The 141,973-nt window shown below is 24.7% G+C and overlaps 4 protein-coding genes across 6 annotated transcripts; 3 read left to right on the top strand and 1 right to left on the bottom strand.

The window, feature by feature from the left end:
* The first annotated feature begins 5,612 nt into the window (after positions 1 to 5,612).
* LOC134829043 (methylcytosine dioxygenase TET-like) lies at positions 5,613 to 59,899 on the top strand. Its single transcript, XM_063842035.1, has 5 exons — positions 5,613 to 6,062; positions 7,139 to 7,691; positions 7,749 to 7,907; positions 59,626 to 59,825; positions 59,875 to 59,899. Exons 1-5 carry the CDS (start codon positions 5,641 to 5,643, stop codon positions 59,897 to 59,899), a joined length of 1,359 nt encoding a protein of 452 aa, XP_063698105.1. The 5' UTR covers positions 5,613 to 5,640.
* LOC134832788 (methylcytosine dioxygenase TET) lies at positions 25,471 to 68,665 on the top strand. Of its 3 annotated transcripts, none has more exons than XM_063846944.1 (6): positions 25,471 to 25,522; positions 59,626 to 60,015; positions 61,227 to 63,266; positions 64,355 to 64,764; positions 64,968 to 65,642; positions 66,623 to 68,665. In XM_063846944.1, exons 2-6 carry the CDS (start codon positions 59,989 to 59,991, stop codon positions 68,514 to 68,516), a joined length of 5,046 nt encoding a protein of 1,681 aa, XP_063703014.1. In that variant the 5' UTR covers positions 25,471 to 25,522; positions 59,626 to 59,988; the 3' UTR covers positions 68,517 to 68,665. The 3 variants fall into 3 exon arrangements, with proteins under 3 accessions (XP_063703014.1, XP_063703017.1, XP_063703016.1); XM_063846947.1 differs by lacking the exon at positions 25,471 to 25,522 and adding an exon at positions 53,098 to 53,159; XM_063846946.1 differs by lacking the exon at positions 25,471 to 25,522 and adding an exon at positions 53,801 to 53,892.
* Positions 68,666 to 72,501: 3,836 nt separating this feature from the next.
* On the top strand, positions 72,502 to 111,971 carry LOC134830672 (serine-rich adhesin for platelets). Its single transcript, XM_063844226.1, has 5 exons — positions 72,502 to 73,186; positions 74,620 to 74,721; positions 105,671 to 105,883; positions 110,544 to 110,860; positions 110,921 to 111,971. The coding sequence occupies exons 1-5, from the start codon at positions 72,764 to 72,766 to the stop codon at positions 111,648 to 111,650; spliced, it is 1,785 nt and encodes a 594-aa protein (XP_063700296.1). The 5' UTR covers positions 72,502 to 72,763; the 3' UTR covers positions 111,651 to 111,971.
* Positions 111,972 to 113,677: 1,706 nt separating this feature from the next.
* Positions 113,678 to 117,876, bottom strand: LOC134829044 (nose resistant to fluoxetine protein 6-like). Its single transcript, XM_063842036.1, has 6 exons — positions 117,804 to 117,876; positions 117,603 to 117,748; positions 117,224 to 117,542; positions 115,361 to 116,207; positions 114,097 to 114,580; positions 113,678 to 113,953 (listed from the first exon to the last, which is right to left on the bottom strand). Exons 1-6 carry the CDS (start codon positions 117,874 to 117,876, stop codon positions 113,678 to 113,680), a joined length of 2,145 nt encoding a protein of 714 aa, XP_063698106.1.
* Between the last annotated feature and the right edge of the window lie 24,097 nt (positions 117,877 to 141,973).

Here is a 141,973-nt window from a genome sequence, read left to right on the forward strand (position 1 = left end):
TTTATATTTGGAACAAACACGAGAATGCTATTTATAAATTTTACTACGAATGTCCTTCCTCCTTTCATCGTTCATCGCCATACGAAGCAAAACAACAAAAAATGGCGGTAAAACGAGCCATGACTCATTTTCTCAATGGATTTTAATAAAATTCATTTTTTTAATTACAAAAAAGGAGACAAAAATAATTTTTTTTATGACTCAAAGACTTTTCATCATAAAAAAGGAAGAAATCAAGAAAAAAAAAAGAAAAGTAGCAAATATGTAAACAACTAGCTAACAACTTCTTGTTTACACGCTTCATTGTGTGTTTTTGCCTTCTTACACGCACCAACACAGCTACAAACACAAGCCAATGCGCGCGCATCCAAGAATTTTCCGGCTTTTTCAATAACAAAACAAGACACGAACATGAAGCGAGAGAAAATTCGAGAGAGAATTGAGAGAATTTTTTTTAGAGTGACTACTAATGAGATAAATACGATGATACCATCTTAAAACCATGTCTGTATTACCTGTTTATTTGCCAACGACGACGACGAAACGACACGACTTTATGACTTGATGAGGTTGCAGAATAGCATTTTTTTATCTATTGACGTTGCTCAAGTGTTTTTCTTCTTTTCTGCTTCTTTCGTTGGAGGATTTACATGTATGATGCGTTTAGATGAAGTTTTCTTACCGCATTTCGGAGAAAAAAAGTGGTTTTATTATGAAAATTATTTTTTTTTGTTTGATTTGAGCTGAAATTAAAAGAAAAAATTATTTTGAGGAGATTTTGATTAAAATTTTACTAATTAAGTGATTTTTTTATTGAAATTCTTACCGCTTTTTTATCGGTTTTTACCACATTTTTGCCAAATATTACCGATTTTTATTAATTTTTGGCATCAAAATAATTTTTTAAAATTTTTTTCTTGTAATTTAAAAATTTTGCAATTTTTCATGAACAATTTTTGGTAGCTTTAGGAAAAATTTTTATCAAATCTTAAACTTTTTTAATTTTTGAAAATATTTCTTACCACATTTCGAAGAAAAAAATGCGGTTATATAAATTTTTTCTTAAGAATTGGTCCTTAATGGACTTAAAATTAAATAATTTTATGAAATAAAAATTATTTTGATTAAAAATTAGTTTGCCAAGTGAATAACCATTTTCTTATCGTACCGTATTTTATTTATTATAATTTTATTTTATTTTTTTAATGTTTTATTTATTTTTTAATTTTTATTTATTTATTTTTTTATTAATTTTTAATAAAATTTCGCTATTTTAAACTTTTTGAAGAAAATAAATTATTTCAAATATAAATTTAGGAAAAATTTAAAATCTATGATTATTTTTTTACGTTATCTCATCAAATTCTAACCAAATAAATTTACTTTAACTAAATTAATTTAAATAAAAAAATCATAATTAAAAATAAATAAAAAAATTTAATTAAAAATTAAAATCATTAAAATTTATTAAATTAAAGCAATTTTTACACTTTTTTCTTAAAAAAAAAAACAAATAAAAAATATAAAAAAATAAAATAATAAATAAATAATGAAAAAAAAAAAAATTATTAAAAATAATTTAAAATTAAATAAATTAAATTAATTAATAAAAATAAAAATTTATTAATTTTCGTATTTTTTTTTATAAAATATCTTTTGAAAATTTAATTTTAAATATTTAATTTTTTAAAAACTCACCTGATCATTAAAAAAAGCGGTAATATCACAAATTCCCTTATTTTCCACGTTGACATCCTCATTTCTTGATAATTATTATATTTTGTTTCGCTCCTCATTAAAAAAAAAATCTCCATAAAAAAACCATGCTGTGTAATGGAAATTTTTTTATAGTAACAACAACAGAGTAGTGACAAAGGAGATAAAAAAACGAGATTTTTTTTCGCATGAGTCAGCAACTATACAGTTACAATGCAGCAATGTTTAGCACGGAAAATGATGTGCAAACGGTTTTTTCCATTCACTCATTCATTTGAGCTTTAGAAACGTTTGCCGAAGCAATTGAAACAAATCCAGGAACACACATTCAACTTTTCCTGTTTTCATGTCATTTTTACCTCTTTTTGTAACTTTAACAAAGCCGGAAAAAATCATTTGAATATTTTTTTGAAGGAAAAATGACAAAAGACACAAAGAGAGAAAGAAAAACAATTTTTTCTTGCCTATTTCGCGCTACAAGGTACAATTTTCCGCACACACGCCAGGAATAAAGAATGAAATTGCGCTGAGAATTGACTTTTTATAATTTGAATTTTTATAACATAAACTATATTCATAATAATACGCCGCCGCGTGTCTTTTCAAAAAAAAAAATGAAAGTCAAGAAATTGAAAGAAACTAGATTGGATGTGTCGTCGTTGGCGGAACGGTGTTCAAGTAAACCAAAGACGAGATGAAGAAAAATAATGTTCAAATCATGCATAAGATGAAGCAAAAAAAAAAAAACGTTCAAGTTGTCGCTCAATATTGTCGTTGTTTGTACGAAAAAAGGAGATGAAAATACGGCAAATGTAGTGTTTAAAGGACTGTGAATGTAACATCGACGAGCGAGTGAGGAAAAAAAATATATATAATAATATTCGCACATGAATATAATAATAACAACAACTATGCACGGAGAAAATTTTTCGTTTATTTTTTTATTTTGTATTTTTGTGTGTTTCTTGAAACCTGAGCGCGCGCGGATATGAATAAAATTATATGAGGAAAAATTGAACGATTGCGAAAAGTTGAGTCGAGAGGAAAAAAAAAGTAAATTTTTGTCAACATACAGTTTGGTTGAAGCTCATCTACGTACAAATATTATCATCGATTCATATTTTTTTTTATGTCGTGTGAGTTTTTAGGGAGGGTCACGTGACTATTTTTTAAGGATTTTGTAAAAATTTTCTTTTGTTTCATTGGATTTTAAGCAAAAAATATTTTTTAAGGAATATTTCTTTAAAAATTAAAAAAAAAAGTTTTTTTGAGCTTCAAATTTTTCATGAAAATATTAATTTTTATATTTAATTGGTCACGTGGTTAGTTTTGCCAAATTTTGAATTAATTATTTTTTTTCATTAAATTTTATGAGATTTCGGATTTTTTATTAATATATTTTTAAAATTTTTAAACAAAATAATTTTTGAGCCTTTATTTTTATTTAAATATTAATTTTTTAAGTTATTGAGTCACGTGGTTAGTTTTTTCAAATTTTAAAGAAATTTTTATATCAATATCAATTTGAAAAGTTTAAAATATTTTTTAAATATAATTTTGATTAAAATAAATTGTTTATCCTCGATATTGACCTTTTTTTTTTGAAATTTTATCAAAAATTAACTTTTATTGAGTCACGTGACTTAAAATTTGAAATTTTTTATTAAAAATCATATTTTGAATACCAAAAAATATATTTTTTGAAGTTTAATTGTTTTTAAGAAGAATTTTTCATTAAAATAATCTTTTCAATTTCAATTTGAGCTTTTAAAAATTTATTTTTATCGAATCTTGAATTTTGATAAGTGACCTGAAATTTGTAATTTTTAATTAAAAATAATAATTTTAATAACAAAAAAAAATTTTTTTTTTTATTGTTTTTAAAAAAAATTTTTAATTAAATGTTTTTTTAATTTCAATTTAAACTTTAAAAAATAAAATTTTATCGAAATTGATCATTTGATGAGTCACGTGACCAAATTTAATAATTTTTAAGCTTTATTAATTATTTTTTTTATATTTGACCTTTTTGAAAACTTTTAAAGCTCAAATCTCTCATATTAGCATTTAAAAAAAAAAAAACAAAAATATTCCCTGCCTAATCTACTGAAAAAAATGAAAAAAAAAATATTAAGTGACTCTTGTTAGTTTTCCAGATACTTGAAGCCGCACACCTCTCCTTAAAAAAAAGTACACGACAAAATTTTTCATCCATTACCCTCTTGTTAAATATAAATTTCAACTTTGAATCTCTTTTTCTCCGCTCTCCTTTGACACCTCTTCGACGAGCGCGACACAAAATTGAAATGCAAAGAATTGAAATAGAAAAAAATTTCATGTATGAACAATTTTTTCTCGCTGCTTACGTGATATGATGATGATTATATTACAACAACAACAACAACAACCAGGACGATAACACGTTGATTTTTGAGCACTTTTGATGAGAAAAAGACATTTTCCTTTTTTTTCGTAACAAAAAAAAATAATATTTATTTTTATGTATTTATAGTTTGTACGACGACATCCCGACACAATATAAAAATATTGAATTTTTATCTTCAGGGGCAAATAAATTCAAAAGATTTTATTATTATTATTTTATTACACATCGCAGCGACGACATGACACGCCATACGCGCGGATTACGAATTTTATTTTATTTTTTTTTTTAAATAAAAAGGATACATGGGACCGGGGAAACGAAATGAAATGACGATGAAGTAATCACATCAATTGTCAATTTAATTTTTTTTTCGTACTCAAGGCGATAATTTTTTTTTGACACTTTTTTTTGCGTAGTTGAAATATTGAAAAAAAAATAATTTGAGTGAATCATAAAAATCTTCAATGATCAGTGGTTGAGGCTTTTCCTATTAAAATATAAATTATATTAAACATGAGTCATCTTATCCTTTAACATATATATTTACATTTGTGTATGGAACGTACAACGAGCCCAATGATTGAATAAAAGCTAAAAAAAATTTTATTCTTTGATCAACTTTCATCCGTTCCACAACTGTTGTCGTTCTTCTAAAAAAAATAAATTAAAAAAAAATAATAAATAATAATTTAAATATTTTTATTATAATTCCAGATGCCGATAAAATCATAAAAGACATCATATAGAAAAAAAAAATCGAAACAAAAACCAAAGTATTCGTTCTTAGTTTATAATAATTTATTATTTCATCTAATTTATTAAAATTAAAAATTATTTTATTTAAGTAACTTATTTATTTTTAATTATTTATTTAAATTATTAAATTCGTGTTTCAAGTGTTTTTTTTATTAAATTAAATTAAATTAAAAAAAAAATATAAAAAAATAATTTATTCAACAAACAACAACTTTAGTCCTTAAAAACTAACCGTACAACAAATCAACAAAGAAACAACAAAAAAAGAGCGGAATCCAGTCAAATAACACAACAACTTCTAACTAAAAATAAAAGTTCAAAGAAAAAAAGTACAAAACCCAGGAAAATTTACGAGAATTTTACAATACACACCAAAAAACCGTACAAATATTTAACTAAAAGTTATATCATTGCCGTATTTTGCACAAAACTTGCAGTATTAAATACTAAAAAATTAATAAAAAAATAAAGTGTCCGTGAATAAAAAGTACAAAATTTTAAAAATTTAAACAATAATAAAAAATAATAATAAAACAAGTACAAAATCAGTGTTTAACCATTTTTACAAATTTTACAAAAAAATATATTGAAATAGTTACCTGGAAATAATTAAATAAAAATAAAAAAAATAATAAACCAAAAAAATTAAATTATTGAAAAAATAAAAATTTTTAGACTACCTCAAAAAAAAAAAAAAAAATACAAAATTAAAGAAAAAAAAAATATTTAAAAAACTATTTATAATAAAAACTAATAGAGAGAGACTATGACAATGTTATACAATGAGTACAGCTGCCGAGGAGTCTAGTGACCAAAGTTTACCGAGCTTCTCGACATTCGTGAGCGACCTGGAGCCGCCCGTGTCGTGGGGTTACTACGATCATCCGGATCGCATTAACGCCGATGTCCTAAATTCGCAAAACAGTCAGTCGCAAAGTAGCGTTACGCGTCCTTGGGAAATGGATACCAAGGATGGCAGAGGCTTCGAGCCATATCCGAAGCTGCCCTCGTTCCAGAGTCAATTTCAACCGTTTTCGGATCCGTCACTTGTGCCAGATCCGATGCCGGCGCAACCAATGCCCGTACCCGTATCGCCGAGCAGTGCGAGTCCCGTTAGCAGTGGGCCGTTGACGCAACTCACGCAGCTAACGCCGTCGCCATTGACGACGATACAAACGGGAGGATTTACACATACCTTGACTGGGTGAGTTTTTTTTGAGGATTTAAAATTTATTTTAATTTTTTTATTAAAAATTTTTGAAAATTAAAAAAAAATAATTTAAAAATATAAAAAGTCACGTGATCAATTTTTAATTTTTAAAGAAATTTACTATTTTTTTATGCCAAAGTACATTTATGAATTTATGAAAATTTGAATTTTATTTAAAAAATAATTTTTATAAGTCACGTGACCTAAAATTTGTTTTATTTGAAAATTTCTTGTTTTAAAAAAAAATTTTAGCAGTTTTAAATAATTTTTTTAAATTTTTTCATAAAAATTTACATACGATTTTATTTTTTTAAATTTTTTATTTGAGTTTTTATCAAAAATCAACATTTATAAAGTCACGTGGTTAAAATTTTTAATTTTTAGCTCTAAATAAATTTTTTCAAATATTAAGAAAAAATTGAATATTAAAATTTTTATGAAAAATTTTTCTTTAAAAGAATCTTTTGAGCTTTCATACTAAAAAGCTTGAAGTTTTAACAAAATCTGATTTTTCTTGGGTCACGTGACTAAAATTTTGAATTCTTAACTAATTTTTTAATAATTTAAAACGAAAAATTTTAACTTTGAAGGTTTTTTTTATCAATATTTCATTAAATGAATCTTTTGAAGTTTTATATAGACTTAAAAATTTAATATTTTAATGAAAATTAACTTTTCATGAGTCACGTGACTTAATATTAATTTCAAATTTCTTTATATTAAAAAAAAGTTTTAAATATTTTTTTATAATTTATTTAAAAATTTATGATGAAAAAATTTAATCAAATTTTATAAATTACAATTTAAAAAAAATTAATTAAAAAAAAATTAAAATTATTTAAGAAAAAATTTTTTAATAAAAAATTATTTAAAAATTTATAAATTTTTTTATAAATTATTAACAAAATCTGTTAAATTAAAAAAAAAATTATTTAAAAAAAATAAATAAAAAAATTTAACTAATAATTTTAATTTAAATTAAAAAAAAAAGAAAAAATTTTCGTTAAAAAAAATTAAAATTGACCTTTTTTCAACTTTTTAAACATTTTTTTACCTCAAATCCATTTCAGGGTTTCATCATTTCAACCACTTCAACGCACTTACCCCCTTGTGCCTGCCCCAATTCAAGCACGTGACATTCCCACGATCCAATCTCAGTACTTGGAAGAGCGTCACATCCAACTGTACCAACCGATCACGACATTCTCCCAACCCTCTGTCGTAACTGTGCTCAAAAACGAACCCGCCAACTTCGAGTTGAACCTCAAGAACGGCTTCAATCATTTCCAAAATCCGGGACACCAACAAATGACGCAAATCGACACAAACGGCTATCACATGAACGGCAACGGCATCACGGATATCAACAAGATGTCGGCTCCCGTTGGTGCGATGAAGCAATCCGAGTCCCCGACGCCCGTCATGCCAACGCAACAACGCAAAAAGGAACGGAGAAAAATGCGCGCTGTCTCGATGGAGTCTAGCGGCGCCGATTCCGAAAGTGCAATGGACACGGGAAATCATCCGGGACAAGTTGCGGCGGTATCGAGCACTGCGAACTTCAAAAGTCCCATGCACAGTTTGAGCATGAATGACGACAGCACGCAAGATGGCGACAAACAGGTAAGTAAAAAATTGTGGATTTTGGTGTGCAGATTCCCGAGTATGGCTTAAATTTAGCTTTATCAATTGTTGCAGACGAAGAAGAAGCGCAAACGGTGCGGCGAGTGCATCGGGTGTCAGCGCAAAGATAATTGCGGCGATTGTGCCCCATGTCGCAACGACAAAAGTCATCAAATTTGTAAGCAAAGACGCTGTGAAAAATTGACGGAAAAGAAGGTAAGTTGAAAAAAAATTAAAAAATTAAATCGTGCAAGTAAAAAATTCAAAAATAATTCGATTTTAATCACGAACATTTGTTCTATTAAAATTTTTTTGTTCGAGCCAACCACTTCTCGACACTTACTCCGAGCATCGACAGACAGATGTGTACAACAAAAATGTTCAAATATGGCGTTTTTTCACTCTGGGTACCTATGTTAACATCAGATAGAGAGAAAGAAATGATTAAAATTGAACAGATGCGTCTAAAAAAAATTTTTTTTTTCGAACAAACAACAAATAAATAACTTTTAGTTGAATCGAAAGAAAAAAAAAAGAACTTACCTTTGGGAAAATTTTTTTTTTTTGAAGAACTTGAAGAAATTGTCCCTTGGAATAATTATTCAAACAATTTGTTACAAAATTTTTAATCCACATATATTGCGTAATGAGAGTTGTATGGAATATCCTTCCTTCCTCTTTCTCTTTTTTTTAGTTTATTTACTTTTCGATCGACTACCTGCTTAATTTTTAAGGCGCGACGGAAGTATGAAATATCACCTTTTGCGAAAAAAAAAGTATTGTCAACACTTACCTTCGATGAACGGTGAACGAAAAAACAGGAATAATTTGTAATTTCCGGTTATTCCATAGGTGATTCGATTCCAATTTTTTTTTCACTCGTATGTCTTCTTGAACATTTTTTAAAAAATTTTTTAATGAAAAAAAAAGAAATTTTTTAAAAAATTTAATTTTAATGAATTTGAGTTTTTTTTTCAAGAAATTAATTAAAAATCAAAATTCTTTAATAAATCTATTTTTTGTTTTTGTCTAAAAATAATGAAGTCGCAAAAAAAATTAACTTGAACATATGTGATACTTTTTAATAAATTTCAATGAATCTCATTTTTATGAACATTATGTTTTTTGTTCGGATAGGCAAGTTGCTTGAGTAGAGCAATATTTAATAGTGATGAATGAGTTTTTGATCGTTTTATGGACTGTCTGTGATGAAAATTGTGAAAAATTATCATTTAAGAGTTAAAGCGTCGATTTATTAATATTTTTTTCAAAAATTTAAATTAATTTAAATAATTAAATTTTATTTTATTTTAAAAATTTAATTATATTTAATTTAAATTAAATAAATTTTTTAATTAAAAAAATAATGAAAATTAATTCTTTTAAAAAATTAATTTTTTTTTTTAAAATGTTAAATTTAATTTAATTTAAATAATTTGATTAGATTTTTTAATTTAAATTAAATAAATTTTTTAATTAAAAAAAATAATAAAAATTATTTCTTTTAAAATATTGAGATTTTTAATTATACCTATATTTTGTTAAATTTAATAAATTTTGAGGAATTTCCTATTTAAAAAATTTTCTTAAAAAATTTTTTAAAGAAAAAAATTTAAAAATATTAATTTTATTTTTTTTTTAACAAGAAAATTTTTATTAACGATAAAAAGTTAAAAAAAAATTAATAAATAAAAAAATTTAAAAAAAAATCTCAATTTAAGTAATAAATTTTAAAAATTTTTTTTTTTTTTTTAAATAAATTTAAAAATATTCAGAATTTTACATTTTTTAAAATATTTTAGAATAAAATTTATCATGAAAAAAATAAATATTTATTCAAAAAAATAATTTTTTATTCTTAAAAAAAATTTCATAAAAAATAAGAATTTAACAAAAAGTAAAAAATTATTAATTAGGAATTAAAATTTTAATTTAAATTATTTTAAATTAAATTAAATTGAATAAATTAATTTAATTAAATAAAATCATTTTTGAAGATCATAAAGAAATTCAAAATTTAATTTTAATAATTTTTTACAAATTTTTTATTTTTTCTAAATTTTTATTTATTTTTATTAATTTAAATTCACGAAAAAAAATAAAAATTTATTTAAAAATCCGCTAATTCCTCAAAAAATCTTTTTCACCTCTTAAACTAAAAAAAAAAAAAAATAAAAATCACTTTTGTACATTTGTTCCGAATACACTTCCATTCCATTTGCTTCAATCATGAGCTTCAATTACTTTGTGAGCATTTTTTTATTGGATAATCTCGTCGCACAACATTTTATGAGAATAAATTAGAGTAAATGACAATCGAAACAACAACAAATCTGCTTGCCAAGCACATGAAAACAAATTATTTTTAATCATATATGATGACAACAATTTACTTTGATAAACTTTCGAGACGACTTTTTTCTAAAATAAAAAAAAAAAAATATTTTTTTATTAATAAATTTCAACTACTTCCGAGTTATTTATGTAGTTTGTGAAATAGAACTTCCTCCTTTAGAAATTCAAAAAAAAAAAAAAAAAATCAAAAGATGTTTCAAAAATTTGTCACCACGACCCGGCGTTAAAATCTATTCTTCTCCTTTTCTTTGGGATTTTTTTTTTAAATTTTAATAGAAATCGTCTTAAAGGTTCTTGTTTGTGTGCTTTTCATTGTTATTTTGTTCACATTTTTGAACAATAGCGTCTCGGATGGCGCAAAAATAGACATTGTTCATCGGTCTGTACAATATTATCCTCTGTTGTTATTTCGTCATTTCGTGAAAAAAAAAGTAAAATATTTCATAAACTCGACGAGAGACACATTAAAAATGAAATTTTTCGTTTATTTACTCGCACACACGGACATTTTCTTCCTTTTTTTTCGTCGTACACAGATGGAAACTAGTTTTATTATTATTATAATATCGACTTCAATTTGTTACGGACACTGCATTTGGTATGTGAAGTAAGCTGTTTTTTCAGTTGTGCACATCTGTCGGGGTTTCTCACTTAAATTACACTTTTTTTCGTGTACGCCACACGGAGCATGTACACGTGTACGATTGAATTTATTTTATATCAAAAACATTTGTGAATTGAAATTTTTTGTGCGTGTGTGCGAACGAGTCCTGATGCCGATGAAAAATACGAGAATTCAGCAGAGAGATAGGACACGCGTTAACTAATACTTTTTTGGCGATAAATTTAATTATTTTTGTGTGTGTCGCATTTTTCATGTCGTTCATTTTAATTCTCGGGGAGAAAAACGATGAAAAATTATTTTATTTATTTTTTTTTTAGTCAAATTGCAAAAATTCGAAATCAAACGAAAAATCAAATGTACTTGAAAAATTCGATGATCAACTCGAAAATTCGATAAAATTGAACAAAAACGCAACAGAGAAGAAAAAAAAATAGGAGCACAGCTGTTTTTACACATTTTTAACATTATTACTTCTTTCAATCTAATCTATTTCTAATTTTTTTGTTCGTCTCTTTATTCGGTGATTCACACACATGTCTTTCTCTCACACAATATTTTTCAGTTTTGATGCGATCAATGCTTTGTAGGCAGGACCAATTGTGATTTTGAGTCTTTTGTTTCATTTTTTGATTCAGAAATTGTCACCTTTGATGGATTTTTGGTTGATTAATGGATTGGAAGTTATTAATTTTATTGATTTTTGATTTATTAAATAATTATTTTATTTCAAAGAATTAAAAATCATCCGAAAATTATGTTCTTGTCTAAAAAAAAAAATTAAATAAATAAATAAAATAAAATAAAAAATATTTTAAAAATAAACTTTTCAAAAAAAAAAATTATTAAATTTTTAATTTATATTTTTTATTTGTTTAAAAATATTCAAACTAATTACGATTAATTAATTTTATTTTTTTTTTAATTAAATTAAAATTATATTTTTTCAAATTAATGAAATTATTAAATTAAATATATTTAAAAAAAAATAACTTAAGAATTTTTTTGATTTAATTTAAAATTTAATTAATTTTATTAGGTATGTAAAATTTTATTCAATTTTTTTTTAAATTCAAATAATTAAATTTGTTCTTAAATTAACTGAAAATTAATTATATTTCTTTAAATATCGAATTTCTTAAACAAATTTTTAAAAAATAAATTCTTAAATAAACCTTTTTAGTTTGAAAATTTTTTTAAAATTATTAAAAAATGTAAATTTTTGGTTTTCTGACCAATAATTATTTTTTATTAATTTTTTTTAATATTTTCTAATTTATTATAATAATTTTTAAATCTTAATTTAAAAAATATTGAACAAAAATACTTCAAATTTTGTATTTTTTAGCTGTTTAACTTAAATATTTTTAAAACTTATCAAAAATTAAAAAATTCTTGAAATATTTTTAAATTAAAATTTAATTTTGTATATCATTCCAATTTTTTGTTAAAATACATTAATTTATATTTAAAAAAAAAATTTTAAATAAATAAAAAAAAAAAATAAAATAAAAAAATAAAATAATTTTTTTTTTAAAAATTTTTTTATAAATCATTAATTAAATTAATAAATTTTTATTTTATTTTATTTAAAATTTTTTTTAATTAATAAAACATTTTTTTTCTAATATATTTAAATTATATTTTTAACAGATTTTCCTCCCAAACCAAAACAGGTCAAAAAAAAATTGAAAAATCATCTAAAAATCCCTCAATTAATCGCTTAAACTCGTTCCCGCCTAAAAAACCACCTTTCAACACAAAAAATCTAATTCTAAAGATTACAAAGTGTGCCTGGTGTCAATTTTTTTTTCCTTTTTTCAACTCAACCGCTACTGAATAAAAGGAAAAATACAGCAAAGATAAACATCGAACATACGGAAAAAAAGTAGAACACGCAAGCTGCTTAAAAAAAGCGCAAAAATTGTTCAAAAATTATATTTATTATGTTTATTAATGCTGTGTGACATTTGGATTTATTGCCCGACTTTTTATATTTATTTTTATGTGCTTAAAAAAATTTTTTTTTTCTTTGTGTAATGATAATCTATTGATATTGATTTCTTCATATCATGAGGAAAAACAGACCAACTCCTGTTATCGCAATGTTTTCAAAGTAAATACAGCTCGGCGAGTTAAAAAGTGTTGATTGCCAGGTGTTTCGATATTTATTCACGAAAGAAACCTCTTTTCACGAGACCTTCTTTGTTTCCTGTGATGAAGCACTTTTATTGATTCATCCAAAGGATATTGACCTTTTTTTACTATTTCATCCTTTATTAAAAAAAAAATAGAAAAAAAAAATAAATAAATAAAATTTCCTATTAAACAAACAAAAAATATTAATTTTTAATTGTTTTTCTGTCAAATTTTTTGATATATTTATTTTTCATATATTTATTCAAACCCGAAAAACAACAAAACTCATTAAAAATATCGAAACCGTTTGGAAAAAAATATTTTTTCGATGAGAAATGTAAATAATAATGACTTTTATAATGTCTCTTCCGTCGTAATGTTTTTTTATGTTCATTTTTTGATGTCCGGATCACAGATGTTCGGTTTTCGTTCGAAGGATGCGTCGTAGAAATTTAAAAATTTCTGTAAAAATTATTATTTAACTGAAAAAAAAAATAAATTAACAAATCTCCGTGTTTCCTTTTCGACTCTTGTTGCATCGCGATCATCCGAAAAATCTCCCGGGAACGGAAAAATGTCGAAAAATTAAAAAAAAAAAAATAAATAAATAAAAGAAGGATAATAATAAAGTTAAAAAGACGTCAATAAAATCTGCTTGATAAAATCAGTGATTAAAAAAATTTTTATTCTTCGGCGAAAATCCTTGATTTTTTTCCGTTTTATACATTTTTTTTTGTTTGCATTGGAAACCTTATAAATTTATTATTATTACGCTACGCGAAGTGTGCACGAAATACTTTGCGCGTCGTTCGTAAATTGTCGTTAAGTAATATTTTACGGCCGCCTGCCACGACTTTCGTTTTCATTAAAAAGTTCAATCTTTACAACGTTCATTATCGCAAAACTTTAGTAAAAATCAATAATTTTTTACTGCTCTTTGTGCTTAATTTTCGTCATTCATGGCAGTTTTCGAGTCAAGAAGCAAAAAAAAAAAATAATTTCTTTTTTTTTTCTTCGCTCTCTCTTAAAAAATATTAATTTGGCGTCTCGTAAAGAACGAGCGCGATAAACAAGTGGAAAAGAAGACTATTATTATAAATAAAATAAAAAAAAAAGAAAAAAAAGTTTTTTTTTATATTTTTCCACGCCGCACCGATATTCGCGATTTTTAGTTGTTTCCTTATGTATAAATTAGATTTTTTTTAAATGCGAACAGAACACACAAAAAATATTTTTTTCTCATTCCACGTCATTAAATTTTTTGTTCGTCCTTTTTTGTTCGCGCGTACTGGCAAACGATAAATACAATAAATTAGAGAAAAATCTAATTATAAAAAAAAATTGTGTGTACACGTGTTAAATATCGCCTGTTTTCCATATACAAAAACGCGACACGACGTCTCATACGATGAACAAACAAAAAAAAAATTTTTTTTTTACTCGCTGATATTATTATTTTTATTGTTATAATTTTAGAATGTACGCTTCCTTAACGTTGGCTGCTGACTCTTCAATAAAATAATATTATTACGCATTTTTAAGTATTGTTTCCGTGTGTTTTTTTTTTCGTTTTCTGTGTGTGAAAGAGACGAAAAAAAATACATAAAGAAGATCTAATACACGCAGCACTTTCGCACGTTTTCTGTCCGTATATTTTAATAATAATAATATTAAAATAATAAAAAAAAATACATACAGAAAATTAAAGAACCTTTATGTGTGTCGTTCGTTGATTGCGACACATACATACAAGTGCAAAAAAAAAGAAAAGAGAGGAAAAGCGAAAAGGCAAATAAAAATTTAGTAGGCAATTAAATAATTTAAAAGTTAGATTAAATTTTTCCTCGCTGCCTATTTGTTTGAATGTGTGTGTGTTTTCTGTTCGAAAAAGGTAATTTGGTATCGATGTCAAGAGAAAATTATGTGAAAATTATTTTTTTTTTGTCATTTTAGTTTTAGAAAAAAATATATAATTAAATGTGTTTTAATTTGATTTGATAAGGAGATTAATTTTTAATATATTTATTTAATATATTTTTTTATTTTTAATTATTTTTAATAATTTATTTATTTTATAAAAATATTTTTTTTAATTTAAATTAAATTTATGATGAAAATTGAAAATTCATATTTTCATTATGAATTTAATTTAAATTTAAGGATTTTTAGAAAATAAAAATAAATTAAAATAATAATTATTAATATTTATTTTTAATTTATGAATAATAATTTTGATTCTTTTTATTAATAAAATTGAAGCAAAAAAATTATAAAAATCAATTAAAAATTTAATATTTTTTTTTATATAAAAATATTTAAAATAATTTTATATATAACAGCTAAAATTTTTTTCAAGTAATTTTATATATTTTTTTTTTATATTTTAATATTTTTATATTAATATTTAAATTAAATTTTTTAAAATAATTTAAATAATTTTATTTTTAAAAATGTTTATTTTTTATTTAAAAAAATTAATAAATATATAAAAATAAATAAAAATTATTTAAATTAATTAAAATATTATTAAAAATATATTTTTTTTTATTTAAAAAATTTTTTTTTTTTTAAATAAATAAATAATTTTATTAAATAATTTTTTAAAAATTATTTTTTAACATATAAAAATTATTTATTTATATTTATTTTATTTATTTATATTTTTATTAAAATAATAAAAAAAATTAATAAATATTTAAATTTAATTGAAAATATTTTTTTTAATTTTAATTTTGTTTGTTAAATAATTTAATAATAATAATAAATAAATAATTTTTTGAATATTTTTTTTTTATTTATTTTTTAAATTCATTTTTTAAAAATAATTTTTACAAAATTGTTATTCATAATAATATTCGGTTTTTTTCACATGAAAAAAATTATTTAAAATTTTTATTAATTAACAGAAAATATATTATCATTAAAAATTTAATTTAAATAATAAAAGTTAACTAATTATTATTTTTATTTTAAAATTATTTAACAACAAAAAAAATTAAAAAAAAAAATATTTTCATTACTTTTAAAATTTATTAAATATTAAAGAAGAATAAAAAAATAAATATTAAAGAAAATAATTTTTTTTTTTTTTTTTTTTTTTTTTTTTTTTTTTTTTTTTTTTTTATATTTGAACAAAAGAATAATAATTATATATTTTTAAAATTTGAAATACAAAAAATAATTTTCCCTTAAAAATCTTTGACAAAAACCATCATTTTCTCCTCTAACAATTCTGCAATTAGTGCCGATTGTCTCTTCTACTGCAAACTTACGCATCAAAGCGAGCAGCGACATAATCTGATTACAAGACTCACACACACACACACTCACTCACGACAATAAATTGCACATACTTTATCATTATTATTATTTATTAAATCAATAACTTCATTTTATTTTCCTTTGATCTACATTAAAACTGAGTGAAAATGCATAAAATGGAATTTATTTGCTTTTGTTCGTAAATTGTGCGTATGTTAAATGGCTCGAATCCATTAAATTTTATTTTATTGATTGAACGAAAGCAAAAAAAAACGTAAAAACGGCGTCCTTTAAAAAAAAAAGTAAATAAAACAACAACAACAACTATTTTCGGCTGTATCTGAACATTAAATGTAGTAAAAATCGATAATTTCTAGAAAATCAGAAAAAAAACAACGCACACAAAATTTTTACAACTTTACCATTAAACACGAGACGTACGACCGAAAAACTTGAACTTTTTATATTAAAAATATTTTCGGCGTATGTCGTGCACGGCAAACTGTATAATCATCATAATATCCTGTTTTTCGTAGCGTTTCGAGTTTTCGAGTCGGTTTCGAGTCTTGTTCGAGTTAGAAACGTGATTATTTATTTTGAATGTGCCGTATGAGTTTTTTTTTTGCGTTTGTGTGTGTTTCTGTTATTCTAACTGTGTTTCTGCGAACATTTCACTTCACGGCACTACTTCGGAGTGAATCTATGCACGCGTCGTATGGAAAATAAAATAAAACTAGGGGAGTGTAATTGCATTTTTAGACTCAATCATCTTTTGTGTGTGTGTGTTTGTGTGGATGTGAGCGACGTACATGACTCGGGATGCCATATTTAGTGTTTTGTTGGCATAGTCAACGTTTTGTGTTTGGGAAAACATGAAGATCTCTTGTGCAAAAAGATGGATGTTATGATAGTCCTGATGCTCTGTGAAAGTTTTAAGAGATTCATTTTTGAATTATTTTAACATTTTTATTAAAAAATTTAAAATTCAATGAGAAAATATTAAAATTTTTAAATAACTTCTCAAAATTCATCATAAAAATTTCAAATTTTATCTCAAATTCAATGAAATTTATCGAAAATTTTCAAAAATAGTTACAGAATCTTATAAACTCATTAAAAAATCTTCAGTTTTTTGTCAAAATAATAAAAATTTTCCAAATTTGTTAAAAAATCTAAAAAATTTTTTATAAAAACTAACAAATATTGTCAAATTTTATTAAAAATAATTAAAGAATCTTTTAAAATTATTAAAAAATATTCAAAAAATATTAAAAATTTATATAAATTACAAAATTTCCTCATACATAAAATTATAGTGTTAATTAAAATTTTTAGAAATTTATCGAATTTCATAAAATTGTCTTTAAAATCATAAATTTCTTGAAATCTATTTCATTATTTTGTTAAAAAATCTCACTTAAATAGAAAATTATATCAAAATTTTTAGATTTTTTAAAATTTATTTGAAAAATAAAATTTATTAATTTTATAAAATTTTTTAATTAATTATTTTATTTAATTTAATTATTTTAAAATTATTTTAAAAAATTAATAATAAAATATTTAATAAAAAATTTAATTATTTCAAAATTAATAAATAAAAATATTAAATAATATTTTATTTAATTTTATTTTATTTTATTAATATAAAAATTTATTTTATTAAATTTTATTTGAAAAATATTTTTATGAATTTTATTTTATTTCAATAAAAAAATTTTTATTTATTTTTATTTGAAAATCTTATCAAATATTTTACATAAATTTATAATATTCATTTAATTTAATTTAAATTTTTAAAATTTATTTTTAAAAATTTGTGGAAAATATATCAAAACTTCTTCGAAATTCCTAATATTTGTAAAAAAAAATTAAAATATAAAATTTTATGAAAAAATCATCAATTTCCATCTAAAAGTTTTTTTAGACACAAAATCTGACTTTTCTAAGCACATTTAATCATATAATTTATGATCATAATCCCTTAATGACATTACTTGCGAAGCGGTTAAGCTGCAGTAATGGAGATTTTGTTGTTTTTTCTCACACCCTCACATCCATGAGCAACGAAAAAAAAATATTTTGAAACCTCAGAAATATTTCGTTTTAATTAAATAGTCTAGACTCCTCGAGGCACTGAGAAAAAAAAAACTTTCAAAAAAAGATTCAATTACTTCAGAGCAAACAAAAATCATCAAACATTTTTTTTTTTGAAAGACTGAAATTGAAATTGAACGAAAGGTAAATAAAAACCCAAAATAAAAATAAAATAAAATATCCAATTATCAATTACATTGGTCCATCTCGAATTTCTTTACCTTCAAAAAAAAAAAAAAAAATTCTAATAAAAATGAGATTTTCCTCCATTTTCTGTTTCTGTGATGGAAAAAAAGGTCTTTTGTGTATTTTCTGCCTTTCAAATTCAGAGAGGAAAAAAAGTCGAATGCAATGTTGTTGTTGCACACAAGAAATGTTAAAAAGGATCGCTCACACACACACACACAAGTGAATAAAAATAAAAATAAAACAGGAGGGAAAAGCTTGGTTAGTGTCTCTCGAGCTGTACGTGTATAGAAGTATGGCGCTCCGTATGCTGTACGAGGTCTATGGGACATTTCACTAACAAACAAGCAGAAAAGCAGCAGCAGCGGTAATAATAATAATGTATATAAAATAAAACCATTTTCAAAAGATTACGTGTGTATGTGCAGTGGCATATGTGTGCATTTTGTGTGCAAGTTATCTTGAAAATGCGTAAGTGTGTGTAAAATAGAGAAAAAAAAAACGGAAAATCGATAAATTACGTGTGTGTGTGTGCGTTAAATTTACACAAAAACAACAAGGAGGTGAGTCATTCAAAGTCCTCGTCCGCATCTTTTCTGCTTCGTGATTATGTTTTAATGAAGAATTAAAACCAACTTCCCCTCCCCCTAAGAGTCAGGGGGGTGAAAAGTCAATTCTTGAGTTTCTAACAAAAAAATGTTTGATCCTGAATGTTTTATTTATGCGATACGACGTGATTCGACGATGATGGCTTGAAGTGCACTTCTTAGAAGCTAATTAATGTTTTCTTCGATGCAATGTGTGTTTGTGTGTGAAAGAGGTTGAAAGGTAATGCATTTGAATGATGAAAGGAGGAGGCAGAGTAAGAAAACCCTTTGAGAGAGGGAATTAAAGGATTTTCTCAGTTGGCACTAATGAGAAATGTGATTTTGTATGCGATGCATGTTGAGAATTAATGTTGAGAAGCATTTTATCAGGAAATTTTTAAAAAAGAGGGATGTTTGAAAAGGAATTCTATTTGAGTGAAAACCTACCTCAATGACTTACATTTGTTTATAATTGATGCAGAAAATGCACTTATGAAGAGTGATTTTTATTTTGCGATAAAATGTTAATTTTTGAAAAGTTTTTCATGAGAAAATTGAAATAAGCTTAAAATTCGCTTATAAAATGTTCAAAATTATTAGAGTTAAAAAAATTTAACCTAAAATTAAAAATTTGAAAAAAAAAATTTTTTTTTGTTATTATTTTTTAAATAAGAGTTTATATTAAATAATATTAAAATTAGTGAAAAAATAAAATTTTTGTAATTTTTTTAATTTTTATTTGATAAATTTATAATAAAATATAAATTTTAATTAAATATTTTTTTAATTTTTTTAAATTTTATTTTTAATAAAAATAAAATATTTGATAATATTAACATTATTATTAAAAATTGTCACAAAATAAAATTTTATTTAACTTTCAAATTAATAAAAAAAATATTTAAAAAAATTAATTAAAAAAATTTGAATTTAAATTCAGTTTAGTAAAAATTCAATTAAATTAAGTTTATTTATAAATTAATTTTAAAAATTTATTTATTTTTATTTATTAAAAAAATATAAAAATAAAATAAAAATATTTAATTAACTAAAATATTTATGGAAAAAAATATTAAAAGAATTTACAAAAAAATTAATATTTACAATACAATATTTTTATTCAACCAGGACTTAAATTTATACAATAAATGACATTAATTAAAATTATTACTAACTAAATAAATTTATAATAAAATTAAATTAATAGCAGATTTTTTTAATTTAAATATCAAAATAATATTTAATATTTTAATAAACTTAAAAATATTTTAATATTTAATACATATTTTTTTTATTTTAAATAATTTTTTCAGTTATCGAAAATACTCGAAAGTTATTTTTAATTGATTTTTTTTTAAAATTAAATTTATTTATTTTTTTTTATTAAATTAAATATATTTTTTTATTTTTTCTATTAAATATTGAATAATCTTTATTTTAAATAATTCGCAAATAATTTAATTTTTTTTAATTTAACGAAGATTTTTTTACAAATATTAATTAAAAAAAAATTCTGAATTTCTCAATTTCTAATTTTTTTCTAAAAACCTTATCCAAACAATTTCAGTAAAATTAAGTAACATCAAAATAAAAACAAAAACCAGGCTCATTACATAACATTTCAATCCCCCGTTCATTCAACTTCTCCTTAACTTTTACGACAGACACTGAAGATTTTACCCAAAAACCATCCTTAATACACTTTTCATATCAATTTCAAGTTCAATATCAAAAGACCACGTAAACATCGTCGTAAAAAGGATCCTAACCCTTATCATTATCGCCGCAAACACAAAAGCACACACAAAAATTCTTCCGTATAAATATTTTATTTATTGCCATTACCATCGACCGACGATTCGGAGTTTCGTATTTCATTCATGAAATCGTCGGGCGAAGGGCGACGTCGTCGGCAGTAGTAGTAAAAGTTGTCCCATCGTACATCAAAAAAAGGAAGGGCGGCAATACGACGAGGGGGTTTCTTTAATCAAGGTTACACACATTTTTTTTTGGAGAATTTTACGAAATTTTGTGCGAATGTGTAATGCATATTTAATGGTTTCATGCCGTCTTCGTTCGTCGTAAGGCAGTCCTTATTTTTGCGCCATTATTTTATTGTTGCGTATTATTTACCCGGCTCCCCTTTATTTCGTCTTCAAGTTTATGGTTCGCCTTACGAAACGTACTGACGGATGATTGTCGTCTTTTTTTCGAGGAGGGGGGGACGGGAAACAAATCTCTCATTGTCTGTCTTTTATTTACGTAGACTAAATGATAAAAAGGTCTTGTGTGTGTTGCTGCGAGCGATAATCATCGCTATCAGCGACGTAACAAGGGAATCCCCAATTTTACGACGTGGGATCATCGACCGGAATGATACCAAAAGGCATAAACCTATTACACTTATTGGCACATCATCATCATCATCCGTTCCTCTGTGTGTCGTTTCTCGTTTCTTTTACACACAAAAATTAGTCTGTCTCACAATATTTCATCATTTTTTTGTGTGTTGTTGTTATTTTTTGTTGTCACGAAGGAAGCGAAAAACGTAAAAAAAAGACGAGGAGATGATGTTGTTGGTGTAGGTTATGGCTTTTGGTCCCAAATGTGTTGTTGTTGCGTGCATTGGTGATATGTGATCCGCAAAAAAAACAGAGGAAAAGGAAGGAGAGAGAACAAAAATATACGAATGTTCATTGACTGGGCTTTCATTCAACAAAATTTGTGTAGCGTGATTTCGAAGAAAAAATTTGGTTCAAGAAAGGTTACGTGGATGATTTTTTTTATTCACGTGACTTTTCTTGAACCGAGAGACTTTTTAAACTACATAAACTCTTAACCACGTGACTTTTTTTGATTGTAAAAAGTCACGTGGTTAATAGAAATTCAAATGGATACAAAAGAAGTCTCTTTGTTAAAGAATAATTTTAACCACATGGCTTTTGATGTATTCATTTGACATTTTTTAACCACGTGACTTCAGCAAATTTTATTAAAAAAGTCACGTAGTTAAAAAATGTCAAAAGGATACAAAAAAATCACGTGGTTAAAGAAAATTTTTGAACTTGAACCACGTGATTTTTTTGTATTTATTTGACTTTCTATCTTCACTTTAGAAAATTTGATAATACTGAAGTCACGTGGTTAAAAAATGTCAAATTGATACAAAAAAAATCCACGTCGTTAAAAAACAATCTTTAACCACGTGACTTTTTTGTATCCATTTGACATTTTTTAACCACGTGCTTGAAGAAATTTCGATTGAAACAAGTCACGTGGTTAAAAAATGTCAAATGAATAAAAAAAAATCACGTGATTAAAGAAAATTTTTAGCCACGTGACTTCTTTTGTATCCATTTGACATTTTTTAACCACGTGACTTCTGAAAATTCGATAAAACTAGTTTTAAGCCAGTTTTATCAAATTTTCTGAAGTCACGTGGTTAAATGTAACTTTTATAACCTAAATTTTTATGCTTGGTTTGGATTAATTTAAAACATCAACTTAAATTTATTTTTAAAAAACTTACATGTAAAAAAATTTAGTGAAAAATTCTGTAAGAAAAATTCCATTAAATCCTGTTAATCGTCGATTCCGTTTCACCTGTAAAAAAGTTTAGAGTTATTCAAGTAAATAAAGAGCGTGAAATTCCCTCACCCAAAAAGCCAATAAATAGTCATAGGGGCCTTAATTGATGCACGATATTGATATGAAACGGGAAAGGGGACTTGAACGACAATGACGACACGACACAGATCGAGGTCAAGGTCGTTTACTTTCGTGGTATTTTCCCCCGTTTTTTGTCCAAAAAAGCGTGCCCTAGAAAAAAAAGTACTTGAATTATTACGATTATTCAAAAAGGGGTTCAATCACTTTTTTTTTGTTCTATTTTTCGGGAAACACCCCGGACTACGACAAGCAAGAAAAAAAGTGAGCAAGGGCTAAAAACAACAGGTTCCCCCTTTTTCCGTGCATTTGTGTGTCAATTGATGACGAATGACGATGAGGAAGTGCCTGTTACCCTCTCCTCACACTTGATGTCGCGCAAAAGTCGAAGGGTCCTGAAAAACAAATAGGGTTCGGAAACGTCCTTGAATCTCGCTCCCTTCCCCCTTCTTCGTGCGAAACAGTTTCACTCCGGAGGTATTTAACACAAAAACTACAGAAATTTCACCTGTTTTACATACGATTTCAATGAGGGCTCGCAGCGCAATTGAAAACGCATGAATTGAACCCCAATAGATATTTTTTCACCCCTCGGCGTGTGTGTGTGTCCTCGCGTAAAATATTAACAATATATGTAAAAAAAAAGTCAGGAGTGTCCCCTTTAGATATGATTTTTTTTTGTTTCGCGTGTAATGTGGATTATTATTAGTGACGAGGAGATGATAAAGATAAAGCATGCGTTAAATACGTTAAATACAATGCAACCCTAACCTAATACAATGTTCATGGAAAAGTTCACTTGCAAAAAAAAAAACGCGTGTGAAAGGTGTTAATTTTTTCCTTCTTTGAAGGAATTTCTCGTCGTGACAAATAGGGAAATCAGAATAATTATGCACTTGCAGGATTCGTGCTTCCCCTTGGTTGAAACTCGTTCTTTGAAGAGCAGTCTTGAATGCCTCAGGTTTCTGAAAAGGTTAATGCAAGAAACTCTGTATGAATAAAAAGTTATTAAAATGGTTTTTTTTTATAGGTCAGAGAAATTTTAATTAATATGAATAAAAAAAAATGTTATGAAAAAAATTTGAATTTTAATGGAAAATTAAAAAATTACTTTGACGAGAAAAATTGAATAGTTTTTTAATAAAATTAATTTTTTATAATTTTCTATTTAATTTTTTTTTTTTTTGTTATTTTCATTAAAGATGTATTTTTTTAACACTAAAAATAAAGAAAAAAAGTATTTTTGTAAAAAAAATATTTTTTTAAAATGAAAAACTAACAAAAATCTATCAAAAACTCTTAAAATAAAAATAAAATAAAATAATTAAATAAAAAAATAAATTTTAAAAATTTAGTTTAATTTTTTTTTAAGATATGAAAATAGAAGTAATAATTAATTTTTATTCAAATACATATTTTAAATTATTTTTTTATATAAAATTTTTAAATGAATATATATTAATATTATAATTTAATAAAATATAAAAATTATAAAGAAAAATATTTTAATATATAAAACATGAAATCAATAATTTAATTTATTTATTTTGAATTTAAAAAAATAAAAATTTTAAACAAAAATTAAAAAAAAATGATTAAAAATAATAAATAAAAAAAAAATCAAAAATTTGAATAATAATGCTCAAAAATATGAAATTAAAAAAAAATATTTATTTTATATTAATTATTTAATTGATTCATTTTTTATTATTTAATTAATATTTTAATTAATTTTATATTTATTCAATATTTATCAAAATTATTTTTTTTATATAAACAATTTATTTGAAAATAAATGTAATTTATAATAAACTTATTAAAATAATTAAAAACTTAATTTTAAATTAAAATTTAAAAAAAAATTATTTAAAATAAAAAAAAGTAAATTAAATCAAGTAACTTATAAATAATTAATATTTAAATCATTTTTTTAAAAATTTATTTTTCAATAAATTTATAATTTTTTTGAAATTTTCAAATAAGTTAAAATTGGTTTTCTAACATTCTATTAATTTTTCACTACAAAATATAATTTAAACGTAAAAATTGTTAATTTTATTAATAAAATTTAATTAAAATAAATTTTTCTAATTATTTTAACAAAATTTTATAAATTTATAAAAATAAAAAAATTTTGAATTAAAAAGTTAAAAAAAATATAAAAAAAATTATTAAAATCTTGTCATAAAATATCCACAAATAACGAAAACTCTCACAAAAATCATTCAAAAAATAAAAATTCACAAAGCAACCACGAGATGTCGCTCTGTTCAAAAACCCTACTTCACATTTTCAATTCAAAAGCTTTCAAACCGTCAACTGGGTTAAATTTATGAGACGTTCAACATTGAACGTTCATTCAAAACCCTATTTTTCTGTTAAATTTATCACGATCCTGAACGTTCTATAAGAAAAGCTCTTTAAGCAAGATCTTTAAACAAAAATATTAAAGCAAAGAAACGCCTTTTCACGCATGAACTACCGCCAGAAAAACCAATTTTAATTTCCTTTAATCATAAATTTTGTTAGAAATCTATACAACAAAAAAAAATCGAACGAACATTTTTTTTATGTTTTCGATTTTTTTTATTATTATTATTTTAACGATCTTTTTATTTTTTGCAACTTCGTCGTCGACGTCGCTACTATTATTATATTTTTTTTTGCAACTACTTACTACTACACGTGTGTTACGACAAGTAATTTTGTGTCTGTAGAAAAACACACAACTGATATAAATTTGCTGGTTTTACTTTACTTGCACGACGTCGCATATATACGTGTCTGTGTGTATAAAATATATATATTTATTTTGTAATTATTTATTGTTTCAGATAATTTATGGCCCTGATGGTACCATAATAAGAGGTGAAGGCTCGGGACGAGGCCGTGGACGAGGCAAAGGCAGAGGAGGCGGAGTGAGTATTTTGATTAAAAATTTTTTCGTTATTTTTTTTGCGCTTTATCCTCATTTTTTTTCGTCGTGTATGTGTGATGAAAACTACAAGAGAGATGAGAAAAAAAATCGTGATGAATATTCTTGTGTGTCTGCATTATTATACAATATTAAATTATCTTTTAGAAAAAAAAAATACTCGAGAAGAACTTTATGTGCCTGTCCTTTTTTTCTTCTTCTTCATGTAGTTATATATAAAATAATAAAATAATAATAATAAAAAAAATAACGAACGAACAGAGAAAATGTAATTTATGTTATGTACTTTTTCTTATGTACAACTAACTATACATGTCTTTAATCTTATGCATGCATCTTTATGTACTAACCTCGACTTTAGTAGTTTGAAACTTTTTTTTTTCTTTTCTCAGAGTATATAAAATTTTACGACGACACGATGGATGTTTGATGAAGATTTAGTTTTTTCTCTGAAACTTTTTTTTTTTGCAATTTTATTTTTTTTTATTCGAACGACACGAACTTGATTCGAGATCAAGGACCTATTCCCGTGAAATTGCTCGTTAAAAGATCAAAAGTGACGGAAATACCTCCCAATGTGATTTTTCGATGATTTTCGTCGAAAAAGATGCCTTAAAAGTTCAACGAAAAAAAAACGCATTAATGAAAAAAATTACATACCATAAAAATTTAATCAAAATAAAATTTCCTCCTTCCACACGGGGCCATGCCACACTAAGCAAAGCAAAAATATGTGAGTTTTTGTTGTTGTTGTATTTCCTCCACATCCTCCCAGCTACAAGCACTGCCGTACAAAATTTTATATAAACTTACTATATGTGTACCTATATTATATATTTATAAGTCATCATACAACACACACACACACACACACACACTCATACCCTCTTATATAACTCGGCATTTTCTGCAAGAAAATCAATTTTTACCACCATGAAAAATTTAAACATCAACTTGTATGAAAAAAAAAAAAAATTTTTTTTTCCAGCTCATGAATGATGTTGATGAAAAAAATAAATGAAAATTCACCGAATTTTACGGGGAGGCGAAAAAATTTCGATTTATTTTTTTTTTTTTGTATTTTTAAATACTTCATTTTTTTTTTAAATTCAGACGACGACGATCATAAACGGTGAAATTAATGTGTGTGCGAGTGTGTGGGATTAAGCAAATAACTTGAGAGAGAAGAAATATTTTTGAAATTGGATGAGAAAGTTAATTCCCATTTCGAGGAAAATTTGTGTCGTCTCGTGTAATTTTTTTTTTCTTTCGTTTTAAAGCGAAATTGAAAAGTTCACAAGACTTGAGATTTAATTTAGAGGAGAAAGGGAGAAATTTATTAAATGCTTAGATAAATTGGGTGTATTAGTTAGATTTAAGTACAACAATTTTTTAAGAGGTTTTAATAGGTTTTTATTGGATTTTAAGGGGAATTTGAGGTTGTTGTATTGAACTTTGTTCACGTGTCAGAAGGATTTATTTTTTTTTTGGTTTGAAAAATAAGGAATTTTGTTGAGTTTTTTAATTTTAATGAATTTATTCAATTTTTCTTGATGAAAAATTTTAAAATGTAGAATGAAAAATTAAATTTAAAAAATTTTGATTAAAAAAAATCATAATGTGTCCTAAAAAGTTCATAAGTTCTCAAAAAATAAAATAATTTTATTTCAATCTTAATTTTTAAAAATATTTTTTAACTTTATTTAAAAAATTTTTATAAAAAAAATTATTTATATAAAAAAATATTTAAATAAAAAAATTATAATAATAATTAATTTGATAAAAAAATATTTTTTTAATTTTTGAATTTAAATTAAAATTTTTTGTAAATTAATTTTTTTTATAATAAAAAACAAAATTTTATGAAATTAATTAAAATTATGAACATAATTTTATTTATTTAAATTTTAATAAAAATATTACTTTTAAAAAAATATGAAAAAAAAATTTATTTTTTTTAATTAAATTAAATTTGAAAACAATTTTTTTTTTATTAAATTAATTTCAAATTCAAAATTAAAAAATGAAATTAAAAAATTTATTTTTTAAACTTTAAAAAAAATTTGAGATTTAAATAATTTTTAAAAAATTTAAATTAATTAAAATAAAATTTAATTCTTGAATAAAAATTTAAATTTTTCATTGAAAAAGTAAAACTTTTTTATCAAATTAATTAATTAATAAATTTTGGTAAATTTTTTTTAATATTTTTTTTTATAATATTTTTTATTAAAATTTAAATAAATAAATTTTTTTCATAATTTTTAATTAATTTTATAAAGATTTTGTGTTTTATTATAAAAAAAAAAATTATTTACAAAAAATTTAATTTTTTTTTCTAAAAATATGAATTCGACGAAAAAATCAATAGCTTAAGATTTTTTATTGAAAATTCATAAGAAAAAAAATGATATAAAGATGAAAATTATTGAAAAAAAAGGAAAATTTTAATAAAACATCAACTAAGAAAAAAAATATTTTCATTAAAAATGTGAAAAATTTAAATAATTTCACAAAAAACTAATCAAAAAAACTTTTCATCATTCATAAATTTTTGCTACAAAAAGCACAAAGGCACTTTTCGCATGTACCTGAAAGGTAAACACATCCATATAAAATGCAAGAAAATACCAGTTTCTAAACTTTCCAATTAAATTTATGCATTAATTAATATTCAATTTTCATAAAACTCATTATTATTTCGTATTTCATAACACACACAACTCTACTCTCTCTCTAACAAACTACATTCTGAGTGCCCGAACGCAGTGCTGTGCCTTTTGCGGTTCCGTCTTCGAGACAATTTCACGAAAAGCTCTCGATCGAGCACTGAACTTGTATTTTAAATATTTTCTGAATAAATTTCATTTTCAATGCCTTTTTTTGTGCTGTATGCTGCCTCTCTTTATTATTATATTTTGCTGTACCAGAGTTTTAGTCTACGGAGCCACGCATGTTGTACAAGACGACACAACGGACTTGTTTTTATGGTATCATGCGCTTTTTCTCTGCAGATATTTCTAGCCCGAAATTTATTCATGTATGAAACACGACGACGACGACGAGCGTAGAAGAAGAAAACTGTCCATTGAAAATTTTCGATGTCGACGCAAAAATATTCAGTTTTACTAATAATAATAACAACAAAAGTATGTTGAAGTTGCTTTAGCTGCGTATCTTGTTGTTAGTTCGATGTAGTATATAAATAAAGTACAAGCAACTAACCAACAAACAAGCCAGAGCAGCAGCAGCAGCAGTAGCAGCGCAACAACATCGTTTTCTAAAATATTTATTAAAACTGACAAGAAAATTCCATTCCAATCAATTTTTCGTATTATTATTATTATTATGCTTTAGTCCCCCGCTTATAATGCTGCCACAGAGATAGCTACGAGATACGAGAGAGACATTAGTTAGTAAGTTTTTAAGCCATAGACACGTGTGTGTATGCGCATAAATGATATTATTGGGCGAGTTCGTAAAATATAAAATAAATTTTTCGTCGAAGAGGAGGAGGTCGAAAAACGACGGAGAAGGAGGAGGGAAGTTTTCTGAGATATTTATTTTTTTTTTAATTTTAATTTTATAATGAATGCTTTTTAATTAATTTTTCGAGAAATATCTTCGCTCCGCAAAAAAAAGATGGAAAAATTTTAAATTTAATTGTGAATTTTTTGCTGTGTGTCTGAGATAATTTTTGCGTTAATTAAAGTGAAATGTGGAAGATTTTCAATTAAAATATATTATAGAGAAAGTGTTGGATTATATTGGAAGATTTTTTTAATGAAAAATGTGATAGAAATTACTTTTTTTTTTGAACTTTTAATTTCAAGTTGATTAATTTTAAAGTTTATTTTCTATTTTATTTAATTAAAAAAAATATTTTATTTAATTTATTTTTTAATTAAAAAAATAATTTAATTTATTATTTCATATATTTTTTTTATTTTGAGTTAAAGGATAGAAAAAATATTTTTTTTTCAAAATACCTTTAAATTCCAAAAATTTTCAATAATTTTATTAAAAATTTTATTATAAAAGCAATTATTATTTTTTTTTTCGTGGAAAATTATTTTAATGAATTTTTTTAATTTGAAAATTTATTTAACAGTAAAATTAATTTTAATTTTTCAAATTTTATGAAAATTCAATTATGTCAAAAATAATTCAATTTTATCTCAGAATGGCTTAAAAAATTAATTTTCTGTAAAAAGTTAAATTTTTTAATTAATCAAATTATTTATGACAGCTTTTATTTTTTTTAATTCAGAATTTTTTATTAAAAAAATTATTTATTAATTAATTTTTGATTTAAAATTTTAAAATAATTTAATTTATTTAAATTTTTTTATTTAAAAAAAAAAAATTTTTTTTATTTAAAAATTAATTAATTTAATTAAAATGCCTAAAAAATCTTAATTATTAAAAATAAATTATTTTATATATTTTTTTTTCTTAAAAATGCAGAGTTTCAAATAAAAATAAAAATTGTAAAAAATCATAAATAATTTGATTTAATTTTAAAATTGATTTTTTTACAGAAAAATAAATTTTTATAAGCCATTCTGAGATAAAATTAAATTATTTTTAATTAACTTTCCAAACTGAACTTTTTTTTTAAATCTCAACTTTTGAATTTATTTAAAAAAAAAATTAGCTAAAAGAAAATCTTTTTCTTTGTATTTCACTCGTTCATGTCTCTTTGAACCGAATAAACTCGCAACAACAATTCTCGTTAAAAGTTCACCATTTGACGATCCCGTCAAAACAACGCGTCAGACACAGACTGTTTGCCTCCAAGTGCTTTTTACACCTCTTTATCCACAATTTACGTGTTTTACTAACTGTTTTGCCTGCGATAAATTCACACACGCTCGCACAAAAAAGCAAAAACACTCATAACACAACACGTAAATAATACGTAATAATTTGTATATAAAAAAAAAGTTATGAATGAATGAGACTGCTTTCCTTTTTATATTTCACCATTTAATTTTAATCCTCTTGCCTGCCACTGACTGCCATAAATACTTTTTAGCATGACACAGAGAGAGAGAGAAATTACATAGCAAGAAAAAAAAAATAAAATAACAAACATGCAAAAGCAACAAACGTCTACAATAAATAAAAAAAGGCAGCAAATGTCATGACTATATAAAGAGTGTGACCGTGAAAATTTTCTGTAATAATTTTGCTGTCTGTGTTTTTTTTTAATATTCCTTTCTCCGTCTTATCTTTTGTTTGTCTATGAATGAATGAATTGCACAAAAAGTAGCTTGGTGACCCATATACACAATTTTTCTTTTTTTGGCAAAAGACACAAACAACAAGAAAACGGAAAAGGAGGCAGACTGTCTATCTATCCGTTTTGTGTTATGGGAAATATAAATATAACGCAACGACGATGATGATGATGATGATGATAGACGACGACACGAGACCATTTTACTCCGATTACACACGCGACTGTGGCATACATAAATAAAAAAGGTTGAAATATCTCGCAATCTTCGTCTCCTCCTCACTTGTTATTTTTTTTTTCATACACATATTTTATTGAAACCGATATTCCCTTCCTTTCTTTCTTTCTTTTTCACAAAATCGTCGTTGTCGTCGTTTCCTCACAAACACATTTTATTATGTGGATTATTATTATGTGAACAAATCTACTTGTCTACCACACTTTTTTCCTTATGCCACCATTCACAAGTGAGTTGAGTCAAGTGATGTCTTCTTTTTTGTCGTCATCGTGTCGTAAATCGTAACGTAAATTGTAGTAGTAAATGACGAGGATGAGACACATTTTGGCACATTTTACAAACAAACGTTGGATTTCGAGACAATCACGTAGGAATAAAAATATTCCCATAATGTTTTGTGTTGTTGAAATAAATGAATGAAGGGACGACGACATCGACACAGTTACCTTGATCTTCAACTTAATTGCGGCGGCATGTAAAAAGTCTCTCGTTTAAAGCAACAACAATGATGAAAAGTAAAAGCTACAAACTCGCTTTTTAAAATAAAATAAAGGAAAAAAGTAGAACGATCATCATAACAATAAACGTTCCCTCTGTGAGTCTGTTGCAAATAAGAAGAAGAAAAACACAGTCGTCGTCGTCTTCGTCGTCTCGACTTGAAATCAGACACAAAAATATACAAATACACTTGAGTTTGCTCCAGCGAGAGTACGTGTCGTTTTTCCCTTCATTCGTTGCTGCTGATGCTGAGGAAAGAAAGCAAGCAGCAACAACAAACAACCATCGACTAAAAGATGACTACTTGCCGTGCATGAAGGCATAAGCAGACGACGTTTCAATTCAAGTGCAAACAAAATTTCGCAATTCTTTCTTTATATTCAGAGCAACGTTCGGGAGTTGTTGCATATTGTGAGGAGTTGGTGTCTCTCGACGAAATTTTTGTTGCCTTGTAGATGATGAGTTAAAGTAGCGTTTTAAATCATTCGGAGGAAAATCTCTTCAAAAAATTTCGTGATATGTAGTTTGATGGATCAGAAGGTTTGATACTCAAAGTAAGTTTGGAATCATGAGGAGGTTTGATACTCAGAGTAAGTTTGGCATCATGAGGAGTTTTGATACTCAGAGTAAGTTTGGCATCATGAGGAGGTTTGATACTCAGAGTAAGTTTGGCGTCATGAGGAGGTTTGATACTCAGAGTAAGTTTGGAATTATGAGGAGGATTAATGTTTGTAATGTTTCAATTTCGTCCTTTTTGTTCAAAAATGAGATGCAATAGTCAATATGTGATCCAATCATACATTTGTAAAGAGTCAGTCTTATTTGTGATGGCAATTTCTTTCTATTTTGGTTCAGGACGACTTCAGGCTTTAGCTTATCTTCAAGTTCAGGTTATCTCTCTTAAGCATTGGTATCTTTGTCCATTTAATTCAATATCATTTCATTCTAATACTTACCTGAAAGCTTTTCCTCAAGTCATCAAATTGAAACCTGAAAAAGAAACTTTTAAAGGTATAAATCGAATTAAAATTTTTCGAAACTTACCTGAAAGATTTCTTCAATCCTTAAAAGCTCGTCAACTCTATAAAATGGAAACCTACAAAAAGTTAAAAGGTTAAAATTGAATTAAAAAAGATTTCAAAACTTACCTTTGATGATCTTAAAATCCATAAAAATCTATCGAAATACTTACCTAACAGCTTTTTCCTTAAATCCTCAAATTTGAAAGCCTGAAAAAAAGTTAAAATTTAATAAAAATTTAATTAAAATTATTCGAAATTTGCCTTAAAAATTTCATCTGATCTAAAAAAAAGTTTAAAGGTCATTTAAAGGTCAAAAAATTTCATGAATTCTTAAAAAGTCTTCAACTTTTCAAAATTAAACCTGAAAAAATAGTTTAAAGGTTAAAATTTAGTCCAAATTAATTACAACTTACCTCAAAATTTCAAAAAACCTTTTAAAAAAAATCTCACCCATATCTCTTCAAGTCTTTAAAAACGAGAACTTCAATTCCTCACAATTTCTTCAATACCAACTTCTTACCACGTACAATGTTTTCTGTCTGTCTTACCTTGGGTTGTCTTCCGAGCGCTGCATCTTCAAGCAAACAAGCGAACAAAGTATCATGCACACTTTTTTTTTTCCTTCATCATCATCATCATCTTCTATACTTCTCCTTGCTTGCAAAAAAGGGCGAAAAGCAATGCCAATGTTAAAAAATATGTTCGTTCACGTTCTTCTTCGTCTATCGTAGGAAAACTTGAACCGAAAAAGTCTGTCGCTTTCGCTTTCATTTTACAAACATCATGCCTGCCTCCAAATGTTGTACTTTTTACGAGCTTTTTAAGTAGTCGGCATGCGATGTGAATGAACGAATCGAGGCAATGATGACACAAATTTTTCCACTTATCCCTTCTACGTACTTTGTCGCCCCACATATGTTAATATGTCGACGACGACAGCGACTATTGTGATGCAATTCCCTGTCATGATGCAAGTTTTTTGTATATATTTTAATTTTTTTGTCGCTGCAACAAGTCCTGAAATAAAATGAATGAATGAAATTCGAGTTTGCTAAAAATAAAATAAAATTATAACAAAACTGCTCTTTCGGTTCGGGATAACTGCCGGGGATTTGTGTTTTTTTTTTGCACTCAAACCCATATGATATTATAATAATATTTAACACTCTTTTCATTCATTCATTTATTGCAACAGACACGCATATTTTCATTCATTCAACGTTTTTTTTGCTGCTCTTCGTGTTTTGTTGTGCGAATTGTTAGCATGACAGCCAAACCAAGCCAAAAGTGCTTGTTTGTATGAAATTAAGCACACTACTTGCATGTGTGGGAAAAAATATTTTTCTGGTATCATTATATTGCATCATTCATCGCGCGCGCGTTCGTTTTTCGGTCGTTTTTATTGTTTTGCTGCTGCATTTTTTTGTGTCGAGTATGAGAGAAGTGTTTGTTTGATGTTGTGGCATTTATTATGTTATTATTATTATTATTATTTAACATGTTGTTGGAAAAATTTTTTTGTGAATATAATTGAGTGGCACACGCATCACGTGAATGACGTGGGGATTTGACACGTGCTAATTTGTTATTGTTTGTTTGTTGTATGTTTCGTGTCACCGCAGAGAGTTGATTCGAGTGGTTTACATGACATGCCACATGAAAAGGTTAAGGACCTTGACTTTGGATGATTTGATTAATAAATAAATTATTTGTTTTCAAATGTTTTTAATTAAAAAAAAAAATTTAAATATTTTTCAAGAAAATTTTCTTGATTAAAAAATTTTTTTATTTAAAAAAATTAGGAAAAAAATATTAAAAAATATTTAATTTTTTTTATTTATTTTTCTTAATGAAAAAATTCTTTAATCAATTAAATTTTCTTGAAATAAATTAAAATTATTTTTTTTTAATTTAAAATATTTTTAAAAAACAATTAATTTAAATAAAATGGAATCAAATGAAACAAAAAAAATAATATTAAAATAAATAATTAATATTTTTTAAAATAGTATTTCAATTATTTCACTAAAAAAACTCTGAGAAATTTAAAAAATGACTGAAATTATTAATTTTTCAATTTGCTAAAAAAATCTTAATAATTTTTTTTTATTTTTTGAATATGTTTGAATAAAAATAATTCTAATTATAAACAAAATATTAATTAATTGAATTATATTTTTTATTTAATTTATTTTAATTTTTATTTATTTAAAAAATTAAAAAATCAACAATTTCAGATATTTTTAAAATATTTTTAATTGAAAAAAATAATTATAATTTATTGAAAGAAAATTTTATTGATTAAAGAATTTTAAAAAATTCAGGAAAAAAAAATATAAAAATAAAATAAAAAATATTTAATTTTTTTTTTTTTTTTTTAAATAAAAAAAATTTTAATCAAGCAAATTTTCTTCAAATAAATTAAAATATTTTTTTTTAATTTAAAATATTTAAAAAAAATATTAATTTAAATCAAATGAAATTTTAAAAAATATTAAAATTATTAATTAATTAAATAACAAAAAATTATTTAAAGATAAATATTTTTTTTTAATTAAAATTATCAAAAAATAAATTTAATTAGTAATTCTATGAAAAATCTTTTATTATTATTAAATAAATTAAAATTATTTTTTAATATTAAAAGAAATATTTTCTAATTAAATATCCGCCTAATTAAATTTATTAAGTTAATTCAAAGAAAATTCCCAAATTCTCAATTTCTACCAAAAAATAAAGAAACATTTTTCTTACAAAAAAAAAAAATTACATCAAACTTACCTCCGATTCCATCATAAATAATAATAATAAAAATTTGGCGTGCTTCCTTCGCTATTTGGATCATCATAAAACAGTTATAAGACACGAAAAACCTCTTCGTCTTATATATTTTCCTCTCGTTCGACAATAACAACAATAAAAAAAGATGTTTTTGCCGGCAAATCATCGCATCGTGTTCAAATGTCTCTAGAAACCTAGATTTTTCTTTTTGCCACTCTTCTTTTCTTCTGTTTTGCGGAATTCCAACGTACACTTTTTATACGTCATTTATTATTATTTTTATTCTTATATTCCGAAACGAACGTTTTTTTGCTGCTCGTTCGAACAAACAACTCTGCCTTTATTGCCGAGGGAAAGTGTGGCGGCTTGTTACTTGTACAAATGAAATGGCATGCCAGGAATAAAAAAGGAGGAATATAAAAGTGTGTGTGTGTGTGTATTTGCTAACATTTATATCAAAAAGATGGCAAAAAGCGGCACAGACACTCGCTCGGCGTAGTTTTTTGTCGTTGTCGTCCATGACATTGAATCTACTTTTATCTGTTTTTCTCCTCATCGTCGTCGTTGTCGTCATTTGTTGTTGTTTCTTTGCCTTTTTTCGCATTTGAATGGATATCTGACTAATAAAAGTGAATGAATGAATGAAAAATTCTCCGGCGAAATTTCGTGCCTTTTGTGTTTACTTTTTTTTTGTGCCGCCGGTAATCGTGAAGCCGGTCATTTTTGGTGCTTTTATGAGTTTTTGGCACTGTAATGTTATGTTAAACAACGGATGGAAGTGTGCTGGTCATGCAATTTTATTACAGCAGTGATGATTATTATTATTGCTTTTATCGACTTTGCATCATTTTTTTTTTCGTCGTGAATGAGTAATACGGAAAAGAATAATGAATGGGGGAGTTTTTTTTTCGGCACTGCGGATGGAAATGGAAATGATGTTGACCATGACGCGGGATGTAATTTTTGGGGATGTCATTGGCAAGCGAAAGTGATGCGGTTTGGTAATCAAATTTTAAGGGTAGAAAAAAAAGAGTGTAAGTGACTTTTAACGTGATTTTTTTTTGCTTTAAAAAAATTTAAATTTTGCTTTTATTTTATAAAAAAAAATAAAAATAATAAATTTTTTATTATTTTTTTTAAATTTTAATTAAATTTATTTAATTAATTTAAAAAAATAAATTTATTTTAGGAAATAAATTTAAAAAATATATTTTCATTAAAAATTGAGAAAATATTTAAAAATTAAATTGATAAAAAAAATGAGTTTAAAATAATTTCTTTATGAAACAAAATATGCATTTTTTAATTTTTTTAAATTACATTAAAATTAATTAAAATAAAAAAATAAATTAAATTAAATAAAAAATTAAAGCCCAAAATAAAACAAATTCAAAATAATTTTTCTATGAAAAAAATCTTTATTTTTTTTAATTAATTAGTTATAATTTAATAAAAAAATATTAATAAATTAAAAAAAAATAATTAAAAAAAAAATTGAATAAATATTATAAAAAATGTTTTAAAATAGCAAGAAATAATTTTCAATACAAAATTATTCATTTTTTTGACAATATATTAAAAATTATTATTTATGTTAAAAATTGCGAAAATTTTTTATTTAATTATTTGAGTTTTGAAAATAAATATTGAATTATAATAATTTAAGGATTAAAAATTAATTTTTTGAGTTTTTTTTAATTTAAAAAGTCAATTTAATTTGAAAAAATAAAAATTTTGCAATTTTTTTGAATTAAATTGAAATTAAATTATAAAAAATTAAAATTAAATAAAATTAAAAATATGTAAAATTAATTAAAATTTTAAATAAATAATTTTTATAAACCAAAATTTTAATAAACGTCAAATATGTGAATTTTTAAAATTTTCATAAGCTCTAAATAAAATAACTTTTAATGAAATTTTAAAACATTATCTCAATTTTCCACGAAAATAAAAGTTCATTTTTCCCAAAAAAAAAGAAAAAAAAATAATTAAATAACATAAAATAAAAAGGATCACGTATAAATAACTTTGCCCTATGTTAAATAAAATTGTCTATATCTTTGCCATACATTGCAAAAACTTAAATAATTCAATTACATGACCAATTTATTGTACAAGTTATTAAATTTTATTGTCTCACACTCCGAACGCTTCGACTTTTCCCGAAAACTTTTCGCCGCCTCACGCCAAAATCGTGTGCAAGGGATGGAGTTTCAGGCGCCTTTTGCTAAACTGTCGATGCAAAAAACTGCTTTTCACGCCACTGCCTGACTTTCTTCGTCTTAATGGTCTGCACGAGCAAATATAACACATAACACAAAATAACAACAACATCGTATAATATTATTATATATTTGCAAAATAAATTTAATTTAGACCTAAAAGTTTTCTTCGTACGAAATTGGCTTTTCTTCGTAGTTCATAGTAGTTAGTAGTCGTCGCCATTTTCCACGTACGAGAAATTTACTCAAGTTGAACTTTCAGTTCTTGCATCATCGAAGGAAAAGCTTATAGAAAGCTGCCCTGGCTAAAATTGCATGAAGGTTACCCCAGCTCGATCTCGATGATTGGCGCTTTTAATATTTTTCAAAAATATTAGCATATATTGATCTTTTTCAAACCACATTTTAACATACCTCGTACAGATCCTCGTACAACTCCATACAACCCGTACAGAGCATACCATTTTCTATCGAAGTGCAATTAATGCCGAAGCAAATTTAGTTTCTCGACAAATTTTCGAATTGAATGAATAATAATCAAGAAACATGCTGGCTTGGACATCAGGAGAACGGGGATGAGAACACATGGTCAATACATACACGTACGTAGCTCTGTACTGTACGACAGTATATACCACGTACGTGTATCTATAGACATGTGTGTGAGTCTTGTTGGGAAAAAAAGGAAAATAATCAACAAAACAACGTACACACGAGTTGACGAGAACACGTGGTGCATGCGAAAGATCCAAAAGGACGGGGGGAGGGAGGTCAAACCCCCTCCTATTAAAAATCCCGTTTGTACGCTATAATTGTGGGAGTGGATGGAGAACCTTTCCTTTGCCTTGATGATGATTATTTTCCACATTCGTCGGTATGAAAACTTTAAAATGTGTGTCCATCCGTGTTCGTGTGTGTGTGTGTAGTAATAAATATATGTGTGTGTGTGCAAAAACTTGGCGAATAATGATGTTAGACGCGTTGTTAGCTAGCTGCTTGCTGCAGACATTCTACAATATTTATGTACGTTGAAAGTTCTCATGCTTCCTTTTTTTGCCAGTGAGCCTGGACTCGGTGTGTGTGCAACGTGTGAATATAATAGAATTTTCGTACTTTATTGATTTTATGCGCAATAGAATTTTGCGCGTCTCATATGTTGTTCTTTTATGTATGGCACACGGCACTCGTGGCGGCTCGTGTATGTGGTTATATTTATTATACTTTTTCCCTTTTGTACTGCCGACTCGAACACGAGACTCGAGTCTCAGTCTCGCTCGTACACTTACTTATGTGACGCACGTAGGAAAAAATCTTCTACAGCGGAGCTAATATACATAACCAACGTGATATTTTGTATATTTAAAAGTACATAAGTTTAGGACGGAGGATATATTTTCTCTTTGCTACATAACATACACATAAGCACACATACACACACACACACACACGTGCTCGAGTATAAAATGCGAAAATTTTGCTTCAACTTTGCCTTGCCTTTGCATTGCTTGCTTTGCTTTTCACTCCCTCGCACCACCGTCGACCGATGAACGTCGCCCGTGTGCGACGAGGATGAGAAGTATAAAATTCAAAATGGCGTCTCCATGTGGTGTATCGATAATTACTATTTTTGCCACAACACAACCTCATACCCCTTGCCCATCTTGAGAGTTTGCAATGCACCTGTCCCGCACAAAAAAAAAATTATGAAACCTTTGAGAGGACTTTTCATTAACGTCATTATCTTGTTTCATTTTTTTTTTTGATGAAAATGATAAAAAAATGACAAACTTGTACTTGTGTCAATTTTTGTCACTGTTTCGTGAACTTTGTGTCATGAGTTGTACTGTCGACATTTGTATGATCATCGCATTTGTGCGAGCAACCAGGTCTTTCGTTATTTATAAACAATGTTTCGTATCATTTGTACAGTACAACTTTTTTTCTAAAAAAAAGAATGAAATATTTTGTCCTGAATGGAAAGGTTAACTAACTCGCTTTTAAAGAGAGAATTAAAAATAATTTTTTGAATTTTCCGGAATTTTCCACGAATTTTCCTTAATTTTCTGAAAAATAAGTGATTTTTTGTAGAATGCTTTATGAATTTTCATTATGTACGATCTAAAAGAATTCTTAGAAGAATTAAAAATTTTCCATAATTTTCCGGAAAATTTTATGATTTTTCATTGAATTTCCATGAGTTTTCCACAATTTTTTTTTTAGTATTTTTTGATTTTGTGAAGAGTTTCTTTCAAAAATTTATATCATTCAGGAGTCACAAGATTTTAATAGAAAAAATGTGAATTTTCCAATATTTTCCGGAAAACTTTATGATTTTTCATTGAATTTTCATGAGTTTTCCACAAGTTTTTGAATTTTTTTTTTAATTTTTAAAAACTTCATCATTTTGAGTAAAAAGATCATTCAGAAAAGTACAAAGCCTTCATTTTGTAAAAAATTTTCCGGAAAATTCCTTGATTATTCATCGAATTTCCACAAATTTTCCATATTAATATTTTAATGAAGAAAACTCAATCAATGTAAAAATGTTAAAAGAGGAAAGTTTTAACGAAATTTTGAAAAAATCATCTAAAAACTGCCAAAAAGTTATTTTTATAAATTTTATGAATTAGCAAATGGCGATTTTACATGACAAGACAGACACAGGACAAAACCACATTTTTTCTTCGAAATGCGGTAAAGACAAACTTTGACTATTTCAAAAATTGACTTTACTTGTGAAGAGACATTTGAAAAATATTTCAAAAACTTTTTGATTATCATTAACGCTTGTTCTGTTTTATTTTATCTTGACGATTTATTTTTACCTTTTTTTTATCTTTTTTTAAAAACAATTTCTCGACGTAGACGAAAATATTTAATCATAAAATTTTATGACTTCGGAGTAATTTGAGTAATTTTCCATCTATCGACGAAGAAACTAGTTTTAAAGTAATAAATAACTTTTCTTTTTTTTTAATAAAAAAAATATTAAAATATTATTAATAAATATATATTTTTATAACTAATAACGACGTCGCGTAATAAACTGATAATAAACATAAATTACTTAAAAATAGTGAATCATCATCATAAAAACTTTACAAATATAAAACTATTCATTAAAAAAGTACATAAAATAAAAGTATTAAATCAAAAAAAAAAGTTTTTATACAACATAAAATTGCATAGCATAAAATAATAAAAAAAAAATACAAAAAATCATGTTTCTTAATAATAATAATAATCGCATTCGTATCACAGCACAACTTTATTATATTATTATTAAAGGTTCAGCCCAAACTGTAATTTATTTATGATTTTTTCTGCGTTCATGTTTTTTATTTTTAGATTCGCGAGCGCACAAAATTCATTAATTCTTCAGCTTAATATTTTTTTTTTATTTTTTTTAATCATCACGATGATGGAATGATAATAAAATGATTAAAAAATATATCCTCCCATAAATAGTGCTGCGTTCGAGGTATCTTTTGTACATTATTCGTTATGAAAAATATTAAATAAGTATAAAAAAAAGAATATAAACAATGTTATGGAATTCGCTTCTCCTATAATTAATTTTCTCTGCCGGCAAAAATAATTGCAAATAAGTTATAAATATATATATGTATATTAAAAGTACATAGCAGCAGCAAAAACAGCAGATGATGCGTTGTTAATGTAATATTAAAAAAAATAATAATGGCGGCGAACTATGCTAAATAGCTTATTTAGTTGCTACAACTTAACACACAGAGAATCCTTGAACGTTTTTATTGTTGCCGTTATTAGTAATTATTATTTATTTATATTTTGAAAAAAAAAAATAAAGAATGAATAATAATTTGTAGGTTGAACGATATAATGTTGTATTTTATTATATTTTTAGCGTTAAATGATAGTTTAGTTATTAACATACATTTTTAATTAAAAATTAACATTTATTATTTTTTTAATTTTTTTTTTTTTAGAAAAATTAATTATGTTTTAATAACAACATTTTATCAAAAAATGTTTATTAATATAATTAATAAATTAAATAAAATTATAATTTTCAATATTTTAAAAAATATTTTTTGTTAATTTTTAATAGTACAAAAAATTATAATAAAAAATTAAAAAAAAATATAATAAAATTTTTATTAAAAATATTTTTCAAGTAAAAAATTTAATAAAAGATTTTATATCAAATTTAATTAATGAAAAATATATTTCAAAAAATAAATAAATATTAATAATTATTAAAATATTTTTTAACTTTTTTTATATTTTAAAAATATTTTTTTTTATAATAAAAAATTTAAAAAATAATAAATTTTTTTTTAAATATTTTTTTTTTTTTTTATATTTTTTAAATTAAAGTTTTTTTTTAACTTTATACCTATTAACTTTTTTATAATATTAAATTAATGAAAAAAATATTAAAAATTTATAATTTTTTTTAAAATTAAAATAAAAAAAAATAATTTTAAATTTTAAAAAAAAATTCAAAATTTAATGTAAAAAATGTCAAAATAAATATTCAAATAAATAAAAAAATATATTTTTCATATATTTTTAAAATAAAATATGTTCATCCTATACATAAAACCATTAAAAAATAAAATAGTTAAAAAGTAATAAAAATACTTAAAACATGTATTTTTGCGTCATAAATTTTATTATTATATATCTTAATTATAATTAATTCAACAATCAACTTTTTTGACGTGTTTCAAAATGAAAAAAAAAAATTCTTCGTCCTCGTCATCATTATTAATAATAATAATAAATAATAAATAACAACAAACATACCACCCCCTCACTTCATTCCTTCCATCAACGAGCACCAGACTTATACTTATCGTTTATTGACCTCATGATTTAACCTTTTTTTCCTTTTTTATTGCATTACTTTTTCACATGTACACAAGTAAAGTATAATAAAGGCAGTCTAGCACAACTAAACTAAAATAAACTGATATATAGTGCAATGAATGCAATCTAATGAAACGAAACAAAATAAAAAAGAAACTCGAGTATAGAACAAAAATAGTGTACAATATTATTATCATAGTTATCAAGTAATAACAACTTTTTGTATACGAAGAAAATATACGACCATAAATTATTATTATTATTTAAAAAAAAAATAACAATAAATAATAATAATATGCGATACGAAAAAAATGCGAACGTTGTAAAATAGAAAAAAATGTATTTATAAAGTAATGATAATAATAAGAGAGATGATAAAAAATACATTTAGCACATAAAAAATAAAAAAAGTAATAATGATGATGATAATGAACACAAAAAAGGAACTACTGATAAGAAAAAAACTTTTTTTTACATTTATTTACAATGTGGGTTTTATTTTATTTTTTGTATACAAAGAAATTTATTTATTATTATTTTGTTATCAGTTGTTGCGTTTTTGCGCATTCATTGTTTTATGATAATATTTAAAATAAATTTAAATATTATTTTTTTTTACAAAGAACTTAATTTCTAAATAAATATATGAATCATTTTGTACTAAAAATATTTTTATTTTGTAATATTTTCAAACAAATGCCAATTTGACATGCATGCAAGTTGTTATTGTTATAATATTAATATTATTATAATTCATTTTTATTTTATTTTATAACATCCTCTATTCCTCACGTATGTTTATTTTTACAGTTTTGTATGTTTTTTTTTTTGTTTTTAAAAGGAAACGAAAAAAAAACTATAAAACAAAAATAAACATGAATTCGAAACAAAAGTAAAAATCTTAATTAGAATCGCAAAATAAATAAATCTTTCTTGTGTGTGCCAGTTGCATATATTTTATATACATAAATATACTGTGGGATAATTTAATTTTTTTCGCTACTTTTTAATTTAAAATGTTTTTGATTTTATCACGTTTTCTATTTTTTTTTTATTTTTATTGAATTTTCTAATATTTTAAAATAAATTATTTATTTTTGCAACAAGTTTAATTAATTTTTTTTTTCTAAATAATTAAAATGTATGAAAAAAATTATTTAATTCATAATTTAAAAAAAAAATAAGAAATATTAAAAAAAATATTTTTATAATATTTTAAAATAAATATTTAAAAAAAAGATAATATTGTTAAACAAAATTTATAAATGTTTAAAAATTAAAAAAAAAAAATTAATTAATTTTAAATAAAAAAAATAAATAAAATTATAACTAATTAAATAAAAATAAATAAATATGTATTATTAATTTTATTTATTTTTTTTTAAATTTATTTTAAAACAAAAAGAAAATATTAAGAGCAATTTTTAAATATTAAAAAAATTTAACATTTAATTGAAAACATCATAACTATAAATTTAATTAAAAAAATAAATTTATAAATAAATTTTAAAAAAATAAATATATTAAAAAAAATATTTTTTATTAAAAAGTAAATATTTTTATTTAATTTTTTAAAATTAACACAAAATATTAAAGAAAATTTTAAAATATAAAAAAAATTAAATATAAAACATAAAAAATTAAATAAAATAAGAAGAAAAAAAAATTAAAATATTAAAAAAAATAGTAATAGGTAAACAACAAATTTATAAAAAATATTTAAAAAAAAATATATTTCATTAAAAAATAATTTTTTTCAAATTAAGACAAAATATTAAAGAAAATTAAAAAAAATGAAGAAAATTAATTAAAAAACATTAAATTAAAATTAACAAAAATTAAATAAAAAATAGAAGAAAAAAATTAAATGAACCCATTGTATATGTTTATTATAGTTATAGAGCGAATCTCCGAGAAACGAGAAACATAAACAATAATTAAAATTTTTATGCTGAAGCACACACTTCTACTCCATTTTTTTATATAAATATAACAACAAACACACAGCTCTATAGTGTTTTTATTATTATTATAAATTTTTGTTTTTACTTTTTTTTTTTTTGCAAAACATGCAGTTCCCATATGACCCAAGCCAGCATCCAAGTTGTTACGACGGCGCGGCATTGTTGACGCGCTAAATAAAAATTAATGTGAGCAAAGAGGTTCCCCAGCATTTCAATTGTTCTTCATTTCTTTGTGTCTCTCTCCTGCTCGCGTTGTCTGTGTTTGTAATAATAAAAAAACCGTCTGGCATGGTACACACGATGATGGTCATATATCATCATTATACATGTTTTATAAATGAAATGGAATGAAAAAAAAAATAATAATACGCGCACCGAAGAAAAAGTCATTATTATTAAAAATTGGTTCCAAGTGCGCGCGACACACACGGGGAAAAATCCTCTAAGCCAAGTCGTATTATGCATGGTTGACTTGAACGTTGCTTGACCGATGACGATGATGATACTCCAAAACAACAACTTGCGAGGTAAAAAAAATTTGCCATCGTATCCAGAAAATTTGAGTTTTATGTTTAGTGATGTAGAAACACGATATGCAGGGAAAAAAATCGCGCGTCTCCTCTTTTCATTCATCGTCGTCGTTCAACTCAACTCAGATCAGAGTCCCTGCATTTTTTTTCCAATTTATGTTTTTTTTTAAATTTTTTTTTGTGTTCTTTTTCTATATTTCTCGTTTTTTTGCACACAACTCGTGTGTGTGTGTGTGTGTAAAAAGCGAACGGAAAAAATAAAAAGACGCAAAAATACTGGGAAAAAAACTTTATGTATATGATTTTTTTTATCGTTGTTTCGTTCGTAGAATAAATGCAACTACTACTACTACTGACTCTCTCGCGATAACTAAACTCACAGTGGTTTCAATTTTAATTATTGAGAAAAAAATTATTAATTTTAACGGTTAAATTTTTTGAATTTTGACAGTTGTGAAATTTTTTTTTTTATAAAATTTGAATTTTTTTAAACGTCAGAATTTAAATTTTTAAAATTTCAAACTCTTAACTGTCAAAAAAGTTTCAAATTTCGTAATTTTTCAAATCTTTTGAAATTTTAATAGCTAAAATTTTTGAATTTTGACAGATGTCAAATTTTTTTTTAAAATTTGAATTTTTTGAATTTCATTCTCTGACAATTTTTATAAAACCTTTTTGATATTTAAAAAATGAATTAATTGAAAAATTCTTAAAAGAATAAATTTCTTTCAAGAAAAGTTTTAAGAAAATTTCTTTGACAGATGACAGATGTCAAAAAAATTTTTTAAATTTAATTTTTAAATTTTTCAAGAAATTAAAATTTTGAAATTCTCTCAAAAATCTTAAAACTTTAAATTACAGTGCAAAAAAAAATGAAAATTTTACAAGAAAAATTTTACTTGTCAAAAAATGATAGCTGTCAATTTTTTTTTACTAAAAATCCTTTACCTATTAAAAAAAATTTAAATTTCGAAAGAATTTTTCAATGAAATTTATTTTTAGTAAAAAAAATAATTTTCAATGGATTTTTTGAAGTAAAAAAAAATTTGACAGTTAAATTGACAGCATTCAAAATTTAATTTAATTAGAAGAAATTTTACAAGAAATTAAAAAAAAAATATTTAACATCGAAAGGATTTTAATAAAAAAAAATTTAACAGCTGTTATTTTTGACAAACGTCATAATTTGACATTTTGTTTAATTTTGATTTTTTCTCAATGTAATTTAAAATTTTAAGATATTTTTCATAAAATTATGAACTTTAAGTTCTTGAAAGATCTCAAAAGATCAAATTTTATAATTTTTTTGACATCTGTCAACTGTCAAAGTCATTATTTAAAAATTTTTTTGAAAGAAATTCGTTATTTTTTGAAGATTTTAATTTCTTGAGGCTCAAGAAATGTAAAAAACTACAAATTTATCCCATAGTCTAGATCACTGGCGATATCAGCTCAATTTTTTTCTGTTCCCTTTTTATTTTATGATTTTTTTTGTTGTGTTGCGAGTGTTTGTGCGAACATAAAAAAGCTGCACAGGATGTTCACTACACTCTTCAATATAGGTGCAACTTTACTTTTCAATTTTAATTGAAAAAGTGGCTGTTTGTGCACACGATGTTGATGACGACGACATGCTTTTACAGCAGCAGCATTCTGCGCGGCATTCTGTGTTATCCTTTTTCTATTCTATTTCTGTATTTTTTTTCGTTCGCCATGCCGTGGATTGGTGCTGCTGCATGTGTCGTTCTTGTTTTTTTTTCGAAGATTTTTATTTCTATTTTTTATTTTCTATGGGCGAAAAAAAATAACGGCTTTATATATTGATGACTCGAATAGCAACAACAACTCGCCGCATCCAGGACGTTCGTTGTGTTTTTGCATTTTCTGTGTGTCGTGAAAAGAGGTCCGATATTTTTGAATAGGATTTTGCTGCGTTGTTGTTAAAAGGCAGGAAAGTGGTGTGATGAGGAAAAGTTGAAACAGGAGCTAAGCTCGTCTCTGTGGCGTGTGTGCGATGAGGAAAATGGACGTCGACGACGACGACGATGAATGTGTTCCTGCGAGAGGAGGGTCGTCGTCGTCGTCGACGTCGGCATACGGAAAAACGGGAGGTTTTCCAATACACGGTAGTTAACATAACAACACATCATGCTCCTCGCCTGGCTTGCCTCGACAAAATATACATAAAACGGCAAATGTTATGTAGAGAGGAATATTTATGATGCTGGAAGAATGATTAAAAATACACACGGATTGTACACAAGAAAACAGGATGAAAAATGAGAAGCTTATATGATGGAATACACATTTATATTGCTTATGCAAGGAAGCTCATCAATTATTTTTTGTTGTTGTTGTCGTCGACGTCGATGTCGTTATTATTTTTTTTTACTGCAAATCCAGGTTTTTGTCATAAAAATGACGAGAGCGAAACTCTTGCAAATTTTTTAAAAGCTCGTCATAAAACTTTCTTTCTTCAGCAGCATTGTCCTCGAAAAGAAAATAGAACTAATAAAATAATAATAATATAAAAAAAAGAAGCAGAAAATAAGTTCGCGGAAAAAACTCATTAAAAGATGATTATAACATTTTTTCCAAGAAACTTTGCAATTTACATTTTCCGCGCATTTTGTTTTTAACAACATTAAAATATATAATGATTTATTTTTTTTAAACAAAAAAAAAAAATTAAATATATTTCTTTTATAACATTAGCGTATTTTTTTAATATATTTTTTAATAATTTTATTATTATTATTTTTTATAATATTTTTTTTAATTTTCTTAATATTTTTTAATTTAAAAAAAAATAATAAAAAAAATTAAAAATTATATTTTAAAGTTACGTAAACATTTTAAATAAAAAATACATTTTTTTATAAAGTTTTTAACAAGAATGATTTAATTTAATAATTTAAAATAATAAAATTAAAAATTAATAAATTTAAATTTTTAATAATTTATTTTTATTAATAAAATAATTTAGAAAATATTTTAATTATTATTTTTTTTAATTATTAAAACTATTTATATTAAAATATTATTTTTTTTATATTAAATATTTTTTTAAGTTATATAACTATTTAAATTATTTTTTTTTGTAAAGATTTTTATTATATTTTTTTTCGATAATTTTTTTAAATTAAAATAATTAATAATAAAATTTAAATTAATAAATTATTTTTTTTAATTTAAATTTTTATTAATTATTTTTTTTTTAAAAAAATAAATATATTTTTTATTTATAATTAAAAATATTACAAAAAATTTATTAAAATAATTGCATTATTTAAAAATATAATCTTAATATATTTAAAAAATATTGAATATAAAAAAATAATAAATGAATATATAAATAATTAAAAAAAAAATAAAAATATTTTTTGAATTATTTTATTAAAAAAAATAAATTATTAAAAATTTAAATTTTTAAATATAATTTTGAAATGTTAGATTCATTTTTACTATATAATATAGAAATATTAAGAAATTTTTTAAAAACTAATATAAAAAATTAATAAAAAAAATAATTAAAGAAAATGTTATACAAAAATATATTTTAAAATATTTTTTCATATAAAATATTACATTATTTTTTTTTAAACAAAAAATATTTTAAAATAAATCTTAAAAAAACAGACAGACATCTTCATTCAATTTCCTCAATATTTTTTTTTTCTTCACATTTTTTTAAGTCGACAAAATTTTACTTTGCCTGTCCTGTAAAATATTTATAATAACAATAATAATAGTTTCAATGCATCATATTTTATACACAATACAACAACAACAACAACAATTTTATATAATAATATTTTACATTTTAAAATTTATGAATTTGTACAAGAAACAGCACAGCAGCGACTCATACAGCAACAACAATATAGCTTTGTATATAAATTTATAATACAATGTTTAATGTTGTAAGAAAATGCATCAAGTAATAAATTATTATTATTCTTTGTTTAATATTGTTATTATTATAATAAATTGTGTACATATTTACAATTAATCTTAATTGAGGTGAATTTTCCTTATACTCTTTCCTCTCTCTCGTTGCATTGTATTTATATATATTTTATATATATGTTGTATATGTAAATTTAGAGACAGATATTTTTTTATACTATATATAAATTTTGCAAGTTACAAGAATAACAATGGCTCCGTAAATGCATAATATAATGAAAAAAAAAGACAATACAGGTCGTTCGTCTGTTATTTATAAAAAAAAAATAAAATAAAAAAAAATTGTGTGTGTATAAAAGATATTCGATGATGATGATGAAAAAAACCTTGAAACTCTTTATTTTTTCTTGCTTACTTACTCTCGTTCGTAGATTACTTTAGACTTCTTACGTACTCCAACTAATACCAGTACAAGCCATATAAAAGGATTAAAAACAGTCAAAAGGTTAAGGCTATTGACTATATAGTATTGAGAAAAAATGTAGCGAGTTTAATGCATTTTTTATATCATTATTTTTTTAAACTATATTTTTTATTAAAGTATATAAAAAAATAATAACATTAAATTAAGATTAAAAAAAATAAAATAATTCAAGACAGGCAATTAATTATGATTGTATACAACTTACACAGCTTAAAAATAATAATAATATTAAATATATATGAAAACGACGTCGATCGATAGTTCAGTTCAGCATATATACGGGCTGGAGCTCGTTACCGTCAGCCCATGCTAAAAAATATAAGAAAAAAATTATGTTCAAAAATTCACCCTCAATTTATCAGTAAAATTCCATTAAATGTGAATTTATGTCGAAAATCCAACAAAAATCTTAAAATCCAATTATTTATCTTTTTACCCTCTTGAACAACATTTATACATTATATATACATATATATAATATACAACATTTTGAAGTTGTTTTGAAATCTTAATTATAGCTAGTTGTGCACTTATATTGCAGTATTGTACATAATGTATACTTCTTCTCACTACTAATCAAGTAAGAAGAGAAAAAAATAACAAAGAAAAAGAAGAAGGTCAACGTCGTCGTTTTTTTTTGTGTCGAACATTTGTTGTTTGGTCGGTTGTTTGGTGCTTCGGGGAAAAATTATACATGACTATATGATTCAATTTGTATTTTTTTTTGCAAAAAAAAAAATATTATTAAAAAAAAATAATAATAAAAATTTAAATATATATTTTTATAACATTTTAAATTAAGAATAATTTTTTTTTATTTTTTTAAATGCATTAAAAATTTACTAAAGTTATATTAAAGAAGTGCAGGAGGTCGACACAAATAAAAAAGAAAGAAATTGAGTGACTCTACCAGCAAGTCTAGTAAAGTACAAAACACACAACAAACACAGGAGCAGCGTAACCACGTGTATATAATAATAAATACCGGCAACATATATATAATACATGTATATACTTTAGTACATAATGTATATATAACATACACTACATTCGTATATACTCTTGAAAGTTATTAATGTTCCGTACGTTCGTCGTATACGCCACACACGCCATACACAAATACTATAAATATTTAGTTTTAAAGGATTTTCACAGAAATTCTATAACATAAACCTTGATAAGTTATGTTATACAATTCGTGAATGCCTCCCATATGCCTTCGTAGTACAGGATATCACATGAAAAAAAGAAGAAAATATGATAATCAACGAACAAACACACACACACACACCCATACCGCCGTACAGAATATTAGATGGGGGCCATTAATGCACGTAAGAGCCGCTGTACGTACGAGCTCTGTAGTCGTAGCGTGATATATTTTATGTTATTTTCTGCTTGGGGGTTCAAATTGCATACCGGGCCCCCTTTCCGTATCTCCTCATGCAGACTGTTCGTTCCTTTTTATTTTTATACACACGACATTATGTTTTAACAGAATTATTTATGCTGCTCTGTACGACGCTCTGTATGAGTTATACGTAGAACGAAAAATTCTGGGGAACTAAAACAGAAAACAAACAGTCATCGCGGCAAATTTCGCATCAGACGATGTTTCGTGTTGTTTGGCAGAAGTAGAAAGAAAATGAATGAAGAAAAAGTTTGACGGTCACGCGTTTTTATTTTGGTTTTTTTTTTGTTTCATTCTTGCAACTTGAACATAATAATGACTTACTTTTGTTTTTATGACGTTTGGAATGATAAAAAAATAAATTTGATCAAAATATAAAAGGATTATGCGATGAAGCAAAAAAAGGTCCTTGACTCACATTAGACGAGTGCCAACAATTTTTTCTTTAAGTTTCTATTTATAGAAAATATTACCGGCACGTGAGATGAAGTTCTTTGACATTTATGAAGTTGACAGCTGTCAAAGTTGAACTCTTGAACTTTTTTTAATGAATATTTTAGTTTAAGGGAATTCATTAACTATCTTAAATATTTTGTTTAAAATAATTCATTAAATATCTCAAAATGTTCAAAAATTGAGATTTAATTAAAAATTTTGACAGCTGTCACTTTTTTAATTAAAAGAAGTTAAATGTCAAAATTTTAAATGAAATTTCAATTTTTAAACATTTTTGAGTATATTTAGGTTTTTTTTTAAATTAAAATATTATTTAAAACTATCCGAAAATTATAATTTGAAGAAAAATTTTGACAGCTGTCAAATGTCAAAAATAATGAAAATTAGAAAATTTTTAATTAAACCTAATTTTATAACAATTAAAAGATTTTTTAATCTTATTTTAAGTCAAAATAATCTTATAAATTGCCTAAAAATTTAGTTTTAAAAATTTTGTAATTTTCATTATTTTGACATTTGACAGCTGTCAAAATTTCAAATGAAGACAAATGTCAAAATTTAAATTAAATAAAATTTTAATAATTTTTAGAACATTTTGTGAATATTGAGGTTCTTTTAACCAAAATATTATTTAGAATTGTTTTAAAATAATAATTAAAGGGAAAATTTTGACAGCTGTCAAATGTCAAAAATAATTAAAATTTGAAAAGTTTGAATAAAAACTAATTTTAGAACAATTTAGAGATTACTTAGACTTATAAAAAATTCAAAAAATCTTATAAATTGTTCAAAAATTAATTTTTTCTTCAAAAGTAAAAATGACACCTGTCACTCTAACTGTCAAAAATTCCTTTAAAAATTCACTCAGGCATTAGAATTTTAATGACTTTGAACTGAAAAGAGCAGCTGCTCTTTTTTCACAATGTTGATTAGTTTCATTTGCCGCGAATGCGAAATTTCTTTTAAAGACAAAAATTTTATTTTCGCCTATTCTTTAAAAAAAAAAAAAGTTGCACACACACACACAGTCGGCCCCCATTCCCTGCTAATGTTTTATTATTATTATTATAAAAATATATATACAAGGGGCCATAAAGGTATGTCGAGAGTAGAGAGCTGTATAATTTAGTTTTCTGCAATTTTCCTCCACACTTTATTCGCAATTTTTATTACTGACGAACGCACAGCTGCACAACGACGACGACGACGACGAAGAAACGCGCGTCGTCGTATTTACTTTATAATTTCAAGTCGTCGTATGGTGAGTGGTGAGTGTTTGGGGCTACCCTACGAATTTCTCTCTGCTTTTTTTTCGTCAACTTACTATTAAAACACATGCTGCCTCCTACAGAGCCCGTACACGCTACGTGCACTCACAAAAATTAAACTCTTCACTCACTTATCCTGTGTGTACTACGTCGTCGTCGTCGTCGTCGTTGTCGCACTCTCAAGCAGCAAAAGTTTCTCTGTATGTGTGTGTGTGTACAGCGTATATGGCGTATATACTTTCCAGACATAAGGTTTGGGGGGTTCTCGCGCGTCGTCGTTCGTATGTCGCTACAACAAATACTCTTACGCGAGAATATTTTCTAAATAAAAATGTTATCATGTAGTGCATACTTCAGTTGAAATTGAAAATTTGACCGAATTGGTTGGGTTTTTTGGTATACTCTCCCGTTTGTTATATTATTATTACTACTATAAATATAATATAACCATATTTACTAGTACTTCTACAACAACTACAACAAGCACATATTATGTGGATATATTTACTACGCGAAAGAAGCAGCTAAAAAAAAATTTTAAAAAAAATAACGACAAAGAAGGAATAAATGTAATAATACAAGAAAATATATAAAAAAAAGTGAAGAAAAAAAATATATATTTTACTATTTAAAAAAAATTTCATCTTTAAAAAAAATTAAGTGAAAATTCATGAATAAAATAATAAAAAGTTCGTTAAAATTTAATTTAACTTAAAACGGATATCTTAATGAAAAAAGGTTAGATTTTCTATATGTATATATACAATAATAAAAAAAATATATATTAAAAAGTTTTCCAATTTATTTATTTTATCTTAAAAAAAATAAATAAGAAAACTTAAAAAAAATACGGAAATTTATATTTTTCTTTTAATTTAAAAAAAAATTATTTTCGTATATATTTATTATTTTTTTTTTCAAACAAAAATAAATATTAAAAAAAATATATATTTAAATAGCATTCTGGCAGACGAGTGAGAAATCTTCATTCAAGTAAAAAAAAATAATAATAATCAAATATTAAGTGAAGAAAAAAAAATATTTAACCGAGTTGTGAAATTCATGCAAGCGAGATCGAGAAAGCAAGGAAACCAAACAAGAATATCAAATATTTGTTCAAGAAGATATAGAAACATAAATATATTTTTAAATAAAAAAAATCGTCTCATTATGTTGGTTTGTTATCGCTTCTAGAGATAAAATAAAAAAAGAGGAAAAAAATAAATAAATAAATAAAAAGTTTTAACACGAAATTTAAATAAATGAATGATCAATAAATAAATAGCACCGAAAAAAAGAAAAAAAAAATAATTGTGTGGTGACAAAAATGAATTTTAAAGTGAAAAATTTAATTAAAAAATAAAATTTTTTAATTAAACATTTTTTTTGATCATTTAAAAAAAAAATGACAAAAAATTAAACATTAAACATAAAATAAATTAAACAATCTCAAAAAATACTTGAAAAAAAAGTGAGTTGTTGCAATTATTTATTTTATTATTAATATTAAATTTTATTATTAAACTTGATGATGACATAAAAAGTGTTAATTAATTATTTGCAATGAAAAAATATTAAAATCTATAAATAAATTTAAAATAATATTATTTTAATTTAATTCGTAAACAACATGTCTTATTATAAAATAACTTTAACTTACATAAAAAATTTTAATATATATTTATTTTACATAACATTCGATAAAAGTTCATTTATTTATATTCCGCAGTAAATTGGAATATTTTACGCTATTTTTGTATATATAATAGTAATTGTTTGTTTCATTCATTTTTTTTCGAAAAAAAAAAAATAAAATAAAACAAAAAAAAAGTTAAAAAGTTTGTGTTCCTTGTTGAACTTCGTTGTTTCTAAATAAATGACGTTGCCGTTATTATTTTATGAATCAAATGAAAACGAAATTAAATTATTATTATTATTATTTATACATTTCAGTTGCATACAGGACGTCGTTGTTTCGTGATGATGATACAATATCATTATATATATAATATAAATAAATGTATAAACAACAAACATATGTTATATTAAATTGTGTGTGTTTGTGTATATTTTTTGTTGTTTGTATCTCTCGCATTCGTCGTGTGTATAAAAATTTTATAAAATTTTTGTGTTATCAACATCATAAACTCTCTCACACACGAAATACGCGGCAAATATATATTATATATGATACAGACAAAAATATATACAAATATGAGTCAAATATTTCCGCGTATTTAAATAGAACACAAAAGTTGAAACAAAAAGTGGAAGTGTAACAAGTGATATTGTTGTTGTTTTGTTACTCTTCTCTCACTCTCTGTGTTATTATTATTATGATTTTATTATTTTTGCGTATTTTTGCCGGGCGGTAAATATTTTTCGGTGTGCATAAAACTAATTGATGCACTTTTTCATGTTATTTAGTGTTAATCGAGTCAATTTATAAAAATATTCGATTTTTTTTATGAAATTTATGAAAAATAAATAAAAACCAATTTAAAAAAGTTTAAAAGTTAAATTAATTTTTTTCGATATTAAATTTATTTCTTTAAAAAAAAATATATAATTTAAATTTTCCATCAAGAAAACTCAAATAACAAATTATGGAGGGTTTCTGTCACATCATTTTATTATGATTTCCATAAAAATACACCTTGCTACGAAAAAAAATGTATAATAATAAAAATAATGTACACGAAAAAAAAAATATAATTTAAAAAGTTCCACAAATTTTTTTTTTCGTAGTTGATTGTTATACAAACAAGAACAAATTCCACATCGTACAATAAATATTTCGTACTTTTTTCATATCCTGTCTGGGTATTGTGTATTATACATATATATTATATATATAAATATAATTATATATATATATAATGTTGAGAAATACAGGATACTTACAGAAAAAAATTATATATAAAGTTTTCACTCTTCTTCGTTCGTTCGTTCGCTGCTGCTGCAGAGAAAATTAAAATAAAAATCATAAAAATATTAAACTTTTTCCATTTATATGTATGATGATAACATATATATATACATAAGTATACGTTGCACAAAAAAAAAATAATAATGAAACTCCTACACACATTCATGTACATGAAGGTACTTGAAAGTTGAAGTTTTTTTTTTATAACGACCGATGTTTGTTATAGAAAGTGCCACTATTAGTATAAAAAAAATTTATAAACCCACAAGATTTTTTCTCTCTGTTTTTTTTATTATTTTTTATTATTATAAAAAAAAATAATGTATGTATTAAAAAAATTAATCAAAACTTTTTTCTAGAGGCAATCGTTTTGTGTCTCATATAGAAAGATATTCTTTTCATAACTTTTTTTTTTCAAACAATTTTTTTTTTAATTTTTCAAAAAAAAAAGTTAAACAAGAGGGAAATTGAATCAAGCTCGTATATTTCTATACCTTATAACATTAAGGCTCATTCATCAGTATTTTACCTCCTCAATTTCGTTCTATTTATATTTGCAAAAAAAAAAAAAAAAAAAACATGAATAAAATTTTAAATAAGGAAACTTTTTTTTATTTATTTTTCCTTTTCTTTTTTTGTGAAATAAAATAATAAAAAAAAATCTTGTGACCTGGAAGAGTTCATTATATATATTTTTTTTTAATTTTAAATAAACATACATGTTTTTTTTTAAAATAATAATTTAAAACAAAAAAAAAAGATAAAATAATAGATAATTATATCTCTGTCCTTGAAATAAATAAAAACTTGTAAAATTTATTACACTCTCATGAATGAATGAAAGGCATGGCATGGAGCGAAAGAACAAAAATGTACTTTATTTTATTTTATTCAAATAATGGCAAACTATATATTTTGCAGCAAGCAAGTTTTATCTCTTCCGACAATCTAATTTTTTTTTTGCTTGCTTTTTTTATTTATTTATTTTTTCTTTGCTCGTTCGTTTTATATAAATTGGTATAAATAATACAAAATAATATATAATCGTTATAAATCGGATATCCAAAACATTATACATTCATGTATTTTGTATTATAAAATAAAAAAAAAAAATAAATATAGAGGAAAAAGAAGGAAGGAAATTTGTTTTTACATTTTTCGATAAAATAAAATTCAAACAAAATTAGTAGAAACTTTTTTTTAAATAATAATATATATAACATGCATAAAATAATTTAAAACAAAGTTTTTTTACCTTTTCAATAAATAATTTATGAAATCTAATTAAAAATTCTTCTATAATAATAACAAAAAAGGTCTTTATAATCTTTTTCTCTTTCCAAAACTTAATTTTATTTTACTTAACTCCCCAACATATACACCTTTATTATTATTAAAATAATAAAATTTCTTTCAAACATTTACCTTTATATTATTTTATACAACATATATGTTATATATAGTTTGTATAATAATAATAAATGCATATTGTCGTTGTGGTCGATTTTCATTTTATGCATATTAAACATCCTCTTCTTCATTGTATGTTATAGATATAGTATAATAATATAATATAATGCAAAAGAGAGTGTGAGACAAAGTCCAATAAATACATGTCTCTTATTGTTGTCTGAGCTGCATATATTGTGCAGTCTCCTGCAAACGATAAGACTCCGAACCGAAACATTATTTTGTACATTTTGTGCCATTAATTTTATGAAAACATGATACGTTTCATACATACATACTCGGGAAAATGTATATGTTTAATAATAATAATAACAAAAGAAAATTGAGGAAAATTTTCGAAAATTTTAGAATCATGTTAATTTATTTATGTATGTACCTACGGAGGTATATATTCGTTAGAAAAGACTACTGGCCACAGTTCCCATTTATCTTGCTTATACAAAATGTATATGCGGATTGGCAGCGGGTCGTTTAGTTGGAGGAAAAGAGTGTGAGAGATAAATTTCTGTATATAGTTTTGGCTTCCTGAAAACCAAAACTTCCTTTTTGTGTATTCATGGAAATGTGTGTTTTTTTTAAATATTTATCAGAAAATTAATGAGACGTTATTCGGGCATGTGGTTCGTTCCATATTAAAGAAAAAATCGGAAAATTAACTATAAAATGAAAATTTTTTTATTAGTTTATTTTCTATAATTTTTCATATTTTTTTTTTTAAATTATTCGAAAATTGAATTTTTAGCTCTTTGAACAAATAATAGGATTTATAATAAAAATTAATTTATTTTAAACAAAAATTAGTTTAAAAAATTAAAATAAAATAATACTTAAATATTATTAAAAAAATTAAATTTAATTATTTTATAATTTATTTTTTTATTAAATGAAAAAATTATTTCGATATTGAAAAAATGTGAATATAAATCTAAAATTATAAATAAATAATTTTAAATAGATTTTGATGATTTTTGTGAAAAAAGTTAATAATTATTTACATTAAATCGCAAAAAAATATTTTTTTATAGCTTTTTGAATCAATAATAGGTTTCATAAGGGAAATTTATATATTTTTAGCAAAAATAAATCTAAAAAGTTATTTTAAAAATATTTCTGCGATTTAATGTGAATAATTATTAAAATAATTTTTTTTCATGAAAATCATCAAAATATTTTTAAGTTAAATTCTTCTATAATTTTAGGTTAATTTTCAGATTTTTTCAATATTGAAATATTTTTTTTTTAATAAAAAAATAAATTATTAATTTTTTAATTAAATTAAATTTAATTTTTAATAATTTTGAGTATTTTTTAAATTTTTTTTTTCTAAAAATTCAATTCTATTTAATTTTTTTTTTAATTTCTAAAATTATTTGATTTTTTAAATAAAATTTTAATAAATTTTTTTAACCAAATTTTAAATTGATAAAAAAATAATTTCATATAATTTTAATCATATTTTTCAATAGTTTTTTAACATATTTGAAATATATGAAAAATATTAAGAAAAAAATTATTATTATTAAAAAAATATTTAAAAAAAATTGCAAAATTTTAAAAATTAAGTAAAAAAATTCCAAAACAATTTTTTAATATTAAAAAATTGTAAAATTATTGTTTGTAGAATTTTATCATGAAAAAAATTTTTTTTTGACTAAAAATTGCAAAATAATTATTTTTAGAATTTTTCATCATGAAACAAACCATGAAACATGCATGAAAAATAATGTTAATGATAACAAAAAGATGACCCTCCCAAAAATTATTCAAATATTATTATTTTTTGAAGAAATTTTTGTCTGTTACATCGATAAATAACTGCGAACTAACTCTCCAAGTCGTGCATCGTACGCAAAATTAAATCAAAATATTTACGTTTAATTTATTATTTAATGTTTTTCTTTAGTTTCATGCTTTTACCCCGACCGAAATTGCGTCTCCTCCGTCGACGTCGTGTTGTTGTTTTCATTATTATTGTTGTTGTTGTTGTCAGTGGAAATGAATTTCCCCAACCGCCAAGCAACCTTCTCCGTTAATGTTTGGAAAATTTTGTTATTTTATTATGGTTTCATTGCATCAACAACGACGACGAGAATGGCAGTTAGTTGTTCTTCGATATATTTTTTACGCAAAATGGCGTTCTCTTTTATTTATTAGTTTTTTGTTTGTTTCTTCAATAACGAGACAGATATTTTTTTGCAAGAATTTTAATGTCCAAAATTCCGAAAAAATTATTTATTGAATTTTTTTCTATTTTTTTTTTGTTGAGATAAAAAAAACTAATCTTTGAAAGTTATTTTTAGTGATCATAAATTTAATTTTTGAAGTATTTTTAAATTATTTTTCTGTCGTATTTAGAGGAAAAAATAAAAAATAATGATCACGATGTAGCAGGGGTGTCGCGCGCCAATCAAAAAAGACGAATTTCGTAATTTTTTTGAGATTTCAAAGGTGCCGCCTCTGTCTTACCTCTCGCTCTCTTATATAACGCGCAGACATAAATATACGAAATATAATAATAATTATTACACGAAATTGATCATAAATTATTGCCAAAACATAAATTTCCTGCACAATCAGCAAAGTAACGTGTACGAGATGATTAATGGAAACTCTTTTGTAAAACCCTTGCGCGCCATTCAGGCGTACAGTAGACGATGATAATAATAAATTTCAACGTATCTTGAATATTGTATGTTATTATTATTATTTTAAGGGCTCAAGTTTTTCTGCATCGAAAACTTTTGCGATCGATAAATTATGAATTTTTGATTAAATTTTTCGTTTTTTTTTTCTCTCTCTTTGCAGAGCGGTCGAGGAAGAAAAGCCCGTAACGCTGTCTCTCCCAAATCAGCACAAGTCCCAACATCGTCAATCAGTCCAATTCCGGCGCCAACAACGACGACAATTGTCCCGCAGCCATCTCCGAGTCCCGCTACCCAGAATTCCACACAATCGCAACTCAATGTGGTAACGAGTGCGACGCCAATTGTCAGCCAACATCAGCAGCAGGTGAACCAAAATCAATCGATAGTTGTTTCGAGTCAGCCGCCGCAGCAGCAGCAACAACAACAACAGATAATATCGATTCAGCAGCAGAACAACGGGCAACATCACCAAAATCACACGACATCTGCAAGTATTATCCAGCAAACAGCCACAATTACCACAATGAAGGATCAATCGCAGCAACCAATGGTGAGATTTCTTTGAATTTTTTTTTAATTTTTTTTTTTTAATATTTAAATTAAATTAGATTTTTCAATGTTTTGTCAATATTTTCCTTTTTTTGCATCTAAAGAAACAAAAATTTTAATTTTTTCACCTGAAAATAAAAAAAAAATTAAAAATTTTGTGTTTCAAAATAATTTTACTCAAATGATTTTTTTTAATAAACAAATAATATTTTCCATGAAAAAAAAAATATTTTTTTTTTTTATTTTTTGAAAAATATTTATTTATTTATTTTTTTTTTTTTTTGATTTAAAGTTAAATAATATTTTTTTTATAATTTCAAATTTAAAAATATTTTTTTTATATTAATTTGCAAAATTGATTTTTTAATTTTTGAAAAATGAGATTTTTTTGAAAATCTAAAATTTAAAATTAATTTTTTTTAATTTTTTTTTAAATTTAAATTTTTAATATTTTATCTCTAAATTTTCTCTTTTTCATTTAAAAATAATTGAAAATTGAAATTTTTCTCTTAAATTTATAAAAATGTTAAAATTTTGTGTTTTTAAAGTAATTTTAGTCAAAAATTTTGAAAAAAAAAAAAAATTATTTTTTTAAATTAATTTTTATTTTTAATTTTTTTTTAAAATTAAAATTTAAAAAATAATAAATTTTTTTAAAAAAAAAAATATTTGAAATTTAAAAATTTTATGAAAATTTTAAAATTAAAAAAACTACAAAAAATCTTTGAAATCCAAAAGAAATTAAAAAAAAATTTTAGAATTTTTTAATTTTAAATAATTTTTTTAACATTTAATGATTTTTTTTTTTAATTATTTTTTATATTTTTTGAAAGTTTATGAAAATTTAAAAAATAATATAAAATATTATTTTCTCAAATTATTTTGAAAATTAATTCTAAATATAAAATTTACAATTATAAATTTATTTTTTTTTAAATTAAAAAAACAAAGTAAAATTGCACAAGATTTTCGAAATATTTCTTGTTCTTTTTTCTATTTTGGTTTTTTTTTTGACAAATTTTGAAGATTTTTTATTATTTTGTAAAAATTTTCATTTGCTTGGTTTGGATTAATTGAAATAAATTTTGATCCTTATATAAAAAAAAATCCAAAATCCTGAAAAAAATTCAAAACATTGAAAAATTTAATAAATTAAAAAAAAATTGAATTTTAAAACAAATTTTAATAATTTTTTTTTTAAATTTCTTACAGACCCCCATGGCATTCTACCCAACATGGCAAGCTGATCCAACACAAGGATGGCAAAATCAGTTCATCCAACAAATCCCGCAAAACACACCTACAATTGCTCCATTGGGAAGTTCCCTCGACTTCCAACCACAAGGTTATGCATATCAAGCAAACAGTTATGTCCAAACGGGACTTGGCTTCGATCCAAATTACGGACGTCCCACATACGCGAGTCCCAATTACATGTCGAACCAACTTCCGCTCAGCAATCAAGTGTCATTGCAAAGCGTCAACTTTGCGCCAACTGTCACATACGCCGGTCAAGTATCAAGCGGACCCGCTTTACTCCTTGGCAGCGGTCAAAATGGCGCCGAAACGCAAAAACAGTTGTCGGGAAACGACATGCCTGGCTATCCACGAGTGAGCAACGTTCCGCAGCGCTCACTCAATTGTAATGGATATCCGGGCAGTGAATATAGCGGAACACAAACCCAATCAACTCCCCAAAATAGCAACAGTAATAGCGCGACGTCACAATCATCCTCGGCATCGATGCAACCGCCCTCTGCAAGTATGACGTCATCATCCCCGAGCAGATCGCGCCCAAATTCTAACCAACAAATTTATTCGCCGAGCCATTTGAATGCCAATATGAGCACTTATAGCAGCTCGCCGAGTCACACAACGACTCCCGCCATGAGCTACGGAAGTCAAGACAATCAAAATGGACAAAGCCCGGGCAGTAATGGAAATTCGGGCGATTGGGCCTGGAATAATGGGATGTCGCAAGGGCAGCAGGAAATGTTCAACCAATCAGATCGCGTTAACCTGAATACGCGGTTAAAAACGATGATATTGAACAAAGAAACGCAAGACGATCCCAAATTGGGCGGAAATGACCAATCTCAAGCTCAGACCGGTCATTTTTTATCGTATAGCCACCACCTCCGAGACACACCGAACAGCAGTATGAACGACAATAACACGACGGTGCCCGCCCCAGATGCGAGCAACGTCGATTCATTCGGGCGTGGTGGCATATCTGAGACGTGGAAGTTCGGCAATCCCGAATTTCCCGCCAAAACAAGCAGCAACAAGAAGCAGGATTTTGAGCAGAAGCAGCAATCAATTGAGAAAAGTATCGAAGATAGCAGGCGCGAAAACGCAGAACGTTACGCCTCATCGCCATATTATGGCAGCACGAGCAGTAAAAGCAATAATAATAGTAGTAATGATAAGATGCAACCACAGAAAAACAAGAGTCCGAACAAGAATCCCTCGTATTCGTCGAAATCCAGTCACGACAAAGTCAAACGCGAAACTTTCGACCCCTACGATTTTGACGCGAATCGCAGTGTGAAACAAGAATCCGACGCCGCACGTCCCGAAGCTTTCGAGAAAAACTACCAAAGTTTCATCAAATATTCGGATTTTGTCGAAAATCAACAATCCCAAACCCAAACACAACAACAATCGACATCAGCGCCATCTGTCGACCCTAAACTCGAATCACAACCGAATTATTATCTGCCATCTTACGGCAATTATTCGGGTTTTCAGCCGTATCCAACTTACTCCCAAGGTTACACAAATCTCACGCCACAAAACTCGTACACGCCCCAAGAAACGCCCGGCATCAATCAGTCGAGTAACAGTGCGTTTATGGCGACAAATCAGCAACAATCGACGACGACAGCGACAACTACGACGAATTTCGAGCAGCAAATTCCCGCACACACATATCCAAAAATAATTGGCGCGACGACAAATACCTCGAGTGCCGCTGCCAAGTCAGATAATGGCGAGCTGAGTCAAGACAGTGGCACGTTAACGCCAAAAATTGAGCCGGAATATTCGTCGGAGTTTAGTCAAGGAGAGACTGGGACGCCTGTTAATGAGGGGCAAAGTACGAGTCAGAGTAGTGAGTCGGAAAATGCCGCAAATGTCGAGAAAGTTGACGTGAAGAAGGAGGGAAAAGAAGAAAAGCCGAAAAAAGTGAAGAAAGAGGCGAATGCAGAGGCGGGAGATGCGCCAGCGAAGCCCAAACCGAAAAGAGTGAGAGTAAGTTTTGATATTTTTTATAAAAATCTTTAAAATTTATTGAAAAATTGCAAAATTTACATGAAAATTAATTCATTTTGATCCAAAGTTCAATAATTTAATGAAAATTTTAGTTCAAAAAAAATTTTAAGTTTTCATAAAATTTTTAAAAATTTCTTTTTGAAAAAAACTAAATTTGAAATTTTATGAAATTTGATCAAAAAAAAATTGTATGATACAAATTTAATTAATTTTTTTTATTAAATTAATTTAAAAAAAAAAATTCAAAATTTTTTAAATTAAATAAAAATTTTAGACTTTTGTCTTAAAAAAAATTAAAATTTCCTTTAAATATAAAATTTTATTTTTTTAAAATTTTTTTTTTACTTTCAAACCTTTTGGGTTTTGATCGAAAATTTAAAAAATTAGAAAAAAATTTATTAAATTAATTCAAAAAATTTTTTAATTAAAGTTTAAAAAAAACTAATTTTGATGAAAATTTCAAAAAATTCAATTAAAAAAAATTCTGTTACAAAAATTCGTAAATCGCATTCTCGCTAATTCAAATAAATTTCAATATAAATTTTTATATATTTTTTTAAATTTTTATTTTATTTTTATTTTCAAATCTTTTGAGTTTTGAAAAAAAATTTATGAAATTATAAAACAATTCATAAAAGTCAAAAATTAATAATTTAGAGAAAATTTGAGTTAATTTTTTTTTATATTTTTTAAAATTAAATTAAAAAGCTAAATATAAAATTTTATAAATTATGATGAAAATTGTCGAAAATTTTTTTAAAAAAAATTAAAAATTGGGAAAAAAACTAAAATTTTTTCAAAAAATTAAAAATTTTTAAAAATTTTGAAAAAGCTTAACAAAATTGAAAAATTAAAAATTTAAAAAGTAAAGAAATAAATTAAATTTATAAAAAATTAATTGAATTTACAAAAAATAAAAAATTTCCTATTTTGATAAAAATTTCATAAAATTCAATTCAAAAAATTTTCCGTTACAAAAATTCGTAAATCGCTTCATAGCTAATTCAATAAAAAAATTCAATATCGATTTTCACTAAAATCTAATTTTATCTCCTTTACTTCCGCAGAACAAAAAGAAAAAAGAAGACAAAAACAAAGATAAAGACGACAAACCATCCGATCCAAAGCCCGAAGAAAAAAAGGAAATTGTCGAAACAAAAGCGATGAAAAAGGCAAAAGATCCTCTCAGCATAAAACCCGAACTCCCCAACTGCGATTGTTTCAAAGATGAAAAAGCGCCGCCCGAACCCGGGAGTTATTACACGCACTTGGGATGCGCCGCCACACTCGCCGACTTGCGAAAAGAGATCGAACAACGCGTCGGCATCACGGGCAAGCAACTTCGCATCGAAAAAGTCGTTTACACGGGCAAAGAGGGCAAATCAAGTCAAGGATGCCCCATCGCCAAATGGGTGATTCGACGCGTCGATCCGGAAGAAAAACTCCTGTACATCGTCAAAAATCGCAAAGGACACCGGTAAGCGACAATGGTCACGATATCGTCTATTTTTTTTGTTTATCGTCAACTTTAATCCGGATATTTGCTTTGCCTAATTAATTTCTTATCGCGCGACGTCACTCCGAAGCAAATATCTGGAATTAAGTTGTTTGAGTTTTGATAAAAAAAAAACGAAAAATCGTAAAATATTGCTCACTGTATGTTTGCTTTGTTACTTACAGATGTAAGGCATCGTGGCTGGTAATATCGATTGTCGTATGGGACGGCGTGCCTCCGCATGAGGCAGATAGCGTTTATCGCATGCTAATCCACAAACTAAACAAATTCGGTTTGCCGACGACGCGGCGCTGTGCCACGAACGAGAATCGAACGTGCGCGTGTCAAGGCTTGGATCCCGAAACGTGCGGCGTCTCCTACAGCTTCGGATGTTCGTGGTCCATGTACTACAACGGATGCAAATACGCCCGTTCCAAAACTGTTCGGAAATTCCGTCTTTCGGTGAAAAATGAAGAAGCTGAGATCGAAGAACGCATGAATATTCTCGCGACGATGTTGGCGCCAATTTATTCCATGGTCGCTCCCAAGTCGTACGAGAACCAAACGCAGCACGAACGCGAAGCCTACGATTGTCGTTTGGGTCTGAAGCAAGGAAAGCCGTTCTCCGGAGTGACTTGTTGCTTGGATTTTTGTGCGCATACGCATCGCGATTTGCACAATATGCAAGATGGATGTACGGTGCAGGCGATTTTGCTGAAACCGCGACCTTATGGAATGCCGCCCGATGATGAGCAGCTGCATGTGTTGCCCATGTACACGATGGATACGACGGATGAATTTGATGACGAGGAAGCGCAAAAGAAGAAAAATGAGACTGGAGCGTGCAAGTTGTTGGATAAGTGAGTGTAAAATATTGTTTTCTTTTTGAAGGTTTTTCGAAATTTTATTTTCGTTCAGAAAAAAAAAATTGAAAAAATTTAATTTTAATGAAAACTTATCGAAAATATTCTATTTTTGGAAAAAAAAATCTAAAAAATATGATAATTTTATTTTAAAAAATTAAAAAAATTAAATTTAGAAAAAATTAATTTCTTCAAAAATTTCTTTTGAATTAATTTTATTCCCCATTTTTTTTTTTTTTTTTTGATAAAAAAATATTTTTAAAAAAATAAACTTTTTCCATAAATTTAAATAACAAAATTTTTAATATTTTTAATTAATTTATTATAGCAAATTTTGAAAATTTCTGTAAAAAAAATTAAATTAAGTTAAATTATTTTTTTTTAAATTTCTTCTCACTTTTTTTTTTTTTTGATTAAAAAAATATTTAAAAAAAATAAATTTTTGATAAAATATTAATTAAAATTTTTGAAAAAAAAAAAATTTAATTTTTTTTCAAATTTAATAAAAAATATTAATTTTTTAAAAATTAAATTAAATTAAAAAAAATTAAAAAAAAAATTAAAAAAATTTTTCTTAAACTATTTCAATCTTTTTTTATTTTTTGATAGAAAAATTTAATTCAAAAAAAAATTTACGAAATCAAAAAAAAATTATTCGTATTTTGAATGGAAATTGTTAAAATTTTCGTTAAAAAAATAAAGTTTTGAAAAAATTTTAAATTTAATTTAATTTTTTTTTTTATTCTTTCTTTTTTTAAATTTTAATTTGTTTTTTATTAATTTTTTTTAATTTTTAAATTAAAAAAAATAAAATTGAATTTTTTTTAAATTGAAAAAAATTTTTTAAATTAAATTAAATTTTTAGTTTAATTTAAAAATTCAATTAATTATTTAATTTTTTTCGAACGAAAATAAAATTTCTATTTTATAAAAAATTGAAATTTTCTAACAAAATTTCAATTTTTTCTTAATTTCAGATTTCCAACGGAAGTTCGAGTACGTTCAACGCCCCTTCAACCTTGTCGAAGGCACGGCAAAAAGCGAAATAACGGCAAAGACGACGACGAATCGTTAGCTGATGAAATTTCCGAACCTCCCATGCCCGAACCAAAAGTCGATAACAAGAAAGAAAAACGCTCGAAAAAAGACAAAGACAATCTAAAAGCCCCGTCGACTCCAACAACGCCCGGAACGCCAACGACAAAAGTCAATCCCTCATCTAACTCGTCAATGTCGCCGCGCGCCGGCACCCCAAACAGCTTGAGCAACAATTCAAACTCTAACAGTGCTTTTACGACGCCGCCCTCGAGCGTTCAGCAACCCGCTGGAGCAACGCAACAATCGTCACAGCAGCAACAAGGACAACAGCAAGGGCAACAGCAACAAAAACCGCCCGGAAGCACAAGTCTCATCGACATGGCAAGCATGATAGACAACTTTACGGATGCGCAACTGCAATCCAACCAGATTTCAAGTACGGTCTTAGACTCTCCTTATGCTGCATACGATTATAATTTAGGCACTTATGTAGATACCCGAACGTATTACAATCAGTGGCCTGACTACGGATACGCGAACCGCAAACCGGAAGAGATTCCGGATACAACGACGCGTCCCGGCAGCAACAGCAGCAATTCAGCGTTCAGTCCGAGCATTTCCGAGCCGAAAACTCCGACAAATTTCACGAATTTGGAGGATTTCAAGCCGGGATTCCATCAAACGGAGCGTGGATTTGTGAAACCAAAGCCGCCAGACTATCACACGGGCTACGGGTATCACACGCCGGGCTATCCAAACCCCACATATCCCTATAGTCCCTATGAAAGCCCTTATAACAGTTATAATTACAACTACACCCAAAGTTATCAACCGTACAGTTATACGCCGGGACCCATGCCTCCGCCAGGCCCAACTTCCGTACCAACGCCGCCAAATTGGAGTTTATATCCGCATGCGAACCCTGCAGCGGCTGTTAGCAATCCTGTGCCCATCATGAAGGCGCCGGAAGCCCCAAAAGAGACCCTGGGCGAAATCAAGGAAATTAACGACAATTTGGATTGTTTCGAAGAAACCCAGATGGGGGGCGTTGCAATCGCACTTCAGCATGGAAGTCTCGTCATTGAATGTGCCAAACTGGAAATGCATAGCACAACAGCTCTAAAGCATCCAAATCGCTTGAATCCAACTCGCATGTCTTTAATCTTCTACCAGCATCGAAATTTGAACCGTCGAGCTCATGGCACTGCTGAATGGGCGGAAAAAATGCGTTTGAAAAAATTGGGATTGTCTGCGGGCGACGAAGAAATGCTCATGATGGATGACGACATCAAAGACGAACCCCTGGATGACTTTGACGACCCCGAAGCGCATTGGGGCTCGAATCGCATGTCACAAAAAAAATCCATGCCGCCATCAATGACACAAAAACCCATGTTAAACAAGGTTGTGAATCATCAAAACACCTCCTCCTCCTCCTCCGATATTCGGTATCATCATCCGCATCATTCGCATCATCATCAGCACACGACGACGGCACATCATCCGCCATCGCATCATCTTTCGCATCAAGGCACAGTTCCGCCCGCAAATAATCATCACATGATGCAACAATCGCACATCCCAGCGGGATACCAACAGCATCATGCGTCGCATCATCAACTACATGGCGCCGGTTCTGGGCTCGGAAATCATCATCATTTCGCGGGAAGCGGCGGAAGTGATCGTTCAACGCTTACGAGGACGACTACGAGTTGGACTACGCAATTCCCGATGCATCCGTGCATCACGACGGGACCATACTACGATAGTCAGGCAGCTGCTGCGGCAATGGGCCTTGCATTAGATCCGAATATGCCGCCGCCTCCAACTTGATTTCCGATCATTGACGTGTTTTAAGTTTTTTTCGCGCGCTTTTATTTATTTTTGTTTACTTTTTTGTAAAAATCGAATGAATACCGACGATCACCCATCGTCTATAATAAGGAGTATCGATAAGATCATCATTATACTATTTATTAAACATACACAAAAAACACAAGACACATAAATCATATAGAATATAATTAAATTAATTTATAAGCTATTACGCGTCAGTATTATTATACAAAAAAATGAAGAAAAAAAGATATTGTCTTACTATTATTATTATAAACTGCTTCTAACATCCTATTTTATACTATTTAATTCGTCTTCAAGATGAAATGCATATCTTCCTTAATTCTCTCAATTCTTTGCTGCTTGAAACTTAATTTTTGTAAATAGCTTAATTTTAAATTTTCTATTTTAAGGCGCCAAAAATAAAACTTTTTTATAATATATATATATTTATATATAATATAATAATATAATATATATTACATTATATATATATTGTATATATATAATATTATAATATATTATTATTATATATATTTTATATATATATATATAATATATTTTATATATAATATATATAAAATTATATAAAAAAGTTATATTTTTGTCCAATATTTAAAAAAAAAAAACAAACAAACACACTCCTCTTAAATTTAAATTTATTTTCTTTTACTAAAAAAAAAAATAATTATAAAAAAATTATGATAAATAATTATTATTATATAAATAGCATTTATTTATTAATGTCTATATGAATATAAGTTACTACATAAAAAATAGCCATAGTAGTCTTCTCAAAAAAAAAAATTATAAAAAATATCACATTCCTTTATTATTCATCATTTTCGTTAAAAAAATAATAATATGAGAGGAGACAAGCCATCATTATTAATTAATTGCCATACGAGCCATTTTATCCCCCATTTTATCACAAACAAATTATGTTTAGTCGATTGATCTCTTTTATTTTTTTTTATTAATCATGAACAAAGAAACCGTACAATCAATCAAATCACACACACTTAGATCTACATAAAGTTTGGATAATGTTAAAAAAAATTGTAAAAATTAATTAAATAGAATTTCGGACAATTTTCCATCATGAGTAAATATTAAAAAAAAAATGCTTCAAAAAAAAGTAACTTTATATACACATAAATAAATGAATAAGCATCTATTTTTTAATAAAACTTGCTTTTTTAAACATAAAAGTTTATATAAGAAGAATAGAAACATTAAATCTTCAGTATATAAAGAAAAAAATTTCATCCGTTTATTATTATTATATATTAAATTATATTATAAAAAGTTACAGAATCATCAAAAAAATATTATAATATAATTATATATAATAATTAATTAATAACAAAAAAAAATATATACTGAAAGAAAAATGATGCCAAATAATTTTGTCTGTATTAAAAACGATAAATATTTTTATCATTATCAAAAATAATAATAAAAAACATCGTTTAACCAATAATAAAAAAAAATAAATAAAAATAGCATTAACAGATAATAAGGTATGTTGTTAATAATATAATTATACACACAATAATAATAAATAATAATATAATTGTAATCATGTTCTTATTTTTTTTTATTATTGTTTTGACATACCAAAAATTTCATTTTTTAATTTTATTTTTAATTTTATTTAAAAACAAACAAAAAAATATTCTTATCTAAACTTTTTAACAATTAAGATATATATTTGAGAAAACATGAGATGATACCTACATACAATAATATAATGATGTATAAGATTATTTTATATATATAAAAAAAGTAAACGTATTATATAGAATTTAATTGAAGAAAAAAATTAAATTTAGAAATAGTAAACGTTAAAAAAATAATCATCATTATCATATAAATGAAAAAAATAATATAAAACACACACACACACATAAAAAATCATAAATATTTAAAAAGTTAATATAAAAAAAATTGTAGCGATGACTCAAAAAATATACATTAAATTACTATATATTAGGAATAAAAATGTTTAGAATATTATCAAGTAATAATAAATATGTAATAAAAGCAAGAAAAAAAACAATGTGTCATTTGAATAATTTTTTCGAGATGAAAAGAATGAATGAAAAATAAGTAAGTATTTGAAAAAAAAAGACAAAAAGTAATAAAAGACATTGTAAAATTTTAAAGTTTTATTCTCCAATCAATTTAATGTAGAAACATGCAAAAAAAGACATACATCAATAAGATGATAAAAAGTAGGTTCAAAAACTAAACTACAATATAAATAAACAATAAATCACTAAATAAATATATCAAATGAAAAAAAAAATAATTACTATGAAAAAAAAGGAATCATAATTTTTTTCTGTATAAAAATTTATTATAATTTATTCAACATGAAAAATATATGAAACATTTTGAAAGAATAATTTTTTGGGTTTTTTCTTAATTTTTCTTCACAAAAACGAATTTTTGGAGATTTTTAATAAAGGTAAGTTATTGTCTAATGTTGAAAGTTTAAAAAAATACCAAAAATTATGTGTTCAACATATATAAGATGATAACAGAAGTTGAGATTCAAATAAAAGTTAACATTTTCATACGCCTCATAAAATTGTTACGTAGCGTACAGTAGATGAACTAAAAACTCAAGAACTGAAAAGCCGATTTTACTTTTTTGACATTAATTTTTAATATTTGTAAGAAAAAGCAAAAAAGCTTGAAAATATAATTAAAATTTAATTTTTTATTAAATAAAATCTTGAAAATTTCTAAATATAAAAATTTTGAATCTGAACTGTTTATAAATTTTTGAATGAATTACCAAAATTTAAAAAAAAATCTAAAAAAAAAGAAAATATTACGATACATTTCAAGAAATTATTTTTATTATTTTATTTTCTTAACATTGACGAATTTATATTTTGTAGATTTTCATTAATTGAATTTTTTGAAATATTTTTGGATCTGATTTTCAAAAATTTATAATACTTTATATTAAATTTAAAAGCTCATTCAATTTTCATTCAATACATCAGAAAATTTTTTTTAAAATAAATTTGTTCATTTTATGATTTTTCGTAAAATTTCGATAATTATATTCGACTTTTTATTGAAAAATCTTCAAAATTTCACGTTTGATATTTTTTTCTATAAGATACTTAACTTAATAAGTAATAATTTTAAGGCTTATAAAATTTTTATTCAACTCAGCAAAAAATTTATTTATAACATTTGATGTTTTTTTTTTTAAATTTTGTATAAATATATTTAATATTTTGCTTCAAATTTTATTGAAAAATTTTATTATTTGTTAAAAATTAATTAAATTTGTAAAAAATTTATAAATTGAAATTAATTTAAAAAATAAATATTTAAAAATTTGTAATTAAGTTTAAAAATTTTTAATTAAAAATTTAAATTTTTTTTTATTTAAATTTTTTATTTAAAATGTTTTTAAATTTTTATTAAAATTTTCTGATTATTTTTTTTTTAATAATTAGGAGTATTTATTTCCAGTAATTTCTTATAAAATTTCAAGATATATGTGAGTCCTCTAAACCACACAGGCCCAAAAGTAAGTTCTATACCATACCTCAGTACGACATTCACCGGCTCCATGTACTTTACCATTTCAAATGTAAATCAGTTTAAATATAGCTGTTGATCGAGACACAGTGTCTTATTTTTGTACGGATTATTTTTTTTTAAATAATAAAAGTTAATAATTATTAAACGTGATTTTTATCAGTAGTGCCTCTCAAAGATAAAAATTGTTTATCTTGCAAAAATTATGTGAAAAAGTTATTCGAATCGGAAAAATATGTGAAAAACTCGTATTTTTTTACGAAAATATTTATTATCTGTGCAGTAAAAAGCAAATTGCTGTCATAAAAAATAATTAAAATATAAAATATTTAAATCAGCGAGAGATAAAAAAAATAATACAAATCTAAATTGTATGCAAAACAGTGTGAATGTTATTATAAAATATTACCACAGAGCCATATATTTATGTATGATATGTAAAAGAAAGAAACTAGTTTTATAAATATTTTTTTTTCTGTACCGATTTTTCCAACTAATAAATGTAAATAATTGGGTTATAATGAAAGTGCTCGTTCATCATTAAAATTTATACTGGTGTCGCGTCTCGCAAGTATTTAGTGTCTATCAAAGGAAATTGATCTGCATTCCTAAAAAATTTAAAAAAATTAAAAAATTATTAAATGGAATAAAAATTGATAAAAAAAAAATTCAAAATGCAAAGTAACGAAGTACGTATACCAAAAAATGCGGATTTTGATTTGTCGCCTTCTGCGCCGCCATGTCAGTATTTCAAGTCGTCGTTCGCACGGAGTCTCTCACTGACGTCATCCGGCACGAAATCCCTTGAACTTGACATAAATTTCGGATTATCGCCTTTCGAGATGTCACCCATCGATAAAGACATCACGGTAATCGAAAACAACAACAACAACAAAAAATACAAATTAAATGAGTCACCGAGATCCTTGTCGGGCGGTTCAATGGGCGCCATTAAAGCTGCCCGAAGTCTTCTTTTCTCCGGGGAACCAGATAAAAACTCGAATGTTGGTGACCAACTTAATCAATCAGCTGATCCGCAAAAACCTGATTGGAACGAGAATGAGAAGAAGAAGGAAAAAACAGCAGAAGAAAGTCAGGTAAATTTTTTTTTTCGTCTCATGTTTGGATTTTTTTCTTTTTGTGAATGAATGGGAATGACGACGTGATGGTAAACGAAAGTCGTTGATCAGGACAATGAGTAGTTGGTATGGTAACGAAAGTGTTTATTTTACTTTTTTTGAGAATTTTTGTTATTTTTGCCCTCATTGTTGCTTACTTTTATTGTAACAATGTTGTTAAGGCGATTTTGAGTGTGTGAGAATTTTTTACGAATGATCATGACATCTGTATAGTAATTTAATTTGGGTAATTTCTATTGATCAAGACGATTTTTTTAAAGGTCAATGAAAGTAAAAAAAAAAAAAATAAAAAAATTTAAAGAAAAATTTTTTTAGGTTAAAAAAATTAAAATCAAATAAATTAATTTCTTATTTTTTAAAGAATTTGAATAAAAAAAATTATTTTATCATTTTTCTTTTTTTTTGTAAATTAATTTAATTTTTAAAAATTAATTAATTTTTAAAAATTACTTCTCAAGACAATTTAATTTTATATTTAATTTTAATTTAATTTAATTTAAGCTAAAAATAAAATAATAAATAATTAAAAAAATAATAATAAAAAATATTAAAGAAAATTCTCAAAGTTTGAATTTTTAATGTTTTATGAAAAATTAAAACAAAATTATTAAAAAATTTTATAAATTAAAAATTATTTTTTTTTGAGTGAAAAAAAAATTAATCGTATCTAAGTTCGATTTTTTTATTTTTAATTTTTTTAATAATTTTTACGCTGAAATTTATATTAAATAATTAAAAATAATAAATAATTAAAATAAAATTAAATAAAAAAAAATAAATTAAGTTAAATAAAATAAAAATTTAAAAACATTTTAATTTTTAATGAAAAATTAATATAAAAATATTTAAAAAAAAAATTAATAAAAATATGATGAATAAAAAAATATAATAATAAGTAAGACAAAAATATTTTTTAATTTTTTTTTTTTTAATTTAAAACTTTTTTAAATATTTTGACGTATATTAAATTTTAAAAAATATTCTTTTTATTCATATTTCAAATTAAATTATTTTCAAATATTTTTAATTTAATTTTTAAATTTTTCAAATAGCAAAAAAACTCACTTTTAAAAAAAATTAATTTCCTTAAATATTTTTTTCACACAAAAAATTTAAAATAATTTAAAAACAAAAAAAAATCCCTTACAACTTCATAATTTTACGCAGTTTGACCAAAAACCTACCAATTATCTGCACTTAAGGGTGCCATAAAAATTAATCTGATTAGTCTTTATTACTTTTTGCTTCCATTTTTTTCTTGTTTTAACAAGTTTCCATTTCAAAATAATTTAAAACACCCGGGATTTTTCTATTCTAAGGGTACTTTTATTGATTTTTTGGGTTAAAATTCATTCATTTTTTGACCATTATCTTTTTTTTTTGTCTTTCAGATGACCCCACCAACACCAATTCAACCAACCCAACAAGACCTATTTTACTTACAAAATAGTCCCACAAACAACAGCGACATGGAAATACTTCGTCTAAGAAAGGTAAGTCTCATTTTAATTTTTTTTGCAAAAACTTGTTGAAAGCGAAATCCAATAGTTACATAAAAAATGAGCAACGTGCTCCGAACAGTCAATTATACCGCTTATTAGATTAAAGTCAGTATTTTGTTGCATTCTCATTGCAACGTCCTTGATACTTTTCGCTACCATGCATCAATAATTATATTTTTGTGCGAAATTGAATATTAGCAAAATTGGATTAAATTACTTGCATTGACGTTTTCTTTGGTGATTTGTGGTCGCGCGAATTCCTTCACGTTTCATATTTTTCCGATAGTTTTCTGCGTTATTTTTTCGAAAGGAGACCAATTTAAAATAATGATCAATTTTTGAGCGGTAATAGAGTTGCAATTTTAATCAAAAAAATTTTTTTCAATGTAAACGTTAAATTACTTTTTGTTTATGCAACTCATCTGCGGAAATAATGCACAAAATGACGAGTAACCTTATCTATTGAAATTGGTTAGAAACACGCCTTTGTCTGGATTTTTTCTTGTTCTTCCTGCGATTGTGTGCCGCCGCGCCTTTAAATCCTTTGATAATTCCTTGCTGTGAACAATTCCGACCTTAAAGAGAAAGAGAGACAAAAATGAAGAGATACCGGAAGTGCTTCATCAGTATTCCCCCTTTTACGTTGGTAACTGCAAGCGCGGCAGACACACATCAACAACGTCGAACAATATGATGTGTTATGATAATTTTTTTTTCGCTTTGTGAAGAGATTTTTTTTATTATTATTTGTTTTGTTGCGTTACAACATTCGGTGGCTCATAGTGACAGTTTATTTTTTTTTATACGAAATTTATATTCAAAAACATTCACTACTTAGCTATTATTATTATTATATTATTAGCGGCAAATTTCTTTCTTTCGTAGCTTCGACGTTTTGTCGAGCAAAATTTTTATTTACTATCGGAACTCGATTTTTTTTTGAAAGGTTGTCGATTTTTTGTGTGTTTATTAAGCTGGAAAGAAAGAAAGTGAACTTTTGGTGAACTCCTGGAGAGAGTCGTGTGTCAAATCGGAAGCGGATCTTTTAACGAAAATTTGGCGTGAAATTAATTTTTGATAATTTTTAATTTTTTTGAGAATTTTTTTACTTAATTTCTTGAAAAAAGTGTTAAAGTTACTGAAAAAATTGACATCTTTTTTTTTCTAAAATCTTCATTTTGAACAATTGAATTAGCAAAAAATTGATTTTTTATAAAAATTTTGACATCTGTCAAATTTTATTTGAATTTTGACGTTTATAAATCATTTTGGATTATTTTTAAAAAAAATCTATTTTGATGAATTTTTAATAAGAAATTTTGTTATTCAAAACAAAATTTTTACAAAATTCGCAAAATGCTCCTATATTAAAATATTTATTAAAATTTTGACAGCTGTCATAATTTGACAGTTAAAAAATTTTACATAATTTTTAACTTTTTTTTAATTAAAATTTTGATTTATGAAAATTTAAAGTATTTAATTAGAATTTTTATTGAAAAAAAACTAAAATTAAACATAAAAATCTTCTAAAAATTAAATTTGAATAAAAATTTTGACAGCTGTCAAAAAAAATTAAAGTTCAAAGATTTTACATTATTTTAACTTTTTTTAATTAAAAATTTGGTTTAAGAAAATTTTAAATTGAAGATTTTTATTTAAAAAAAAACTAAAATTAAACATAAAAATACTCTAAAGCCGAATTTAAAAAAAAATTTGACAGCTGTCATCTGTCAAAATAACTTTAATTTCTTAAAAAACTCGAAAATTTTGTTTGAAAAAAATTATTCATCCCAAAAACGTAATTTTTCTGGATGAATCATAAGTTTTTAAACTGATCACTGAACTCCAGCATCATTTAAAAATTAAATTTTAACAATTTTTGTGCTTTGTCACGTCATGCAAAACGTATTTTTTTCAACAGTGTCACATTCAATTTATCGCTAAAGTCGTACCAAAGTCAAAAAATGCATAAAAAATCACTCAGACTCTTCAAAACTGGAAATAACATAATAATAACAATAATGAATAACCATCAATGCATAAATTTGAAAAAAAAAGTTCTCTCCTAATGTTACTCGCGTGAAGACAAGCCCTATTTTTTGATTCATTTTATTTTTACAGTTCAGTTCTTCTCATCACTAATGCAACAATTTTTGATCTTCGAAATTTTTCAATATCTTTCGAGTTGTCTCCCGAAAAAATCTCTGTCAACACTTTCTCGTCATTTGTTTGTTTACCAAATTTTGATAGACACCTGAAAACATCGAAAATTGGCCTACTAAATCACTTTGCAGCCCAATTCATTTTTTTTTGTTATTTGTTACAATCCCATTTCTGTCAACGCAATTTCAGTTTTTTGTTTTATATCAAATTAAATAACAATAGAACACAGTTTCTAACCGTTATTCTGAGTTTCGTATCAAAGTCTAGCAGCACACGATCGAGAGACAGATACAGAGAGAAAGAGAGGTGTTTCATGCCATTGTTGTTATTATAAATAAATTATTTCAGTAAAAGGCGTGAAAAAATAATGGAAGTTCTTTCGCTTATACTTCAAAATGATTCATTCACAAAAGAAAAAAAATGTAAGAAAAAAATTGGCTCACATTCCAACACGTTCCATAGAAGAATTTGAGATAAAATTAGACGATTTCTCCCAAATGATGGTGCATCGCATGACATTTGACTTACTTTCAGGCGAATGTGTCTAAAAAAAATAAAAAAAAAACTTTCTTAAAGCGTTTAAGAAGGTCACGTGGTTAATGTTTGTTTATTTCGAAACAAGTTTTTGCATTTTCAGGCGAATGTTGACAAATATTGTGCGGAAAAAAAGCACGAAAATGCGTGTAGTTATCATGTTGGAATTTGCCAAAACATGCGTTTGTTGTTATTTACAAAACAACTTAATATTCTACGTGGTTTTAATTATATATTTGGTGAAGTGTGAAAAATTGATGTCTCGCAACTTACATAAGTCTTTTAATGAGGTAAATTATCTTATAGCTCTTAAATTATATCTGAACTTGTCTAATAATATTTTTTTCTGATTTTTCTTCACAAAATCTAAAATAAATAGCAGGACAGAATGAATGAATAGAACAATATCCGAAAAAGCTCTTTCAATGTTGAGATGCTAATCTAGCTGAAGATCAATGAAATGGAACAATAATCATGGATATGAAGAAAAAAAATTTCGCAAACCGAAACAAGTCAACAGTCAGAGTAGCAAAAGGCAAAGAAAACAATATGAATACAGTTCCTTAACAAAAATTTTGGATTGATGAGAATCCGAGACATTCAAAGATCTTTCATGAGTCCTAAAGCCTAAAGAAACCTAAAGCCTAAAGAAACCTAAAGCCTAAAGAAACCTAAAGTCTAAAGAAACCTAAAGTCTAAAGAAACCTAAAGCTTCAATAGAACGTACAATTTAGAGAAAAGGATTCCATAAAATATCAAAAAATCAACTAACTCATGGCTCCTGTTACTTCGCAGATAAGACAAAGTCGTAATTATGTCTTGAATGTCACTTCTCACTCTCTTTGGTTTGATATCTTGAACAAAACGAACGTGTTATCTTTTCGCTCCGCATAAGTATATTTTATCAACGATCTATAATTGTATCAACTTAACTTCGCACCATGTCTTGAAAATATTTTGACTTGCGAAACTAAAATTCTTCACAAAAGTTCAGAATCCTCAAAACATTAAAGAAAAAAATATTTAACTCAATTTACACTCCAAAGCAAAACATTCGCCATTTAATTAAACCCATTCAAGATTTCAAGTACATCAAACTCTTTTGCAAATCTCTTTAATGGCAAAGACATGTGCTCAAATTCCATAAATAACTCTGTTGTCGCATCCATTTAAAATCAGGGCCATATCACAGTTTTTTTTTTCATCTCATTTCTTTCCATTTCTCCATTATGTCTGTTTGATCGCTTATTAGCGGCGCACATGTGACATGAATTACTAAGCGCAGACACAATTTTCTAAATTAAATTAATTAAAAGAAAAAAAAACTTGTAAGAATTGGAATTGACATTGCACGGTACAAAATAAATAATGAGGTGTTGTCAAGTACAAATAACTCACGGGTCGATCATCTTCGATCAGTCTGTGCTTGGATTTTTAATGAAAATGAAATGTTTATCTTAATTTCGTGTTTCTATTTGAAAATGCACTTTCGCTTCTTTTTTATACATTTTTTATGATGTTTCAAATCGTCATTTCATTAATAAATAAATAAAAAAAGCAGACGATGAGATTAAAATGCTAATTCTATCCAGTCTCAGTCTGTGATTCGTTAATATTCATGTCGCGTAGAAAGATAAAAAATTTCGTATACCTTCTTTGTAAGTTTTGATGACAAATGACCGTTACTGGACTTTGGTTGATCGCGTCGCTCGATAGACAAGACACTTCCCCAAAAATAGAAATTCATGCTAATAAGTTAACGACTCTTAACGACTTTTGTTACAATCCATCAAAAAATCCAAGAGACAAGATTATGACGAGATTATTTTTAGTTAAATGTTGTCACCTCAATATGCAAGTTGGTCGGTCAATGTACCGATTGCGGTATGATTGACAACTGTAATGATACCTTTTCCTCTTTGCATTTTTTGTGCGAGATTTTTTTTTTGTAATAAATATATGAGATTAATGGTTTTAGTCTTTTGGGTGTCTGTTATTTTAAATAAATAAATAGGTGACGATAGTTTTTATATTGCATTTGATGGGGATTTGGAACATTTTTTGTGCATTTTAATTTTTTTGATGCAAGTTGAAAAAAATTTTTTGAGCTAAAATTAGTTCATTTTTTGTTTCAAATGGTAAAAATTTATTTAAAAAATTAATTTAATTTAAAATAAAGATTAATTTATTTGAGTTAATTTTAAAAAAAATTAAATTTATTAAAAATAATTTAATAAAAAAAATTAAAAAAAATATAAATAAATTAAATATTAATAAAATTTTAATTTAAATTTAAAAAAATTTTCAAAATATAATTTTTGGTTGATTTTTCACGCTTGAAACTTAATTTATATTGAAAATTTTATTAAAAAAAATTTACGATAATTGGCTTAAAAAATATTTTAATTAAATTTTTGATACAAATTAAATTTCGAGTGTTAAAAAATCAACCAAAAATTATATTTTAAAAATTTATATAAAAAAAAATAAAAATTTAATAAATAATTTATTAAAATTAAAAAAATAATTTAAAAATTAAATAAAATTTTTATTTTATTTACAAAATATTAAATTATTTAAAAATTAAAAAAAAAAATAATTTATTTAAAAAAAATAAAAATTTTATTTTTTGCTGAATTCTTTATTAAAAATTAATTAAAAAAATTTTTGATACAATTTTTTGGTAAAAAATATAATTTTTTTAACAAATGCGCTCAAATAATCTTCACAAAAAATTAATTCTTTCTCTACTTTAACATAAATTCTCATAATAAATGCAAAAAAATCACAAAACAGGATGTAACAAGCATAATAACTAATAATAATAACAAGAACCTCATAATTCATTTGTCTCTTTTGATGTTCTTTCCTCATTTCTTGCAATATCACAATTTTTTTTTGTTGTTTACTCAGGGAACACTTTTTCGTCACTTTTTCTACTCTTAAACGCTTGGCAAGTACTCAAGACTAATAATTGCAACGTCTACCTGCAAAATGATTTATCGAACACGAGCAAATTGAAATCTAAATGACGAAGAAAATTGCATAAATCAACGTAAATTACTCTGTTTTTCTCTACCAAAAGTACCGGTTTGTTGAATTTAATGCACACAAAAATAAAATAAATTCATTTCGATTTCGTCGAAGCTGAAATTCCAAACACATGTGACCTATATTCATTCACGTTTTTTTTTCTTCCTTCTCTTAAGTGCGTAATAATTTACGTTAATTACCATTTCAAGTGTCTTGTTGTCTTATCGCTTATTTTAAGGGCCACGCGAATGACGAAAAAAATTCAATTCACTTTTTTTTTGTTTCTTGCTGCGGTTTTAATGGTAAAAGTTGAAATCTTTGACAGAAAAAAAAATTAAAAAATTTCATGAAAAAAAGAGAAATGACCTTGACGTATAAATAAACGTCACGCATATCAATCATTCGTTTATTTTTTTTAACTCTGCACGTTTCTTTAATAGCCATCCAAGAGCAAGGCAAGCCCATATAAATACATTTTAATGTTGTGTTTTGTCTTGTGGCTGGATGATGGGAGGATGATATATGTTATTAACATCGAAATTGGAGCTCCATGATAAAAAAGCTGAAAAAAGTAATAAAAGAAAGTTACAACTTTGTTGCAGAGAGTTTTTTTTGATAACGAAAGTGAAAATTTAATCAAAAAGGCGGATCAGCTGAAAAATGTTTAAAATTAAATCTAGGTCTGTGGGTTGTAATTACATCAAAAATATGTGAATTTTTTTTTGGGTAATCCGCGTTTTAAATGTTTGCGTGTAAAATTGCTTGTTGATACAAAGAAATTACTGAAAAAATGTGGTTTTAATTAAAATAGCGTCTGTCGTGGTATTTCAACATTTATTGCTTGTAGTTTGTTGCATTGAGTTTATGTGTGGAAATGAAAGAGGAAAAAAAAATTAAGTGAAATTGTTATCTAATACCTTCAATAAATACAATTAAAAGCGCAGGTATGAGGCTTGGATTAACTGAAACGGTGAATCAAGTGCAACAATTTAGACGTGTAACAAGTTGGAATTGGATTTTTTTTCGTTTTGGAATGAAAAATGTCTATTTGGGGCTTATGAAGAGTTTTTTTCGTTTATTATAGGGTAAATGTTCAATTTCAGTAAATTTTTAAAAAAATATTATAAATAATTTTATAATCTTTCGAAAATATTTTTTTTAATTTTAATATTTATTTAATTAATTAAATAAATTATTTATAATTTTATTAATAAATAATATTCCAAAATTAAATTGAAATGACATCTTTGAAATTTGAAAATTGCTCTTCGTTAATTCAATTTTTTATTTATTTTATAATAAGATAATAATTAAAAACTATTTAAGAAAATTATTCATTTAATTTAATTTAATTTTTTTATTTTTAATATTGTTTTAAAATAAAATTTATATTTTTTTAAACAAATTAAAATAATTAATTAAATTAATTATTTAAAAAATAAAATTTTTTAAAAAAATAATTTAATATTTTTAAATTTTTAATTAATTAATAAATACTTTTTTAATTTTAATTAAACCAAAAAAAAATTATTTTTATTTAAATTAAAATTAAAAACTTTTATTTATTTTTTTAAAATAATTTAATAATTAAAATTAAAATTTTAATAATTTATTTTTTTATTAAAAAAATTGTATTTAATTACAAAAATTTAAATTTAACTAAAAAATTTAAAACTTTAAATTTGACAACTTATAAAATAATTTTTAAAAATCAAATTTTTGGTTAATTAATTGACAAATTACCAAAAATAAAAACCTCGAAATATTTCTTAGAACATTTCCGTCTAAAATTTTCCGTTTGATTGGAAACCAAAAGCCATGAAATCCAACAAAAATATCCAAAATCTTAAAAAAAAAAAATACTTTTCATGTGAAAAACAAACATTGTCTACTTAAATCCGCTGCGGCGACACCAATTGCCTGCCTGCGCGTTAACGATTTGCAATAATCAGGGCATGAATTGCACAACAACAATATATCCATGTCTAAGCTCGCATTAATCTATTCGCAGTCAATGATTATCATGCTTGGCATTAAAATGTAATTTTAAACATTATGCGAGCAAACTTTTTACCATATCTGCTTCTTCTTCTTCATTTCTAATTTTTTTTGTTACGTACGGCGAAAATTATGAAGAGTATTAAAATTACACACACGACACTTTTCCATTCACTGTTCCCTTTAATTAATGATGGGTGAGCGAATATGTGTGACAGACCTTTATTCGTGTTATTTGGGAGCCACATGCGTCGTCGTTGATTATTATTAAAATATTAAAACTCTAAAAATTATGTAATTCACGTCAATGTAACGTTTTAATTTTAAATGTAGTTCGGATTGAAATAAAATTGAATTAATACATGTGCGGTTGGTTGGTTGGAGCGCTGCATGAATTGATATTGCAATTTTTTAGCTATGCATCGCTGCACAGCACTTTGCGTACGTGAAATGAGTAAAATATGCACTCTTCATGTTTTTTTTGTGTTCTGTTTTTGGATGATGGTTGAATACGTGAATAAACAACAATTGTGTGGATGATGATAAAATAATAATAATTTTTCGAGTTTTATTTGAGAGTTTTTTTTTGTTTTGTTATGAATTTCCGGAAATTGTTGAATTTTTCGCATTTTTATTGGAATTGAATGAAATGTTCAACAATTTATGATATCAACAAGTTTTTATTTGAAGGAAAAATGTTTTTTTTTTATTAAAGTGAAAAACATGCGAAAATTTAAAATATAGAGTAAAGTTGTTTATGTAGTTCAATCCATAAGCAGGAAAGAAAAATTACGTCAGTATTTCTGATAATTTAAAATAATTTATTATTTAATGTTTTAAGTGAATAAATTCAATTTTATTTCTTGTAAATAAAAATCTTCGCGAAAAATCAAATATTTAATTTGAAAATTTGAATTAGCAAAGAGCGATTCTCAAATTTTAAAAATTATGCAATGTACATTACATACTAAATTTGCAATTTTTCACAGGATTTTGAATATTTTTCTTAATTTTATTAGTTCATAAACCTTCAGATAACTAATCTACATAATTGAAAATGAAACTTTAGAATGATTTCTATAACAAAACTTGAGTTATTGCGATACAAAATTTTTATATGTTTAAAATTTTATTTCAATTTTTTAGTTTTTTAAATATTTATCAAAAATTTTAAAAAAATTAAAAATATTTAATAATTTTTTTTTTAATTTTTTTTAAATAAAATTTCAATCTAAATAATTAATTAAGTTTTATTAAACATCTAAAATTTAATTTAAAATTATTTATTAATTTTTTTAAAAATATTTTTTTGTTTCATTAATTTTTTTAAAATAAATAAAATTTCAAAATAATTAAATTGTATTTATTAAATATCTTAAATTAAAATTTAAAATTGTTTATTAAATTTTAAAAAATTTTTTTTTAATTTAATTTTATTATTTTCTATTTTTTTATAATTAGTTTTCTTCTAATTAATTTTCAAAAAATACTCTTAAATCAAACTTTCATCTAAGAAAAAATTAGCAAAATAATTTTTTGCCGCATCATTCCTTTACTAACAAACCTTTCACGAAAAAATTAAAAAAATCTCCAGACCTCATTAAATATTTATAAACCCATCATGACGCATCCAATCCGTCTGAGTCGAGCTCCAATGAACAATATCAATTTTTCATCAACAAATTCTCACAAGAAATTACATCGCAGCCCATATAATTATCTATATCAAGAAAAGATAAATAAATATAAACAATGGTGTGAAAATACGGAAAATGATATCATTACCTCCATAATTTCTTCTACTTTTTCTTATAATATAAAATTTATTAAAATAAAAAACAATAAAAAAGAAAAAAAAATGATGATAATCATCACATCACTTTTTCAAGACAAACAAACGAAAAAAAAATACAATTCACTTTAACACTCATTTTATGCATCAAAAACATACACGTAGGTTGTTTTAAAGAAATGGCTGGCTGCAAAACAATAAAAAATTAATTTACTTTAATTCACATGCATGTTCTTTATTACCAACTGTTTGTGATGCTCCAACATCAACAAGTTATTAGCATAGAAATTGTTTTAAAAAAAAAACTGAAGAAAAATTTATGGGTGATGGGATCATGAATAATTCGTGGAAATCTGCACTTTTGCATTGTGTTGACGTGACTTGTTTCTTTTTTTTTGCACAATTTCACAGAAAAAAAATTTTTTAGGGATGGGAAGAGGTTTAAAAGGTAAAAAAGTGACAACTTTTTTTTTATTAATTTCTAAAGAAAATTTAAAAAAAAATTTTTTGTGATATAACAAAAAAAAAAAAACGCACAAGAAGTGAAAACTCATCGTTGATCACTTAATTGCTACTTCTTTGTTTGTTTTTTGTAACAAAATGATACGCGCAAAAAATTACATATAATTTCTCTCGTTTTGTTTTGTCTTTTTTTGTCTCGTTAACGCACTTCACATCCGAAGATAAGGAAATCAGACATGTATGACAATCACAAAATTGAAGATAATTTCTATTTTTTACAATTTTTTCTTGTCACCCTGATGATCACAGACATGCGAAAAATGATATCTTTATTCACTCAAATAAGACAGACAAAACTTTCAAACACAATAAAATTGCTAAAAAACATTTTTTTAATGGTCAAATCATTCAAATTTAAGACATTTTATAACAAACTAACAATTTTTGGGCTTCCGCAAAAAAATAATAACAATGTTTGTTTGTGACTTTTGACTTTAAAAATAATATTTTTTATTTTGTCTCTAATGCCACACATGAATGAAGATTTTTTTGCTATTGAAAAGTTTTGTTTCAGGTGCACGATTTTTGTGATTTATATTGAAAAGTATAAAAGATATGAATAAATATTTTCATTTAAAATAAATCGTGATGGATAGAATAAAAGTTGGAATTGAGTTAAATTGAGGTGTGGTAGGTTACGTTTTATAGCTTTTTTTTGTTCAAATAATAAATATAAGAAGTTAATGAAAAAATTTAAAATAATGTAAAAATAAATGGCAGACGTCCAATGTTATTATTTTTTATTGAACAAGTTGATGGTAAATTGGATTGTAAAGTTCAAAGTTATTTATTTTTAATTAAAAAATGTAGAAAAAAATTTTTTTTAAGATTTTAATTTTTAACGGTCATTTTTTGAATTGACATTTACGAATTTTTGGTTGTAATTTGTCAAATAATTATTTTCGAATAATAATTTTTGATCGAAAATTATTTTTTTTTATTTATTTATTATTAATATTTTTTTTTAATTATCAAAAAATTAAAAAAAAAATGAAAAGATAATTTTTTTTTGTATTTTTATTAATAAAAAATAAATTAGTAAAAAAAATTTTTTTTTTAAATTTTATTTATTTTATCATTTAAAAAAATAATTTTTTAATATTATTTAATTTTTTAATATTTTTTTTTATATAAATTTTATTTTGATATTTTATTAGAAAATGACAGGAAAAAAGGCGCGAAATTTATTTTAAATTTAAAACATCAACGATTTATTTTTTTTAATTTAAAAATTATTATTGTTTAAAAAAAATATTAAAATAAAATAAAATAAATATTAAATATAAAAAAAATATTAAAAAAATTAAAATATTAATTCTCATTTTTTTTTAAAATTTATTTATTTTTTTTTATTTTTTAACATAACAAAATATTTTATTCTTGAGTATTTTTATTTATTTTTTTATTTTTTTATTTTTTTAAAAATATTTTTTTAATATTTTTTTTTTAAATTTTTTAAATAATAAAATTTTGAAATTAAAAATAAATAAATCATTGATCTTTTAAATTTAAAATAATTTTCGCGCCTTTTTTTCCCGCCATTTTCTAATAAAATGTCAATGATCACTTCAACGATCTTTTTTAACGTATTTTCCATTCCAAATTCACTTGTTAAACAAATAAATGCTAAAAATAAATAAAAATATGTTAGAACATCATTAAAAATGTCTCGTTATGGCGTTGATGCAATCAAGGTAATCATGTCACCTTCATTTTTGTTCCATTCTCATTTCATTCTCGTCATGTTGAATTAAAATATTTCTTTCGTCGGACAAAGAAGGATATGACAGGTTTATTTGTTCGCGATGTTTGCCTTCCAATTATGGGCAGAACAAGTAAAAATCACATAAAAAAATTTTTCTGCATCATTAAATCAATGTTCAACATGAATTTTATCTTTTTTTTATTCAAGAACGCAGCTAGAAATTGTGATTTATTGAGCAACTCGCCAACGGCTGAAATGTAGCAGGTGATAATTGTTGCAAAGAAAAAAAAAATAAAAAGCGATTGCAAAAGCGGATAAATATATCAAGCATCTTGTTTTGCAAATGTTTTCTCGTCGACTCAAAAGTGTTTTTATTGATTTTTTGTTCGACAAGTCGTGTTAGCTAATGTTGAAAAATTAGAGCGAGGCACTTGTTTGCAAACGACTGAAGAGAAGGGCTTGCGGCAATAAATATTTATTTTGAGGTGTGGAAGGCTTCTCAAGCCTATTTCACGTTCAACAACTCCTCGATCGTGTGAAAAATGCTCATTTAACAGCACATGTGATCCCTTCCCACATAAGTTTACTCTTCAGAACTTGCGAAATTTCTTCTAACTTCAATTATTTTCTCTCGCTGCCATTAATTAGCGATTGAATAAATTATGTATCTCGCGTCTAAATTTGAATAAGAAAAAACTCACATCATCAAAGTCGGCGTCATTCATTATAAAATGTAATGTAATAAATTAGTATCGCGTTATTTCTTTACGTGAGTAATGGAAAAAAAGTTCTCATCAGTTGGGACCTGAAGAATTGAATTAAAAAATTACGAATGTATGTCGTGTTACTTGGCAAGAAAATAATTGACTTTGTTTTGAATACATTTTAATAAGTGGCTTAATATTCAATTCTTCAACTCTTTACCTGAATGAAAAACAAAAAAAAAACGCAATAATTCTTGTGATGTGAGGGAATTGAATTGAAGAGATGTTCAATTCGTGGTACTATTTTAATTAAAAATTATTTTTTATTTTATTTTTTAATTTTTTTTCTTAAAATTTAGGAAAATTCAGATCAAATAGGTATCAGAAAAATAATTTAATAATTTTTTTAGAAAAAAAAAGTTATTTTTTTTAAATAAAATTTTAAATTTTAATTAATTTTTAATATTTATTTTATATAAATTTTTTATATTAAATTTTATTTAATTTTTTTTAAGTTTTAAAAATTAAAAAAAAAAATTTAATTAAATTAATTTTTATTTTTTTTATTTTTGACAAAATCCGGAAAAAAAAAATTAAATTATAAAAAAATTAAAATTTAATAAAATTTTCCAAATTAAATATGAAAATTAATTTAAAAATTATTTTTTTTTTTATTTTTTTTTAAATTTAAATAAAATTAATGTTGAAATAAAAAAAAATGGCATTAATTTCATTTTTTAAGAATTTTGATTTTTTTAAAATTTTTTTGAAAAATATATTAAAATTTTTTTTTTTAATTTTATTAACAAAATTCAAGAAAATTTGAATTTAAATGTGAAAAAAAATTTTTTCATAATTTTATAATATTTTTTTAAGTAACATTAAAAATTTAAATGAAATTAATTTTTAAATTACTTAAAATTATTTTAAATTATTTAAAATAATTTTTTTTTTTTAAAATTAAATTTTATAATTTTTTTTATTAAATTAATGTTGAATTTTTTAAATTTCGCAATTTTTATATTTTTTTTAAAAAAATTATTAAAAAAATGTTAAATAAATTTATTTTTTTTATTATTTGAATTTAAAACAATTTTTAAAACTTATTTTGTTGAATTAAAGAAAAAAAATTTTCGAATTTTATAAAATTATGTAAAAATTTTAAAATATTAAAAAAGATTTTTTTTAAATTAAAAAAATTAAAAAATAAAAATCTTAGAAATTTAAATAATATTTTATAAATATTTTTTAATAAATTAAATATAAAAAATAATCAAAAAATATAAATTAGGAAAAAAAAATTTTTGTGAAAAAAAATCTAATTTTTTTAAATTTAAATTTATTAAAAAAATTTAAAATTAAAATCTGTCTTGACCTGCACCTCCCTTCATCCATCATTAGGAAGTCTCACGTAACGATACATTTTTCGTTATTTTTTTCAAAAAGTTAAAAAGTCATGTTATGTTACGTTTTATGAGACACCATTACTATTCCATTACCATTCTTCATTGTTTAACCGTATTTTTTGCTACAAAATCACATCAAAAAGAACATTTCGTGTGAAGAATATTGCTGCGAACGACGTTGACGAAGGTGAAAGACCTTCTCACAAGAACAATAAATTAATTAAAATTATATCTTCTCATATAAATAATACTCGAATAACGTAACAAGACATTCTCTCGTGTCTCTCTCTCGTATTTTCAACTGAAGCGCGTACAACTACTTCCTGAATTCGCATTCAATTTTATTACATAAGAAAAAAAAATAAAATTCTGTCAAAGAACCGTGACAATGAAATTTTCCATCAATTCTGCAATTTTTTTATCGACTTGATCGGCGGCAGTCGGATGACGAAACAGAACCAAACAAATCAATTACATCACAAATAATGAGCACGTCGTTCGGAAATGTTCTGCAGTGTAATTGGATGGCAAAGTGGCTTCTAATTGCGCACTGCAGTCTCTTTTATTCCGTTCTTGGTCGATGCATTTCGTTGAGCAAATTAATTGAAAATGCGAAGAATGTAGAAAAAGTCGCTGCGAATCTCGGTGAATGTGTGGCTTAGTTGGCATGGATGACACGCATGAGAGACGAAAAACGCCAAAAAGGGCCAAAGAAATTTTTTTTTGTGACATAATCATTCTTCATGATCATTGTGGAGAAGAGGAAAAAAAAAGATTAAAAGTTGTAATTAACTTTTTATTTTATTTTATGAGGTTTGAAAGGTGATGTAATGCAAAGTAGTTGAGGTTATTGGACGAGATTTGGTTGGGCGATCTTTCTTGAGAAGTTGAGATGATTCACGATTTTAACCTTTCATGAGTATTTTTTGAAAAAAAAAATTTTTTTTAAGACAAAAGGTGCGTGTGGAAGTTCCGCGTTACGGACAGCCCTTGAACTTTACTCTATTATTAGTTAAAGTATTAAAATTTTAGGTTGTTAAAATTTTTAAAAGTGTTTCATTTTTTCACTTTTTAAAAAATATTAAAATTAATTAAAATAATTAAATTATTAAAAATTTTAAATCTTTTAGAAAAATTATTAAAAAAATTAATTTGTTAAAATTTTGTTTTTTAAATATTATTTTAATTAAATTAAAATTAATAATTAAAATAATATTTTTTTAAAAATAATTTAAAGATATTTTTCGATATTTGACCCTTGTCTTGAAAAAATTTTTCTTTATCAAAAATAATTAATAAAAAAATATCAATAATTTTAAAAAATTAAATTAAACTTAAAAAAAATTATAAAATTAATTTTAAAAAATTTTTTTAATTTAAAAAAAATATATTTTTATTAAATATTTTTCTTCAAAAATTTCAATTATTTTTTTTTAAATTAAAAAATATTTTTTTAATTAATTTTATAGTTTTTTATGAAATAAAATATCAATTCTCAATTAATTCCTGATCATTTCCATTAATTTTTTTATAGATATAAAAAATTAATATAGCCTTTAAACGACTTTTTCCCGTTTCACAACAAAGTCATTAGATCAGTTTTTCTCTTGAAATTCCTCAAGAAATGCTCCAAGAATGACGCAATTTGATGTAAACTCAATAAAAAAAACTCAAACAACGATAAACAAACAATGAGTAGCGGTGATGATTATTACTCTGTCTGTCTGGTATTACTTCAACTTACCTTATTACTTGCAATTCAATGCAAAAAAAATCGTACCGTAAATGATAGCAAAATAACTCTTGCATTGTTTTGAATGAAGCAAAAAAAAAATTGCCGGTTTAATGAATCAAAAGTTGCAGAAAACTGTAACATAAAATATTATTAACAGAAAATTCTTTGAAGTTTTTCTAATTCCCCTTGATTGCCTCATTTGAAATGATTGATAGAAGAATTTTTTTGCCGTTCTTTGAAGTTCGCGCAATAAAATTTTCTATTCTTTCCGCGTGATTTTTTTTTCATCATTAATTGGCGACGAGGAGATTTTTTTTCGTGTGTGGGAGGTAATTCATGCGGGTGTTTGTCGTAATTAAATTTACTTACGCAGGACTGACATATGGTAATCAGACAAATTACTTGCGAGGCAAGTCAGTTCATGAGAAATTTTGACGTAAAAAGGTTCAAATTTTATGATGAAATACGAAAAACGCACAAAAAACGACGTAACTGACCCAAAAGTAACAACAAACAATTTTTTTGTTAACATTCCTCAACATTGTTGAACAATTCAAAGGAATGCGAACAATACCAGAATACGCCGTTGATTGTAAAATAGCAAAATAAACATCGGAATGGTATGCAAAAACGGTACCAAACACAGATTTAGGCATTTTTTCTGAACTATCGCATGAAATGAATAGAAAAGTATTACAATCAAAAAAATATCGCGTGAAACAGTTGTTACAACAATTGGCTTCAATTGTTGCGGAAACAAATGAAATTCCTGACAAAATAAAAATTTCGGGTCTCTAATCAAGTTTTGATTGTTTCGATGTTTGAAATTATTTTAAATGAGACTTATTTATTTGTAGTTTCCTTAACTTTGTTGCTTGAAATGAAGTTTAAGTTGACCATGAAGGAGGATTTTTTGGATGACTTGTGAGGCGGATGCAATTATTTATTTGATTTTTTTTTTATCACGAATTAAAAAAAAAATATTTTAAATTATTAAAAAATAATGAATTAATTAAATTAAATTTTAATTAATTTTAAATAAAATAAAATAGTTTAAATTTTTGTTTTATTAAAATTAATTAATTTAAAAAATTTTTTTTTAATTTAATATTTCAATTATTATTATTATTTTAATAAAAATAATCTAATAAATTAATAATTTCTATAGGTATACTTTAGAAATTAATTAAAATTTTTTTAATTATAAAAATGGCAAAAATCTCTCAATTTTTTTTTAATAAATAAATTATACTAATTATTTAAAAACTTTAAAATTAAAAACTTATATAAATTAAAAATAAAAAAATCAGAAAAATAATTAATAAATAATTTTATAAATTAACATATTTAAAAAAATAATAATTAAATAATTTTTTATTTATTTATTTTTTGTTAAAAAAAATCAAAGGAAATATTTTATTTAAAAAATTATTTTTTTTTATAAAAATTAAGATTTCAATGCGTCACTATAATTTTATTACTTTTTAATAGTCAACATGTCTCTGGCTTGTCAGATGAACGTGACTCCCATCCTAAATAAAAAAAATCTTATTTTTTGACCATTTTTGGACAAAACAATGCACCAACCCAACAACGATCGGAAACAATAAACATGCAGTGCGACAATATTTTAACGCCATTCAACTCACCAACCGAACACGACTTGAACCCGAGTCAAAGATTATCGCCATTCTTTCTTTTCTTTTATTATTTGTCACACACAACGCCAACAAAAGAACTCACTTAAGCACTTGGAACGGACAAAAGGAAGTGTAAACATTTAGATATGCACATCAGGTGGCTTTTTGTTTGTTTTCTTATCTTTTCTTTGTTTGAATTTTTTTTAAAGGAACCCGCATAATTTTTTTTTTCATATTTTAAAGAATTTCTCAAGATGTGCCGAGAAATGAACAGGTTCAAGTCGAAACTAGTTTAGCCTCGATTTTGTGCTTTCTGCGTTTTTGCATTCACTACTGACACATATCTCGTGATCTACTGCCTCGTATCAAGATCTAACACAAACAATGGAGGTATGGCTTCTATCTCGAACGCAAAACGAGTTTAAATTGCATTCATTAGAAAAGTAGAGAAAAAAAGGTCTCACGTACTTTTTCTATGTCGATTATGTCAATTTTTACAAAACTCGTTTTTTTATCAACCTTCATTTTTTTTATGAGATGCAAATTGACTTTCATTTAAAAAAAAAATTCTTCAACTGCAGCAAAAATAAAAATCTCAAGAAAAATTTGAGAAGATGCAGATTTCACCGGTTGTTTACGCGAGAAACGGTTAATTAGGACACATTTTGCTGTCTTAAATCACATGCTTTAATTACCGCTCCGCTGTGTGTTCATATGTAAGAGTGTGATGAGGCAAATTAGAGACAGACAAATATTTTTTTTACGTTTTTTGCGGCGAAATGCAATGAAACGTAAGTAAAATGCGTAACTTCGAACGAAAATGAAGTTGAAATTTGTTACGCCGCGTCATAAATAACTCGCGAAGCATTTGAAGATTTGTTAAAATTGTAAATTTATTTGCAGTTTTTGGTAGACAGACGCAAGAGATGAGATGAAAAGTAAACAAATAGAGACTAAACTGCGAAAAAAAAGTGAATTTATGGGGATTTTCTTTGTTATGTCGACGCAATTAGGTGAGAATTTCAAGTGTTTGTGTAAGAAATTGAGTGAAATTGATGGATTTTGCGGGATTTGATGGAATTGAAAGAACAAGAAAATTTATAAAATTAAATTTAAAATAAAATTTAAGATATTTAAGAGATTAAAATTTGCTTTTTAAATTTTAAAGAATTCAAAAAGATAAAAAAAAAATTTTTTTTATTAATTTTAATAATTTTTTTCTTCAAAAACATTTTTTAAAAATATTAAAATTAAAAAAAAAAAATTAAAATAAATCTTATGAATATTCAAAAAAAAATAAAATAAAATAAAATAAAATAAAAAATAGAAAAAAAAAGAAATTAAATAAAAAATAACTCTTAAATATTTTTTGAAATATATTTTTTTAATAAAATTTAAAAAAAAATATTTTTTATTTTTTTTATATTTTTAATTAAAATATTTTTTTTTAATTTTTTGAGTAAAAATTTTAATTAAATCTGTTAATGTTAATTTTTAGACTTTTTTCAGAATATTTTTGAAAATATTTGAATTGAAGATTTTATATTTTGATCAATTTTTGAGTCTTTATTAATTAATTATTTGAATAATTTTTGAATTCAATATCTTTTGAAAAAAAATTTTTTTTAAATCAAAATGTTATTTTTAAATAATTTAATTAATTAAATAAAAAAAAATTTAAATTAATTAAATAAAAAAATATTAAATTAATTAAATAAAAAAAAAATAATTAAATTTTAAAAAATTCAAATCTAAATTTTTAGATCTCAGCTCAGAATAAAATTAATTCTCAAGGACTTCAAAAAAAAAAAAATTTTTTTACAATTTTTCGCTAAAATTCATCATCTGTCATCGGAAGTAAATAACTTCCAGCTGCAACGACCTTCGTTTATTGACTTTTCTTATCTTAAAAGATAATCTCAAGACAAATTATTCCTTTTACGTTTTAAGTCAATTCATGTCTTCTTATCGCACACCATCTCCATTATTATTCAACAAATTTCCTCAAATTTCATAACCAACTTCAATTTTTATGACAAAACACAATAAAGACAAACGATCATTCACGATGAAAAAATAATAAAATGACAAAAATCACGTTTTACCGGTAAATGCTTGAATCACAGCGCATCGTTACTCGTGTCATGTCTCTTCCATTACAAAAAAAAAATACCCATAAATGCGTCTTTATTTGAAAAACATAATTAAAGCCAACAACACGATGACATGCAATGACAAATCATCGAAAAAGACGCCGGAGTAACCACCACCCGGCAAACGATCTGCCGCGCACCGCTCATTATAAATTCTACAAACATGACAGATTTTTATGAATTGTCTATAAATATCGCATCGAAAGTAAAAACATTCGATACGTTGGATGCGTGATCGATTGCACACTCGCGAAACCAGTCTTACTCTCTTTTTCCCAAGAATGCGGAATTATAAATTAAATGTGTGCAAATCTAAATAATAAAATTTTATTTATTTTGCTGCATTTCACGTTTTTCCCATTCGACAGCAGACACTTTTTGTGATAAATGTGAGCATTAAATTGATTATTTATTGGAGCTTCTGCGATCTCGCGTTCGCAAAAATTTTACGAGTTAAGGCGCGACGACGACGTTAGAAAAAGAGGCCAGGCAATAAATCATTCAGGAGCCCACATAATAAATCGCATTAGAAAGGAAAATTAAAGCTATTTGAAGTTATTTCGAACAAAAATCCACAAAGGACGTTCGATGTTTGTGAATAAATAATAATAAAATATTTATCTCTCCAACGTAGCTCGTTAATTTGCATTAAATATTGCAATATCGACGATTTTTTGTGCGATTATTCCATAAATAAATGAACAAAAAAAAAATTTTTTTTGAACATGAAGCGTGAGAAATTTGCAATTTTTATTGGAGTTTTATGTGATTTTTATTGAAATTTTATTATGAGTCACGTTTTCGGTTACATATGACGTTAAATAATTTTATCTAATTTTCGAGTTAGAAATTGTTTTTACGAATTTTCGAACTTCTTAAAAAATTTTTCGAAAATATTCGAAATTCTTTTCAAATTTTCGAAAATATTCGAAATTCTTTTCAAATTTTCGAAAATATTCGAAATTCTTTTCAAATTTTCGAAAATATTCGAAATTCTTTTCAAATTTTCGAAAATGTTCGAAATTCTTTTCAAATTTTCGAAAATATTCGAAATTCTTTTCAAATTTTCGAAAATATTCGAAATTCTTTTCAAATTTTCGAAAATATTCGAAATTCTTTTCAAATTCGAAAATATTCGAAATTATTTTAAAATTTTGCGAAAATATTAGAAAATATTTTCTAATTTCGAAATTATTTTCTTTTTCGAATTTTGAAAAATCATTTTTAAATTTTCGAAAATAATGAAATTTCTTATTTTTCTCCCTAAAAAAAATTTTTTTATTTTATATTAATTTTTTCAACAAAAAAATTAATTTTTAAAACATTTCTTTAATTATTTATTTTTTTTTTCATTTCTACGAATTAAAAATTAATGAATGAACGAAAATTTGGGTCATTATTACAACTTTTTGTCAGTTTGCAAAGTGCAAGTAAGTCGTTTGTAATCCAATCGTCTCGATTTCTGTCGCACCATTCAAATTACGAACTATCACTTGACACAGCACCTTACACGACGGAAACGCAAAGTAAGTCAATTTCATCGCAATTTGATACGATTTTAGTGGTATGCAGATTAAATGTCCCGCAACTCCCGTAACTCACTCTTCGCATGGATTTAAAAAAAAGAATTGAAGACAAAATAAAAATAAAAAACTCGTTCTGCATCACAGCTCGTGCGTAAAACTTTACATGAGACTAATATGAGGAGGCAGAATGCGGTGCGACTATCAATGAATGGTGCTGTTTTGTACATAAAGGGCTTATGGTGATGTACTGAAGAGACGGTACTTGAACAACCGGATGATGAGTTTTGTAATTTTTAAATATTTTTTTGATGAAAAATTACGAAAAAAAATTTTTTGTATAATTTTTTGGTTAAAAATTAAAATTTTTTATTAAAAAATTTTTAAAAATATTTTTTTTATTTTATAATTTTAATAATTATTTAGTTTTAGGTAAAATTTTTAATTAAAAAAAAAATTAAAAAAAATTAATAATTTTTAAAAATAATTATTTTACAAAAATTTTTTAACCGAAACTCATTTCCATCTCTAACTTTTTATTTTTATACAATTTTTTACTACTTTGCTACTCTCTTTTACTACAGAGCAATTAATTGCTGATAAAAAATGAACATTGTTCAGGAAGACTGATTTCCCTTTAACTACAAACAATTTTACGTCACACGCAATAAATGATGTTAAAGACCTTTGCGGTTTATAAAAAAATGCTAATTTTAGTTGCCAATGACAACCAAAAAAAATTGAATCGCAGCCACATTGAAAGAGAATTTCCAGATATTTTTGTGAAAATTTGTAAATATTTGTGCGGTAACCTTCGAAAAATTGCTATTTTAAGAGAGATGTTGAATTTAATCGAATTCGGGCCGCATGAAGTGCAATTACGGATAATTTGTTCCGAAAGACGGTGTCAAGGTGTTTAAATATTTACCAACATTTTAATTGTCTTCCAAAAGTACATTTTACAGACATTCCATGTTTTTTGTTTTGAGATCGAGAATTTGCTCTGCGGTTTAAAAAAATTAATTTTAATGGTTTGATGATTATTTTTTATAAATTTTATTTTTATTTAAAATCGAATAAATTTTATTTTTTTTAATTTAATTAAATTAATTTAATTTTTTAAAAAGATTAAAGAATTTAATTGAAGGAAAAATAAAAAAAAAAAAAATTTTAATTAACAAAAAAAAAAAAAAGAATTTTTGCAAAATAAATTTAAAATTAAATGAATGAAAAATAATAAAAAAAAAATTAATAATTAATAAATTTTAATTTTATTTTTTTTTTTTAAATTAGATAAAACAAATTAAATTTTAAAATAATTTTTTTAATTAATTTCAAAATTAATTTAATTATTTTTAAATTTAAAATAAATGCAATTAAATTTAATTAAATTATTTTAATTAATATTTAAATGAAATTAAAAAAAAATTTTTTTTGTTAAAAAATTATTTTTTATTTTGTTTTGATCTTTCATAAAGTTCATTCATTCACCGCATAGATGGCGCTTTAAAAATTTTTAATCATAGAAAAGCATTTTTAGCATTTTGAGAGCATTTTTAGGACTTTAGGTGAAATTTTTAATTTAAAAAAAAAAAATAAATAAAAAAAAAATAAAATAAAAAAATAATTTTCTCAAAAGTCAACCTTTAGAAATATTTTTAAAAAAATTATTTTTTTTTTAAATCTAATTTTTTAAAAAAATTTTTTGTACGAAAAAATAATTTTTTTTCAATTAAACTATTTCATTGCCTCAAAATCCATCATTTTCAAACCACAGCAAAAAATTCATAGAAACACAAAAAAAAACTTTTGCATCGTCATGACAAGATGATAGGTCATTACAATTAGATTCGCTAGACCAAATCTATGCAACTTCATAAAGCGTTCGTCTCGAATGTAGAATGTTATTGTTATACATTATTTTTGTGTTTGCGACGCGTTCTTGTTGCCATTTTCTGAGTAACATCATAAATTACAGACTATTCTGCGGTGATGAAATCTAGCAATTTATTATGATGAACTGAGCATAATTATGACTTTTATCGTCATTATTCTGGCATTTATTATTATAATTATGCTTTCGGAGTCAATCTCAGCGACTTTATAATGAATTCAAAGAATTTTGCTCATTGTTGTGATTTTTTTCTTTTTATTTTGATTGATCATTAACACGCAAGAGAAAAAAATAAAAGTTGGCGCCCTCAGATGATCAATTAAATTTTTAAGCGTACAAAAAAAAATAAACAAATTTTTCATGCATCCGTATTTTTTTCCGTAATCTAATCAAATCATGTTTAAAATTAAAAAAAAATGCCCATATATACTTTCACCTTAATAAACCGTTCAATCAACGCTCGACTCCCAGAGCAACAAAACCATTTTGTGTCTTGAATGTCTTGATTATAATCATCATTTCATCCGTTTCTTTCATAAATCCGTCCGTTTGATTGTTTGTTGTTGCGATCATCAAACAAATTATTTATAACACGCGTTTTTTTCGCTTGCAATCACTTGTATTAAAATGCTACTGGAGATCGTTCGTAATAATGATCAAAAGCAATTATTATCTAATTTGTCCTGCGTTTGAATGGGATACAGGTGCGATTTTATGCTGAAAGTGGTTATTATTTCTTGGCTTTTTGCTGCGACGATCATCTCGTGTGAGCTTCGTGACAAGTTGTGATAATTGGAGATTTCGTGTGAGGGACCCTTATTGTGTGGTTCGTGAGAAAAGTGATAATGATCCAAGTGTTTTTGTGAGATTTTATCGATTTTTTGCTTGGAAATTGCCTCAAGATGGTTTAGAGATTTTTAATTTTTTTTAAATAATAAAAAAATGGCTTCGAGTGAAATTTCACTAAAATTTGACAAAATTTATTTAATTAAATTATTTTTTATTTAAATTAAAAAAAAAGAATTGAATATCTTAAAAAAATCTGAAATATTTTTTTTTAATTTAAAAATAAAAATTAAAGGTTTTATATAAAAAAATAAATTTTTAATTAAATAATTAATTTTTTTAATCAAATTTTTTTTAATTAATTAAAATTAATTTAAAATTTTTTTATTTTTAAAATTAATTAAATAAAATTATAAATATTTTTTTTTATTTTTTAAATTGAAAATTTCATTTCAATAATTTTCATTTTTTTTTTTTTTTCCTACAATATTTTTTAATTTTAAAATTGATTAAAATATTTTTTTTAAATTTTAATTTTTTAAATAAAAATTAATTTAATTTAATTGTAAATTAAAAAAAAATTTTTAATTTTAAAAAAAAATTTAAATTTTTAATTATTAAAAAAAATAATTTTAATTTAATTTTAAAATTAATTTTAAAAATTAAAATTAAATTTAAAAAAAAAAATTAAAATTTATTAATTTTTTTAAATAATTTTTTTAAATTAAATTTTAAATTTAAAAACAATAATTAATTTTTAAAAAAAAAATAATTTTTAATAAAAAATTAAATTATAAATTAAAAATTAAATTAAATTAAATTTTAAAAAAAAAAAATAATTTAGATTTTTAAATAATTTTTTTTAAATTAAAATAATTTTAGTTATTTTTGAAAATTTTTGGTCTCAATATGTTCGATTTTTTTAATCGATTTATTACACTTCAAAGGTTTCCTTTATTTTTTTTTAACCCGCGAGACACAATAATTAAGCTCATCACGGATATCAACATTTTGTAATAATCTACCTTTGACACACTTTCCAACAATTATCCAATTTTGTCTCATAATTACTCGATTAAGAAAAAAAAATAATAATAAAAAAATATTAAAACAATAAAAAATTCACGTCAATTATTGCCAAACGAACATTCACTGAACAAACATCAAAATAATGCAAAATAACCCGAAATGACTCGAACGAAAAAAAAACTCTTTTATTTTAATAATTTAATTCGTAGCCATCAACTTGTTATAAACTCTCAAATAATTGCACTTGTTTATCATTCCTAACATGGATTGTTGTTTGTTTGGAATCCGGATAATTTTTTTTTATTTTTCGATATAATTAAGTGTCATCACTCCGTTAAAATAAAGTGTTTGTTTGTGTATTTATCTTTTATAATGAAGTCGATTAAAGTGCTTCAAGCAATCAAGTCCAATCCAAGTCAAGCCAGTTAATGAGCTTGAGAGTCGGATAAGTGCTCAAGAGGTGTCTTTGTTTCGCGAGGTCTTGTGAAAGGTGAACCCGAATGTCAATTTTATGAGTTAATTTGAATTTTGTAGAAGAAAAAAGAGAAAAAAACGGAAATGGCGGACTTAATGTAGAGTAGATTGCTTCACTTGTAGATCGTTGTTTAGATAAAACCTTTAATGAACCTCATTTATCAAGAAATTTGACAGAAAGTGACTTGATTTTTGATTCATGAGTCGTTTTGAGCGCTTTTTTACTTTTAAAATTTGATTTTATGAAAAAAATTGAGATTGTTTTGATCTAACATGAACTTCCCTCATTCGCCGTTAGAGGGCGTTTCATTAAATTTTAGTAAATTTTATTGAAAAAAATTAATTGTAATTTTTAATTACTAAAATTATATTTTTTGATCAAATTAAAGTTTTTTTGTGATCTAAACTGTAATTTGTTCATTCGCCGTCAGAGGGCGTTTCATTAATTTTTTTCTAAATTTTATTAGTTTTTAATTACTAAAATTATATTTTTTGTTTAAATTAAAGTTTGTTGTGATCTAAACTGTAATTTGTTCCTTTGCCGTTAGAGGGCGTTTTGATCTTTTTGATCTTTGATCTTTTGATCAACACAATTTATTGTTAAAAATGCATTTTTAAACAAAAAAAAAATGTGCCATTCCTCAAAATTTGTACACAAAAAAATTTTCATTCAACTTGAAACACAAAAATTTGTTATTTTAATCTTTTTTTTCAAACACAGCAATAAAAATAAAGAAAAAAATAACAAAATAACATTAAATAACATCAAAAGTACAAGCAAACACTTGAACTGTTAAATATTATTTTCTTGTTGTTGTTTTATTTATCATTTTTTATGCTTATACGGGCATCGAATAGCACACAGCGGACAAGTAACTAACACCATAGCTTGTCCATATCGTGTACAAACGCGACATGAATGTGCAACAAATTTCAGTCCAGTTTCTTTTTAAGGTTAATTCGCGTACTTTTAAAGCCATTTATTTTTAGTTCGCGTCTGACGTTTCAATCGAAAGCATCCTAAAATGATATCTTCTTCGCGATTAAAAGAAAATTAATTAAAAAAAATATTTGAGGATGAATCGCAATAAATCTCACTAATTGCGTAATAAATAAAAAAATAAATAAGTGACAAATAATAATAAATAAATTTAAAATAATTACCATAAATTACGAAAAAATTTCCTTATTGGCGACTTTTGTGACCTTTTGTTTGTTTAGTTAAAATTTTTTTTTTATGATTAATTTTTTTAAAAAAATTCTGCAAGCCATATGAGCAAAAAAAAAAATAATAAAAATATAATTTAATTACATCAAATAATAATAAAAAATAAAATTTAATAAAAATTTTCAAACAACAATAGAAGAGAAGCGATAAACACAAATTATATGTGAATTTTTCGCTTATTGCCTGCTTGCGAGTACATGTGCGAGAGTTATAAAAAATGAGGCATAAGATAATCAAGCATGGCATAATTAAAATAATTAAATGGTGTTATTCAATTTTGTAAAAAGGTGATTGTTATGAAAGAAAACAAAGTGAGGTAGTGGAAAATTTGATTATAAAATGAATAATGGAGTTGACCCTTTTTGTCTTTTCTTGTTGTTTTTGACTTGGAAGTGAATTGAACTGCGGTTGTAAGGTGTCAATTTGAACAATTTCAACCATTTAGACAATGGGAAAGTTTTCACTTTAAGTTTCTGCGGGAACAATGGTCGCTTGAGAGACGTTGGAACTGATTGTGAAATGCATAAAAAATTGTCAAATGATTAAAAATAAATAGAAAATTTTGAATTTGGGGACTTTTTGGTTGAAAAATAATTTTTTTTTTACTCAGAAGAATTTTTTTAAAATATTTTGTATCAATAAATAATTATTTATTTTAATTAAAAATATATAAAATTTAAAAAAATAAATAAATATTTTAAAATATAATAAAAAAATTTTAAGTAAAAAATAATATGTAAAAAAAATTTTTTTAAATAAAAAAATTATTTAAAAAATAAAATTAAAAAGTAATATATTAAAATATAACAATTTAAATGATTAATTTTAAGTCAATTAAATAAAATAAAAAAATTAATAAAAATTTAAAAAAATATATATAAAAATTTAATTTAAAATATTTTTTGTTCGATCAAAAATTTTAAAATTTCACATTTTTAATTTTTTTTTTACAATTTTTTAGTTTTTTTCTTGACAAATTTAATATTTTTTTTTCACTAAAATTATTTTTAAAAAAATATAAAAACATAAAATATAAAAAAAAAAATTATCGTTATTTAGTTAAAAATAAAAAAAAATATCTTATGCGCCCTCTATCGGTGAATGAGTGAACCTCTTAAAAGATCAAAACAATCACACAAGATCTCAATATTTAAAAATTTTTTCACATATCTTTCAAATTTTATATTTCTGAGTTAATTGGAGATAATTTTTAACAAAATTTATAAATTTTGAGAAAATGAATTCAAAATTTTAGTTAGAAAAAAAATTTAATATTGATTTTTTTTTTATTAAAATCGAATGTTTTTTACTTTTTTTGAAGTAAAGTTAAATAAATAAAGAAAAAAAATTTTTTTTTTGGCAAATTCCAAGAATTTATCATCATTTCTCGTCATGGAGCATGACTTGAACTTAAGTCAACTTTACTTAACGCGAAATTAATGACAACGGTATCTCAGATCTACCAAAGTAATTAAAAAATTCTTTTCGAAAAGTTCAATTACCTTTACTTTTGAGCAAATAAATAACTTAAAATTACTTTTTAAATCATTAAAAATTGAATTTTAACAAAAAGTTATTAAAAATATAAAAATTCTCAAAAAAAAAAATTTTTTTAAATTTAAAAGGAATTTAAAAAAAATTAAACGAAAAATGCAAAATTCCAATCAAATTCCTCAAATTAATGCAAAATTTATCAACCCACAAGTTCAATTAACGAAAAGCAACAAAAGAAAAAAAAACAAAAAAGGTCACGTGTCCCAATGAACTTTCATACTTTTTTTTTTTTTTGCAAGATTTATTAAGACTTTACCTCACACAGCTCCGATAATTGATAATTGTGCGTCATTAAAGTTATTTATGAACGAATAAATTCCAAAAGCAACGAGTAACAATGCATAACCCACATCCAACAATACGTCTAATAGACAGGATTAAGGTATGTTATTATTATTGCATTAACTGCACTTTTATGGGGAATTAATGACAGAGAGGCGATTAATATTTGCCTCAACTCGACATTTTTTCTTATTCATGTTTTTATTATGTTAATGCATCTCTTTCTTGCATATTTTGCGTTATGCAAAAAAAAAATAAATAATAAATGGCGCCACTGTGATCTATGATTTGTCATAATAAAATGAAATAACGGATTCCATGTGGCATGAAAATATTTTTTGTTTTGCGCGAAAGTTGGTTGGCGGTTGTCTGGAGTTGTCGTTGTGCGATGTTGACAAAAGTGTTTATTAAAAACATGAACTCCCCGGCACAAAACATAAATTTTTGTCAACATGCCAAATTGAATTTTGTGTCGTGTCATATAGCATCAGGTATTTATGCTGCCAGTTTTTGTCTCGTTTGGGCTGAAAAAATACGGAAAAGAAGATTAATGACATCGTCGATGAAAATATTTCAGGAATTCGAGTGGGAATGATGGAGTTGCGAAGAAGAAGAAAAACCAGACAACTCCACAAAAATTTTTTTTTTAATTTTTTAAAATATTTTTTAATTAATTAATTTAATTAAATTTAATTATTTTTTAATTAATTTAATTTTTTAATTTAAAAAAATTAAAAATTTTTTTTAATTTAATTTAAAAATTTTTAATTTTTTTAATTTATTAAAAAAAATATTAAAAATTTTTAAATAAATAATTTAAAAAAATAATTTAATTCTTTTTATTTTTTGAAAAATATTTTAATTAATTGATTTATTTATTAAAATTAAATTTTTTTTATTTTTATTTAATTTAATTAATTATTTTATTTTAAATTTTATTTAATTAAATTAATTATTTAATATTTTTTTTAAAAATTTTTTTTTACACAAACAACGAAAAATCGAAAGTTTTTCCAATCAATGTCTCAATATTGATTGAAGAAAAAAAAATAAAAATAAAATTAGAAAGACTTTCTCGCGTCAGACAATAATAAATAATTTTAAAAAATTTTATAACAATAGAATGTAAACACAAAAAAAAAATATTTTGTCGCAGCAGCATGCCTACGCGCGCAATAAATTCTTTTTTTTTGCTCTCTCGATGCGATTTCATGTAATTTTTTTGTTTGTTTATTTATTTTGAAAAATTTCATGTTTGAACATGACAAAAAGAGTGTGAATTAGCCTAGATGACTTTTCATGCATGAAAGCATATCTATTTAACCTTGTGCTTGTACTTACTTTTGCTGCGTTCTCTCCTCTCTGTTAAAAAGTGACATACAGCTCGATGTTTGTTCGCGCAATTTTTTATTTATTTATTTTTGCTTTATTGTTATGGTAATTCGTAACAAGACTGATTTTGCGTGTGATACAATTAATTTTTGCGATGTTGATGTCAAGTAAATGAGGTGACAAGCGTTGATTTTTTTTTAGGTTTTTAGGCGATTTTTTGAATTTTTTATAGGGAAAGAATTGATTTTTAATGCAACAAATTTGGAAAGTTTTTTCTTCTCAGCTTGATTTTTATTAAAATTTTTAAAAAAATTTACTTTAAGAAAATAATTATAACAAAAAAATTTAATTTATTTAAAAATTATTCAGAAAGAATTATTTCTTAACTTCAATAAAATTGATTTTTTTAAGTAATTTTTGTTAAAAATCTATTTCATGAACAAGTGAATAAATTATAATAAATAATTATATTTTATCAATTTTAATTTTTAAATTATTTTTTTTTATTTAAATTTAATTTTTTTCAATCATGTTTATTAATTTATTTTTTAAAATAAATTTTTTTTTTTTTATTTTTTTAATTTTTTATTAATTTTTTTTAAAATTTATTAAATTTATAAATTATTTTGATTTTTTTTTATATTTTTCTTTTAACTTTTTTACTTGAAAATTTTCTTAAAGATCTTAATTTTTAGAAAAAATCAAATTTGAAATTTTGTTCATATAAAAATTAATTTTTGGAAATTAGTTTAATGAATTTTAATAAAATTTTTTAATGGATTGAATTGATTTTTTTTTGAAAATTTTATTTTTTTTTTCAATTTTAAAATAATTTTTTTTTTGCTAAAATAAAAAATAATTTTTTTTAAAATAAAAATAATTTTTTTTTTAATTAAATTATTTTATTATCAAAAATCCAAAAATTTAAAAATTAAAAAAATTTGCAAAAATTTCTTTTAAATTTTTTTTTTATTTATTTTGGTCTCTTTAGTCAATTGTTAGGAAGAAAAAAAATAAATTTTCTCGAGTTCAAGAACCGAAAAACGCCAAAAACAGTTAAATTTTTGCATAAAACTCCATAAAAGTCAAAAAATAAATAAAAGAGAATGCAAATCACTCCCGAATGATGTCACGTGCCTCTCTCTTGATATCTTTTCATTAAATTCTTAAAATGACTCACTTCAAATTTTTTTAATCTCAGTCCAGTTACAATTTTTTAACAAGTCATTTACATTAATTTTAACATTTTTACTGATAAAAATCGATCAACCTGAATTTTGTCGCCCACACTTTTTTATTATTTAAATTTTAAAGTAGCTCAAGTTAAGCGTGTTCTGCGTGTTTTTTAATCTTTTCTTACCATCTCCCAACCTTCGCGCCGGATTACGATAGGAAACATTAATAAACAAAAGCTAATTAACGTCATTTTTATTTTTTGGGTTCATTGCAGGAATGTCAGAGCTTAATTGAAGAAAATCGTCGCCTAATTGGATTAGCGTCCAATTCATCAGCGACGTCATCGGAGGCGGATAACCGGCATGTCGTATTGAATGGCAATGGCATGACAATCACGAGCACGAGTAACGGCAAGAATCCAGCTGGCGTCGTTGAAGCAGTGTTCCTGCAAACGCAAATTGATACGCTCAATTGGCAACTGAAGCAGGTGAGTTGAAAATTTTCAGTAAATCACATAAAAAAAGTAGTTTTTGCCCGTTTTTGCCATAAAAAGCATCACAATGGGGCATCAAATTAACTAAATGGCTTCTAATCTTTTGCCTAAAACTTTTTTATTACTTTTTTGCCGAAAAAACGTGTTAAGCCCGCGCGCGAATAGTTTTTTGCAAAGGCGTTGTCCAGCCAAGTAACGTTCGTTCGTTAGATAATCTGTTCCATTTATTTATTATTTATTGTTGTTTCTCTCAATAAACTCGATTTTGTCTTCTGCGCGTCGATCGAGGCAAAAAACTGCACAGCACAGGTATTTCAGGCCGGAAGCGATGATTTGTAAGAAATGAAATGAAAAAAAAAGACATTTCATAAAATAAAGTTTTCAAACAAATAAATAATGTGATCGGACAAAATACCTTACGCAGCAGCAGCAAAGTTGTTATGCAATTGTTAATTATAGATTTTCTGTTTTGATATTTGTTCATATTTTTGTATTACAAGTCAATTTTTTTGTTATTTCGGACGGTAGATCGTGTTCTGTTTGTTACGCAGGTTGGAAAAGGGCTCGGTCAATGCTTTTGAATGTTCGTTATCGAAGGAAGGTGATACAGCGAAAATTGAGGCACGCATTGATTGGATCATCTATAGAAAGTTCAAAGAGTTCATTAGATGGAAATTAGTTTTTTGTTGAAAAAAGTTAAATTACTTATTTTGCGTTGAATTTAAATTTAAAATTTTCGAAATTAACTTCTCAGCTTTCGAAAGAAACTTCTAAGCTTTTGAAATGAACTTCTCAGTTTTCGAAATAAATTTCTCAGCTCTCAAAAGAAACTTCTCAGCTCTCAAAAGAAACTTCTCAGCTCTCAAAAGAAACTTCTCAGCTCTCGAAATTAACTTCTCAGCTTTCGAAATAAACTTCTCAGCTTTCGAAATAAACTTCTCAGCTTTCAAAAGAAACTTCTCAGCTTTCGAAAGAAACTTCTCAGCTTTCGAAATTAACTTCTCAGCTTTCGAAATAAACTTCTCAGCTCTCAAAATAAACTTCTCAGCTTTCGAAATAAACTTCTCAGCTTTCGAAATTAACTTCTCAGCTTTCGAAATTAACTTCTCAGCTCTCAAAAGAAACTTCTCAGCTCTCAAAAGAAACTTCTCAGCTTTCGAAATTAACTTCTCAGCTTTCGAAATTAACTTCTCAGCTCTCAAAATAAACTTCTCAGCTCTCGAAATAAACTTCTCAGTTTTTGAAGTAAACTTCTCAGCTTTCGAAATTAACTTCTCAGTTTTTGAAGTAAACTTCTCAGCTTTCGAAATAAACTTCTCAGCTCTCAAAAGAAACTTCTCAGCTCTCAAAATTAACTTCTCAGCTCTCGAAATAAACTTCTCAGCTCTCAAAAGAAACTTCTCAGCTCTCAAAAGAAACTTCTCAGCTCTCGTAATGAACAATGAACGTTTTAGATCAAAATTTAAACTTAACATTACTTTAAAAAATTTCTTAGAGATAAAATCAATTTTAAATCAAATTGAAATCTTAAACCTCTCATAATTACAAAAATTCATTTCAACTTATTAAGCCATTCTCGCACCTCGTCAATAAACATCAAAATTTATCACTGCCTTCTGTCACTTGGCTCAGCACTTTTCTCCCATTCCAATTCATTTAACATCCAATAAAATCCATTTAGCTGACGACCCATATATTTCACGTAAAATTAGTGACAAAGTGTCTGTGCAACACAATTTTAAACCGATTATCTTTGTAAAAACTTTTAACGTGTCAATCCATGTGAACGAACTCTTTCTCGTGCCTTTTGCCTGCACATTTCACACCGATAGACCTCAAATTTCATTAAACTACGAATAAAATATTGTCGATTTGGGTCAGTAATGCGTCGACATGTCATATTATCATATCTCAAAATGCACTGAAATGAAATTCAAACAAGATGTTAATAAAATTCTGTTCATAAAATTTTGTATTTTACGTTTATGAACGTCTGCTGTTAATGTATTTTGCTGTGCAGTTATTTCGTTTTATGAAAATTTCTTTATTTATAGACACTTCTGATTGCTACTTTTAATTTGTTTGTAAACATTCTACCTCAATTTTGTGTGTTTTGAAATATTTTTCGTATGAAACTCGACTGGAAATGAGTTTTGGTAGACAGTTAGTCGCTATATGGGTTTGTAGAATTTCGTTATTCACGATTTTTTAGATTTTACCGAGAAAAAAAAATTAAGAAAAATTGATTTTAAAAATTTTTTGTTAGAATAAGAGGTCATATAAGTCAAATTTTGTACATTTTTAATTTTTTTTTTTCAAAAGATTAAGAAAAAAAATCCGTTATGAACAAAATTCAATTAATAAATTATAAAAAAAAATAATTAATTAAATAATATTAATTATAAATAAATAATTAATTAATTTAAAAATTAAAAAAATATTTTAAAAATAATTTTTTAATAATTAATAATTAAAAAAATAATTTTTTAAAAAAAATTAATTTTAATTTAATTTTATTAAATTAATAATTAAAAAAAATATTTTTAATTTATTTTTAAATTAATTAATTAAATTATAAAAAAAAAAAAAAAAAAAAAAGTTAACACACGAATAAAAATTAAAAGAAAAGAGCTACTGGTTAATATCATACGACAAGTAAATAATTTATTTTTATTTTTTTTTTTATGAATTTTTAATTTAAAAAATTCAAGAAAATGACAAAAATTACAAAAAAAATCAATTTAATTGATTTAAAATTCATAAAAATAATTAAAAATGTGAATTTTTCGAATTTATTTTTAATTTTGTGTCCAAAAAATTAAAATTTAAAAAATTAAAACTTGAAGGTCGTTCATGCAAAAAAATCTGAATTTACCGTTTTTTTTCGTTAAAATTCCTCAAAAATCGCTCATGACTTTCAAAAAATTTATTTTCAACGAAAACTCGCAATTTTTGTTACCATGTCGTGTCAATCATAAAACTTCTAGATCAACAACCTTCACTCTTCTATAGCTGTCAATCTGCAAAAATCCGACCGTGACTGCTTCACAAATTGTCATTAACTGCATTTTTCTCGATCGATTCTTGAAAGTCATTGTCTCGTTCATCGCATGCGATCATTGAAAAAAATAGTTGCATCTCATGCCATCCGTCGCGATTTCAATCACTTCCATTGTTTGTCTCTTCGTTGCTTATCTAACTCATCTTGAACGCGTCGTAAATCGTGAATTCATTCACAGAAAATTTTATTTTAATTTTTTTCATTGAATAAGTATTTCACTGTTTTTCTACTGATTCTGCACTTTTTTTCGATGAATTTTTTCGAAATTGCACGATTTTTTGCTTATTTTTGTTACAAATTGACGTCCATTCACGGAAATTGTTTGAAATATTGCATTTTGTGAGGTCCGTTCAATGAGTGAAAAGATAATTTTTGTGAGGTGTCGAAAGATGGGCAGACAATTAAAAAGTACTTTACTTTTGTAATTTTCGTTAACAATGAAATATTTGATCATAGAGTTTATTTTTTTTTGCTCTTTTGATCTTTCGTTCACGATTTTTCACTGTTTCATTTTTTTTTTCGTTGTGAAAAGTTCACAATATGATTTTTTATTTTTTATTTGTGGTTCAAACACAAAAATTTAACGATTATTTTATTTATCTTCACTAATGCGTGCATGTTTGTTTTGAAATTTGTGTGGAGCGATGATTAGTTAAGTGAGGTTATTATGAAATGTGCATTCTTCGGTGTTTTTTGACCTATTTTATTATTATTTATCAATCTGAAATTCTTTTTTTTTTCTTCAAAATATTTTTTTGTTCTTAATAAATGTTTAAAAATTTTAATTAATTAATTAATAAATTTTATTTATTTTTAAAAAATTTAATTTAAATTTTTTAAATATTTATTTTTTTATTTATTTTGAACAGTTTAATTATTTTTATTTAAAATAATAATTTTTTTTTCAAAATAATTCTTTTTTTCTCAAAATTAATTAAATTTACCTAATCAATTTTTTTTTTCAATTTTAAAAAAATAATTTTTTAAAATTAATTTTTTTTTAATTTCTTAATTTTAAATTAAAAATAAATTAAATTATTCAAAATTTTTTATTCAAAAAATTTTCAATATTTTAATCAAAAAAAAATTAATAAAATTTTAAATAAATTTTTAAAAAAAAAATAAAAAAAAATTAAAATTATTAAAAAATTAAATCACATTTTAAATCATAATTTTTTTAATTTAATTTAAATTTAAATTTTTTAATTATTTTTTTTAAATTAATAAAATTTTATTTTTTTTAAATAAATTTTTGTTGAATTATTTTTGAATTTTATTAAAAAAAAAAATTTTTATTTTTTTTAATTAAAATTTTTTAAAAATTTTATTTTTTTTAAATTAAATTTTTTTTAATTTTAATTTAAAAAAAAATAATAAAAAAATAATTTTATAAAATTTTTTTATTAAAATTAATTAAATATTTAATTTAATATTTACTTTTTGAAATTATAAAAATTTATTTTTTTTTTTCTTTAATTTTTTAAAATTAATTAATTTATTTATTTTAATTTATTTTTAAATTTAATATTTTTAATATAATTTTTTTTAAACCAAAATAATTAAATTAATTTTTTTTTCTATTTTTTCTTGCAGGTCGAATCAAGTCGACAGATGTACCGTGCAGTTACAAAAGAAGTCGCTCACTTTTTGGACAAATGTTATCGTAGCTTGGAGGCGATTCAGACGCAGCAGAAACAGTGCCAAAGCGGTACGACAATCGGGCGATCCAAAAGTGTCGTGCAAGTGTCAAAACATCACGATTCCGACAGCAGTTGCTCCTCGATGATGACAAAAACGGCAAAAAGTGCGTCTCGTGCGAGAAGTAGTACAAACCTGATCGACGCCTTTTGCGGAAATAAATCCACAGATGGAACTGTCGAGTCTTATGAGCAATTCCGAGACTTTACGTGGTAAGTTTTTTCAATTTTTTTGAAGAAATTTCAATTTTTAAATGATTTTTTTGTTTTTAGGCGTCGTCAACCGAAAGCAAAGCAACAACAAAATGTCGAAACAAATCCGGAAAAATTATCAAACGAAGCCTATCGCTTGCTGCGAACACTTCAGAACCTCATGAACACGCAAGAACCGCTTCTTTTGAACCCCAATACCGCCAATGCCATGTCACTGGAGCCGCCGCAGCTCCTCAAAGCCACCCACGACGAACCCTTTTCTCGCAAATCGCAATCGCGCGAATCCCGCCTCTCGTTGCGCAGCAGTACCGACGACTCGGTACACTCGAATGCCACGACAACGACAACAAATTCCTCGTCATCGCTGAAAACGGAAACGGATGAAGAGGCAACGCCCTGCATGAACATTCCACAGCATCCGCCAACGAGTCAAACGCATCTCGATCGCATCAAGGACGGGATTTTGTCGTCGATCGATGACGAAAGTGGCTTCAGTTCGATGAATTCGTTTCAGGAAATTGGACTGCCGTTGGTTAATTCGACAATGAGATCGATTGCTGGGTCGTCTTCGATGTCATCAAATTCTTCGACATCTTCGACGAACGAAACTGAGATGGAAAATACCGCGATTGAGAATAATTTGAGGAATTCAACTTTGATCGCCGTGAATAATCAAGAGAAATTGGGACTTCCGAAAGTGAACCACAGAAGATGGGATTCCGCTCCTGTTGCGAATAATCGACTACAAATCGCAAATCCCGAGGACTCGTTACGCGTCTTGTGGGTGTAGAAAAAGCATGTCTTGCCTCTAAATTCATCCATGTATCTAAAAAAAATTAATTTAAATTTATTTTTTAAGTTTTAAAAAAAATTATTTAAAAAATGATAAAATATTAACCAAAGCATACAAAAAAAAATTCCCGTAAAAGCTTTCTTACATAGAAAATAACTAAAAATCCATATTTTTTGCATTTTTTAAAAATAAAATAAATTAATTAAATTTTTTTTTCCAACTAAAAAAAATACTAAAAAAAATAATAAATCAAAAAATATCGGCTTGTATGCTTTTTTTAAATAAAAAAGTTAATAAAATAATATTTTATTGTATTTAAATGCCGTTTAAGTTTATTAAAAATCTCGCCCAGTTCTCCGTTATTTTATTAAAGGCGATTTTTTTTTTTAATTTTTAAGTTTTTATTTTTATTATTAAGTTTAAATCTCGTCCAAAAATTATTTGCAATAAAAAATGTACTTACTTAGAATTTAAAAAATTGTTTTATTTTAATTATTTAAAAATTATTTTTTTTTTTTGAATTAATTTATTTTTTTATTTGAATAAAATTAAAATAACTTTTATTAATTAAATAAAAATTATTAAAAAATTATTTTAATTTTGTTTGAATAAAAAAAATAATTTCTTGAATTAATTATTAATTTAAATTAAATTTGAATTAAATTTAAATATTAATTTTAATTTAATTTAAATAATTATTTTTTTTTAAAAATAAATAAAAATTTATAAAAAAAAATAAAATTTATTTAAAAATTCGAATTTTTATTTAAATAAAAAAAAATAAATTAATTATTTAACTTCCTGTTTTTTCTCTCTTTGTTTAAAAATTTTTCAATATTTGCTCAGCTCAATAAATTTCCTTTGAATTTTTGATCTGCCGACAGTTTTGCACTATAAAATGATCTCTACCTTCGATAATTTCTTCATTAAGTTTCTTGATTTTAAACGAAATACTAAAAAAAAAATCTTAAAAGATGAAATTCTTTGCCCTCTTTTTGTTCGTAGCCGTTTTGGTTGCTTGTGCTTTTGCTGCTGAGGAAGAGCATCATGAGCGTCATCATCCGGAACATGCTCATCCAAGACATCACGGAGCTCCTCATCATGGGCCCAAACACGAAGGACCTCATCACGGAGGACATCATGGGCATCCTCGTCCTCCTCATCATCATCCAAAACCGCCACACAGCGAAGAGCAACGCAGCACAACGGAGGCTTCTGGTTAATTTTGATTCAGTTTTGGAGAATTTGACACGTTATAAGTGAAATTTATTGGAAAATTATTAAAATAAAGGAAATTTCTTGCAAATTTTACTATAAATTTTAAAAGACAAGCAATCAGAATATTCTTGTTAATTTGAAATTTTGTGTTAAAATATGAGGAAATTTAAAGAAAAAAATATTTAAAGACTTTTTAAAATGATTTTTTTCTAAGGCTTCATTTTTTTTTAAATTTTTATTATTTTTAAAGTAGTAAAATAAATTTACTTTAAATTTTCATTTTTTTTTTCGAGATTTGAAATCCATTTTTAGAGAAATTATTTTTAAAAAATTATTTTTTTTATAAATTTTTTTATTTATTTTTCCTCAAATTAATTTAAAAATTTATTTAAATAAATATTTGATTTAAAAAAATTAAAAATAATTTTTTATTGAAATATCAAAAGTTACCTCAAATTAATTGAATATTAAAAAAAATCTTAAAAAAAATTTTTTATTCTCTATCAAATATTTTCTGTTAAATAAAAGAACTAAAATTACTCGAAAAATTAAATAAAAATTTTATATAATTTTTCTTCATAAAAAATTTAATAAAAAAATTCAATATTAATCAAATTACTCACAAAATTCACTTTTTGAAACAAAAATTGCACTTTCGAATTATTCCGATAGATGGCGCTCTAAAAATAATTTTCATATAAAAAAATCTTCGTTATTTTTAACAATTTCAACATTTTTATTTCCTTATTTTGTTTTAAATTAAATAAAATCTTAACAATTAATCGACTAATTTATTAATTACTTTTTTAAACTTTCACATTTTCATCCAAATTTCTAATTGTCCCACTTTCCATGCAATTTTCTTTCATGGATTTGCTCACATTGTTGTAATAATCAAATTTATTTTTCAACGTTGAATTATTTTCCTTCATAATTTTCATCTCGTCTGTCACTGCAGTTTCAGCAGGTCTTCTTTCGGGCATCAAGAGCTTAAGAAGAGCTGTAACTGGAAATTCTAAGAACAAACAAAGGACCATTCCAACGATACTTGCGTAAATTAAACCGATTGTCGTATAACCGATCTAAAATTAAAAAAAAAGAAAATTTTTTAATTTAAAAAAAAAGAAAATTTTTTAATTTTCTTAAAAAAATTTAAAAAAATGTAAAAAAAAATTAAATTTATTAATTTTTAAATTTTTTTTTAGATTTTTACGAAATTTTTTACCTGTGATAATGTTCTCACAACAGCTGCTCCTCGTGCCTCTGCCGAAGCAACTCGTAACAAGCTGAAATGCACCAAATACACGCAATACGTCACTCTGCCCAAAATTTGGAAAATTCTCGCATTCAAAACTCGTGACACCAATGGAACGCATTTGTAATGGAAAGTGAACATAAAGAACGATGCAATGACACCCCACCAACATTTTGAAATAACTGAGTAAACAGCGATCCAAACTGCGGGTTTTTCGAACTCGTAATCGTAAAAAATGTACGAATAGTAAAAGTTGAGAAATCCTGAGACGATGGAAGCGAAAAAGGCAAAAGCGAAGAGATTTTTCACAAGTGTGCTTGGATTGTAGCCCGATTTGCGGATATGATGATACCAATATCCAGACATGATTCCGATGAAATAATTGGCGGCATTTGTGTAAAATGGGATGTAAGTGTCTTTGAAGCTCTCAAGTTGGTTCATGTTGATGCGTTCTCTGCGAAAAAAAAATTAAAAAAAAATAATTTTAATGAAAATTTGAAAAAACCACGTGACCAAATTTTAAATACTTATTTTAAAAGAAATAAAATTTAAATAAATATTAATTAAAATAAATTTAAATAAATTAATTTAATTTAAATTTAAAAAAAATTAATTAATTAAAATTTAATTTTAATTTAATTTAATAATTTTTAAATTAAATTTAATTTAATTAATTTTTAATTTATTTTAATTAATTTAATTAATTAATTAAATTTTTTCAAAACTAAATATTTGATAAATTTGAAATTTTGTAGAAAAAATAGATAGCAAAACTTTGAAAATCATGTGACAAGAATAATGCTTTTGAATTTGAACACGTGGCTTTTTTAAATTAGTAACGAGAAATATTCAAAAAATAAATTTACAAGAAAAATTTGAACAAATTTTGAAACAAACCACGTGATCGATTCAAAAGTCAAATAATAATTTTTCAGAATTTTTTGAATTTTTTACTTTTTATTTGGTCACGTGGTTATAAAATTAAAATTTTTAAAAAACTTTGTGACTTAATTCAAAAAATCACGTGTGAAAATTAGGAAAATTTAAATATAAATTCTAAAATTAGTCACGTGGCTTATGGTAAAAAAATTTCTTTTAAAATCAAATTTTTAAAAAAATTAAAAATAATAAACCACGTGACTTAATTAAAAATTCGAATTTTGTTATCAAGTCACGTGATTTTTTAAAAAAAACTTAAAATTTTTGTTTCATAAAAAAATAAAAAAAAACTTACTCTGGCGTAACTGTGAAGACTCCATCATATCCCTTGAGATAAGTAATAATTCCGGGAATCACACAAAAGATCGTCGTCGTTCCAAAAACAACCAATTTCGTGAGTTTCGGCTTCTTCCAAACGACCATCATCACAAACATTCCAATAACAAAAAGTTGCGTATCTGCTGCCATATACCACGAATGCGGCATGCACCCATCTTTAACGTGCACATGATTATTCACAAGCAACAAATTTGTCCACCAATTCCGACGACAATAAGTTTTCTCCAATCCTGCTTGTCTTTTCCACATCGGACCAACTTGAGATTTCACCAAAATTGTCGCGTCATACATCAAAACGTACATGTAAACCGGAGTCAAGCGCAAATAACGATAAACCACGGCAACCCAAAAATACTTGAAATTATAAGAACGTTTCTGCATCAGCTCCTCGATGAAATGAACTGCCATCAAAAAGCCCGAAATGAAGAAAAATGTTTGAACGACAGTCGTTCCATTCAGGAAAATGTGATAAAAAGGCACGTGGAAACGCTCTTCGTGATATTCGGGATTCAGCACGGGTCCGTTGTAGCCAATGTTGATGTGTCCGTAAATGATGATGAACATTGTCATGTAACGAATTGCTTGGATGTGACGAAATTCGTAAGAGATTCCGGCTTTTGGAACGGATGTGAGACGCTCCCAGTTGCTTAAAAATGAAAAAGACTTCAAAAGTTCATCTTTTTTCGTTGGTTGTTGGGTTGTTGAGAGAATTTCGCGACGACTGAAGTAATCGTAAAGAGTTGAAAGAGCAACTAAGACGCAAATTATGAGAGTGATGGCGAGGAATGAGTTGTCGACGGCGTCTGAAAATGAAAGAAAAATTAAATTTTTAGAGGTAAGATTTGAAAAAAAAATTAATTTTAAAAATAATGAATTTTAATTTTAAAAAAATTATTATTTCAATAATTTTAAAAAATAATTATTTTTAATGATTTGAAGAGTATTTTTTAGCATTTTTTAATTAATTAATTTTTAATTTTAATTAACTTTTAAATTTTTTCAAATTTTAATCAAACAATTAAATACTTATTTTTTAATTTTGAAAATAAATTATTTTTTTTTATTTTTTAAATTAGTTGTATACTTTTTTTAAATTTTTAATTTTTTTATTTTAATTTTAATTAATTTTTATTTAAATTTAGATTAAATTTAAATATTTTTATTTTCATTTGGCAAAAATATTTTGAGAAAAAAAAAATATTTTTAATACATAAGAATTTATTAAAAATGGTAAATTTTAAAAAAATTAATATTGAGGATTTTTATTGTTTTAGGAGAAAAAATTAACTTTATTAAAATTTTTTTTTAAACAAATTAATGAATTTTTATCAAAATTTAAGAACTATTGAATATTTTTGCCTTTCAGAGTTTTGAGGTAAAATTTGAAAAATATATTAATTTAAAAATTAATAATATCAATTAATTTTTTAATTAATTAAAAAAAATATAAATTTAAAAATAAAATAAAAATTAAATTAAATTCTTCGATTTTTTTTAATTTTTTTAAATTTTTTTTGATAAATTTTTAAATATTTTATTTATTTATTTTTTTGATCATTTTGATATTTCAAAGTGCTATATAATGACTAAAACTGTAAATTTTCGACTAAACATGAACATTTTTAAAACAAATTTTTTCAAATAGTGTCGAAACGTATGAAGTCATTAAGCAATAAATGCTTCAATGTCACAAATTTGCACAAAAAAAACTTTCATAACACAAAATTTTTCACTTTTTGATCGAAATTTCAATTTTTTTTAACACAAAATTTTTAAATTTTTCATAAAAAAATTAAATTTTCAAATAAAAAAAACTTACCATATTCCTCCTTTTCCTTATTCGTACTGCAAAAACTAATTTCCGTATATCCCGTCAAGTTATATTCCTCTTTTAGGTACATATTAACACATCTGTTCATGATATCTCCAAATTCCTTTCTATACTCTGGCGTTCCCGGAAAATCATCTGGATTAATTGGAAATCGAATCTTCGAGTCAAAGTACGGCTCATAAAGCTCATCGTACAATTTAGGATCCATTTTTCGAATTTTATCCAATTTTTTCTTGCACCAATTGATGCAAAGACCTGAAGTGAGAACATCATGTCGGAAATGATGTCTTGTGTCGCTCGAAAAATTCTGAAAAAATAAAATTTCTCATAAAAAATTGAGAAAAATTTGTTTAAAAAAATCACAAACTTTGATATAATTCCATAATTGATAATCCTCTTGAGGTTTAATGCTCGTTTTGCCAAGACAATATGCCGATAATTCCTCGTAACCCAAGATGCATCGCTCGTATTCGTCAAATCTCGCCATCGGAGGCATCTGATAATATTCTGTAACTAAAATTTAATTTTTAAAAATTTTAAATTTTTAAGGATTTTTTTAAAAACTCACAATTAAACACGGAAAGAGCATTTGTGGTCGTAAAATATCCCAGAATTAACAGGAAAATCTTGAGTCGTGTCATTTTTACGACTTTTTTCAAATTATTTTTGATCCTTCACGATGCACGTCTAATCGCCAACTAACTCATCTTCTTTGTAAAAATGTCTTCACTGCGTTTAATCACATGGAAATGTTGCAATTTTGATAACCTTGACTTACATTTAAAAGCATTTTATTTAAATTTCTTTACACAAAAAATGGTAAATCCGACGTTGTTTTGGGAGAAAAGCCGGTTTTTAGTGCAGGTAGAAAAAATAATAAAAATAACAATAAACGATCAAACGTCTGTAATGTGACAAATGTGAGAGAGACGTGTGTGTAGGCTTTGTTTTGTCTTGGAAGACGATAAAAAAAAAGTTAAACTTGACCCATGAAATTTTGTCCGGAGAGTTTGCGACACGTGGAGTTGTGTGACGAGTTTGAGTTTTTTTTTTTTGCAATTTTGAATAAATTTTATTGATTTTTGATTAAATTAATTTTTTTTAAAATTTTTTTAATGCAAGATAGTCCGAAAATTGTAATCTTTGCATCAGAATTAATTTCAAATTTATCATTTTTTTTTACTAAAGAAAAAACCAATGTTTTAATGTCTTTATCAATTTTTTTATATAAATATTTAATAAGACTAAAGAAATTGCTAAAGTTTTTAATATTTATTAAATAATTGAAAAAATAAATAAATTTAAATTCATTAATTGAAAGAAAATTTAAAAATTATTAAATAAATTAATTTATCAATTTTTTTTATTAAAATTTTTTTTATTTTTTTAAATTTAATTTTTTTAAATAAATAATAATTTAAAAAAATTGAAAAAAAATTAAAAAAAACAATTTAAAAAAAAATTTAAAAAAAAAAATTTTTTTTAATTATTTTTAATTTAAATTATTTTTCAATTTATTTTTTTAAATATTATAAAAAAAAAATTAAAAATATAAATTTAAAAATAAAATAAAAAAAATAAGAGACAATTAATTTAATTTTTTAAAAATTAACATTTAAAGATTTATAATTTATTTTATAATTTAAAAATTTAATTAATTAATTATTTAAAAATTTTAAAAAAATATTTTTTTTTTAATTTGAATAATATAAAAATTTTATTATTTTATTAAATTTTTGTTTATTTTATTTTATTTTTTTTTATTTATTTCATAATTTAAAGTTTTAGTTGACTCAAACTAAAATGAATCAAAAAATTATTAAAAATATTAATTTACATACAAAATCATCATCCATCATTAATTAATTCTCTCGAGTGCCTAATTCTCCAAACCAAAAAATTACATTTACATAATTTCCATTGTTCTAACAACAATCCAACCCAAATTCCCCAGAAATTTGCTAAATTCATCGATTTTTCATGTAAAAAACTTGTCGTGACATCGACAACGTCTGAAAACTTTTTCGGGGGGAAAACATACAAAAATCCAAGAAGTTTTGCATACTTTATACTTTTCAGTCATGTAACCGTAACATGGTCCCGCACACAGGCAGTTAGGCAATTTATCAATTTTCTACAAACCAACACACACTCATTCGAGACAAAAAAAAAACTTAGATTTGTTACACAGATGTTTAAAATTCATTCCTCCTGTAACAACAACAAACAGATAGCTATCAAGACATAACGATAAAACTTTTTATTTATAATGTTACCGGTTATTGTGCATTCGTTATTCGGCATTTGTTTAAAAAATTCAAAAGAGAGAGAGTAAAAATTCGAAAGAGAGCATCTCTTCAGCAATGCCATCATCAATTTTTATGCTTTTTTTTTTGTAGTTGGCGCCGCGCCATTTATTACGACGTCACGGTAATGACGTCACAAATGTCTCTCTTGTGTGTCGTTTTCGTATAAAATATCGCGTTGTACGGAGATATTTCATTCTGGAGCGAAACTATCCCGATTTTTTCTCGTTTCATTACATAATGCCGTGATATTGCGCCACTATTTCCGTGACGTCATGACGCGTCACTGGCGAAAATTTTTGGCGACGACGAAGTTAATTGGCACCGCACATCAAAAAACGTTGCAGGTTTCCGAACACATTTTATCGCACAAATCTGTGTACTTTTTACGATGTAATTAATCTAATTTGGCAAATTATTTGTAAACACCACGATGCGACTAAATATTTCTTGTATGTGTACGTTAATGATGATGGTGAACGTGTTTGATTGTTTGTTAAAAGGAAATATGGGTTTTTGATGTTTATCATCAAATTTGATGATTGCTCCAATTTTTTTACTCCCTGCCGCACGTACGAAATAAACAAAGTTGTAAAAATAAATTTATGGTCTGCATACTTTGGTCGCGAATGGAGACGACTGGTACTTGGAGGAAATTGCTCCTTGGGGGTCATGAGACCAATTTCAGTTAATGTGTTTGTTTTAAGGATTTTTATGTCTCATTTTTGGCGCCCAGTTGCAAAAAATTCATAAAAAATGAATTTCATGTGTGGAAACAAAAAAACGGAAGTGAAAATATTTTTGCGGCTTTTAAAGTTGATCATCGTCGTCGTCGTCGTTGACTCTAACATGACACTAACGGCAAAAATATGTGTGTTTGCTCAAGTATTCACATTTTTATTGTGTGTGTGGTGCCATCAAAACAGAGAAAAGAAGAGACCGCACGTACCACACATTTTTCTCTTCTTTGAATTTTATGAATTTTGTGATAATGTGAGGTTCTGTCGTTTTGAGCTTACTCAAGGATTTTTTTTTCTGTATTGAAAACCTCATTTATTTACTCATCCCCTTAAAATTTCTTTACTAAAAAAATTACTTTAGAATGTCGCGTGCATTTTTTTTTATCCTCATATCCAAACTATCTGTCTCCGGGGTAAACATACGAACAAAAAAAAATATTTGTCATGTTTATGCAAATTTTCTCTCGAGAGAGAATGGCAGTTATATAAGAAAGCAATTAGAAAATTGGAAAGTTGTTTTTCGCATCAAACAAAAAAAAAATGAAACATGGGAACGATGAAAAAAAGTTAGCTTCTTTTATGTTTGTTTTGTGTGTGCTGTGCGTGTGATAAAAAATGAAATTAAATCAGGGGAAAGAAATTAATTAAAAAAATGTCCCGGCTATTCATCATCCGGTAAAGAGATTTGTGTCGAGTTAAGGTAAGTTAATTAACGCATTGGATGATTGGATGGTCGTTTGAGAGTTGATATTGTTGGAGCTCCAGATTTTCATTGAATTTTTAGGCTGTTTCCGGTATTTATTAGTTGAATTTAATTTTAGGCTGTTTTCGGTATTTATTAGTTGAATTTTATTTAAGGCTGTTTTCGGTATTTTTTAGTTGGTCTTTAATTTAAGCTGTTTTCGGTATTTATTAGTTGAATTTTATTTTAGGCTGTTTTCGGTATTTATTAGCTGAATTTAATATTAGGCTGTTTTCGGTATTTATTAGTTGAATTTAATTTTAGGCTGTTTTCGGTATTTATTAGTTGAATTTAATTTTAGGCTGTTTTCGGTATTTATTAGTTGAATTTAATTTTAGGCTGCTTTCGGTATTTATTAGTTGAATTTAATTTTAGGCTGTTTTCGGTATTTATTAGTTGAATTTAATTTTAGGCTGTTTTCGGTATTTATTAGTTGAATTTAATTTTAGGCTGTTTTCGGTATTTTTTAGTTGAATTTAATTTTAGGCTGTTTTCGGTATTTATTAGTTGAATTTAATTTTAGGCTGTTTTCGGTATTTATTAGTTGAATTTAATTTTAGGCTGTTTTCGGTATTTATTAGTTGAATTTTATTTTAGGCTGTTTTCGGTATTAGTTGACATTATAAAAGGTTAATAATAAATATACTTACCTGAGATACGAAAAAATCCTCGAGCTTCGTGAAACCTGAAAATAAAATCCCTGAAATTAAAAAAAATAAATAAATCGATTTTCAATTAAAAATATTAAATTCAATGTTAGCAACATTTACTTACTTGCAAACTTAAACAAAGTACCAAACGCGTAAATGACATAATTTATATAGAAAAGTAACTTTTAATTATTTTTTTTCTTCGTCTTGCTTATCTTCGTCATCTCCCTTTAAACGATAATTTTTTTTTTGCTAATTTCCTTTTATGTATAATTTCTTTCATCATATTTTTTCCCTTCGTAGAATTATTGGGCGACATTTTTTTCTGTAATGAAAAGTTTTTATGTTATCATGACCTTAACCTCGATTTTTATCAAAATCCATTGATTACTTTGAATCATTTAATGACTTTTTAAAATGTCAGAAGCCACGTGTCTTCAAATGAAGATATTTGACGATCCCTGTTTCCGATTCAATCCATCAAAAGTTGTCTTCTTTTGTAAGCAAATTTCCATCTTTTATCGATGTCTTTTGATTTCTTTTATAATTTTCAATCAAAAGGCTTCTCATTGTATGTTTCTTATCGTCATCATCATCTTCATCTTCGATGCTTCAGAGTTCTATATTACATGTTAAAATTATTTAAAAACATTAACGATCCTTTTTTCGTGTAACTTTTCAACCGATTCAACTCACTAAAAGTTTCTCTCTCTCCCTCGAAGAATTTTCTTCGCGCCTCTCTCGAAAAGCATCAATGACATCACACATTTGATATAGATGTACCTACGATAAACGAACTATATAGTACTTTTCCTGCCGTATGCGTGCAGTGAGCAGACAGACATGTGCTGGCAAATTTTTGAAAACAGAGAATAACTTTATCCCGGTATGTGGAAGAAAAAGAGAATTTTCTTCGTCAGTTTATTGTGAACAGTCAAATGAAACGGACGCGAAAAAAACTAAAAGCTTATAATATAATATATATAAAGGAATTTTACTACATTATATGATAAAAAATAAATAAGTAAAAAAAAAATTAAATTTATAAAAAAAATAATTAGTGATAAAAAATATATAATTATTCAAAAATAAATAATAAACATTATTAATTGTTATTAAAATATAATATATCAATATTGTATAATATGATGCTATATCAATAAAAATAATGACAAATAAATAAATAATTAATACAAAAGTATATTAAGTTAATTAATTAAAATAAACAAACAAATATAATAATAATAATAAATATTAATTAACATATGGTTCCATGCTATATATAATAAAAAATAATAAATATAATTAAAAATCAATTTTTTAGTGAAAGTAAAATAAAAAAAATAAACTGAATCTGTTTTTTTCTGAATACGAAAAAAAAATAATAAAACATATGTTTTTAAGTGAAAGATAATAATATAAAAAAAATATCATATGCTTATTTTTGTGAATTGTGAAAAATAATAAATTTTAACAAAAAAAAAAGTTAAAATTATGCCAGCAGTCAATAAATATCAATAATAAAAAAAATAATATATATGATGATAATAATTTCAAGCAAAAACAGAATAAATAGGAAAAACAACAAAAAGAAATCTGTGAGTGAAAAATTTTATAAATTTTAAGTTAAATGGTTAGAATTTGTTCTGAGTGAAAGTCTTGTTAAAAGAAAAAAAGATTTTATATCTTTAAAATTTTTTTTAATAATTTTCGTTGTTTTTATTATTATTTTCGTAAAAAAAGAATAAATCTTGGCTAACATTGCCCATAAAAAAAAATTGTAATAATAATTGTAGATGATTTACATCTTACACATGTTTAGTATATTTTTCATCCTCTAGTTGAAAAAAAGAGCGTTTCTTTCATGAAAGACACTAACTAGTAACAACAAAAATATTAAACAGATGAAAAAAAGCGGGTAATCTGTCTGTTTGTTACCAAAATAGAATTGTTTCTCTAAAAATATCTCGCGCGTTGTTGGACGACGAGTGGAATACATAAAATGAAAATAAAATACCGAAAAAAAAATAAAAGAATAGAGAGAAAGGTATTAAAAGAATTATATTTTTCGTACTATTTTTTTGTTTTTTTTTTATGAAAAACAAAAAAAAAAGTATAAATTAAGCAGTGCTGAAAATTATGTGCGAGAAACTTTACGTGCCTCGAATGAATATTATTGTTATTATATTATTATTTTTATTTGAAAAGACGAATGTCTGAGAATTTCTGTAGTATACAAATTAAAAATGATATCAAAAAGCAAATAAATATACAAAAGTCGGGTTCGTTATCGCAGCGTGAGGCGCATCTTCATTATTATTTGGACGAACCATCGTTGGGAGACGAACGCCAAATAATGAAAACAAATGTTTATAAAAATAATACTTACACCTCTTTCTCCAAAGATGATGATGATAATAATAATAATGATGATGATGAAAGTCTTGCGTTTATTTTTTGTTTAAACTATGATGTCCTCATAATAATAATTATTATCATGTTTCACGCTTCTTTGATGCAAGTACGAATATGAGTGCAAGAATGAACAACAAAAAAAATTGTTGTACAAATACAGACATAATTTTCTTGAACAAACACTCTTTATTATTATATTATATATTAGTTCAACTAAATATAATAATAACAATAACAAGAGCATTTATTTACTTGTTGTGTCCTGTATTGTCTTTATGTGTGTGAAAAAACGCCAACGAGCGACGTAGTGTCATCTTCTATTATGTCATGTCTCGCCATTTCTCGAATCTGCTGCTTCTGCTTATTTCATGCTCATCTTTAATGAAACGAGATTTTTTCTTCATTAAGGAAAAAATTGTTTCAAATTTTTTGTATGCAATTTTTTATGTGAGCGCATTTTCGATTCTAATAAGATTAAGAATCTGAATTTTTTAAGCCATACTATACTAACAATTAAATTTGCGATAATTTGAGAAAATCCAATATTTCTGAAGTCAATTTTAAATAAAATCAGCTTAATATGTTGATGTCATGTTTCATTGAGCAATTTGAACGTTGTTCATCCTCTTATGGGTGTAATAATATTGATATTTTGAAGATACACTTTTTTTATTTTTTTAAATCCTTTTCTCAGAATTTGTTGTGCTCTAAAATTTTTTTAACATCAGATGCTTCCTTGATAAAAAAAAAGTCTTCCTGCAGCTTTTTTAGATCATAGTTTTAAGCTTAGTTGCTGAAATGATATTCTTCATGGCAAGGTCTTATATCTACGAGAAAATATGTTTACCATCATCTGAATTCTTTTTATTGTCACATCCGTACATTTGCCAAATATAACCCCAATGACTATGAAAACTCAATCAATTAGTTAAACAATCGCTTTATTCTTCCAAAATTATCCAGAATATCTGCAGTACGTCTATCTTTTTTTTCTCTGCCACAAAAGTGACACCTCTCCTTATTAACTTCTTCGTTGACTTTACATAAGTCTTGAGACAAGAGATGAGAAATCTTTTGGACTTCCTTATAACAATGAGGTTTGTTTTTGAAACTGAAAAAAAATTAAAGTACGAGAAGAACTTACCATTAAATTTTTTGTTTAATTAATTAATGACTTCTAATTTTATTCTAAAGTTATTTAGACAAATTTTGAACATTATTTAAACTTAAATTTTTTTTAGTCAGTTTTTTCCAATATCAAAGAGTAACAGACAGACACCATCAAAGCGCTTGATTTTTTTTCCGTAATGCACAAAATGTTCTAATGAACTTCTTTTGCTTGACATCTTTTTGTTGTTGTTGTTAGTTTTAATAATAAAAGTGTCTCTATCACATTCTTCTCTAAATAAAAATAGCAAGAAGCGAACTCACTCTGGAAAAGTTGTAGAAACTATCAAAGAATAAAATTTTAATGAAATTCCAAAACTTTTCATAAGTTTTAATTTTCTCTCGTGTCACATGGACATGAAGCGACTAATATTTTGTCAAGGTTTTTCCGTTAGTTTTTTTTCGTCGTAACTTTTTTAACGTTATTTAAAACGTCTTAATAATGAAATTTTTGAAAATTTTAATGGCAAACACGTTTCTCATATTCATACGTTTTCCTAACAAGTCTTCAGTAACAACAGAATGCCTTTGAGTATTTAATGTCTTGTTACGAGCGAAAGAGAGACTTATAAGCAACTAATGATAACAATAAAGTGTGTATGTAAAGGGATTATGTTGTCAAATTTTGTTAGTCTTTTCTCTGCCAAAAATGAGAATCACTTCATTTCTCTCAATGGAAAAATTATTCATGAAAAATATTATTTTAAAAAGCATTCGTCAATCCGAAAGTCACTTAAATAATTTTTTGTTTTATGAATTATTAAAAACTTTAAATTTTAATATTTATTTTTTTTTTCATAATAAAAAAGTGTTGAATAAAACACCTCTAAAATCGCCTCTTCAGGCGAAATATCTAATGAACGAATTTCGTACAATGGAATTACGAGTGTAATAAAAACAATTATGAATAATGGATTCTGGCAAAAATTTCCGTTTCTCTTTTGCATCCCGAATTTTTTTTTTGCATGACTGCCACACCGTAAAATATTTATATGCTAAAGCTTTGACAATTTCATATTCATATGCACACTTTATTTCACTCAATGGAAATTTTTGGGAAGCTCATGAAAATTTTTCGTTAAATTTATGATTTTACCCCAAATATACACTAACTTTAATTATTTGCATATTTTTTTGAGTGAAATATAAACTTAATTAATTATTTTATGCAGCAAACTTAATAGGCTTGCATTACGAGCGATAATTATTATTTATTTTTTTACGAGTCATTTAGTCCAATTTTGACTGTGTGATGTAACAGTAAAAAAATAGAACGAAGAAAGAATAAAGTTATTACGTTATGTAAAAAATTTAAATTTAGGTTGGCAGGAAAAAAAAGAGTCTTACGTGACTCGACAATCAATATTTTGATTATTTTTCGTTTTTTTCGCATGAAGCTGTACGAAACAAAACAGTAACAATAAATTTTCGTACATTTTTTGTTTATTTATTCATTTTATCGCGTCGATTGCATATAAATTACAAATTTTTAGCTTGATTAATATGCAACTATTTGTTATGATGATGATGATTGGATTATTTTTTAATCCAATTTTATTGTATTTATTATTATTTTATTAAATTGTGAATTGATTGTTCGTTAATTATTTTGATTCAAAAAATCCTTAAACAAAAAAAAAATACAATAAGGATTTGGGTCAAAAAATGACATTTGACCTACTAAATAACTTTATTGAGTCGTCAGTCAAGTCACAGATGTTCTCGAATATATTCACAACACAGAAAAACAAAACTTTTTTTTGTGGATGATAAATCATGACATAGATAGATAAAAAGTTTACTTTATCATCTCGTTTCGACATCTCCATAGACGGTGAATTTTAGACATGACTGTCTCTAAATAACAAACAATACTCATCATTTTACATCATTCAAGTCAAGTGAGATAGAAATATAATAAATATTGTTTGAAATGTTTTCTCTACGGTTTGGTTTGGCTGGAGAGTTGTACAAATGGAGAAAACAAAATTTTTCGATTGAATTAGCAAGAAGTGAAAAATAAAGTTTACATCTTAAATTTTTTTTTCAGTTTCAATTTTTTTGCAGTTTTGAGTTATAAAATGATTAAAAATGATAAATTAGAGCCCTCTGACAAATTTTTATCCATTTGGAGCAAGATTTGGCAAAAATTGCTTTGACACAGTTTTTGACATAGTTTTTGATTTGGTTTTTCTCTTGATTTGGTTTTCAAATCAAAACTATGTCAAAGAAAAAATTTTTTTTCAGTTTCAATTTTTTGGCAGTTTTGAGTTATAAAATGATTAAAAATGATAAATTAGAGCCCTTCTGATAAATTTTTATCCATTTGGAGCAAGATTTGGCAAAAATGGCTTTGACACAGTTTTTGACATAGTTTTTGATTCGGTTTTTCTCTTGATTTAGTTTTTATACCCAAAACTATGTCAAAGAAAAAATTTTTTTTTCAGTTTCAATTTTTTGGCATTTTTGAGTTGTAAAATGATTAAAAATGATAATTTAGAGCCCTCTGATAAATTTTTATCCATTTGGAGCAAGATTTGGCAAAAATGGCTTTGACACAGTTTTTGACATAGTTTTTGATTTGGTTTTGCTCTTGATTTAGTTTTCAAAACAAAACTATGTCAAAGAATTTTTTTTTTTTTCAGTTTCAATTTTTTGGCAGTTTTGAGTTATAAAATGATTAAAAATGATAAATTAGAGCCCTCTGATAAATTTTTATCCATTTGGAGCAAGATTTGACAAAAATTGCTTTGACACAGTTTTTGATTTAGTTTTTTTGGAAAAAAATTTGGTTTTTCTCAATTTTTTGAGTTTTGATTAAAAATGATAAATTAGAGCCCTCTGATAAATTTTTATAATTTTTTTTTGACCCAATGCACATTTTGAAAATTTTGTGTCAAAGAAAAAAAAATTTTTCAGTTTCAATTTTTTAGCAGTTTTGAGTTGCAAAATGATTAAAAATGATAAATTAGAGCCCTTCTGATAAATTTTTATCCATTTGGAGCAAGATTTGACAAAAATTGCTTTGACACAGTTTTTGACATAGTTTTTGATTTGGTTTTTCTCTTGATTTAGTTTTCAAAACAAAACTATGTCAAAGAAAAAATTTTTTTTTCAGTTTCAATTTTTTGGCAGTTTTGAGTTATAAAATGATTAAAAATGATAAATTAGAGCCCTCTGATAAATTTTTATCCATTTGGAGCAAGATTTGACAAAAATAGCTTTGACACAGTTTTTGACATAGTTTTTGATTTGGTTTTTCTCTTGATTTGGTTTTCAAAACAAAACTATGTCAAAGAAAATTTTTTTTTTCAGTTTCAATTTTTTGGCAGTTTTGAGTTATAAAATGATTAAAAATGATAAATTAGAGCCTTCTGATAAATTTTTATCCATTTGGAGCAAGATTTGACAAAAATTGCTTTGACACAGTTTTTGACATAGTTTTTGATTTGGTTTTTCTCTTGATTTGGTTTTCAAATCAAAACTATGTCAAAGAAAATTTTTTTTTTCAGTTTCAATTTTTTTGCAGTTTTGAGTTATAAAATGATTAAAAATGATAAATTAGAGCCCTCTGACAAATTTTTATCCATTTGGAGCAAGATTTGACAAAAATTGCTTTACACAGTTTTTGACATAGTTTTTCAACCATTTAAACCGAATCAAAACTATGTCAAAAAAGATTTTTTTTCAGTTTCAAAGCGATAAAATTTACTTAAATTAAGCATTTATAAACCAATATCACCATTATTGTTCGTTGATTGTTTTTATCATTTTGCTTTATGTTTTGTTACCCATTTAATTAAACACTTTGTTAACGTATTTCAAAAGTTATTGAAAATTTCTTCTGTCTATTTTTGTTTGAAAAATTGACGATCCATTTATTTTCTTCTGAAAAAAGAATAATTAGAGAAACGCGAGACGAACTGCGAGACAGACAAAGTTTGTCATCGCCCGTCGTCGCAAAAAAAAAGCGAGAGAAAAATTCCATTCCGCGTGAATAGAAATTGCATTCTCTCACATTCAGTTACTTACAGGTTGTTAACGAGAGACGCGAGCAGCAATTTCGCACCAGCTATTTATCTTCTTTCATTTATTTTCATTAAATTACTTCTAGATATTTTTCATTAAAAGAAATTATTTTTTTTCTTCTGCCTTTCTTTGACGTCTTTGCTGTCGTCAAAACAAAATAAAAAAAAAACCGTGCAACGATGATGATGATGATGATCTTTCATTAATGCACAATGATGTTATCTCTCTCCTCGTCGTCTTGTATTCCCATCGAGCTACATGCATGAAAAATATCCCATGTTTTCATTCTATTAAAAACAGTTTGAGCGTGTAGAGATAATTTAATTTCTATTTAGACGTTTAGCTTTTTTATTTCATTTATTCATTCAACATGTTTTAATGCGTCTACTGTCTAGCATCCTTTTATCGCTCATCACATTCTCTCCATGGAATCGAAAAAATTGAAAAGAATTGAATTCATTAAAAAATATGTATGAAAAATTTTTTTTGTATGAAAACTTCTGTTTAATTTAGTCGAACAAAAAAAAAGTTCATAAAACTCCCTTTTCATGCGTCAAGTCATTAATTTCTCCGAAAATGTTCTTTTTGTCAGATTTTTCTCTCATGTCGCATTTTTTTTTTCGGAAGAGTAAAAACATGGCACGCGTAATTCGCCGTTTCCAACGAAAAAAAGCAAATTAAATTTATTTCAAGTAATTTAGCAGAATTTTTTTCAACTGTCATTATATTGTAACAAGTTAATTTATGTTCTTTGATTAGACTTTTGGGAAATGTTTCCATTACATTTTTACATGTTTGATGATTTTTTTTTGAAAAATAATGTATTTTTATTTTCTAAAGCAACAAGGGATGTCTTTATGTTGTCATGACTCACATGGAGCACATTAAAATCTTTAGTAATCGATTTTCTGTCACAGTTGAACAGAAAATAACTTGTTTTAATTCTCGTGAGGAGTACGAGAGACAGCCATAAAGTGTCAAGATGATTAAATGTGTAGTTGGAAATGGTGCATTTTCTTTGGTCTCTTGAGTTTTTTTTTGTGATGAAAAGGTCAGCAGAAAAATTTAGTTGACTATAATTTTTTTAAATAAAAATTTGTTAAAATATAAAAAAATTTTAAAGTCTTTTTCTAACGGAAAAATTTTTCGAAAAAAAAATTAAACAAAAAAGTAAAATAAATTAAATAAAATTTAAAAATTTAGTAAAAATTCTTATTTAAAATTAAAAAAAAAAATATTTTATTTAAAAAAAAATAAATTTTATTTTTATTTAATTTTATTAATATTTTGTATTATTAAAAATTAAAAAAATTTTATTAAAAAATATTTTATTTAATAAAAAATAAAAAAAAAATAATTAAATAAAAAAATTGTTAAAAATTTATTTAAATTAAATTTAATTCAAGTTTATTTTATTAAAAAAATATTTTATTTTTTAATTTTTTTAATAGAATTTAATAAACATGAAGCTATTAAAAAAACTTCAATTGAATAAATTTTTAGAATACATTTATAAAATAAAATAAAATTAATATTTTTTTTAAATAAAATATGTAATTTTAAATTAAAATTAATTAATTAAATAATTTAAAAAAATTAATAAAAAAAATTAATTAATTTAAAAAAAAAAATAAAAATTTTATTATATTAAACTAAATTTATTTAAATTATATTTTAATTTTAAAATTCATTAATAAAATTAATTTTTTTTAATGATTTTTAACTCATTAAATTTATATTTTTTTTAAATTTTCATAAAAAGCTCCTTTTATCTCATTTATGTTAATTTATAAAATTAACCACAAAAAAAAAATAATTATTGAAATTCCATAGAAAACAACTAAAATTCAACCGCAGACAAACAAAAATTCCCCCCCAAAAAAAATGTAATAACAATTTTTTCACACTTAACTAATAATTCTATTTTAAGACACATTTTATTAATAGTTTTCATTCATACCGTCAGTCGTCAAAGTTAATGTTGATTAAAAAAAAAATCTAACGAGTCTAAATTTATTTTCATGAACAGACTCTAAAAATTAACAACTGACGAGTCGTTGAATGACGGAATTCAGCACATTTTTTGGCATAATTCTCTCATTTCCTTATCAAATAGAATGCCTCATTTCCCTTCAAGACTTTATTCAAGAAAAAAGAGGAAAAATAATCATGACTTGATTACAATTGCAAGTTGCTCGTCCATTGGACTGTTTTTTGCTGGAAAAGTGGCAAAACAAGCAATTCAATTGCGAGAAGAAGAGAAGAGAAATCAAATTAAAGAGCAACGAAGCATAAATAAGTTGTTCTTATTTACAAAATTCTCCTCTTTTTTCCGTGCGTTTAAATAGTAAAAAGCGCGACTCGTGCCAGCCATTTGACGCACATCACAAGTGATAATGCAAGGCAATGAGCATTCGGAATGTCGAAAAGGCATGATTAACTTTTCAAAAGTAGATAATTGTCTGTTGAGCCAAATTTAATTAGATCGTTTTGTTTTCTTTTTAAAGGTTTTTATTTTTTTTTTGTTTTTCCTTGAAAATGATGGAGAAACGTTGATGGAAATGGAAATATCTATTCCCAAAACGAATACGCCAATTAAGGGAAGTGTTGTTACGACATGACTTGATAACATTTTAAGCCGATTAGGTTCGTTACGAACAAACAGAGAGATTTTCAGGTGAAAAGGTGTTGAAAATAGAAAATTAACGAGGCGTCTCCATTTTCTTTTACAAGGAAAAAAAAAGAAAAAAAAAAATAAAAACTCAAGAGACACGTTCGGTCAGTTACAACAAGAAATAAATCAACTTTTAATTCATCATAATCCGTTTTGCACAAACAGAGTCCCTCTCTCACTCTTCGTTCGTTTGGCGAGTTGGTTAGATGAACATACATAACATAACATAATGTTGTTAGGCATTCTAGTTATTTATAATTAAGTTGAGAGGAGAGATTTTTCTCGTTACTTTTTGTTCTTTTTCTTCGTCTTTTCTGTTATTATTTATTTCATCTTGTTCATTAGATTATGAAGCTGATGATAATTTTATTACAATTATAATTTATAAATGTTGTGTTAAATGGGTTGAATGACGGGAATTTTTTTTTTATATTTTATTTTTATACGAATTAAAAATGCAACTGTAATAATGTTATGTTCAGTAAGGAAAAATAAAATAAAAATTAGATTTATGACTTTTTAGACAATGAAAGAACTTGGTCTTGACTTTTGTTGCAAAAGTTGCAACATAGAAATAGAATAAAATTTTATTTTATTTTTTTTATATTTGAAAAGTAACGTAAAAAAATAATTTTTATTAATTTAATTTAATTAATTTTTTTTTTAATTTTATTTTATTTTTATTATTTTTTATTAATGTTATTTTTCTTAATTTGTTATTTTTTATTTTGAAAAATTATTTTAATTTTAATTGTTTAATTTTAATGTTAAAAAACTAATTAAGAATCAAATTAATTACAAATAAAATATTAATTAAAATTAATTAAATATTAAAGATAAAATTAATAAATAAATAATTTAAAAAATAATTAATAATTTTTTTGAAAAATAAAATAAAAATAAATAAATTAAATAATTAAATATTATATTATTTGATTTAATATTGAATTTCCTTAATTTATTAAAAAAAAAATTAAATATATTTTATTTTAAAAAAATTATTTTTTTTTATTTTAATTTAAATTAAATAATTAATTTTTTTAAATAAAATATTTAATTCTATTTTTTTAAATTAATTATATAATATTTTTAAATAATAAAATTAAATAATTTATTAAAAAAAAAATTTTTGAAATAAAAAATAATTTTTAAATAATAAAATTTATGTTAATTAAATTAAACAAATTTTTATTATTTTTACAATTTTTTTTAATTTTTAATAAAAAATTATTTATTTTATTTTATAAAAAAAATATTTTTTTTAATTTTAATAAATAAATATCTTTTTTTTTCATATTTTAATAAATTAAGAAAAATCTCAAAAAATTAATCAATTCAAGTGCTACCCCTTAGATATTTATTTATCTACCCTCATAGCACTTCAATTCTCGAAAAACACTCAAAACCATTAAAACTCATGAAACTCTTGAACAAAACATAAGAAAATAACTCTCAGCACAAGTACAACCTAAATAATTTCACTTAATTATAATACAAAATAAACAAAAATTCCTCCAAAAAATTTTATACATTTATGTCGTCCCTCAGGTATCATTGTTTGCAGTTCAGCAACCTATCATCATTCGCATTCTCCCGCAGCTCAGAGTATATGAAAATTTTTTTTTGACTTTCCCAAAATACCTGAAAAATTAAATATTAATTCGTGCAGCGTTAAAATAAAATCAGAAATTTGTTTCAATTTATTCCCTCGCATGTACGATGAATAAATTATTTGGACAAGCCCGAAAAATTGTGATGATTGAACGAGTTCTCACAAGTTAAATATTTAACGGAAAAAATAGTAAAAAAATAAAAAAATATTGTTAATAAATAAATAGAGCATGAATGGTCCGGAAAATGCATGAAGTACAAATTATGATTTCTTTGGCGGTGTCCTTGTTCTTTTTTTTCTTTCTTATAGGAGAAACTCGAGCATGAATGTCAAATATTCTGCGGTGTGGGAAAATTTATGGCAATATTTTTATTTACTTGTATGAACACGAAAATAATATTACGGAGAAAAAAAGTTTTTATTGAAAAAAGTTGTTAAAGCGCTTTTTCAAAAAATTCACAAAAATTCAAAGATTTTTTTTAAATAATTTTTTTTAACCACGTGACCAAATTTTCAAAAATTATGTGAAAAATATCAACAAACTATATAAAAATTTATGAAAAAATTTATAAATTGCTTTAAAAACCACGTGACCAAAGTTTAACAAAAAATCAGTTAAATTTTTTATAATTTATCAATTTTTTTTAAATATTTGGTCACGTGGTTTTAAGCAATTTATGAGGTATTTTCATAAATTTTCATGTATTTTGTTAATATTTTTCACATAATTTTTGAAAATTTGGTCACGTGGTTTAAGTAATTTTTTTTAAATTACAGACAGACAATTTCTCGAAAAAAATTTTTTTTTTTTTTAAAAACGCAAAAAAAATACTTCGAATAAAAATAGGGAAAAAATATTATTTATTCATCGATTTCGATCCTGTGTAACGTTGTTGGAGGTATAACGTGCGTCATTGTGAGAAAATATCTGATACCGCCAATAAAATGTTTTGCAACTCATGAATTAAGGATGACAAACAGCGAGTCTATCATCTCTCGGAATCACGTCTACTTTTCTTTTTTCGTCGTCATTATGCAACCATGCCAATCACTTATCAAATTTTTTCGTTGTCAAGTGCTTTTTTTCGTGTAAAAGCATAAAAATATTTAAAGCCACTCGAGATTTCCTTTGTTTAAGGCACAAAAGGTCAAGTAATTTTACACATGAAGAAAATCTGATAAAAAAAATTTACGAAAAAAACACAAGGATGAACATTAAAAAAATTACTTTTTTATTGTAGGCAACTTCATCCTCTAATCCTCTCTCGTTCATTGAATTTTTCCGGTCAGTTTTCCCCATGCCACAATTTAAACCTTTTTAAAAAGAAACGACCGTAAAATGTTACTCGCTAATTGACGTATAAACGTAAAAATTTCTCGTTCAAACAAATTTAGATGTTAATTGAGGTAATCGGTCGACAGCCGAAAAAAAAGTGTTTACATCGCTTTTAATGTGAAAAGTTTGAATTAAAAGCGCGCGCTTGAAACATTTCCTCGGGTACCTTTTTTTATTTAATTTAATGATTGTTGAAGTAGAAAATTTTATTAGAAACTCATCTTCTTCGTGCCTTTGTAGAAATAAAAAAATAATTATTCGAGACAAAAACAAAGTCTGCAGACTTTTTGGGAAATTTTCTTCGATTTCTTCGTAAAAAATAAAATAATAATGATGTCGGAATCGAACGTGCGTTGTGCAAATTTCCGAGAGTAGAGTAGAGTAAATTTGAGTAAATATTTACAAATCGTTTGTATTTTATTTTATTTTTTGTTGTGTTAAGTATATAAAGTATAGATATTTGCATAAAACTGTTTGGAGGACTGAATCAATTGAAGTTTTGTGTTTGATCATCGTCGTCATGCGTCTGTTGATTCAATTTTATTTTTTTTCGTTGTTGTTGTTGTAATGTTATTTATTTACGAAATATAGCAAACAATAAAGATTTGCAATTTTTACGTCTTTATGATGTTTTATGAGGGGTGTGTTTGTGTTATTTTTAGCATAATTTTAGGAAAATAATATATTGTTAAGGATTTTTTTATTTGGAATTTTTTATTATTTAATTTCAAAACTATTTAAAAAACAAAAAAATAATTAAATTAAAATAAAAATAAAATATTAATTTAAAATTAAATTTTTTAATATTTTTTTTATTTTTTTTTTTAATTTATTATTTTTATTTTTCATTGAAAATATTTAATTTTTTTTATATAATTTAATTAGAAATTATTTTTTTTTTGAAAATATTTTTTTATATTAAAAAGTTAATTATTATAAAAATTAAATATATAATTAATTATAGAAAATAAATTTTAGAATTATTTTTTCAAATTTGATTTAATAAATTTTATTGACTAAAAAATAATTTTACTTTTAATATATAAAGTTTATTTCATAAAAAATTATTTTAATTTATTTTAAATAAAATTAAAATAAAAGAATTAAAAATCGATTAAATAGAGAAATAAATAAAAATATAATTAACTTAATAAAATATTTTTTGAAAATTATTAAATTTTTAATAATTTAAAATATTAAAATGCTTTTCAAATAAATTAAAATATAAAATAAAAAATGCAAAAAAAAATTAAAAATAATTTATTTAAATTCAAAAATAAAAAATATTTTTTATTTTATTTAATAATTTATAAAAAAATTAATAATTAATTTTATATCTTTTTAAAATTTATTTTATTAATTATTTAATAATTTATTTTAAAATTTAATTCAAACAAATTTAATTTTGTTTAAAAAATATTTTTAATGCCTTTCAAATAATTAAAAATATTTATTACTATTTTAAAAAATTTAAAAAAAATTAATTTAAAAAATTTTTTATTATTTAATTAAATTAAAATATTTTATAAAATTATTTAATTTAATTTTTTTTTAATTTTAAAAATAAAATTCAATAAAAAAATTCTTTAAATGACAGATATAAATACTTCAATTTTTATTCACTTTATATATTTATTTTTTTATTTATAATTAAAAACGAAATTTCTTGGAATTCTCAAGTAATTTCTTTGATTACATGTGACAACCTTCACAAATACCTTCAGTCACTCAGTAACGTATTTAGTTTTATTGAACAGGAAATGTTCATCTTTTGAAAAGCGAAGGAAGAAATTTCCTTTATTCCCTTTTTGCTTTTTTGCCATTCATCGATTCTTCAAGATGTTTCTGTTCAATTTTTCCATTCAGCACAAATTTCCTCTTTGATTTCCTGTGACATTTGAACAGCACATTGACAAACATGAAACTCTCGTCATTTATTTGCTAAAACACAAAAATAAATCAATTTTGAATCCTTTTTCAGTTTTAACCTACTTTCCAACGAAAATTATTTAGATTTGCGCTATTTAATGAACACTTTAACATGTTCGACTCGTTTGGCATTGAGTTGTTGCCATTCCGGGAATCGTTAAAAATGTCACAATTTATCGATTGATTTTTCCTTAAGCGATGAGTTTCCGTTTCTCAACTTGTTTTATATCGCCAACAAAAGTCAATAACCAATTATTTTTATTGAATTTTGAAGCGTTGTTTTATTCATCAGGGGCGTCGTAAAAAAAGAGGTTGTAGAATGACACACTTTAATAAATAATTCGTGTTGAAAATCCATTTTAAAAGTTTTCTAAATTTCGTTAAAATTAGTTTGCTTGCATACTTAGACACTTGCCACAAACTCGATAACATTTACTTTGCTTATGGTATAAGTTACGTTTTATAATCCTATCTGCTACGTATCACCTCCGCTTTTCTCATCCTTATGATTCACACGTTTGCGAACAAAATTTATGGAAGTCTTGATAACATTTACTGCCTCACTCTCTGTTTTAGCGTTACGACAATCAAAGTGTTCAAGCTTCAAGGATTCATTTCATATCTCTATAAGTTCGTTATGTGCCCAATAGTTTAGAAAGAGATGGATTTTAAGCTTCATGGAGAAATTTTAAGACCTGAAGAGAAAATTTTAAGACCTCAAGAGGAAATTTTAAGACCTCAAGAGAAAATTTTTAAGCTTCAAGAAAAAATTTGTAAACTTCAAGAATAAATTTTAAGACCTCAAGAAAAAATTTTTAAGCTTCAAGAAGAAATTTTAAGACCTCAAGAAAAAATTTTTAAGCTTCAAGAAGAAACTTTAAGACCTCAAGAAGAAACTTTAAGACCTCAAGAAAAAACTTTAAGACCTCAAGAAAAAAATTTGAACCTTTAAGAGGAAATATTGAGACCTTGAAAAATAAAATTTTTAAGCTTCAAGAAAAAATTTTAAGACCTCAAGAGAAAATTTTTAAGAAACTTTAAGACCTCAAGAAGAAACTTTAAGACCTCAAGAAAAAACTTTAAGACCTCAAGAAAAAAATTTGAACCTTTAAGAGGAAATATTGAGACCTCAAGAGAAAAATTTAAGACCTCAAGAGGAAATTTCGAGACTTCAAGAGAAAATTTTGAGACCTCAAGAGAAAAGTTTGAACCTTTAAGAGAAAATATTGAGACCTTGAAAAATAAAATTTTTAAGCTTCAAGAAAAAATTTTAAGACCTCAAGAAAAAATAAGTTAACATAAAATCTAAAATTCAGTAATTCCTTAAACCGCAGGATAAAATATATGTGTAGGTAGTTTCTTCGCCATCGACATAGCAATAGCCGAGACGATCAGACTACTTATGCACACGTTATACCTTTTTAATACAATCATAAAAGACATGCACGTCTAATTGGTTATTACCATGACTACAAAAATTAACATTGAAAAAAATTGTAGACTAGATGGAGAAATTTCCAAGCATATCACGATAAACTTTTAGCCGCATCTCCCATAAAATCTAGGCTAGAATCTCCTTTTTCATCATTATTATATTATTACTTTACATAAAAAAGCTAAAGAAACGAGTGATGGCACAATGTGATACCGTTTCATTAAAACCAAATTCGATGCTTACCACGTGAATTTCGCACCCGAAAAAATGGTGCGAAATGTAATTTTAGCTTGATTGGGTCCCATGAGAGCTGAAAAAAAAAGCGTAAATGATGATAATAATGATGAATGAAAAAAGTTATTACCTTTCTCGTTGACATGGTTTTTCATCGCGTCAAAGTACGAAGGTTGAAAAAATGAAGAGCGATGACAAAAAAGAAGTGCGAGACTAATTATAATCTTAACTGAAAAGAGTACTTTGGGTGTCAGCGCACCCCTTAATGTGATAATAAAATGGTTAATCAAGCATGTTATTTGCTTATTGAATTTCGTGTTTTTTTTATGGCAATTTTGGGTCGTTAATTTGTTACAGTTATTAGGGGGTAACAATAGACGGGTGACGAGACAAAAGGTAGACGAATATGAAAAATGCCACTTTTGTCTCGTCTTTCATCACAAAAAAAATTATTGCGAGGTTTTTTCATAATTTTTGGGAAAAATAGGGTTAAATATAATATTTGAAGGTAAAAATGTAATTAAGCTGAAAATCTTCCGAGAATTTTGTGGGAAAACCTTTGAGGTAAATTTAATAAAAATTTGTTCCTTAATTTAAATATTTGTTATTTTGTCTTGAAAATATTTTTATTAAACAAAACAAAAATATTTTCAGATACAAAATAAAATGCAAAAGATATTAAAATTTTAATGACCTTGAATTTTTTTATTTGTTAAATATTTTTTTTATTAAAATTTTTACCTTTTAGCTATAAAGATTTTTTTCAAATTTATTATTTTTTTTATATTTTTAAAAATTAATTTTTTAATAAAATTTCACCCTTAAGCTATAAAGATTCTTTAAAAAAAATTATTTAATTAAATTTATTATTTTTTAAAAATTATTTTTTTTTATTTTGTCAAATTTATTAATTTAATTACCTAATTATTTTATTATTTCGATTTTTTTTAAATTAATTATTTTTTTAAAAAATATTTTTTTTAGTTTTTCAATTATTTTGTTTAATTTTTTTTATTATTTAATTTTTTTTATCAATTTTTTTTAAAAATTATTTTTTTTAATATTTTAAAATTGTTTTTTATTTAATTATTTTTTTAAAAATTTTTATTATTTAAAATTTAAAGAATTTTTATTCAATAAAAATTAAATATAATTTTTAAAAAATCTTTAAATGATTTGTTTTTAATATTTTTCAAATAATTTCCTTCAAAAAAAAATCAATAATAATAACAGAAAAATATCTGTCAAAATCTTTTTCCATCTTCATAAAAACATAAAAACCATTAAGCATGTGAACCGGAATCTCCAAGACAAATAAATGATTGATGGCATTATTAACAGGAAATTCATTCCTTTTTCGAGTAATCCGGAAAAAAAAGATGTAATACACAAAAGCAAACAAACAAACACACACAAAAAACATAAACACATCTTCCGTTTAAACATATTTTGTCACGACAAACTTCTCTTTTGTATTTTTTTTTTTGCGCTCTAACTACTAAACAACAACAAAATTTCTCAGAAATATCAAACAGTAGCTGCAGGCTTAAATAATAGTCGAGCAGCGGAGAAAATAATTTCACTTGACTTGCTTTCACAGAGCGAAATAACAGCCAAGTAGGCAAGCAAGCAAAAAGGAAAGCAAACGAGCGAGCAAACAGCTGTCTTGATAAATACATTTTTTTTTTAAGACGAATAAATAAATTTAGGATTTTTGTAACGTTTTTCTTTTGCCTCGAACGCGTTTCCTTTTATATTTTTGCGCGATGTTCCTTTTGGCTGTATTTCTTGTTGTCATTAACTTCACGTCGACGTCGACATCTCTCCGTGTTTGATGTTGACAAGTCATTCCTTTGACACATATTTAGTGTTATTTTTCGTTTTCTTTCAAAGCAAAGTGTTGTGATAATGGAATGTCAAAAATTTCAAAAGAAAATTCATAAAGTCGAAAATTTGCTTAGTTCACAAAATAAAAAAAATTCCTCAAATTTTGTCATGATGGAATGAATAAAGTGCAACCAATGGCAACAAAATATTTTTGATAAATAATAGGAAATAGATAAAATGCCACGAAACAGAGAGGCAGAGGGTAGTATCCATGCCAGGCAGTGATAAATTGTCACTGGTTGACATAGTGATTGTGAAGCAATTACAAAAATTCCTTTTCATTTATCAACAACCTGTGCTTGTGTCGAGAGTGCGAGGACAGTTCGAATGAAAAATTGACACGCAAGTGGACTTCAAATACTTTTGTACGAGGTGATGATGCAAAAAATAACAGATGAACAGGGATGTAGCTATGGAATTTTGGTAAGGGATCCTTATGAAGAAGATTTTTGAAATTTTAATTTTAAATTGTTTTAAGGGGCCCTGAGGTTATAACATACAGAAAATTAGAAGAAGAAATTTGATGCTTTACTTTTAACGATACTTTTTACGATCGGATGTTCGAAGAGCTTTCCAATGATATTTTTGACCAACAAATTTAATTCACAATTATAGCTGTATCAACGAAGATGAACACATATTTTTCAATTTACATGAGAGTTAATTACAAATTCGGCAGAGATCGGCGACGGTATGAACACTCGTAGTAGAGATGTCTTAAATATAACATTTCGAAAAAAAAAACGTTCAAAGTTATAATATAGTTCCTCGAAACATATTTAAGTATCATCTCTGATGTTCCTGATATTGAAGCTCTGGCATATCTAAAATTACCGATAATGGTCTTCCTTAATTTAAAAATCCATTGCCGCAAAACAATATGAACGCATAAAGTCATTTTATTTGATATGGAAACAAATATTTATACAACCAACAATAATTTTTATATAATTATGAAAAGCTTTTAAAAAGACTTCTATCGAACATAAGAACATAATTCATTCACAATTAGAATTTTTTTGGAAAAATAAATTTCTATACTGTTTTTAATTCCTGATCAATATTATTCAATTCATATCTCTTTTATATCTAACAACTTAAAAATATGAAATTACAATTTAATATTTTACAAAAAAAAAAATATCTTGATAATTTTAGTTAGTTAAAATTATTAAAATAAATTATTTTAATTAATTATTTAATTAATTATTTTTAATTAAAATTTGTTTAAAAATTTGATTTTTAACATTTTCCTATAATTTTTTTAACTAAAGAGTTAATAAAAAAAAAAAACAAAAATTTTTATTGTTACAATTGCCTTGGATCGCCATACCTAATATACATCCCTGACAATAATAATTTACTTTACGTAGATAAAAGCAAATACCAAAGGAAAAAAACTCAATAATTCTTAATCAAGTTCATCGTGGTTGGTTACAAACAACAACCAATTTAACACGTGTAAAGCACATGAAGCTTCAAATAAAAAAAAGAAAAAACAAAAAATTAATTTACTGCTGATTTTTCCGCATTCTCTTTTCAATTTTTCACGAAAAAAAAATCACACTAAGCCCATATAAAC

Source organism: Culicoides brevitarsis, chromosome 2 (genome assembly GCF_036172545.1).
Source record: "Culicoides brevitarsis isolate CSIRO-B50_1 chromosome 2, AGI_CSIRO_Cbre_v1, whole genome shotgun sequence".
Lineage (NCBI taxonomy): Eukaryota > Metazoa > Arthropoda > Insecta > Diptera > Ceratopogonidae > Culicoides > Culicoides brevitarsis.

Excerpts from the sequence above, each read along its gene's own strand:
- LOC134829044 (XM_063842036.1), bottom strand. The coding sequence starts at position 117,876 with ATGACACGACTCAAGATTTTCCTGTTAATTCTGGGATATTTTACGACC. Across the intron at positions 117,749-117,803 it reads TGCTCTTTCCGTGTTTAATT|TTACAGAATATTATCAGATG; the intron begins GTGAGTTTTTAA and ends ATTAAATTTTAG. Across the intron at positions 116,208-117,223 it reads TAAGGAAAAGGAGGAATATG|ACGCCGTCGACAACTCATTC; the intron begins GTAAGTTTTTTT and ends TTTCATTTTCAG.
- LOC134832788 (XM_063846944.1), top strand. The coding sequence starts at position 59,989 with ATGAAGGATCAATCGCAGCAACCAATG. Across the intron at positions 64,765-64,967 it reads AAAAATCGCAAAGGACACCG|ATGTAAGGCATCGTGGCTGG; the intron begins GTAAGCGACAAT and ends TGTTACTTACAG. Across the intron at positions 65,643-66,622 it reads GCGTGCAAGTTGTTGGATAA|ATTTCCAACGGAAGTTCGAG; the intron begins GTGAGTGTAAAA and ends TCTTAATTTCAG.
- LOC134829043 (XM_063842035.1), top strand. The coding sequence starts at position 5,641 with ATGAGTACAGCTGCCGAGGAGTCTAGTGACCAAAGTTTACCGAGCTTC. Across the intron at positions 7,908-59,625 it reads AAAAATTGACGGAAAAGAAG|AGCGGTCGAGGAAGAAAAGC; the intron begins GTAAGTTGAAAA and ends CTCTCTTTGCAG. Across the intron at positions 59,826-59,874 it reads ATTGTCAGCCAACATCAGCA|CAGCAGCAACAACAACAACA; the intron begins GCAGGTGAACCA and ends CAGCCGCCGCAG.
- LOC134830672 (XM_063844226.1), top strand. The coding sequence starts at position 72,764 with ATGCAAAGTAACGAAGTACGTATACCAAAAAATGCGGATTTTGATTTG. Across the intron at positions 74,722-105,670 it reads AAATACTTCGTCTAAGAAAG|GAATGTCAGAGCTTAATTGA; the intron begins GTAAGTCTCATT and ends GGTTCATTGCAG. Across the intron at positions 105,884-110,543 it reads TCAATTGGCAACTGAAGCAG|GTCGAATCAAGTCGACAGAT; the intron begins GTGAGTTGAAAA and ends TTTTTCTTGCAG.